This window comes from Triturus cristatus, chromosome 7, assembly GCF_964204655.1.
Source record: "Triturus cristatus chromosome 7, aTriCri1.1, whole genome shotgun sequence".
In the NCBI taxonomy this organism is placed as follows: domain Eukaryota; kingdom Metazoa; phylum Chordata; class Amphibia; order Caudata; family Salamandridae; genus Triturus; species Triturus cristatus.
The window spans coordinates 1,870,823,495-1,870,967,673 of record NC_140590.1 but is presented as its reverse complement, the minus strand read 5'-3'; the positions used below and the strand labels follow the sequence as shown (position 1 = coordinate 1,870,967,673).

Here is a 144,179-nt window from a genome sequence, read left to right as displayed (position 1 = left end):
ACTGACTGCAACCTCAAACCCCACTCGGTTGTGAATACTGTGCATGATTCCACAGGAGAAGCAGCTGGCTGTGTGCTAAGAGTCTGCTTCTGCAGAAAAAAATAGCCCCCCCTTTCCAACTAATGCAACTGTAAAATTACCAAAGTAATACGCAATAAATCTCTGTCTATAATTCCTCTTTGCACACAGAGTCATGTTTTCATATTAGTCAGATAACGAAATTTCTTTGCCAATTGGAAAGCACACTTACTACTCTTTTTTTTGCAAGTGATAAGTACTTTTACAGTCTGACACATTTTGAATCCACTTTTCAGATTCTTAAAAAAGCACATGTCCAAACTGCTTTTTGAGACCAGCAACATGTGTAACCTGGGTGACTGACTACACTCCAGCAAGGGCAACCAGCCTTAGTGATGCTGAATGTATTTGCATTACTGACTGCAACCTCAAACACCACTCGGTTGTGAATACTGTGCATGATTCCACAGGATAAGCAGCTGGGTGTGTGCTAAGAGTCTGCTTCTGCATAAAAAAATAGCTCCCCCTTTCCATCTAATTTAAATGTAAAATTACCAGAGTAATACGCAATAAATCTCTGTCTATAATTCCTCTTTGCACGCAGAGTCATGTTTTCATATTAGTCAGAAAACGAAATTTCTTTGCCAATTTGAAAGCACACTTACTACTCTTTTTTTTGTCAAGTGATAAGTACTTTTACAGTCTGACACATTTTGAATCCACTTTTCAGATTCTTAAAAAAGCACATGTCCAAACTGCTTTTTGAGACCAGCAACATGTGTAACCTGGGTGACTGACTACACTCCAGCAAGGGCAACCAGCCTTAGTGATGCTGAATGTATTTGCATTACTGACTGCAACCTCAAACACCACTCGGTTGTGAATACTGTGCATGATTCCACAGGATAAGCAGCTGGGTGTGTGATAAGAGTCTGCTTCTGCATAAAAAAATAGCTCCCCTTTTCCATCTAATTTAAATGTAAAATTACCAGAGTAATACGCAATAAATCTCTGTCTATAATTCCTCTTTGCACACAGAGTCATGGTTTCATATTAGTCAGAAAACGAAATTTCTTTGCCAATTGGAAAGCACACTTACTACTCTTTTTTTTGCAAGTGATAAGTACTTTTACAGTCTGACACATTTTGAATCCACTTTTCAGATTCTTAAAAAAGCACATGTCCAAACAGCTTTTTCAGACCATAAACATGTGTAACCTGGGTGACTGACTACACTCCAGCAAGGGCAACCAGCCTTAGTGATGCTGAATGTATTTGCATTACTGACTGCAACCTCAAACCCCACTCAGTTGTGAATACTGTGCATGATTCCACAGGATAAGCAGCTGGGTGTGTGCTAAGAGTCTGCTTCTGCAGAAAAATAGCTCCCCCTTTCCATCTAATGCAAATGTAAAATTACCACAGCAATACGCAATAAATCTCTGTCTATAATTCCTCTTTGCACACAGAGTCATGGTTTCATATTAGTCAGAAAACGAAATTTCTTTGCCAATTGGAAAGCACACTTACTACTCTTTTTTTTTGCAAGTGATAAGTACTTTTACAGTCTGACACATTTTGAATCCACTTTTCAGATTCTTAAAAAAGCACATCTCCAAACAGCTTTTTGAGACCAGCAACATGTGTACCCTGGGTGACTGACTACACTCCAGCAAGGGCAACCAGCCTTAGTGATGCTGAATGTATTTGCATTACTGACTGCAACCTCAAACCCCACTCGGTTGTGAATACTGTGCATGATTCCACAGGATAAGCAGCTGGGTGTGTGCTAGGAGTCTGCTTCTGCATAAAAAAATAGCTCCCCCTTTCCATCTAATGCAAATGTAAAATCACCAGAGCAATACGCAATAAATCTCTGTCTATAATTCCTCTTTGCACACAGAGTCATGGTTTCATATTAGTCAGAAAACGACATTTCTTTGCCAATTTGAAAGCACACTTACTACTCTTTTTTTTTGCAAGTGATAAGTACTTTTACAGTCTGACACATTTCGAATCCACTTTTCAGATTCTTAAAAAAGCACATGTCCAAATAGCTTTTTCAGACCAGAAACATGTGTAACCTGGGTGACTGACTACACTCCAGCAAGGGCAACCAGCCTTAGTGATGCTGAATGTATTTGCATTACTTACTGGAACCTCAAACCCTAAAAGTATTCCTCATTTATACCAGTACACCTTAATTTATGGTGAAAACATAGTCCATATTATTTTACATGTTCCTCACATTTAAATTTCTCCCAAAACACAAAATGGTAAACACAACTTCAACAAAAGGAATTCCAATTCTATTATTCATTTCTTAATTTACCATATACATCCCCTCTCAAACTCTTAACTCACCTTTAAAATTAGTTAGTTGTGAAAGAAATGTGGCACTCAAACAGAAGATCATCAGAGCCAGGATCTCTGCTCTGTACACCTCTCTCCTCTCAGCAGAACCAGATAATGGCAATGTTTCCCTCTCTTTTTCCACACATATACATGTTAGTTTCAAATCTCAGTGCTTCCCCCTTTTTTTCAAATGTAATCACACATTTCTATTGGTTGAAAACCAACCCTTTTCCAAAAGTACCCTTCCCCCAACTTGACTTCAGCCTAGTACCCTTCCCCCAACTTGACTTCTGCCTGCTACCATAGCAACTGCTCTTGAAACACTGCTGTGTAGAGTTAGGTCAGAAGTTCACCACACAATGTTTCATTTCCAAAGAGCAGGAGTGCTTGACTTTTCAAACCTAACAGCAAATCCATAGTACTGTTCTTTGGTAACACATTTTTCTGTACCGATACAAAACATGCTTCTATAAATTGACACATACAGCCTAGTTTTTAGTGTAGAATGGTATGAAACAGCCAATCAGTTCTTTTTATTTAAAAAAAATATGTATGCCTCCATTTCCAATCTGTCTTTGATTTCTTTTTACCATTCTACTGAATTACACCTCCTGAGTGCATCCAGATCTCCTTGGAAGATGTTCACAGTGTGGATTGTAGGGCAAAGCTATGTCTTCTGGAGTGAAAAGTATGCAGAGAAAACAGGTATGGTGAGAGACCTTGCTTTGCCAAATGTAGACATTAAATGGATTGGTCAGAGAGGGTTAAAGTGGCACCAATTGATGCCATTGGTGAAATCCTTCATGCAAATCCAACACCCTGACCTCATAATAGTGCACTGTGGTGGCAATGACCTAGGCACTTTGACTGGGGTAGGTCTGGAAATGCTTATGAAGGATACCTTTGCACAACTGTTTTCACTTTTCCCTAAAACTGCCTTTGTGTATTCTAACATATGCCAAAGGCAAAAATCGAACTGGTCAAATCAATTTTGTCCGCAGATTGACAAAGCAAGAAAGAACGTCAACAAATCTGTTTCTGCTTTCCTCCGAGACTATGGTATGGGTTCCATTTACCACAACAACTTGCGTTACGACATGCAAGACATTTATAGAGGAGATGGTGTACACTTCACTGATGAAGGGAACAGAGTCTTCCTCTTGAACCTTAGACTCTGCGTCGGTACTTACTTGTAGGTACCACTAAAAAATCAAATCACTTCATAAACACAACGGCTCTTTTTAGAGCCCCCTAATATCTAAACACTTAAATCTGAATTTTATTTCTTTTTTTATTTCTTTTTTCTACCGTACGCGTACGGTAAGCTTACCGTAAGCTTACCGTACGCGTACCCCGCGATTTTTTTTAAAATTAATAAATGTTTTTTTTGTACTTTTCTGTCCTTCTTTGACCCCCTTTCAAATGTTAGGGGGTCTGTAACTCTCTTCCTTGCCCCCTTTTCAAGTTATCACCCTTTTTTTTCTGAGTGAAACACACAAAATGGCGGCCGCCGCTTCCTGGTTTCGACCGATTCGAATGTTTACTAAGATCTAACAGCCAATCAGAATCGCGCTCGCGCACGTCACCGTACGCGTACGGTAAGCTTACCGTAAGCTCACGGTAAGCGCACCGTAAGCTGCCATATATATATATATATTGATTTAAATGCTATTTTCTCAGGAACTACTGAACAGATTTACACCAGACCTACAAAAGGCACTTCCTTGACCTAAGGACTACCTCTCTGCCAAATTTCAAGTAACTCTGTTCAGCCGTTCGGGCTGTAGCTGTGTCTAAAGGTCCTATGGAAAAATGCATGGGAAAAACGCCCCCTTTTTTCTCAGCCCCCGCTTGACGAATCCCCCCGATACTTTCAGTGTAGGAGCGGAGCGGAGCGCCCCACCTATTTTGAAAATTTCGCGAGGATTCGTCAACCGGCGCCAAAGTTATTCCAAATAGAATGTTGCGGATTTCTTATGGAAACAGGGTCCTAACTATAACTACCTACTGGCGACCGCCAGTAGGTAATATATATATATATATATATATATATATATATATATATATATATATATATATATATATATATATATATATATATATATGTATATATTACCTACTGGCGGTCGCCAGTAGGTAGTTATAGTTAGGACCCCTTTTCCATAGGAAAACCTCAACATTCTATTTTGAATAACTTTGGCGCCGGTCGATGAATCCTCGCGAATTTCTCAAAATAGGTGGGGCGCTACGCTCCGCTCCTACCCTGAATGTCTCGGGGGGATTCGTCAAGCGGGGGCTGAGATAAAAGGGGGGTCCCAAAACGCGTTTTTCCCATGCATTTTTCCATAGGACCTTTAGAACGAGCTACAGCCCGAACGGCTGAACAGAATTACTAGAAATTTGGCAGAGAGGTAGTCCCTAGGTCAAGGAAGTGCCTTTTGTAGGTTTGGTGTAAATCTGTTCAGTAGATTCTGAGAAAATAGCCTTTAAATCAATATATATATCTGAGCCCGCTTACGGTACGCTTACCGTAAGCTTACCGTAAGCGTACGGTGGCGTGCGCGAGCGCGATTCTGATTGGCTCTTAGATCTTAGTAAGCATTTGAATCGGCCGAAACCAGGAAGCGGCGTCCGCCATTTTGTCTCTCGCACTGAGTGTTGTTTATCAAACATGATGGCCAAAAACATGTTACGGGGCTGTTTTGACAACTCCCTCCCACATAGTCATGTTGAGGGAGTCCCATAACATCCCCCAAGAGCAAAAACGGTTCTATTTTTTTTTCGGCAATTTCGCCGAGTACGCTTACCGTACGCTTACCGTAAGCGTACGGTAAAAAAATAAAAATAAAAAAAACACTATCCACACTTACCCCACCCCCTGTGCTTTTGGTGGCCGTAGGCCACCAAATGTACAGGGCTTATTAATATAACAAAAAAACTAAATTTTGGCAACATGAAATTATAAAATCGAAATAAAAAAAACACTATCCACATTGACCCCACCCCCTGTGCTTTTGGTGGCCGAAGGCCACCAAATGTACAGGGCTTATTAAAGTTGATAAAAACCGTGCACGGAACGAACTGCGTTAAGTGGGCGCGCACGCCTCGAATGGCGTAAAGTAACTTAGCATTTAAAAAACCGTACAAATTCACTGAAAAAAACCATAGGTTTCACACACGTTATAGTTAGGAATTAGCATTTAAAAAACCTTGCAAATTCACTGAAAAAACCATAGGTTTCACACATGTTATAGTTAGCGGAAATTTTACTGATAAAAAACCTGTGAAATTGCCCCGTTATAGTTAGTGCTGGCAACTATAACTCACGCGACCGCAATCTTCTGCTGATGACATATGTGTCTTTATGAAAAAAAAATATTTGTAATATATGTATAGCTAAAAATGTATGGAAGAAGACATGGGCAAATAAGTGTCTAAATACAGTATTAGCATCAGCAGAGGATTGCGGTCGCGTGAGTTATAGTTGCCAGCACTAACTATAACGGGGCAATTTCACAGGTTTTTTATCAGTAAAATTTCCGCTAACTATAACATGTGTGAAACCTATGGTTTTTTCAGTGAATATATATATATATACACAAATACCAATCCCGATAGTTGCGTAGAGGATGTCAGTGTAGGGCTGTCCTCGCACAGGGTATCGGCACCCTGAAATATAAGTACCCAGTTCTCCAAATTTTTAAAAGACCGCCAGGACACCTTGAAATTGCAGTGAGATAATACTGACTGCACCAGCAACGCGTTTCAGCTTTCGCCTTGGTCACGCTGTGACCAAGGCGAAAGCTGAAACGCGTTTTGTTAAGGTAAAGGTTTTTTTTTACATATTTTTTTAAAAATTAATAAATATTACATGTTTTTAATGGTTTAAAAAAAAAAAATATTAGTAAAAAAATGTGAACTATTTTTTTAGTAAGTTTTTAAATATTTTTTAAACTATATTTTTAAAACTTTCTTTTTTTTTTTTCAATTATTGCTTGGAGTCGCGCACCCAACGCGTTAGCAATCGTGCACACTACACGAAAGAAATCGTGCACTCCTAATTTTACCATAAAAAAAAATAGCTTCTATCACTAATTTTTATTATCTCCGGGGACCCCATCCCCTGGGGCTTATAAGAAATGTTGGGGACCGTGGGGGGAGCCCCAACGCCCCCACGGTCCCAGCCGGCTCCCCGCATCCTTCGGGAGCCGGCATTGCTTTTCCACATGGGGAGCTGCTGACATGCAGCTCCCCGTGTGGAAAAGCAATATGGTTTGGATTTTGAAAGAGAGAGCAGGTTTCCCTGCTCTCTCTTTCAAAATCCTAACGAAGTTTGCTATGGGAGGGCGGGAGACTCCCGCCCTCTCATAGCAAACAACAGTGTCCTGGGGCTGGGCACCCCAGGACACTGTAGGAGCCGGCCCTGGGGGGTGGCGGTCCCCAGGGCCCTCGAGAGCTCCAGGAGGGGGGCCACGCAGCCCCTCCCTCAATAAATAAAGCCCCTGGGGTGGTGCTCTCCGGGGCTTGGGGGGGCCGTTCAGCCCTCCCACCCATTTATTTTGTAGCCCCGGGGGGTAGCGGTCCCCGGGGCTGGGGGGCCCCCCATTAAATTTTACGGTTTTTGCCCCCGGGATTTGGCCCCCCCGGGGGCTACCTATTAAAGAAGTGCGGAAGTCCGCGCTTCAGTTTTTTTTTTACGGACGGATCTGCGCACCCAGCGCGCATTTTACCGTTTTTTTTAAAAAAAAAACAAGAAAGGGGTCCTGGGAGTCCTTCTGGGACCCCCTAAGCAGGTCTAGAGGGTCAGAGTATTTCTACCCTGCCCCCTTTATATGTTTTACACACTTATTCCCCTTACTTCTTCAGCCCCGCTTCTACCGAGGCACAAAATGGCTGCCAACAGTTCCTGGTTTCGAATGTTGCCAACCACTTGACAGCCAATTAGCATTCTGCACGTGATCGGGAGGGTGCGCGCACGGTGCGCAGAGGGTGCACTCAGGGTGCGCATAGGGTGCGCAGATCCTGCGAGGCCATAGATATATATGTACTTTTACCTGTAATTTTCTCAGGAACTACTCAACAGATTAACACCATTTAAGCAAAAGGCACGAGTCTGAACTGAGGACTACCTCTTTGCCAAATTTGGTGTAATTCCGCAGTTCGGGCTGTAGCTGCGGGTAAAGGTCCTATGGGAAAATGCATGGGGAAAATGCGTTTTGGGACCCCCCCGTTTTTTGTGCAAACGCGCCCTGAGGTGCGTTTTAAGTTGAGGAATTAATTCCTCTTCAATCTTGAGGGTCCCTTAGGGCCAACTATCCCATCAGGTACCTCCAGTATGCGCCAGGGAGCTGCGTTGCAGAGAGGTGTTCAGAGACCACGCCCTTTTTACACCTGTATGCAACGCAGATCTGTGGCACTTACTGGAGGTACCTAGTGGGTTAGTTTGACCCTAGGGACCCTCAGGATTCAAGGGGACTTAATCTCCCAACCTAAAAAACGCCATGGGGTGCGTTTATACACTGGTGAAGGGAGGGGACGAGGCCTGAGGTGACATGTGCAAACACACCCTGTGGCGCGTTTTAAGTTGGGGAAAAAATTCCTCTTCAATCCTGAGGGACCCTGGGGGCCAAGTAGCCCACCAGGTGCTTCCAGAAAGTGCCACTGCGCTGCGTTGCAGAGAGGTGGTGCAGGCCGTGCGCCTTTTTACATCTCTCTGCTACGCAGCTCTGTGGCGCTTATTGGATGTACCTAATGGGCTAGTTGGACTCTACGGACCCTCAGGATTGAAGGGGAATTATTCCCCCAACTTAAAACGCGCCACAGGGCGTGTTTGCACAGTGGTGAAGGGAGGGGATGGAGTATGAAAGTGGCTCCATATATCCTGGACCGAAGTAAAATCAGCCAAACTACGAATTCCGATTTACTCACCTATTATCAGGAGAGATATCAGTGCTGCATCTTTGAGCTCAGTACTGATCCTGAAAAGTAATTCTAAACGTACTTACCAATAACTCGAATTTCCTTCCATAGGCTAACATTGACTGGTTTCACTTGGAAATTCTTCTAAGTGTGGAGTTTTGGAACTTTAAAATATTCATCTAAAATCAGCCAAACTACGAATTCCGATTTACTCACCTTTTATCACGAGAGACATCAGTGCTGCCTCTGTAAGCCCAGTACTGATCCTGAAAAGTAATTCTAACCGTACTTAACAGCAACTTGAATTTCCTTCCATAGGCTAACATTGACTGGTTTCACTCGGAAATTCTTCTAAGTGTGGTGTTTTGGAACTTACAAATATTCCTCTAAAATCAGACTAACTACGAATTTCGATTTACTCACATGTCATCAGCACAGACCTCAGTGCTGCATCTTTGAGCACAGTACTGATCCTGAAAAGTAATTCTAACCACACTTAACCGTAACTTGAATTTCCTCCATAGGATATCATAGCCTCACACCACTGTTCCTGTTTAATAGTTTAATAGTACTCCCGTTAGTCACTGAGCTGAGGAGCTGGCGGAAGAAGCACCCGCATGCCTGTGAGAGGTACCTGACCTGAGAAAGACGTTGGCAGCCTACTCACCAAACCCCACATTTTAAAGACTGTAATATCTACTGATGACGGTTAAAGAACCAGAAACACGTGTCTAGAGATCAGCACTATCTGCGCCAACTGTGGCGAAACACTCGAACACTTTTGAAGCAAGCAAGTAACTGAAACTGCATTTACCAAAATGCCAGGGGCGAACCTTGTTGGGAGGTGAAACAGTGTCCTCCCACCCCGGTTCCTGTTGAAAATTACTCCCGTGAGTCATTGAGCCGACGAGATCGTGAATGAAGTACCCGCATGCCTGTGAGAGGTACCTGACCTGAGAAAGATGTTGGCATCCTACTCAACAAACCCCACATTTGAAAGACTGTAATCTCTACTGATGACGGTTATAGAACCAGAAACGCGTGTCTAGAGATCAGCACTATCTGCGCCAACTGTGGCGAAACACTCGAACACTCTTGAAGCAAGCAAGTAACCGAAACTGCATTTACCACAATGCCAGGGGCGAACCTTTCTGGGAGGTGAAGCGGTGTGCTCCCACCCCTGTTCCTGTTTAAAAGAACTCTCGAAAGTCATTGAACTGACGAGCACGTGGATGAAGCACCCGCATGCCTGTGAGAGGTACCTGACCTGAGAAAGATGTTGGCAGCGTACTCAGCAAACCCCAAATTTCAAAGACTGTAATCTCTCCTGATGACGGTTAAGGAACCAGAATCACGTGTCTAGAGATCAGCACCATCTGCACCTACTGTGGCGAAACACTCGAACACTCTTTAGGCAAGCAAGTAACTGAAACTGCATTTACCACAATGCCAGGGGGGAACCTTGCTGGGAGGTGAAGCGGTGTGCTCCCACCCCTGTTCCTGCTTAATAGTACTCCTGTGAATCATTGAGCTGACGAGCTCGTGGATGAAGCACCCGCATGTCTATGAACGGTACCTGACCTGAGAAAGATGTTGGCTGCCTACTCAGCAAACCCCAAATTTCAAACACTGTAATCTCTACTGATGACGGTTAAAGAACCAGAAACACGTGTCTAGAGATCAGCACTATCTGCACCAACTGTGGCGAAACACTCAAACACTCTTGAAGCAAGCAAGTAACCGAAACTGTATTTACCACAATGCCAGGGGCGAACCTTGCTGGGAGTTGAAGCGGTGTGCTCCCAACCCTGTTCCTATTTAATAGTACTCCCGTGAATCATTGAGCTGACGAGCTTGTGGATGAAGCACCCGCATGCCTGTGAGAGGTACCTGACCTGAGAAAGATGTTGGCAGCCTACTCAGCAAACCCCAAATTTGAAAGACTGTAATCTCTACTGATGACGGTTAAAGAACCAAAAACACATGTCTAGAGATCAGCACTATCTACGTCAACTGTGGCGAAACACTTGAACACTCTTGAAGCAAGCAAGTAACTGAAACTGCATTTACCACAATGCCAGGGGCGAACCTTGCTGGGAGGTAAAGCGGTGTGCTCCCACCCCTGTTCCTGTTTAATAGTACTCCCGTGAGTCATTGAGCTGACGAGATCGTGAATGAAGCACCCGCATGCCTGTGAGAGGTACCTCACCTGACAAAGATGCTGGCAGCCTACTCAGCAAACCCCAAATTTGAAAGACTGTAATCTCTATAGATGACGGTTAAAGAACCAGAAACACGTGTCTAGAGATCAGCACTATCTGCCGCAACTGTGGCGAAACATTTGAACACTTTTGAAGCAAGCAAGTAGCCGAAACAGTATTTACCACAATGCGAGGGGTGAACCTTGCTGGGAGGTGAAGCGGTGTGCTCCCACACCTGTTCCTGTTTAATAGTACTCCCGTGAGTCATTGAGCTGACGAGCTCGTGGATGAAGCACCCGCATGCCTGTGAGAGGTACCTAACCTGAGAAAGATGTTGGCAGCCTACTCAGCAAACCCCAAATTTGAAAGACTGTAATCTCTACTGATGACGGTTAAAGAACCAAAAACACATGTCTAGAGATCAGCACTATCTACGTCAACTGTGGCGAAACACTTGAACACTCTTGAAGCAAGCAAGTAACTGAAACTGCATTTACCACAATGCCAGGGGCGAACCTTGCTGGGAGGTACAGCGGTGTGCTCCCACCCCTTTTCCTGTTTAATAGTACTCCCGTGAGTCATTGAGCTGACGAGATCGTGAATGAAACACCCGCATGCCTGTGAGAGGTACCTGACCTGACAAAGAAGTTGGCAGCCTACTCAGCAAACCCCAAATTTGAAAGACTGTAATCTCTACTGATGACAGTTAAAGAACCAAAAACACATGTCTAGAGATCAGCACTATCTACGTCAACTGTGGCGAAACACTTGAACACTCTTGAAGCAAGCAAGTAACTGAAACTGCATTTACCACAATGCCAGGGGCAAATCTTGCTGGGAGGTAAAGCGGTGTGCTCCCACCCCCGTTCCTGTTTAATAGTACTCCTGTGAGTCATTGAGCTGACGAGATCGTGAATGAAGCACCCGCATGCCTGTGAGAGGTACCTGACCTTGACAAAGATGTTGGCAGCCTACTCAGCAAACCCCAAATTTGAAAGACTGTAATCTCTATAGATGACGGTTAAAGAACCAGAAACACGTGTCTAGAGATCAGCACTATCTGCCCCAACTGTGGCGAAACATTTGAACAGTTTTGAAGCAAGCAAGTAGCCGAAACTGTATTTATCACAATGCCAGGGGTGAACCTTGCTGGGAGGTGAAGCGGTGTGCTCCCACACCTGTTCCTGTTTAATAGTACTCCCGTGAGTCATTGAGCTGACGAGCTCGTGGATGAAGCACCCGCATGCCTGTGAGAGGTACCTAACCTGAGAAAGATGTTGGCAGCCTACTCAGCAAACCTCACATTTGAAAGACTGTAATCTCTACTGATGATGGTTAAAGAACCAGAAACATGTGTCTAGAGATCAGCACCATCTGCGCCAACTGTGGCGAAACACTCGAACACACTTGAAGCAAGCAAATAACCGAAACTGCATTTACCACAATGCCAGGGGCGAACCTTGCTGGGAGGTGAAGCGGTGTGCTCCCACCCCTGTTCCTGCTTAATAGTACTCCCGCGAATCATTGAGATGACGAGCTCGTGGATGAAGCACTCGCACGCCTGTGAGAGGTACCTGACCTGAGAAAGATGTTGGCAGCCTACACAGCAAACCTCACATTTGAAAGACTTTAATCTCTACTGATGATGGTTAAAGAACCTGAAACACATGTCTAGAGATCAGCACTATCTGCGCCAACTGTGGCGAAACACTCAAACACTCTTGAAGCAAGCAACTGAAACTGCATTTACCAAAATGCCAGGGGCGAACCTTGCTGGGAGGTGAAGCGGTGTGTTCCCACCCCTGTTCCTGCTTAATAGTACTCCCGTGAATCATTGAGCTGACGAGCTTGTGGATGAAGCACCCGCATGCCTGTGAGAGGTACCTGACCTGAGAAAGATGTTGGCAGCCTACTCAGCAAACCTCACATTTGAAAGACTTTAATCTCTACTGATGACGGTTAAAGAACCAGAACCACGTGTCTAGAGATCAGCACTATCTGCGCCAACTGTGGCGAAACAGTCGAACACTCTTGAAGCAAGCAAGTAACTGAAACTCCATTTACCACAATGCCAAGGGCGAACCTAGCTGGGATGTGAAGCGGTGTGCTCCCACCCCTGTTCCTGTTTAATAGTACTCCTGTGAACATGGAGAGACCTCAGTGCTGCATCTTTGAGCCCAGTACTTATCCTGACAAGTAATTCTAACCGTACTTACCAGTGACTTGAATTTCCTTCCATAGGCTAACATTGACTGGTTTCACTTGGAAATTCTTCTAAGTGTGGAGTTTTGGAACTTTAAAATATTTCTCTAAAATCAGCCGTACTACAAATTCAGATTTACTCACCTGTTTTCAGGAGAGATCTCAGTGCTGCATCTTTGAGCCCAGTACTGATCCTGAAAAGTAATTCTAACACTTATAAATTCACCCAGGCACTCTCCTTGCAGTACTCTAATCATTCAGTCAGTATCCAAGTACTCATGCGGCAAGCCAGGCATTAGCACATGGACTGCCTCAAAACCATATCCACTATGCATGCAGTCCCCTAACTAACCAACACACTTATAGTTCTGCACTTATACATTCAACAAAAAAACAATATTTCAGTTTCAATATTTTAAAAAACATTTTCATTTCCATTTATATTAAAAATATATAATGTAATTTAAAAAATAAAATATGTTAAAAAACTGTAGAAAATCAGTATAAAAATACATATAACTATTATTACATTTAAAAATTATCATTTTAAAAACCTTCGAAATTCACTAAAAAAAAGTAGGTTTCAGACATGTTATAGTTAGGAATTACCATTTTAAAAACCTTAGAATTTCCCTGGAAAAGCCATAGGTTTTCAGGGTTGTCATAGTTAGTTGGACATTTCACTCGTACAAAACCATTGAAATTCCTCCGTTATAGTTAGTTGTACTCACTATAACTGGCACGCCCGCTATCCACTGCTGCAGATGTCACATATTACATCATTCATGACATGGTCAGTGACATCACTGATGACATCACTGATGACATCTCGAATGACATCACTGATGACATCACTGATGATGTCATCCACGTGACAATCAGATACACCTCATCATACACTAGTATAACCTTTCATCAATCACTGTAAAATACAGAGTGCCATATTTGAATCCATTGACACACCAATACCAGTTTCTAAAAACCCACTCAGTGATTCCTAGAACTACACACACATCTAATCTCTTACCTATAGATTCACTCATACATTCTGACAATGATCAATAGATCACTATCAAATATACTTATACACCTATATCGACATTACACACCAGCACACATCCTATTCACTTATGCAGTCATCCTACTCATTTATGCAAACAATGAATCATACTTACATTTACTCAGCTACACACTTATACAAACACCACTTCATTTATTCATATAGATAGTAACAGTTTTTTTCAGGGAATATATATATATATATATTGCGGCACTTGCTGTGTGAAAATGGAGCTGATTGTGGATGCAATAAACCTGCACTTGAAATCTTTAAATGCACGTTGTGGTCCGTACCTGTTGGATGCTGGAAATAAGCGTGTCAGGATCGTGAATTTATATATACATTACCTACTGGCGGTCGCCAGTAGGTAGTTATAGTTAGGACCGTGTTTCCATAGGAAATCTCAAAATTCTATTTTGAATAACTTTGGCACCGGTTGACGAATCCTCGCAAAATTTTCAAAACTAATGGGGCGCTACGCTCCGCTCCTACCCTGAAAGTCTCGGGGTGATTCGTCAAGCGGGGGCTGAGAAAATAGGGGGGTCCCAAAACGCGTTTTCCCCATGCATTTTTCCATAGGACCTTTAGACACAGCTACAGCCCGAACGGCTGAACAGAGTTACTTGAAATTTGGCAGAGCGGTAGTCTACAGGTCAAGGATGTGCCTTTTGTAGGTTTGGCGTAAATCTGTTCAATATTTCCTAAGAAAATAGCATTTAAATCAATATATATATCTGTAAGCGCGCTCCGAGCGCGCACCGTAAGCTTACCGTACGCGTATGGTGCCGTGCGCGAGCGGGATTCTGATTGGCTGTTAGATCTTAGTAAACATTCGAATTGGTCGAAACCAGGAAGTGTCTGCCGCCATTTTCTCTCTCGCACTCTGAGGGCGGGAGGAAAAACAAAGTTGGATAACATGAAAATGGGCAGGCTAGACAGCTCCTAACCACCTAGCCTTGGACAGGGTGTCCCAGAAGGACCCCCAAGGCCAAAAATTAAATTTTATATTTTTTTGAAAAAACGCCGAATACGCTTACCGTACGCGTACGACAAAAAATAAATTAAAAAAAAATAAACCCCACATGTGCACGGCATATGTACATCCGAAACATTTAATAGATAACCTTTCACAACGAAGCGCATAATATGTCCTCCGTGTGCGGACGGTGCGCGAAGCGCATCGTGCGTACATGGCCCATCCAGCGTAACGTGGGCACGCGGTGTGCGTAGCGCACCGCGTGCCCACCGTGTGTGCACGGCACTAACTGCGTAAAGTGGGCGCGCGGTGTGCGAAGCGCACCGCGTGCTCACCGTGCGCGCACGGAACGAACTGCGTGAAGTGGGCTCGAACGGCGTAAAGTAACTTAGCATTTAAAAAAACGTACAAATTCACTGAAAAAACCATAGGTTTCACACACGTTATAGTTAGGAATTAGCATTTAAAAAACCTTGCAAATTCACTGAAAAAACCATAGGTTTCACACAAGTTATAGTTAACTGTACATTTCACTCGTAAAAAACCAATGAAATTCCACGTCATAGTTAGTGCAGGCAACTATAACTCACGCGACCGCAATCCTCTGCTGATGCTAATACTGTATTTAGACACTTATTTGCCCATGTCTTCTTCCATTAAATTTTAGCTATACATATATTACAAATATTTTTTTTTCATAAAGACACATATGTCATCAGCAGAGGATTACGGTCGCGTGAGTTATAGTTGCCTGCACTAACTATAACGTGGAATTTCATTGGTTTTTTACGAGTGAAATGTACAGCTAACTATAACTTTTGTGAAACCTATGGTTTTTTCAGTGAATATATATATATATATATGTATGTGTATATATATATATATATTCACTGAAAAAACCATAGGTTTTACAGACGTTACAGTTAGGAATTAGCATTTTAAAAACCTTGAAATGCACTAAAAAAAACATAGGTTTCAGGGACGTTATATAAAACCAGAGAAATTTGCCTGTTATAGTTCGTTGAGCTAACTATGACTAGCGCGCCCTCAATGCACTGCTGATAATGTCACATATTACATCACCCATGAGATGGTCAGTGACATCACTGATGACATCACTGATGACATCACTGATGACATCTCAAATGACATCACTCATGACATCACTCATGACATCATCCACGTGACAATCTGATGCACATACTGATGCTTGTATATAAACTTTGATACACCCATTCTAAAATGCTGACTACTATTTTTGAAACCATACACAGAAGAATGCCATATACTACATAGCAGTCACTATTTCCTAGGTCTACACACACATCCAGTCACTTATACATGTAGTTACTCATCAATAGATGACTATAATATGCACTCATACATCTATACATGCAGTCATACGCTGCCACTCATCCTTAGAGTTACTCACACGCCTAGTCAGTAATGCAAAGAATGAATCACATACCCATTTAATCATGTATACAGTTATGCACACCAACTTCGTTATTTTTAGACATACCACATCACTTATTTATACAGATACTAACACATATTTACTGTCTTATACAATCACTGATAGACGCAGACACTTATTTATACAGTCACTCTTGAAATAACTTAGTCTCACGTATACTCATTTATATACTCCAACACTCACATATAGTGGCTTAAAACATATGTAGTTAGTCACAGATATACCACTGAGACATTTATTCACTCACCAACACACCCATAGACACACTAACTCACCCATACAGCCCTTTCCAGATATACTTTTTAATCCATACAACCACTGAATCACCCACTCAGACATCTATGCACAGACTCATACACCCACCCACCCACACAGACACTCAGGGTCCCATACAGATACTCAGACAACAAATCAATAACCTATATAGACACTCATTTAGGTATTCAGCAACCCATGCAGTTGCTTACACACCAATGGAAAGACTAATACAGACTTTTACACAGTTTAGTCAGTAACCCCTGCATTCAGTAAGACACGTTCAATCACTCACTTATACAGTCAGTCACATACATACAAAATAATTCCTTCAGGCACTTGTAAATGCATTCATTCTTCAATACACCTTGGCATATATATATAAAACATATTTACATTTTATAGAAACACACATTCACTGGGTGATGTCATGAGTGATGTCATGAATGATGTCATTTGTGATGTCATCAGTGATGTCATCAGTGATGTCACTGACCATGTCATGAGTGATGTAATATGTGACATCATCAGCAGTGCATTGCGGGCGCGCGAGTTATAGTTAGCTCTAGTTTTATATGAGTCAAATGTTCAACTAACTATAACGTCCCTGAAACCTATGTTTTTTTTAGTGAATATATATATATATATATAGGCAGGCGGACACTTGTCTGGATTATTTTGGTGATTAAATAAGCAACATGGCACTTTCAACCCGTCCTTGTGTAATCCCTGGGAAACAACTTTAATGTGGTCTGTACCTGCTCTGCATTCCCTCCGTGGCACTGGAGGGTCAGGACTTTGTTGTTATATATATATATATATATATATATATATATATATATACATATATATATATATATATTTATATATATATATATGTATATATATATATATATATATATATATATATACTTGAAGATGAAGGATCACAAGAAAACAACAGCCAGCCAGGGCAAAAATCTGGATCCCAAAGGATACAATGAGTCACAAAGAAATAAAATATCCAAGAAAGAAGTGACTCAAACAGATAGATTCACCAAAGAACAAAAATATATTTCCACTACAACGTTTCAGCTTCCGCCTTCCTCAGGTAGTACAAGATGGTTTGCTCTGTGGCTGCACAGATGACAGCTGAATTTTCAAAAAGCATCATGAGTGAAGATTCCATTTGGAATGTGGAATCAATGCAGTCCAGAGAGCTCTTGAGATATGCAGTAATCAGGTTGTGTTGTCAGTAATGTTCAGTCCATCTGGATGCAGTGATTTTAAACGGTACATCCAGAAGTTTTCCCTGGAGTCCAGTAGTTCTTCCTTTGAAACATGTTCCACGGGGAAAATCTTCAAATCTGATAGTGAATGATCCACAAGGTTAAAATGATTGGCTACAGGCTGGTCAATTTTCTTATTAATTATTGCAGATTTGTGGTTCCTGAATCGTGTACGGAGGTCATTCACTGTTTGGCCTACATATTGCTTTTTACAGCTTTGCCGTTGGCACTGAATCACATAAATAATGCATGTTGAGCGACATGTAAGATGCTGCCTTATTGCATAGGTCCTTCTCGTAACAGAACTAGTTGCAGATGATGTTTGTAAAAGATATTCACACGTGATGCACCTTTTAGAGTCACAGCAATGAACCCCTGCATTTGTTACAGCTTGCTTGAGTTCAGCTCTCACAATAAGAGATCGTAAATTTGGAGCTCTGCGGTAAGCAATGACTGGTGGTTTTGGAAAAACCTTTTGCAATTTTTCACAAGTGGACAGTAAGGGAAATGTTTTTTGCATTATATTTCTGTAGTTAGGAGCTGATGGATGATAGTCCACTACAAATGGAGTTCTGTCACTTTTGTTTCTGCCGTTGGTATTCGAAATAAGTGCTTCTCTGGGTATCTGCAAAGACTTGTCAATTTGTTGCTGTATGATATGCAGAGGATAGCCTCGCCTTTTAAATAATGTAGCAAGCTCCTGTAGATGGTCTTTACAGGTTTCCTCATTGCTGCAGATGCGTCTTATTCTGAGTGCTTGGCTGTAGATGATGCTCAGTTTAGTGTGGTGTGGGTGACATGAAGTCCAGTTTAGATACAAATGAGCATCTGTAGGCTTGTGGTACAGATCAGTTGTAATTTTGTGTTCATGAATGGTGAGTAGCACATCCAGAAAAGGGAGATGAGGATTCTGTTTAGTATTGCTGCTGGTAAATTTGATGGTAGGATGGATATTGTTGATATAAGCTGTAAATTGTTCCAATGTTCTACTTCCTGAATTCCATATTATAAATATGTCATCAATGTATCGTAGCCATACCAGTGGTTTGATGCTAGAAGTAGCAAGTATACAGTTCTCTAGTTTGCCCATGAAGATATTTGCATAGGATGGAGCCATCCGAGTACCCATGGAAGTCCCTTGTATCTGCAGATAGTGTTTTCCATTGAATGTAAAATTGTTGGATTTAAGGATAACTCTTGCAAAGTTGGTAAGCACATTTGTTGATGGCTTTTTCACAGTTCTTTTATTAAGAGCTTCAGATAATGCCATAAGCCCATCCTCATGTGGTATATTGGTGTATAATGATGTAACATCAAATGTAGCCAGAAGAGTATCATCATCAAATGTGTAGGTTTGGTTTAATTTTTCAATAATCTGAAGGAAGTGACTGGTATCTTTAACAAATGATGGAAGTTCCTGTACAATGGGTTGGAGGTGCAGGTCGACAAATAAAGATAGTCTCTCAGTGGCTGTGTCATTGCCAGAGATGATGGGACGGCCAGGATTGTTCATTTTGTGAATTTTGGGAAGCATATAAAATCTCCCAGGTCTTGGTTTGGGATGAACAAGTATATCTGCTGTTGTTTCATCAATGAGGTTTAAGCTCCTGTATCTTACAACCATGTTCTTAATTTCTTTGTTCAAGTCTTCTGTGGGATCAGTTTCTAAAGGTTTGTAAGTGTTGGTATCCATTAGTTGTCTCATTCCCTCCTCAATATAATCACTTACTTTCATGGCAACCACTGCACCACCTTTGTCTGCCGGTTTTATAATGACATCCATTCTCTGTTGAAGGAGGTGGAGAGCTTTTCTTTCTTCTCGGGTGATGTTATCAAAAATCCTTTTAGGTGTTGATTCCTTGATGAGTTTCTTGATGGATAAAATGTATGTATCAAGGACAGGATTTCTACCACATTGAGGAGTCCATGATTTGGGATGGCGGAACTTCTTAAATGGATCTGGATGGTAGCTTGGCAGATCAACATTAGAATTATTGTAAAAGTATTCTGCAAGTCTGCATCTTCTCTCAAAGGTTTTTAGGTCTCTCACCGCAATCCTCTGCTGATGATGTCAAATATTACATCACTGATGACATATGCGTCTTAATGAAAAATAAATATTTGTAATATATGTATAGCTAAAGATACAGTATTAGCATCAACAGAGGATTGCGGTCGCGTGAGTTATAGTTGCCTGCACTAACTATAACGGGGGAATTTCATTGGTTTTTTATGAGTGAAATGTCCAGCTAACTATAACATGTGTGAAACCTATGGTTTTTTCAGTGAATATATATATATATATATATATATATATATATATATATATATATATTTTTCTCCCACAAAAAGAATGGCGCGGCACTCCTCTTGATGATAAGATGTTATTTATTTAAATCGTGCCTTTCTCCTACGCGTTTCAAACCGTAGTTCCTGATCACATTAGTCCTTTCACAATTTTTACTTTATATACTTGTGCACATTACTTGTTTTACCAGTGCATTGTGGGTTTGGTAGTTTATTTTTTTTTACCATATTCAACAAACTTTATTCAGCAATTAGCTGGATCGTCTCTAGTGTGGCCGGTGGCTGAGATGTCATGTCGCAAAGGGTATGTTAGGTATTACACCCATGATGCACTTATTCTTGAGTAAGAACAAAAGCGCATTTGATTCATGGCTAAGCCTCGAATTCAATGACCAATACTGCGTGTTTAAGCAGTTGATCTTTCATGGAATGTAAAGTTGGACTGAGTGTCCTGTATCCAATTATGGGCCCCAAACTCAAATCCAGCAACCTCTGAAAGGGGTCTCTATCCCCGTAGACGCAACTCAGCACTGACCTTGGAGAAGTATATTACTAATGTATGTACGTATGTGCGTATGTATGTATGTATGTGCATATGTATGTGGTATTATATAGTGTAAAACTAGCCAGAAGGCGGCAGAGCACTGTACAGGGTCAAAAGCAGGAGTAAGTCAGTGATTGATAGGGGAGGACGCTGGGTTGTGGGTGGTTACTGCATTGTGTTCTTGTGTTCTTTAAAGAAGTGCGTCTTCAACTCTTCTGAATTGGAGCAGCGCTGGAGCGGTCCTGATGGAGAGAGGGATATTGTTCCAAATCCAGCGGCAGGGCTGTAAAAACGCTTAATGCTTTACTTTATTCTCTTTCTAACACGTCTCAGTCTGCAGTTAGACAGTGTCTTGGCTGTGGGTGGACTGTGAACCAGCAGATGTGGTGAGTTTGTCTGCTAGATAATCGAGGGTGCTGGTCGTAATGGCTCTGTAAAATATGCAGCTTGTTCTGTATATGGTGTGGGCAAGCAACGGGAGCCAATAGAGTTCCATTAGGATATGGGTGATATGAACATATTTGCTCAGGTCCTGGATGAGACGTGCTGCAACGTGTAGGTTGCCCTTAAGGGTGCCAGGATAGGGCCTGGGAGGACATGAAGCAGGGAGTTACCACCATCCTGATGTGACAGCACAGGACCTTGAACAGCAGTTCTGAAGTCATTTTTCTAGACTTACACAGGGCACATACACAACTCAACAATAACTTTGATGTGGGCACTAACAATGAACAACTGGTCAGAATGGAAGAGTACTACTGTGATGTTGAGTGATCACCCTGAGGAAGGTGTCATAAAATTGGCAATCTGCCTTTCAGAGAGCCTAATAACTGTATTCATTGCTCCTCCAGTTCAGTATTTATCTTCTCACCTAATCCTGATATCAAACAGAGCTGATAATAACTTGGCCAGGGCATGAAATTGCACTTTTGCTCGGGCAGTTTTGCCACTCCATGTAGCGCGCGGAGCTGCAAAAAGCTCAGCTTCATGTAGGGGAGCAGAGGTTTGTCCTCACTCGCACACGCCAACATTAAAATGCAAAAACAAAAAGTGGCAGGGTGAAAAATTACGCAAGAATGTGTGCCATAGTGTCCCAAATGATGTGTTCACGTTCTGTTGGCAAATGTGAGCAAGGAAAATCTTTCTCCAGACCACCTTCTAGTGAGATTTCTCAACATGGGCTGTGACGGATGGCTGCTACCGCTCAAGTTGAGAATTCTTCCGTTCGCGTTGAGGAAGCTGCTACTCGAGTAGAACATTTTCAAGAGCGGCAGATGCAGCACCCTCTTGCATTGCTCATGGTGTGGTTTGTGCTAATTATCTAGTGCGGGTCAAACACCCGGTGTTAAAAATCAGTGTGAACTGCGCAACCACCGCTTGAGAAACTCCGTGTACTACGGCAGAGCATTTTGGTCACTTCACAGAGTTCCGTGTAGCGGAACTCCACAAACTCCACCCAGTCCTAATTATATCTAAATAGGGGGATTACCAGAACTCAGCCAAACCTCCAACTTCTATTCCCCTTAACAGGCTGGAAGGTTGATTTACACCCACCTGCCCTCATGGAGTCACTATTGGAGTAGGGATAACAGTGGGAGTTATAAACGAGTAATCGCCCTAAACTTGATAATGAACACCCAGACTCCAACGGACTGCCCTAAGCCCTCCTCCAACCTAGACTCTGAATGACGTGTCCCTCGCACACTTCATGGGTTATATTAATCAGAAATTGTCAGAGACCAGTAACAACAATAACAGATTCTAACAGAACCCATACCACAGCACAGCATCAGGCTACATATAGGATGATCTGTATTCAAAAGGAGTCTAGCACACATGTCTTCATCTAATACAGTGAGCAGTTACTTTTCTAAAGGACAACCTCAAGGAGCCGTGACAGGGAGAGTGAAAGCAATCAGTTTTCATAAACCGAAGCAATTGCCCCTACCTCTAGTCTCATCCTTGATACTGTAATGGCAGAACTATCCAATATTTGCAAATGCGTAGAGAAAATGGACACTAAACTTGCAGAAGTCTCAGATGAGGCAACATAAATGTAGACAGAGCTGACCTCCTTTCACCACTGTCTTGACACCACAGAAAATGGAATAACAGATGTGGAAACAACTGACAGGTCTTTCTGAAAGGGGCCAAACATATAGGCAATGAGAAGCAAGATTGATGACCTGGAAGATAGGTCCTGCTGGTAAAGTGTCTGGTGTTAAGGTGTAGCGGAGAAGTCAGAGGGAGATAATCTTATTGACTCTGCAGAACATGATCCCCAAACACCTGCCAGCTGTTTTCAACGAACTACAGGAGTTCCGGAGAGCACCCAGACTCCAGCAGCAAAATGCATCCACTGCAAACTCACCCGACCAATAATTACCTGATTCGTGCAATACCAGCAAGCAAGAGCCATACAACAAGCAAAATGAGCCATTAGTGCTTTGCAAACCCTGATTTATGTTTTAGCAGATTCTTCATTTGAAACAAATGTCCATAGAAGGTGCTTTCTTTCTCAATACACACAACTTAAGCAAGGGTACAATCAATATGGTCTCCTGGAGCCCCAGTAATGGTGATCACAAGAGACAGCAAGAAGTAAGGGTACACGAACCAAGAAGACCTTGAGAAATTCTTGGACACTTTGGGCTGGACTCTCATAGGAACCCAACCATTCATTACACAACCAACCTCGAATATAGAACACAAGCGACCAAGAAGACACAGAAACCCAGCAAAAGACACACACAAACACACACATACGGTGATCTGTACCCCCATCATTAATCTCCCCCCAGAAAGCTGCCATCAGCACTTTCTAAGTGGAGTTTCCTGTCTCTGTATCTGAGATATAGATCCCTCCCTAGCGGCTCAAGAGACGCACTCATACCCGAGTCCCTCTCACTGCTTCCTGCTGCTCTGAGTATCCTGAGCATCAGTGAAGGCTCCGATGACATCGAGGAGGGCTCCGAGAAGGAATCAGAGAAGCAATCAGATCTCTTCTACAGGTATTTCTGATGCAATCTCAAAATACAGAGGGGATTAAACGTAATCCGAAGGAAATGGTTAGTGAAATGCAGTCTGGACAGGGGAGCTGAAGACACACCTCTTTTATCTAGTAGTGTGTCTTATGCAGTCTGTTCAGATTAAAAGAATTATAGTCTGTACACGGTCTGTGCAGGGCACTGATGTAATCACACCTAATCGCAGCACACACAACTCAGCAGTCAAATTTGCTGCTATGTTGCACAGGTGAGAAGGAAGAAAAGAGTTCAGAGCTGCATCTGTGACAACTGACCTGCTGCTGCTGTCGTATCCTGATCTGTTGCTCTAATTACGCTGCCTTGCACGATGCACAGATTTACACTATGGTGCAGAGGTGAGTGTGTGCTGTATCGGCTACGACTGAGCTGCTGCTGCTGTCGTATCCTGTTCTGTTGCTCTAATTACGCTGCTGTGCACGGTGCACAGATTTACACTATGGTGCAGAGGTGAGTGTGGTGTATCGGCTACGACTGAGTTGCTGCTTCTGTCGTATCCTGCTCTGGTGCTCTCATTACGCTGCTGTGCACGGTGCACAGATTTACACTATGGTGCAGAGGTGAGTGTGGTGTATCGGCTACGACTGAGCTGCTGCTGCTGTCGTATCCTGCTCTGGTGCTCTCATTACGCTGCCTTGCACGGTGCATAGATTTACACTATGGTGCAGAGGTGAGTGTGTGCTGTATCGGCTACGACTGAGCTGCTGCTCCTGTCGTATCCTGCTCTAGTGCTCTCATTACGCTGCCTTGCACGGTGCACAGATTTGCACTATGGTGCAGAGGTGAGAGTGCGCTGTATCGGCTACGACTGAGCTGCTGCTGCTGTCGTATCCTGCTCTGGTGCTCTCATTACGCTGCCTTGCACGGTGCACAGATTTGCACTATGGTGCAGAGGTGAGAGTGTGCTGTATCGGCTACGACTGAGCTGCTGCTGCTGTCGTATCCTGCTCTGTTGCTCTAATTACGCTGCCTTGCACGGTGCACAGATTTACACTATGGTGCAGAGGTGAGAGTGTGCTGTATCGGCTACGGCTGAGCTGCTGCTGCTGTCGTATCCTGCTCTGGTGCTCTCATTACCCTGCCTTGCACGATGCACAGATTTACACTATGGTGCAGAGGTGAGAGTGCGCTGTATCGGCTACGACTGAGCTGCTGCTGCTGTCGTATCCTGCTCTGGTGCTCTCATTACGCTGCCTTGCACGGTGCACAGATGTGCACTATGGTGCAGAGGTGAGTGTGTGCTGTATCGGCTACGACTGAGCTGCTGCTGCTGTCGTATCCTGCTCGGTGCTCTCATTATGCTGCCTTGCACGGTGCACAGATTTACACTATGGTGCAGAGGTGAGTGTGGTGTATCGGCTACGACTGAGCTGCTGCTGCTGTCGTATCCTGCTCTGGTGCTCTCATTACGCTGCCTTGCACGGTGCATAGATTTACACTATGGTGCAGAGGTGAGTGTGTGCTGTATCGGCTACGACTGAGCTGCTGCTCCTGTCGTATCCTGCTCTAGTGCTCTCATTACGCTGCCTTGCACGATGCACAGATTTGCACTATGGTGCAGAGGTGAGTGTGTGCTGTATCGGCTACGACTGAGCTGCTGTTGCTGTCGTATCCTGCTCTGGTGCTCTCATTATGCTGCCTTGCACGGTGCACAGATTTACACTATGGTGCAGAGGTGAGAGTGTGCTGGATAGCATAGGATTTGTAGTAGAAGCAGACCCTTCCAGTGAAGGATTCCAATCATTAGGGCGTGTGCTGTGCACTGCCACACACATGCAGTCAGTAGGTGTTTTGGTTTTTGGGGAAATATATACATTTCCTCTTCTTAACTACTGTTTCTAGGAGTTGTTAGCTTTAGACACAAAGCCGCATCTAATGAATTCAATAAATCGTGATTTTCATAAAAAATGATGAAGGTTTGGGCTGATCCATCAAACTAACACCCCAAGAACACCCCCTTGGCGCAAAGCGACACAGAACAGAGCAAAGAGGTGGGTTTCTTTGGGGAAAAGGGCATCTTTCAAGCACAAAATGCCTTTTACAATGGAAAGTGAATACCAATCTATCACTTTGCACCACCTTGTGTCACTTTATAATGGAGCAAAGTGTTAGTAAATCTAGGCCTAACAGTGGCATGGTACCAACTTTGGTGCACAGAGTGAGTCACGGTCACAGTCCAGAGTTGACACCGACTGACGGTTACTGAGTTACTGTGACACACACAGGGAGTGACTGGCCAGTCTTTGTAGACACTGAGAATCACTGACTTGTCATGGGGCTGACTGACATTGACATGGTACCAAAATATATAGCTTTTTAAAATATTAACCTGCATATCTATCGACCCCACAATAGAGTCTGGCAAAATCTTGTCATGGTAAATAGATGTGGGGTTAGAGTAGTAAATATATACTTCCCAGTGTATGTTCATCTTCTATGTTGGTAGTTGATATTTTGTGCAGGTCAATATTCCTATATTTGATATTTTAATACACATCCACTGACAATCAGTGACTAGTTGTGATGCACAATGAGACAGCAACTCATTCTTGGCACACACTGATAATCAGTGGTTCGCATTGGCACACACTGAGAGGCTATGGTGGACACTGTCATGAACTGAGAGGTGATGGTCAGCATTGGCACACAGTGAGAGCCTATGGTGGACATTGGCACTCAGAGAGGAAATGGTCAGCATTGGCGCACACTACGAGGGCATGGTGAACACTGGCACACACTGAGAGGCTATAGTCAGCACTGGCATAAATTGAGAGGCTAAGGTGGACACTGGAATATACTGTAAGGGATGGTCAGCATTAGCGCACACTGAGAGGGCATGGTGAACAGTGGCATAAACTGAGTGTCGATGGCCAGCATTAGCACACACTGAGAGGCTATACTCAGCATTTGTGCCCAGACATGTACACCAGCACAGATGGCCCAGCTGTGAAAAACACCAAATCTCTCTAGTCAGCCTTGAAATTAACTGAGTTTCCGTGGTAACAGTTTATACAGATTGACAAACAGTTCAGGTTTTGCACGTACAATGAGCCAGAGTCCACAAATGGTACGTAGAGTGAGTCACAGTCCAAAAATGGCACATAGAGTGAGTCACAGTCCAGCCTCATATATGGCAGCTGGATAAGACTCATGAACTGAGGCACAATGCAGACTTGGGGAGTGCACTAAGTTTCAGTCCAGATGTGTCACGCACTGAGGGTCACTAGCTAGTCTCTGCAGCCACACAGAGTCACTGACATGTCTTGCATCAAACTGAGACTTACTTCCAGCCTTGGCACATACACTAAGGGTCACTCTCCTTTCCTCACAGATTCCTGGCTGGAGCCAATACACTCTAATCAGTCTTGGTGCACACTCAGATTCATTTTTTAAGCTTGGCATATCCTGAGAGCCACGGGTCGATCTTGGCAAATAGGTAGAGCCACTTACCATCTTGGCACACACTGAGAGTCAGTGATCAGTCTTGGCACACACTGAAACTCAGCGACTAGTCTTGGCATAAACTGAAACTCAGTGACCAGTGTTTGGCAAACACAGAGGGTCAATGGCCAATCTTGGCACACATTGAGACTCTGTGACCCATCTTGGCACACACCGAGACTCAGTGACTAGTCTTGGTACAAACTGAGACTTCAGTGGCCAGTCTTGGCACACACTGAGACTCAGTGACGAGTCTTGGCACCCACAGAGACTCAGTGACCAGATTTGGCACACACCAAGATTCAGTGACCAGACTTGGCACACACCAAGACTCAGTGGCCAGTCTTGGCACAAATCACAACTTAGTGACCAGTCTTGGCACTCATTGAGACTTAGTGACTAGTCTTGGCACATAACGAGACTCAGTGACCAGTCTTGGCACACACGGAGCCTCAGTGATCCATCTTGGCACACACAGAGTCTTAGTGACCAGTCTTGACACACATGGAGACTTAGTGATCAGTCTTGGCATACACTGAGACTCAGTGACCAGTCTTGACACACACTGAGACTCAGTGACCAGTCTTGGCACACACCAGGACTCAGTGACCAGTCTTGGTACACACAGAGACTCAGTGACCAGTCTTGAAGTGACTTGGCACACATTAATTGAGAATATTATTACAAGGCGTCCTATGACATTGTACTCCAACTACAGGCAGGTGATCTACTACCTACCCCGATCCTAAAGAAACCCAATGCGGATCCCACGGACCTTCTTAACATTTGCCCAATCACTAACATCCCCACCTTGGCAAAACTCTTGGAGAAATGTGTGCTTGCCCAACTTTGCCATCACATTGACCATTTCCAACTCCTTGATCAATGCCAATCTCGTTTCCGCCCAGGTCATAGTACAGAGTCGGCGCTACCGCACGTCGTGGATGATGCGCTTAGAATGCTGGATCACAATGAGTCGTGGCTACTGATCCTTCTGGACCTTTCATCAGCATTTGATACTGTCAAACATGATTACCTAATGGACCTCCTAGAGCACAGGATGGGGCTGTCAGGGCCGGTATTAAGCTGGTTCTCGTCCTTCCTTCAGAACAGATACCAAAGCTTCAAGGTGAACCAATCCTTGCCCCACCCTGCACCATGTCACCTTGGGGATGCCACAAGGGTCAACATTGTCCCCCACGCTCTTTAACCTGTTTATGGGGCCTCTGACAGAAATCTTAAAATCATCCAGTATTCGCTATCATACGTATGTAGACGATACCCAACTATACCTGAAGATCGCCTCCCCGAAGACATCCAGTCCCTCAATTCAGTCCTGCTGGAAACACAAAGATGGCTGACATGCAATCACCTAAAGCTAAATGCTCTTAAAATGGAATTCCTACTGATCTCACCCCACAACCATTCCCTCATCATGGAGCAATGGTTGAATCAGCTGACTGCCCTTAACTGCAGACCGCACCTTGTAGATTCGGCATCATCTCTGGGCATCATTCTAGACAAAGGCCTGAACATGCAGAAGCACATCAGTTCCCTCACCAAAAGAGCGAACTTCCAACTCAGCTTACTTAGGAAGCTCAAACCCTTCCTCCCTGCTCATGACCTAAAGGTTGCTGTTCAAGCATTAGTGATCTGAAAGCTGGATTATGGTAGTGCAACACTTTGTGGCCTGCCCAGAGTTAGGACGGCTCCTCTTAGGGCTACCCTCAACTCTGCTGCGAGGCTCTTAAGTGGCACAAAAAATACCACCACATCTCTCCGGACTTGCGGGAACTGAATTGGCTGCCATATGAAGCTCGCATACAGCTCAAAATTGCATGCATGGCTCACAAAGCCATCCACATCAAGACGCCATTGTACCATGCGCAGAAACTGGAACTCTCCTGTGGTTCTAGAGCTTACAGAAGTGCCATCTCCATTTTGCTTAAACCTCAAAAATTCAACAAAAAAAAGACCTATTACCAAGCGTTCTCAGGGATGGCTCCGAGGATCTGGAACTCCCTTCCCCTGAAGTCAGGGTGAATCCGTCTACTGTCTTCTTCAAAAAAGAAGTCAAAGGGCTACTGATGAAGGCATTTCTGCCTTAGCCTGGCACCTTCCTCTGATTCTGGGTCCATACCCGTTGACTTTCCCCAGCCACCTTGTTCATGAGTCGGTCGGACAATTCTAGACTGTGATCTTTTTGCTCCCTCTGTTGTTTATGTTGTGTTTTGCTGTGCCTTCATGAGATTGCTGGACAATTTTGACTTTGAATTTGTCGTTTTGGTTATTCTGTTTTGTATCCGTATTACCTTGTGATGCATAGTCTGTAAAGCGCTCTGATACCCTCGGTTGTCATGTTCGCGCTATATAAAACTTTCAAAATAAATAAATAAATACTACCACATGTAAAGTTAAATGAAGGATTCTGTGATTTCTTCCCCAGGTGGCGAGGAGATGCCTCATTTAAGGACGCAGGCGATAACCCTGGGAGTGATGGTTGCAGTCAACGTATTCATAAACATCGTGCTCTACCGTCTGGGTAAGAAGTGTGGAGTTGACTTTCAGACACCCTAAGACCCCCCATGACATGTGAAAGGGCCTCTCGGCCTCAGACATGATTAGAAAAACTACAGATGAAAAGAAATAGAGGCTCCTGATTCAACATTGTAACCACAGAATTACAGTGAGGAGGTGGCCGTCGGCCTCAGCAGCAATGTCTTAAACAATGTTTAATATATACATTCTGTTCATAAGCTTAATAATGATGAAGGTGATGATTACGTTTCTGAGTGCTGAGAGCTGTGGAGGCTCCTGAAGGGGGCGCTGTGGTCAGTGACGATGATGATGATGATGATGAGTCAGAGAGGTTTGCTGTGAAGAGCTGTGGAAGGCTCCTGAAGGGGGCGCCGTGGTCAGTGATGATGATGATGATGATGTGTCAGAGAGGTTTGCTGTGAAGAGCGCCTCAGGAGTAGAACTCCACTCCTGAGGCGGAAGCCGGGAGTTAGCACGTTATTTTAAATTGTATGTTTCACTGCTTTTAAACTGCAAATCCCTTTGCTTCCAGCACACCGGACTAAGACCGTCCAGCCGATTCAGGGCTGACACGGCTTCCGGTTGCCAGGGCAACGCCGGCTCTCAGCAGCGGACACACCCACCCACTCACGTGATCAATCACGCGACCACGCCCACCAGCTCTATATGAGCGCGCGCTGTCTTGGATCGCGTGTTCATTAGAACTCCACTCCTGAGGCGGAAGCCGGGAGTTAGCACGTTATTTTAAATTGTATGTTTCACTGCTTTTAAACTGCAAATCCCTTTGCTTCCAGCACACCGGACTAAGACCGTCCAGCCGATTCAGGGCTGACACGGCTTCCGGTTGCCAGGGCAACGCCGGCTCTCAGCAGCGGACACACCCACCCACTCACGTGATCAATCACGCGACCACGCCCACCAGCTCTATATGAGCGCGCGCTGTCTTGGATCGCGTGTTCATTAGAACTCCACTCCTGAGGCGGAAGCCGGGAGTTAGCATGTTATTTTAAATTGTATGTTTCACTGCTTTTAAACTGCAAATCCCTTTGCTTCCAGCACACCGGACTAAGACCGTCCAGCCGATTCAGGGCTGACACGGCTTCCGGTTGCCAGGGCAACGCCGGCTCTCAGCAGCGGACACACCCACCCACTCACGTGATCAATCACGCGACCACGCCCACCAGCTCTATATGAGCGCGCGCTGTCTTGGATCGCGTGTTCATTAGAACTCCACTCCTGAGGCGGAAGCCGGGAGTTAGCACGTTATTTTAAATTGTATGTTTCACTGCTTTTAAACTGCAAATCCCTTTGCTTCCAGCACACCGGACTAAGACCGTCCAGCCGATTCAGGGCTGACACGGCTTCCGGTTGCCAGGGCAACGCCGGCTCTCAGCAGCGGACACACCCACCCACTCACGTGATCAATCACGCGACCACGCCCACCAGCTCTATATGAGCGCGCGCTGTCTTGGATCGCGTGTTCATTAGAACTCCACTCCTGAGGCGGAAGCCGGGAGTTAGCACGTTATTTTAAATTGTATGTTTCACTGCTTTTAAACTGCAAATCCCTTTGCTTCCAGCACACCGGACTAAGACCGTCCAGCCGATTCAGGGCTGACACGGCTTCCGGTTGCCAGGGCAACGCCGGCTCTCAGCAGCGGACACACCCACCCACTCACGTGATCAATCACGCGACCACGCCCACCAGCTCTATATGAGCGCGCGCTGTCTTGGATCGCGTGTTCATTAGAACTCCACTCCTGAGGCGGAAGCCGGGAGTTAGCACGTTATTTTAAATTGTATGTTTCACTGCTTTTAAACTGCAAATCCCTTTGCTTCCAGCACACCGGACTAAGACCGTCCAGCCGATTCAGGGCTGACACGGCTTCCGGTTGCCAGGGCAACGCCGGCTCTCAGCAGCGGACACACCCACCCACTCACGTGATCAATCACGCGACCACGCCCACCAGCTCTATATGAGCGCGCGCTGTCTTGGATCGCGTGTTCATTAGAACTCCACTCCTGAGGCGGAAGCCGGGAGTTAGCACGTTATTTTAAATTGTATGTTTCACTGCTTTTAAACTGCAAATCCCTTTGCTTCCAGCACACCGGACTAAGACCGTCCAGCCGATTCAGGGCTGACACGGCTTCCGGTTGCCAGGGCAACGCCGGCTCTCAGCAGCGGACACACCCACCCACTCACGTGATCAATCACGCGACCACGCCCACCCACTGGGCCAGCCTCACATCATAAATATGTGCTGCAACAGGAAGCGCAGCGGACGAGCGCAGCGGGCGCGACGAATGCGCGCCGAAGGCGCGCACAAGGCAAGCTCGTCTGCGCTCGTCCGCGCCGAGGACGGGCCAACGGCCACCCCCCCTGCAACTCAAGCACCTCGACCTCCTACATCTATGGTAAGATTAACATACTCCATCGACGAACTACTACAACTGAGATACCTAGCAGATCAACCGCACAAACTTCCTCAGGTAAGATACTCCAATCACATCGTAGGTCCTCTATCTTGTCCAACTTGCACTAAATGTCCAGGCAAACCTCCATTAATCAATTCACCTTTAATACAGGCAGCACTAATAAATGCCAGATCCCTTCCCAAACATAAATTAGAAATCGCCGACTTGATAGATGCGCAAAAACTCGACCTATTGTTTATCACCGAGACATGGGGTGATGAGGCCTCAGGTCCCGACTTTGCAGTAGCCACTCCCAGCAACTACAATGTTTGTAGACTTGACAGACCAATAAAAAGAGGTGGCGGCATTGCCATAATCTATAAAAGCCACCTCAAACTTACGACTAAATCGTACATATGCTCAGAATATGAGTCTCTCTCATTCACCCTAGGATTATCGGCAAAATCATCCTTTAAGGGAATGTTGATTTACCGCCCGCCAGGTTCAAGAGCTAAGTTCCTAGCTAACATAGGGAATCTAATCGAAACAGTCGCTGAAGCCCCTCATTTCACGCTATTAGGCGATTTCAACTTTCATCTCGAGACTTCAAATAATCATGATTCCATGCAACTTATTCCAGTCCTGGAAGCTGTAGGCCTAAGACAACTTATTAATTCTCCTACCCATCGCGCAGGGCACACATTAGATGGACTATTTACGAATAGCCCCTATATAAATATCACCCAGATAATTCCTTTGATCTGGACAGACCATTCTGCTATTTGTTTCACAGTACAAACAAACTACATTAAATCTAATTCCGTTGCACCAGCTCGTTCAACATTCAGAGACTGGAAAAATACTGATTTATCTCAATTAGCAGAGATGATACAGGATAAATTTGACCCCACTGAGCTTGATCCCATCAAAGCATCCTCTAATTACCTAACCAACATAAACATGGCCTGTAATAAATTGGCCCCACTTAAATCTTCACATCAAAATAGACCTACACCTTCAGCCCCATGGTTCACTGAAGCCTCACGTATGCACAAACAATTCTGCAGGAACCTTGAAAGAAAATGGCGTCGCAACTATAACCCGGTAGACAAACTCAACTACAAAAATGCCCTTACTATTTACAAAAGAGCGATAACAACTGAGAAAAGCCATTACTTCATCACCAAGATTAATCAGGCAAAAAATTCGTCAGGAGAACTGTTCAGGGTAGTCTCCACCTTATCCAACCCCCCGTCGCCGCCCTTAGAGGCATCTCAACCACTGACTGACGCCTTGGCCAGGTTCTTTGAGGAAAAAGTTAGTTCCATCTTCCAGACTTTTTCACGTACTACCCCCCTACCTTCTGTGATTTTTCCTACTACTAGCATTCCATCAACTCTATTGGCTTTTAATCCCGTAGACAAAGACTATATCCAACGTCTAGTAGCCATCACTAAATCCGGATCTCCCCTTGACCCATGTCCTCCTTCCATCCTTAACCGCATACCGGAAGCAATCTCCCCTTCATTATCCACCATATGCAACGCCATGTTTGCAACAGGAATATATCCTTCAGTTTGGAAAGAAGCAATCATAAGGCCACTACTGAAAAAACCAACGCTAGACCCTCTTCTCCCAGCAAGCTACAGACCTATCGCTTGTCTCCCATTTCCAGCTAAGATTTTTGAAAAATCCATGAACTTGCAGCTGTCAAAGTACATCAATGACAACAATTTGCTAGATGACACACAGTTTGGCTTTAGGCAGGGACATGGGACAGAGACGGCATTACTGAAAGCCGCGGACGAAATCAGAATAACCATGGACAAGGGAGGAGCAGCTGTCTTAATACTCCTAGATCTCTCTGCTGCTTTTGACACGGTCGATCATATCACCTTGATCGACCGTGTCGCAGCTCTGGGAATAGGAGGAACAGCTAAAGACCTGATTGCTTCGTTCCTCGCCAATCGGCCGCAGACTGTCAGAATGGGCAATTTCACCTCCCGAACCTTCTCTCTCCCCTGTGGCGTTCCACAGGGCTCCTCGCTAAGTCCGACGCTTTTTAACATCTATGTATCGGACTTGGCGAGGGTGATAAAATCCTATGGCATTGCCCTGACTACATACGCCGATGACACGCAACTGGTGCTGTCGGTGTACAATAACGGAGCTAGCGTGTCAGCCAACTTCCAGGAGGGCATGAAGGCAATAGGCTCCTGGATGTCATCAAACTGCCTCAAGCTTAACTCCGACAAAACGGAAGTGATGACATTCGGGAGCTTGAAACCAGCATGGTCCCCACAATGGTGGCCACCGGAGCTGGGACTCCCCCCCCAACCGGTGGCTAAGGTCCGCAACCTGGGAGTCTTATTCGACAACAAACTGACCTTCCACCATCACGCAAATGCCATTTTATCATCTGCATTTCATACACTCAAAAAGATCAAGAAACTTCTTCCATATCTACCATATCTACCACAGTCAGCCGGTAAAACACTTATCAGTACTTTAGTGTTTTCAAAAACGGACTACTGTAACTCCTTGCTTCTTAATGCACAAGAAGGAGTCCTCAATAAAATTCAAACTGTTCAAAATGCGGCCGCAAGAATTTTACTCTCTATCCCCAGATTCGCATCAATATCCCATCACATCAAAGAGCTCCACTGGCTACCCATCAGGAGCCGAATAAAATTCAAGGCTCTTTGTATAGCCTACAAGACTCTGAACTATCCAGGGCCTAAGTTCCTAAAAAAGGCTCTCCATCCATTGGAGCACAGCAGAACACTTCGATCCTCTGCAACCTTTCTGCTGTCTGTCCCTCGGACAAAAAAAGCCACTGCTAAATTATGGAACACCCTCCCTTTGCATATAAAAGCGGCCCCCACTCTCATTAAGTTCCGAAAGAGCCTCAAGACGTGGCTTTTCTCCTCTGTTTAAATTCCCTTAAAGAGTAAGGAGTTCTCTGAACGCCAGCGCCGAGACACCTGCGTAGGTATTTGCGCGCTTTAAAAATAGCAAAAATAAATAAATAAATAAATAAGGCTCCTGAAGGGGGCGCCGTGGTCAGTGATGATGATGATGATGATGAGTCAGAGAGGTTTGCTGTGAAGAGCTGTGGAGGCTCCTGAAGGGGGCGCTGTGGTCAGTGATGATGATGATGAGTCAGAGAGGTTTGCTGTGAAGAGCTGTGGAGGCTCCTGAAGGGGGCGCTGTGGTCAGTGATGATGATGATGATGAGTCAGAGAGGTTTGCTGTGAAGAGCTGTGGAAGGCTCCTGAAGGGGGCGCCGTGGTCAGTGATGATGATGATGATGTGTCAGAGAGGTTTGCAGTGAAGAGCTGTGGAGGCTCCTGAAGGGGGCGCTGTGGTCAGTGGTGATGATGATGATGATGTGTTAGAGAGGTTTGCTGTGAAGAGCTGTGGAAGGCTCCTGAAGGGGGCGCCGTGGTCAGTGATGATGATGATGAGTAAGAGAGGTTTCCTGTGAAGAGCTGTGGAGGCTCCTGAAGGGGGCGCCGTGGTCAGTGATGATGATGATGATGATGAGTCAGAGAGGTTTGCTGTGAAGAGCTGTGGAAGGCTCCTGAAGGGGGCGCCGTGGTCACTGATGATGATGATGATGTGTCAGAGAGGTTTGCTGTGAAGAGCTGTGGAGGCTCCTGAAGGGGGCGCCGTGGTCAGTGATGATGATGATGAGTCAGGGAGGTTTGCTGTGAAGAGCTGTGGAGGCTCCTGAAGGGGGCGCTGTTGTCAGTGATGATGATGATGATGAGTCAGAGATGTTTGCTGTGAAGAGCTGTGGCCGATGAAATGTGAAAGTGCTGTGAATACCTGCACTGACTCCGACTGACTGAAATAAGAGCGCCCGCATTCAGCAGGGCCTGGGGACAAATAATTTATCTTAGAACATACTTGATAAACTAAATTCACAAGCCAGCCAAAGGTTCTGGAGTGGCACTTATGAAATAGAATAATACATTTGTTGAGTGTCCAATAACCCCTCTCCAAAGGTGTCTGAGGTTCACCAACCCCAAGAAAACATTGAGAAAACTGTGACAATGCAGAGAATGTTCAGCACAATTACCCTAAAATGATGCTGAGCTGCCTCAACATGTCATGAAATAACAGCCTTAGCAGCAAGTGTTCTCTGGCACCAAGGAGCAATGGTCAGCCCACTGGGGCAGAGGGCGGAAGGGGCAGTGGTCCCCACTGGGGCAGAGGGCGGAAGGGGCAGTGGTCCCCACTGGGGCAGAGGGCGGAAGGGGCAGTGGTCCACACTGGGGCAGAGGGCAGAAGGGGCAGTTTTCCACACTGGCTTCAGTTCCAGAGTGGCCCTACTCCTGATCCTCAATGGGCGGATTTGCGTGAAGAACTGAGCAAGATGATGGTGTTTTGTGTAGCAAACCTCTGAGGGATCTGAGCACCTGTGGAGGTAGGTCGATCTGGGGTCAGGAGGGAACAGCCGGGCGCAGTTCTTAATTTGCAAAACAAATACGTGTCAGGGGCTTCGTCATGCAGATTGCTCCACTCATTGCCCCTGGAAACTCTGCCAATGACAGAACTAACCCAGCTATTAACGAGCACACTCATCCAAGTGTGACCATTCAGACTATTCCAGGCCCCCAAAGCTATCAGAGTGGCTTGGGCGGCAGGAATTAGTCATTTATAATGTATGTTGAATTAATAAATAACTGCTGTTCTCATCTGTGACTTAGACAAACAGCGCCACCATGTGGCAGCCTGTCATAAGTGCCCTTGTGGACAATTAAGTGCCAGTGCTCAGCACCAGAAACCCCCGTCTGAAATTAAGCTCTGGGCAGAAATAAGTACACATTCTTGGTAGTGTCTCTCTGAGGCGGATCAAGCGACACTGCTGGAGGCAGAGGCTTGAAAAGGACATTATGCAGCTGAGGAAAAGTGGGAGATAGATGCTGCCTCTGTGACATGAGGTGTGTGAGCTAAAGTGAGAAGAAGTGAAGGAGGCATATTTATAACTGATAATTGAGAGATAAGTCATGATGATACCTCCAGATTGACGCTGAGATGAACTGAGATCATAAGCCTGACATGATGCTCCTGTGAGGCTGACATGATGAGCACCTCAGACTGACATGAGCCGGACATGGTCTTTATAGTGGATAAGAGGCGGCACCAGTGGTCTAGGCAGGATGCCCAGCAGGGGTCTCCTCGAAAGGACCCTGTGAACCCGCTCCACTGAGAAAAAAAAATGATGAAGGTGCCTCAATGGGAACAAAGCTGAGAATTCAGGTTTCAAGATATTACTCTACTTTTTGGCCCTCCACATTTTCAGACAGGCCCATCAATCTTATGTTATTTTGCCACGACCTGCCCTCTGCATCCTCCGCACGCTCCTCAAGGGTGCAAAGCTTCTCATGCAGTGTATGCAGGTGGACCTGCATGTCTTGTGTCTGCGGTTGGATAGTTTTTAGGTTAGGTGAACTCTGATGGAGAGTTTCCGATGATCGTCTCTCAGTAGCTGAGATCTGTTGCTACTGCGTCTATTTTACACAGTTGGTGTGCCCACTAGAGTGACCCTTTAAAGGGGTAATAGGAATCCAGGGGTCCCAAGGCATCCCCAGCACCGTGAAAGGTGGACCAGCGGCTTCTAGACAGGCCTGTCTAGGAACAGCACATTTTCAGTGATAGGATGCACACAGGCAGAGTGCGCACTGTCTGTAATACGGGTCCAGAATGGTATTGGCTCCAGATGCTTTTCAGACACTTAAGATCTTCAAGAAAGAAAGTTCCACTGTGTCTTCACTCTTTCATTGCTGCGGATTTACATGTTTCACAAATTCTCAAAGTTTTCCAACAGTACTACTGGAAAGGTTTTGTCAATTTTGAATTACGACCATGGAAAGGCATTTCAGCGTGTGTAATTGTACTTAGCATACAGTCCTGCATAGAAATATGCCCTGGCATGAGACCAGTTGGTCTCTCTTTATTTTCCTTTAAAGGATTTTTTCCCTTGGAAAAGCCCCTTCACCCCACCAGTTTTGGATGTTTTCCCTTCCGTTACTGTGCAGGGAATGGATTTACTCCTGTCTGTACCATGGGGCAAATTTAATGTTTGACGAATTGTATTCTGCCCGTCAGGGTGGCGGAGGACAGTACGTCCGCCATCCTGATAGAGCACTGTCTGTCAAACTTAGAGATGACCACCGGCCCAGCAGTCCAGCATCACAGCCTTTCCATTCAAGGTCAAAAGGTCTAGTAGATGGCTGCTGTTAGATTGAACTGACATCCAGGAACGTTTTAACATTATTTCAAAAAGAAACTTCCACACTGGGAGATTGTTTGTGAAAACACAAAAACGATGGACCCCCACACCATGGAAGATTTCTCCCAGACTGTGGGGGACACTATTGGATTTTTCCATTCCCCACTGCCAGATTGTTCCTGGTGGCGACGGACTAGAACAAGCTTTTGCAATGCAATAGGTTTTGCATTCACACGAGTTTCAGCTAGTGGCATTGCAAATGACAATGCATTTTATTTATGTTTTGGGTTTTAAAAGATAAATAAAAGGCATTGTCATTTACAATACTAATCGCTTAAACTCTCACAAATGCGAGACGTATATCCTTCCATAGGATATCATGGCTAAGTCTGAAAATTAGCAGACGTAAAAAAGCAGCGTTAACCGCGGTTAGCGCTGCTTGTTTTGTCTCTAACAGGGTTACCGACATTCTTGATAATAGGAGAAATGTCGCTTAGCGACATTTTTCCTATTATTTTACTCTGGAACGCCCCCTTTGCATCTCATTAGAGATGCAAGGGGAAGCATAGAGTAAAAGGGTTCTAACATGCAAATTTGCATGTTAGCACCCTGTCGTTGATAGGGCGCTAGTTTTAACTCTACTTTTTGGGCTTTTAAAGCCAAAAAAGCAGAGATAAAGCCCTTGTTGATATGCCCCCAAGAGCTTCAGTCTCACTCAAGGAGAGAACTCCTATTAAAGAGCAGTCACGAGGGGGTGAGCGCCCGGGCAGAATCAGCAATCACACCTACTTGCATTTGGGGGGGGGGGCACCTTTTGAATGGTCAGGGCACACCAGGGGCAGCTACAGTGGGAACAAGTGACAGGACGTACCTCGCGTTACAGGATGCACCACCCAACGCGGTGGGTAAATGCAGGAGTTTAGAACTGGCGAGAGCAAGGAAAGGCGAGGAGAAGCCTCCGATGAAAGCAGCAACAACCCCTGCAGCCAATAAAAGCGAGAGAAGAGATCTTTCCATACAGCAGAGCTCCCCAGAGAGCTGTAAGGACACCTCCATCACCACCGAGCGCAACACTACACAGGATTGACCCCCTGATGCCAGTAAACACACCATACGTCACGTCTGGAAGATGCCCAACAGTCACAAGAACTTCACTTAGACCTGCTGAAGCAAAAGAAAATCTATTAACACAGTCACACAACTACTTTTGAAACTGTGGAAAACACCGATATCTGCCGCCAAGTCGATTACCAGCCTCAACCTGTCATCGGAACAGCAGTCTGCAGAGAACTGCCCCCGCCCAAGCGGCGCCTAGAGCCACGCTGCGTAGTGTAATCTGTAAGGAGCTAGACGTACATTGCTGTGATTAAAGACCTAGCAGGTGGGGTGCAAGCCCTCAAGACCCTATACATGGTCACAGGCTCTGCTTGCTGGCAACTTTTTGAAATATACAGATGGTGGCCACAATAAACTTCACTGGTGTCTGCTGGCCGGTGTTGGACAGGCCACACGAAGGGCTGGCTCCCTCCCCGCATGACAGGGCCCAAGCCCCGGCCCACCAGGCGTGACCCACGAGAATCACCCGCACCCCGTCTCCCGACGGAACTCCTGCCCTCGGACCTCCATGTATCACGGGCCCAAGCCACCACCGGCTCCCCAGGCCGGGTCAAGCCGCCATCTTGGGCCCTGCGCCACGAGGCCGCGTGGCCTCCATCCGACCCTAACCCTGGGCCTGGCCGGCCCCGACATCCCGGCACCACCATCCACCCAGGAGGTGAGCGGACCACTTGGCAGGTCAATGGGAGAACGAAGCGCCAAGGACTCTCCCCCGCCAGGTGCCAATCGCCTCCAGCTCCCCCAGGCCCTGGCTCCACCCCCCTGCTGGGTGTCTGGACACCTTCATCCCGGACCCTCCGACCTCCAAGTGCGAGGGTCCGGACATCAAAGGGCGCCTGCCCTATAACTGGAGCAGCTCCGGAGCAGGAAGGCAGTTGTATCCTGGAGTCGAGAGACACCGAGAGAACTCAGCCTTGACGGACTACTGGCGCTGCCGTAGCCCTATCTTGCGAACTATCGTCCTGCCTGCTGGCGCTGCCGCGGCCTTCTGCAACATCCATCCTCGTCGGGACCTGCTGGCGCTGCCGCGGCCCATTGTAACGACCATCTTCACCGTGACCTGCTGGCGCTGCCGCGGACCGTACATCGACCATCTTCACCGGGACCTGCTGGCGCTGCCGCGGACCGTGTATCGACCATCTCCACCGGGACCTGCTGGCGCTGCCGCGGCCCGTACCAGCTAGACCACCAAGCTCGAGGATTGTGAGCTAACCACCATACCATCCCAACTACCAGACTGGTAACCAGACTGTCCCGCTACCCCTTTTCCTATCTTGAGAGACTTGAATCGAGGGGACCCCTGAGTCCAGACCTCCTTGTACCATTCCATCGTACCTTAAGAAGTGCTTATAAAGAACGCTAAATCTTCTCCTTGTGTGGTATCTGTCTGTGGGGGGGAAGTTATTTGTCTGTACGATCGCTGGAGACGGCTCTCCCCGGAGACCTCTCCCCTTGTCCTCGGCCGACCCTCCCGGTCCGTCTAACATTGGTGGCCAGCGGCGCGATCCGAATCAACGCGTAATCGTACAGAGAGTAGCTCACCCCACGACAAAACCACGATGTCAGCCAAAGATAGCGGTTCCACTCAAAAGTTCCAAATGGATAAGTTGGAAGAATATAGCCACCGCGAACTTAAACAATTCTGCATGGAACTAGGCATTGCTACCACCGGCCTGAGTACCAAAGACGATTTGAAGCGCGCCCTTGAGTCGTGGGCAGAAACTGGGATCGCCGGATCCTCCGACCAAAACAGTGTCGCACCAGAGGGGAACGCCACGGCTCCCGAGGAGCGGGGAACGGGCCTCTCGCAGGAGGAGATCCAAGAAAGAGAAAGAACCAGATTACACGAGTTGGAAATGGCACGACTCAAGATGGACGGTGAACTAAAGTTAGCCGAGCAGAAAATAAATCTAGAGCATCTGCGGCTCCGAGAAGAACGAGAAGAAAAGCAGAGACAGAGAGAGCTTGAGGAAAAAAGAATAACACTCGAACACGAGCGCAAACTGGCGGAAATAGAACTTCGGAAACAGAATAAAGAACCGGGGGTGCCTGAGCGACCGCACAGCCCGGGGGCAACCGAGAAAAAAGTCCACATCCCCAAGGATGTTGTCCGAGAGTATGTTCGAGAAGACGACATACAACAGTGGTTCAAAGCCTACGAGATCGCCATGACCTCCCACCGGATCGACCGGAGTGATTGGGGAGCCGGACTATGGGGGAGGTTCGTCAACGAAGGCCGCGATGCCCTGTTGCAGCTCCCAGATCACCAAATGTCGTCCTACGACCACATGAAGGCTGCCCTCCTCACCCGCTACGGCCTCACACCCGAGATGTACCGCCAGAGGTTCAGAGATTGCACCCGGATCCCGGGTACAACTTGGGTGGAGTACGTCAACTATTTCAGCCGAGCCTTCGAGGGTTCAGTTCAGTTCAGTTTAACTTTATTCAGATTCAGTAAAGATCCATAAAAGTACAACATCATTATAAACATATAGCATACATTCTTCACTCGAGAAAAATAAAACATAAAGAATAAAAATAAATGTCATGGAGCAAAAACATAACTAAGAGGAAAAAAGGTGATTTTTAAAAGGGGGAAATGGGTTTAACCAGTAGTACGTACAATGGCCATCAATCAGGCTGTGCAAAGACGCAAAATGTAAACTTTTAGACTCTGTGCAAATAAGCAAATTGTAAACATCCAACGATAGAATCAGAATTTTGTCATTGTAGACCCTGTATACAATAGTCTTATTGAATAATAAATAGGCGATAATGTATCTAAAATGAGTTGTAAAGAAAGCCTCATCATTACTGTGCGAAATAGCAAGCATGTAGACATAGTTATAGTACAGATGGACAATTACAATAACCTGTTTAAACAGAATAAACATATCTTGGTTAGCCATAGTCAGCACCTTTTAATAATTAGTAACATTTATCATCAGGAAAGCATAGAAGCTCGAGATTTTATGGCTGCTGATAAAAAGGAGCTAACACGAAAAATCATATCATCACTGCCCAATTGTAGTATTTCTTCATATGCAGAGATATAATTAGTCGTCCCATGAGCTTTAAAGTGGGGGATAAGGTAATGCTTAGTGTACCTTACATAGAATCTGCAGAAAAACAAAAAATGTAGTAAGGTTTGTTTGCAGCCATTGCCACATGGGCAGACTGTATCCTCCAGATTTTTGTTAAAGCCGATAGGGAAACATAGGAGATATTTTACACTGTTGTCCCTAAGGCGAAAAAGCAGACGCCTATTCCATCTCCCAATATTTTTCCTTAAATATTCCTGTGGTTTTGAATGGTTAGTGTCGACTGTTCTCGGGATGGACATATATCTAATGATAGAAGGTTTACTAAGCTCTGCCTTTGCTCTGTCAGTGCGATATAGGGCATATAGTGCATCCCTTGCTGATTTTAAGATTATGTTTTCGGCAGCAAGGGGGAGGGAAAAGCTATGTTCTAGATGTATACTAGACAAGCTTTTGTGAACGGCATTAAGCCAGGGTATGTGTTTGCCCCTATCGCAACTCAAGCAATCCGTTATAATTCGTTGTGTTAAAATGGCTGCAGGGTTGCGCCATATCTTCAGCCAAAATAAGGCGGGGCGAGATTTGATAAAATCTTCTACATAATGTAGATTCAATTCTTTATGACACAAAAAGGTAGGTGATGAGATTTGTGCCCCAAGTAACCTTCTGCAAAATCTATTTTCCTCTAATTGTATCCCGCTGCAGTCCGCGAACCCCCATACTTCAGAGCCATAAGTCGCAGTAGGCAGGCATTGGGTTCTATAGATCTGCAGTAGAGGGGTCACTACATCGGCCTTTTTTGGTTGTCCCAGACTCATTATAGAGTTGATTGCCAAACCTAATTTATTTCTACCTCTGGCTACATGCGATTTCCATGAGCCTGTGTCAGAAAAGACTAAACCAAGGTAGGGAAAAGTGCTCGTGCTTTTTAAAAGATCTGTTCCGATCCTTATATTCTTTGTACAGTATTTTTTGGGTCCGCAAGACATTATAAATGATTTGTTAAAATTGGTGCATAGTCCCAAATCTCCCATAAAAGATACAAAGCCAGAGATTAAAATACGTAAAACTTTAGGTGTGCGGCCCATAAGGACCGCATCGTCTGCATATAAAAGTGCAGGGTACAATTCGCCGTTAATTTTAGGTACATCACTAGATAATTTGATCAGAGAGTTGTTCAATTCGTTAATATAAAGAATAAAAAGCAGAGGGGCCAAGACACACCCTTGTCTGACCCCTCTGCCGATTAAAATATCCCTAGAAACCTCGCCATCGTTATTAATCCTCACCCGTGCTTTCAAGTCTCTATGCAGATATGCCAGAAAGTGTACGAGTGCATTGTCCAATCCATAGTTTAAAAGGATCTCCCATAGGCGTGAACGATTAACAAAATCGAACGCTGAAGTTAGGTCCATGAAACCCAAATATAAGGGTACTTTTTTTGCTACTGTATATTTCCCCAGTATGAGATTTAGATTTAGACACTGTTCAACCGTGCCAACGTGGCTCCTAAAGCCCAGCTGGCAACAGTTTAAAATTTGTTCTTCTTCAGCCCAGTTCCGGATTTTATTAAAAACGACTCGCTCCAAGATCTTCAGGGTGTTGTCGATCAAGGATATAGGGCGATAACGGCAAGGGTTGGATCTATCCCCTTTCTTAAAAATGGGTACTATTATGCTTGTGGTCCATGTTTCTGGGATGGGAGAGTTTATCAGATTATTAAAAACATTACATAAAAGAGGGGACCAGAGATCAGGTTGAGATTTAATGAGGTCGATAGACAACCCGTCTGGGCCGGGTGCTTTATTCCCTGCGCTTTCGTGTATGGCATCTTCAACTTCAGACAGTAGTATAGATACGTGTGGAGGTAAGGGGAGATAATCAGAGCTTATTTGATTAGCCAAATAAATTTTTGAGAAGTGCTCTTCCCATACGTTGCTAGATATATTGCAGCCTATGGGGGTGATGTATGAACCTGAGGATCTGAATGCTTTCACCTCTCTCCAGAACCCCGTTACGTCTTTGAGAGCTGCAGCGCGGGCGAGGGAATCCCACCGTTCCTTTAACACCATCTCTGCGCGGATTTTAATTGCGTACTTATAACGCGCTCTCAGGAGCTTAACTAATGCCACGTCCCTGGGTTCGGTTTTTAGAGCGTCACGTAAGGACCTATTTGCACTAGAGCAAGTGTCGTCGAACCATCTAGGGCTCATGCTCTGGGTCGTCACTGGCTTCGAGATTTCTGATTTTATACCAGCACACAACGTAGTAAAAGCCTTAATGATGTCTGCACCGGGGCAAGTACTAGACAAACATGTCTCTATAGATGGGCGGTGGGATTTTATAATACGGGCCAGTAAGGCATTATTGTCTATCCCTCTCCACATGACTTTCAACTTGTCAGTGGATAGTGTCAGGTCTTTGGCCCCTATTTCTTTACGTTTTCTGGATTTATTAAAAAATCTAATAGTGGTAAAAATGGGATTATGATCGCTATAGCTAGTACCTAAAACTTCGGCCTTAACTAAAAATGTTTCGAGTGAAGCTGAAATAAAGATATAGTCAATGGTAGATGAGCAGCCACGTCCTCTGTAAGTCGGCAGTGGGGGGTTAACTGGGTCGAGGCCAACTTTTACCATTACATCGACTAAATCATAGGTAGATAAATAGTTGTACAGTTCATTGCCTCTGCTGCAAGGAGTTTTCCCAGCACTAATTGTAGCAAATGTGTGTGTACTGTTATACAGATGGGCATTGAAGTCACCCCCCAGACAAATGCCATCTAATTTACCATATTTTCCATCCTGCGTCAGGGTATCGATAAATTCAAATAGCCCGATGAAGTTTTTGTTGGGCACAGATGTAAAGTCGTTGTTATAAAAATTGATTAGACAAACCGTAATTCCATGCGTGTAAATCAAGGCCTGGACATTATCATTGTTAGTATCTATAGGTTTGATACTATTACCTTCAGTAATTTTTATCCATATCGATAAACCCCCGCTTGGCCTACCAGAGTTAGGGATAGATGCAAGTTTGTTATAGCATGAAAAGCCCTCAAGTAATAGGTTGCTAGTGCACCAGGTTTCTTGGAACATCAGAATATCGAATCGATTGACCATATTGACCCAATCATTTGTATTCAACTTCGCTTTCAAGCCTGCAATGTTCCAGCTGAGTATATTCAGATTTTGATCATAAAGTTTAGGAACAGTGGTCGCAGAGAAAGTGACTAATGCAGGTTCGACCGTCCGTGATCCCAGCGGATTATCAGTGGGACTATGTTCGACTATATCAGGGTTGTCACACCTGGGGCTCAATATTGATGTTTCTGTAGTAATAGGGTTATATATTGGTCAATCCTGGTTATCCAGGTCAGATAAAGTGCTAAACCTATTAAATAACTGAGGTGCCAGATTAATGTTATTATATGGTGTTACTCGGGGTCTGTAAAAGAAACCCAATGGTACGAGAATAATATTAGTGGGTCTGGTAAATGAATCACATGGGGCATTCAACAGCCATTTGGCCAATGAAGGAGACCTTAAGGATATAACTATACAGTCACCCATGATGTGTTTGGTAGAAGGTCCCACCCAGGCCACCCTACGAACCATTAGGATGTCATTAGCGATCTCCCACCCGACACCCTTGTATTTACGTATCCAGTCCAGGCATTTGTTTTTAAGCTCATCCCGTGACTCGGTCTGGTTAGGTCTAAGCGGGGGTACGCCAGCTAATATTGTTACATAGGGACAGGCTTCTGGAGGCAGCTGAAGGGTAACTTCCGTACATTTATGTGCCTGTTGGGTGGCTAAAGGTCTGTTGGTTGTGTTAGGGGCTAGATTTACAGGTCCGGATGTAGCTATGACGGTTGGTACAATAGAGGGGGGTGCCAGGATACCAGGTGGGTTGTTCAGAGTGTGTGCCTTGTGTGGTGCCAACAGACTAGTCGCGGGACTTTGTGTAGGATTGATTGATGGTAGATTTAGGTTAACCCTCCCAGTACATTCATTACACACGCTAGTTGGTCCAGGCGGAGCACTATTGCTCAAGCCCTCTAGAAATCTGTTATGGAGAGCGTTGAGATCTTTTAGATGCTTTTCGCCTCTGGTTAGATCAATGATCATGGACCCTTTTCTCTTGATTTCCTCATTTTTTATAATGCTTTCCAGTCTGTCAAGTCTTTTAAAAATAACATTAAACTGGTTTACCATTAGGTCCTTCAATCGGTTAAAGGTGGAGTCCACTATAGTGTCAATTAGATTCCCGTTCGGGTTTACATGTGGGGAATTCCTTGGCACAGGCTCGGTTTGTGTAAGAGTAGAAGTACGGGCCGCTGTCAAAGTTGTAAGATCAGGGGTGCTTATTGCTGGATGCACGATGGAATCAGTAGGAGCCCTACCAGGGTCATCCGAGCTTCGTGACCACATACTCATAGGCGTCGGTTGAAGTTTGTTGCAAGGGGGCTGTTTCCTCTTGCTTTTAGTAGTTTTACCAGGGCCCCTCTTCCTTTTCTCCCCCACGGTTTTTACTGATATTGCGGTGGAATTATTATCACTTGTGATTCTAGGACTTTGCTGGGAATCAGAAATGGTAATTACAGCATCAGTGATTATGTGGCCCTCGCTGGTAGTTCCAGAGTGTGCTGGCTTATTAATAATTACAGTAGGGATCAATGGTACAGGCATCACAGTCGCAGTCTCAGTTTCGTTTTCGCTAGAGCCCTCTTGCTGTTGTTGATATGGGGCTATATAGCCCATAGAGAGCCTCCTCTCAGTGATCTCGATTTCCTTATTAACTCTGTTTACAGCATCCTCCAACATATACTCAAATGAGGTGGTAAGCGTGACGAGATTTCCACGTGTAGGGACGATGGTATCGGAGCTGGGCGGGGGGGTCGTGTGTTCAATCATTCTGCAGTAAGTAACCACTTACCCGCACTCACAGCTTAGAGGGGGGCCCCAGCCCAGCCTCGGCCAGCCCCGGACGGCCACAGACGGCCCGCCCTCTGCCCGGGCTCAGCCCTGCGCCGCCCGCGCGCGTCCGCGAGGCGGAGGGAGCTGCCCTCTTTTCAGCTCCTCCGGCGCGGGAATCAGGCAATGGGCGGAGTCGCAGGGCGAGCTGGGAAATGTGGTCCGCACCGCTCCGCGACCGCGCGATGTAAAGGCACGGCGGCGGGTGCGACCACGACTGCAGGGCTCCGCTTGCTGGTAACAGGTAGGCAGGCAAGTGATGGATGGCAGCGTTTCCTCCTCCGAGTTGACTGTGGCTCAGTAATGCTTCCCCGCTCCCCAGTGGGAGCTGCCCTCTTTTCAGCTCCTCCGGCGCGGGAATCAGGCAATGGGCGGAGTCGCAGGGCGAGCTGGGAAATGTGGTCCGCACCGCTCCGCGACCGCGCGATGTAAAGGCACGGCGGCGGGTGCGACCACGACTGCAGGGCTCCGCTTGCTGGTAACAGGTAGGCAGGCAAGTGATGGATGGCAGCGTTTCCTCCTCCGAGTTGACTGTGGCTCAGTAATGCTTCCCCTTTCGAGGGTTGGATCAAGGGGAGCCATGTAACGACCTACGAACAACTCTTTAACCTTATGGTATGGGAACACCTGTCGAACAACTGTTTCGTCGAACTCAGGCAGCACCTCCTCGACAGTAAACTGACTGACCCCCGGCAGCTCGCCGCTGAAGCTGACCGATGGGAAAGCACCCGAGTGGGCCGGAGAGGACCACACGAGCAAAACCGAAGCAACCAAGGCCAGCACCGTCCTCGGGGAGGAGGAGGAGGCCAGGGGCGAGGGAGAGACACCCTCCCGGCAACACCCGTGGCCAGCACCCCGCCCCCGGCCGGCCGGGGCAACCCCCCGATGCGTCCTGGGTTCCGAGCCAACGTCACGTGCCACCGATGCCAGCGAGTCGGCCACTACGCCAATGACCCGAGCTGCCCGCAGAACCAAACGCCCAAACCCCGCCAGGTAGCTGCCGCCGCCCTGGGGGAAGAACGACTATCAGAGGAACAGGAAGAGTATGAGCCGGCCCAGCAAGAGTGGGAACCGGCCGCCATGGTTCTAGCGTGCCTAGGGGGAAAAGACATGGTCCCGCGGGCCCCCCTACCCACCAACACCAGGAAATACGGTCAGTGGGTGACCATTAATGGGCATCGGGCCGAGGCATTACGTGACACAGGCGCCAGTGTGACGGCCGTCCGCTGTCACCTGGTGAAGCCGGAGCAGATCCTGCCGAACATTCTCTGCCCCGTCCGCTCAGCCGACAATTCCGAAAGTCTGTGTCAAATGGCCTGCGTCCCCTTCGAATGGGGAGGGGTCTCCGGCCTGTTGAAAGTGACGGTCCGGGATGATGCCCCCGTGGACTGCCTCCTGGGGAATGACCTTGAGAGTTCCCCGTGGGCCACCGTCGAGAGAAGAGAGCACCTGGGGATGCTGGGCCTCCCGGACTGGGCCTGCGTAACCACCCGGTCCATGGCTGCCCGTGCCGTCCCCCGATCAGAAGAACCGGAATGGCCGGCACCTCCGCCCCCGGTCGCCCCAGTAGAAGACAACGACGAGGCCAACCCCCCGGAACCAACGACCGAAGGGGACACGCAACCCCAGGACTTACCCGGCCTGGTCAGTGGCGTCAAGAAGGGGGGCCCACCCAAGAACAGTTCCGCCAGGAGCAAAAGACCTGCCCCTCCCTCGAGGGACTCCGCCAACAAGCCAGCGCCCAGAGCGCAGGGGACTCCACCGGAACTCACTGGGTCTACTGGGATAATGACCTGCTCTACAGCGAACAAAGAATCGCGGAGCTAGGGGCCGGTCGAGTACTGGTGGTACCTCTCCGCTTCAGAGACTTCCTGCTCAACCTGGCCCACGATGTCCCCCTGGCTGGACACCTGGGCCAGGACAAAACTTACAGTCGCCTAGTAACCCACTTTTTTTGGCCGAAGGTGAGGAACGACGTCCTGAACCACTGCCGGTCCTGCCCCACGTGCCAAGCCAGCGGGAAGAGTGGCCGTAAGCTGAAAGCCCCTCTGCAACCCTTCCCAGTGGTCACTACCCCGTTTGAGAGGGTAGGAATAGACATTGTGGGGCCCCTGGACCCCCGCACGGCACAAGGACACAGGTTCATCCTGGTACTGGTGGACCACGCCACCCGCTACCCCGAGGCGGTGCCCCTACGAACTGTGACAGCTCCGGTGGTTGGCCGGGCCCTAATGGGGATCTTCTCCCGGGTGGGCTTCCCCCGAGAAGTCGTCAGCGACCGAGGCACGAACTTCATCTCCAAATACATGAAGTCCCTCTGGCAACAGTGCGGGGTCACCTACAGGTTCACGACCCCCTATCACCCCCAAGGGAACGGACTAGTGGAGCGATTCAACCGCACTCTCAAGGGGATGATTGGGGGATTGGAAGAGCCCCTCCGTCGCCAGTGGGATGTACTACTCCCGTGCCTCCTTTTCGCCTACCGGGAAGTTCCCCAGAAATCCCTCGGTTTTAGCCCTTTCGAACTCCTGTACGGGCACCCTGTGCGAGGGCCCCTCAGCCTAGTCAAAGAAGGTTGGGAGATGGCCCCCCTAAAGACCCCTCCAGACGTCTTCAAGTACCTCCTGGCCCTACGCAATCAGACCCGGCGCTTCAGGGAGATGGCCAAGGCGAACCTCGAGGCCAGCCAGGAGGACATGAAGAGATGGTATGATCACAATGCCTTCTCCGTCGAGTTCGAACCTGGTCAACAAGTGTGGGTGATGTCCCCCACCGAACCATGTGCTTTGCAAGATAAGTGGACGGGGCCCTTCAAAGTGGTCGAGCGCAAAAGCCCCGTCACTTACCTCATCGACATGGGGACCCCCCGGAACCCCCTTCGGGTCCTCCACACCAACAGACTCAAACCACACTTTGTGCGCTCAGAACTCAGCCTCCTGATGGCTACGGACAGTGGGGCAGAAGAGGACTCCGAACCCCTCCCGGATCTCCTGAAGACTCAGGAGAACGACGGTTCCGTGGACGGGATCCGGCTCTCTGATGCCCTCACCCCAGAGCAACGCCAGGGCTGCCGGGACCTCCTGCTGCGGTTCGCTACACTGTTCTCCCTCACCCCCGGGGTCACCCCTTGGTGCTTGCACGACGTGGACACCGGGGACAGTCCCCCTATCCGACACCGGGCCTATCGCGTACCAGATCGGGTACGGGCCTGCATACAAGAAGAAGTAGCCAAAATGCTCACGATCGGGGTCATCGAGCCCTCGGACAGTCCCTGGGCCAGCCCGGTTGTATTGGTACCCAAAGCCGCTGCCCCCGGCACCACACCTGAACTGAGATTCTGCGTCGACTACCGGGGCTTGAACGCTGTCACCCGGACCGACGCTCATCCTATCCCCCGAGCGGACGAATTGATCGACCGGCTGGGGGCCGCCCGCTACCTCAGTATCTTCGACCTAACAGCGGGCTACTGGCAGATCGGTCTCACACCCCGGGCTCAGGAACGATCCGCCTTCTCTACCCCCGATGGCCACTACCACTTCAAGGTCATGCCCTTCGGCATGAAGAACGCCCCCGCCACGTTTCAACGTCTTGTGAACCAGGTCTTGGCGGGGCTCGAAGAGTTCAGCGCTGCCTACCTGGACGATATAGCTGTATACAGCCGCCATTGGTCCGACCACCTCCTCCACCTCCAAGAGGTCCTACAGGCCCTCCAGCGGGCCGGCCTCACGATTAAGGCCGGCAAATGCCAAATTGGTCAAGGGTCCGTGACCTACCTTGGGCACCAGGTGGGAAGCGGGCTGGTGGCCCCGCTGCAACTTAAAATTGCTGCCATCCAGTCCTGGCAGCCCCCCGTCACCCAGACCGAGGTCCGAGCCTTCTTGGGGCTCACCGGCTACTACCGGCGGTTCGTGAGGGACTACGGCAGCATTGTGGGGCCCCTCACGGGTCTCACGTCCAAAAACCAACCGAAGCGGATTAACTGGACCCCCGATTGTCAAGCGGCCTTCGAAAAGCTGAAGGCCGCCCTGTGCACCGCCCCTGTGCTCCAGGCCCCCGATTACAGTCGGGAATTCGTGGTACAGACAGACGCCTCCGACCACGGCATCGGGGCGGTTCTTTCCCAATTGAACCCCGAAGGTCATGACCAGCCGGTGGCCTTCATCAGCCGACGTCTCCTGGCCCGAGAACAGCGCTGGAGCACAATCGAGAGGGAGGCCTTCGCAGTGGTGTGGGCCCTCAAAAAGCTCCGGCCCTATCTCTTCGGTACCCACTTCCGGGTACAAACCGACCATCGACCCCTGCAGTGGCTGATGCAGATGCGGGGGGAGAACCCAAAACTATTGCGCTGGTCCATCTCCCTGCAGGGAATGGACTTCACCGTGGAGCACCGACCGGGCCAAGACCACGCCAACGCAGATGGCCTGTCACGCTTTTTCCGCCTCGACGAGGAGAGTCCCCAAGAAGATGGGTGACTCTCCCCGCCTTCAGCTGGGGGGGACGCATGTTGGACAGGCCACACGAAGGGCTGGCTCCCTCCCCGCATGACAGGGCCCAAGCCCCGGCCCACCAGGCGTGACCCACGAGAATCACCCGCACCCCGTCTCCCGACGGAACTCCTGCCCTCGGACCTCCATGTATCACGGGCCCAAGCCACCACCGGCTCCCCCGGCCGGGTCAAGCCGCCATCTTGGGCCCTGCGCCACGAGGCCGCGTGGCCTCCATCCGACCCTAACCCTGGGCCTGGCCGGCCCCGACATCCCGGCACCACCATCCACCCAGGAGGTGAGCGGACCACTTGGCAGGTCAATGGGAGAACGAAGCGCCAAGGACTCTCCCCCGCCAGGTGCCAATCGCCTCCAGCTCCCCCAGGCCCCGGCTCCACCCCCCTGCTGGGTGTCTGGACACCTTCATCCCGGACCCTCCGACCTCCAAGTGCGAGGGTCCGGACATCAAAGGGCGCCTGCCCTATAACTGGAGCAGCTCCGGAGCAGGAAGGCAGTTGTATCCTGGAGTCGAGAGACACCGAGAGAACTCAGCCTTGACGGACTACTGGCGCTGCCGTAGCCCTATCTTGCGAACTATCGTCCTGCCTGCTGGCGCTGCCGCGGCCTTCTGCAACATCCATCCTCGTCGGGACCTGCTGGCGCTGCCGCGGCCCGTTGTAACGACCATCTTCACCGGGACCTGCTGGCGCTGCCGCGGACCGTACATCGACCATCTTCACCGGGACCTGCTGGCGCTGCCGCGGACCGTGTATCGACCATCTCCACCGGGACCTGCTGGCGCTGCCGCGGCCCGTACCAGCTAGACCACCAAGCTCGAGGATTGTGAGCTAACCACCATACCATCCCAACTACCAGACTGGTAACCAGACTGTCCCGCTACCCCTTTTCCTATCTTGAGAGACTTGAATCGAGGGGACCCCTGAGTCCAGACCTCCTTGTACCATTCCATCGTACCTTAAGAAGTGCTTATAAAGAACGCTAAATCTTCTCCTTGTGTGGTATCTGTCTGTGGGGGGGAAGTTATTTGTCTGTACGATCGCTGGAGACGGCTCTCCCCGGAGACCTCTCCCCTTGTCCTCGGCCGACCCTCCCGGTCCGTCTAACAGCCGGCTACAAAGAGCGCCCCCTACAGCAGCATTGGCCATTAACAAATTACTTTTCAGCACTTTCATCTCAGGGATGGATTAAGGTGAATGAATACCCGTGGAGCACGTCTACTTTTGAAAAACGAACAGAATGTAATTTTAACACTGAATTGCACTTTGCACCTGTACTGAAAATCTCAAATAAAGGGTGAATAGACTTATTTAACTGTCTTTGAATAAATGCGATATTAGCTGCAAAATTTACATTATTTTCCCCACTGCACTTGTAATGTGGGCTTCACTTCTTACAGGTCACATACTGCAATGTGGAGAAAGAAGCCGTCCTGCGCTCATTTGCATACCCATAATGCCACGGTGTTCAATTGCTACTTTGGGCTGATTTATTCTGTTAAATTGTGCTCCTGCTGGTGTAGTGATATGTTTGTAAGTTGGGGGTGGAAAGTACAGAGTCCATGGACAGTGGGCATTTGTCGACAAAGGCACCCTCTGTGTGAAATCTTTCCATATGAGACCTTTCTATAGCGTGCTAGACTGAAAGGTTTGATTCACCAGCAGCACATTATAGCGTCTGGAGTTCACTCTCGCTGCCTTCCAGGGACAACATTGTGATGACGCATGGCTATGGCAGCGTCTGTGGCCTCCATCACAACAACAGCGAAGGGCGCCAGCCGATCTAGGGAGCTCATTGTGCCAATATCGGCAACTCACCCAACCCGCAAACACAGCAATACCATAATAAAAAACCCACAAGACACATTGGTTGTTGGAGAAAACATTGCTGCAGGTTTAGATTGCATAAGAAATATGCCAACATGGTGGGTCAACTTATGGGAGATCCAAGGGCAGGCAGCCCTTATGCTGCCTGCTCACCTGATGAGCCAAATTGCACCGTGGCATAACCAATTGGTGCAAACGATTTTGGGGGATTACCCCTTACATCCTGTGGACCAGCAGTCCACCCATTACTCACGTCCCTTGAGGGGGTGGAGCGTATCCAGACAAGCCCACGGTTGCTCAGGTTTACAACCGCCCGAAGGACTATGGGCGCCGTCGTTCCTCCAGTGTCCTGCGTAAGGACTTCCTGGGGCTATTTGGCATTTGCACCCTTCTTCTGGTCCTGAAGAGGGTACCCCAATGTACCATTTAGCTTCTGGATCACCCAATAACTCCCCCTGAAACACAAAATGACAAGTTAATGGCCTTCCTACCCTAGCCGCCCCTCCAGCTGACACATCGGGTAAGCAGTAGGGAGGGAGACGGCGTGGAACCTTGGTGCAAAAGGATCCCCGGATGGGTGCGGAAGGTAAATATACCTGTCCCCCACCCACTAAGTGCGCCAAAAATGATGACCTAAAGCGCCGGACCCCGGAGATCCTTACACTAGACCTGTAGGGTTTGTGCCTAATGTGGCCCTACGGTGGCCACCCTCCTATGGGTGCCCCCTGCGTGGGCCACGGGCAGCCTCATAGTGCCAATATCGGCAACACACCCAACCCACAAATACAGCAATACCATAATAAAGAACACACAAGACACATTGGTTGTTGGTGAAAACATTGCTGCAGGTTTATTTTCCATAAGAAATATGCCAACATGGTGGGTCAACTTACAGGCGATCCAAGGGAAGGCAGCCCCTATCCTGTCTGCCCACCTGATGAGCCAAATTGCACCATGCCATAACCAATCAGTGCTAATCATTTTGGGGGATTACCCTTTACATCCTGTGGACAACCAGTCCACCCATTTACTCACACCCCTTGAGGGGGCGGAGCGTATCCAGGCAAGCCCTGGGTTGCTCAAGTTTACAACCGCCCGCGGGACTACGGGGCACAGTTGTTCCTCCAGGCCCCGCACCAAGGTAGGCATTCTTACATGCACCCTGCTGATTCTAGGGCATCACCCAGGTCTGACAATACAGGTCCATGCCCATACTAGATACATGGACCCCCATCCACGTCAAAACATCCTGTGGTCTTGGCATGCAAGAGCTGAGTCTGATAAAGCCAGGAACCCCTCTGTTCCATTAATTTTGCGCATGGCGCTGTTTATCCTCCTGCAATAAATTTGAACGGCCTCTCCAGACCCAGACAATTCCCATTTACCTCTGACATGGTTACCAGTCTTTCTGGCTGGACAATACCCATCTCCCTCTGCAAGTGTTTACCAGCCCTATCGGGGGAACCTTGCGATGTAGCACTAAAGAGACCATGCCTAATTCGCCAAGCCCATCTGATTTCATTTGATTTTGAATTAGAGTCGGACCAAGTCCTCCTGCTTGGTGGGCTTGCATGTGGCTTATTTACCCTTACATAGGCGAGTTCGAAGGCCTTCAGTTAAATTGTGAACTACTGTTCTCTGTTTAATCACAGCTTTATTTACCCCCCAAGGCGTGTTCAATTGCCGCCCCGGGGTTGCGATAACTGATCTCTAATATAACCACTTTTAGGGAGAAATCCCTGTGGTGCCCTTTGTGCCAATAGGGGCCTTCTTGTTAGGTGTTGCCGAGTCCTGTGTTTACCCATTGCTGCCCCGTCCCTGGTATGAGATTCGCGGTTAACATAAAGGAGTTTGCCTCCAATGCCATCAGTATAATTGTTAAACGTCATGAATTGTGGCCAACACAATACCCCTCTCTCTACCCGCTGACCTCCGTTGTATGGGAGTACAGCGTCAGCCGGAGATATTACCCTAGAAATAAAACTACTGCTCTCCTCTTGACCAGGCTTCTGGGTTGTATACTCCATTGTGCACTGTGAACCCTTATGTGTTGTACCATGTGGGGGTTGAATAGGCCCTTAGTTACCCCCTTGCTTGGCAAGTCCACATTTGGGGTTCAAACTGATGACCATGTGCAGCACCAAGAGAAATATGGACCCCCTAGAGAGGGTCATGGGGCGGGGACAGGGGGAGCCTTGTGAACGATGCCGTGTTGCCATGCTCGTGTCCCCACTCCGGTAGTAGTCCCCAACCCTGCACACAAATTTGTAGGTTCTACGCAAGGTTGCACCTAGTTTGTTCAGAAATCACACTGCCCCATGTTAGCACATGGTGCTATGCAAGGTTGTACTTAGTTTGCCCAGAAGTCATACTGCACACATATTAACACATGGTGCTGCAACGCACCTCAGCCCTGAAGACTAAGCCCTTGTTTTACCTCCGTACTTGCTTATTCCCAAACATTGGGGGGTTCACACTGATAACCGTGTACTGCACCAGCAGTGGAAGTTTGCGACTGGACATTAGCAACGCCCTTTTTGATTGCTGAACCCAAGGCAAACACATTCATGGTATCAAATCTGGTTGAGGGAATGTAGGTATTGTCCCACTATTGCTGTCACCGCACCCTTTCTTGGAGTGACAACTTACGCAGCCCACCAGGTTTGCTTAACTACAGTCCGATCACAGATGCACGCTGCCAGCCAACCATCTGTGACCTCTGTTGCTTGAATCAGCAACAGACCTAGCTCACTTAGTTTTCCCAGAATTTGATTGCCCTCAACTGAATCAAAGCTTGGTTCGGCTTCCTTCTAGTCACCTTTTATTTCATGTTGGAACATATTTTACCCTGCATAGCCAGAGAGACTTGCATATTATTAATCCAATGATAATGTCGGAATCAAGATTTCCAGTATAATGTTTTGCTGCAGCCCACCTTATGTGGGTCCGCTGGGTCCCATCTGCCTCCCTGCAAGTAACCTTGTTACTCAATACAGCTCCCTTAATGTGCTTGTCTGACTGAAAGACAACTGGCAACAACAAGCCGCCCTGCAGCTCGGTGAAGAGGATGTTTGAGCCAAACGTACCCCGGTCCGTGTTTTCAGCATCTTATCCTTATGCAGGCTCCCATTCGTGTGAAGTGTTTCAGTGTCCTGGCAAGGCATACCCAATAGCGTGTTCAACCTTGGAGACTATCCCACTATGATGTGTACAGGTTCAACTATCCGATGAGCTTAGAAATCTGTGACCTTACGCAAGAAAGTTCTCGTGTATTTGCCGTGACCCTCCTTTCTTAGAGGAATTTTGCCTGTTCAGTTTATCTGTGGTGTTTTCCCCCAGGCTTCCAAGGCTGCTTACTGCTAACCATGTGAGCAGCTGCTGACGTTAATGATGGAAATCTCTCAGTTGCCACTTGAACGTATACCCTACCGACTTAATGTGCTACGTTGTACGTGATGAAGTACCTAACTTATGTCACTTCACCTTGGGAAGATACATTAAACCGCGTTGGTGATGAGAAGGGTCATAAGCACAAAATCTTTATATGGACATACCTCTAATTGGGAATGGCTCTACCCAGCCATAAGCCCAGCGATACACATGCATTAAACCCAGAGATACACCTTGGAGGTGTGTTAACCTGCCTCAACATCTGCTTCTCCCTGCTCCTGAAGGTGGAACCTGTTGCCTGGAGGTACAACCCTACACCCCTGAAACTCTCAATGGTGTCAGCTGGCTGAAGCTGCAACTCAATGCATTATATTTGTTTGCCCAGGCCTGTTGAAAGTAAATTGTATTCTATTATTCCGAGTTTGGGTGAACTTGTGGTGGGGGGGACTAATATCTGCCTTTGCAGTACCAGCCTTATTGTTTTAACCATTTTATGGTACCCATGCTGCTGAAACTGGTACTTCAGATCTCTGACTCTATCCCCTTGAAGCATGAACCTGTGGCTTTTGCCTAAGAAACCTGTATGTATGTGCCGAACATGACGCCTATTGGAGCGCGCCATCACCCTGAAAGGTCTGCTGGCTCTGAATAACAGAACTCTCCAAATATTCTTACAAATTCTTACAGCGAAGTCATAAGTTGTGGCTTATGTACCATGCAACTAACAGCCATCGACAAAGTCAACAGTCCTGAATTGCTGTAATTGCTCTATGATCCCCTCGATTCTTTCCTGGCATTCCTCTATGCCCAGATATGCAAAGCGATATTGGCTCTACTTGGTCATAATGACCCGAAAGACACATCAAACCCACAGAGACAAGATGAGGCCTGCTAACCTGCCCCAAACTCTGCGGAAACAACATGTGTGAGTTTGCAACAAACATCTGGAAAAGCATGCCAACCAACAAACCATCTCCAGCATGCGGGGGTCATGCAGCCCCTCCTCGGCCTGAATCTAACCAGGTTAAAATGGCGTCGAAGGCGCATGCAGTACGGAGTAACCACTTTTGATTGTCTCTTGTACAAGTCATCCCCGTTTGACTGGCACACGTTAGACCTAAGGAATCTTTTACAAGCACCCTATACAAATGTCCCAACCGCATGTTCAAAAGTACTTTGTCGTGTCACCAGGAGGCCTGGTGATTCTGGCCCGAACACTTAAGTCTCTCTTCGGCATCGGAATAAAACATTTTAGCCTAATAAGTGTTTGCTTGGCCTAGAGTACCACATGGTTCTGCCTCTTCTGCCCTTGAATCCATATATTTACTCCTCACGTAAACTGGCTCTCTACATGAAATATATAAGCCACTATTGTGGCTTCGGTGCATAGCATATTGAAAATAGCTTCCATTTTGAAATGGTGAGACTGTCGCTTTACTGCTTTAAAACTTTGAGTACAATGTTTCGCTTCAAATGAAAAGCAAGTTGTGCATCAAATGAGGCCATTGCCAATAAGCCACTTACATTTTGGGGGGGGGGGACGTCAGTGGCACAAACCAAGAGCCACCGTGGGCCCCCCACACCCCACGGAAGGGCCCCAGCGCTGACTCCGCTCACCAGCCCGGAGCAGTTCAGCTCATAGGGTGGAATCGAACCGCTGACACGACCGACTCTACCTGGCCATCTGCAAGCCTCTGCCTCCCTCGCCGATCTATACTCTCGGCTGAAGCAAAGGGCCCAGTATTGACCCTAGGCCTCGCAATGTCCATCTTGTTTGAGTCTCCCCATCTCAGGCACGAAGAAGGGTCTACCCCATGCGTAAACTATAGGTGGGGGGCAGCACAAGCTCTCATGGTGCACTTTCCTCCCCCTGGAAGGACCCAATATTTACACTAGGTCTCGCATAGTCTATCTAGTTTGATTCTCCCCATCTCAGGCACGAAGCAGGCTCTACCCCATGCGTAAACTATAGGTGGGGGGCAGCACGAGCTCTCGTGATGCACTTTCCTCCCCCTGGAAGGACCCAATATTTACACTAGGCCTCGCAATGTCCATCTGGTTTGAGTCTCCCCATCTCAGGCATGAAGCAGGCTCTACCCCATACGTAAACTATAGGTGGGGGGCAGCACGAGCTCTCATGAATGCACTTTCCTCCCCCTGGCAACCTCGAATCCAGAGAAAAGAAGCAAAGCATGAGAGAGTGGGATGTGAATGAGCTTGCATCCTTCTTTTAGCAAGCCTCAAACCTCTTTCACTGTGCAGCACGGCCGTGCCTCCTCTGGGACAGAGAATACCTGCCGTATGTTTCCCACCTCAACGCATGCGCACCGTCTGCTGTGTTTTGTTGTAGGAGGGGCAGGTTAAAGGTAAGTGACCCTGCATGTTTGCCAGCAGGCAGCAGCAAGCAAATGATTTGTTAGTTCACTGGGACAAGGACCCCGGCACGTGATAGCTGTGATTGGCAGTAAAAACCGGGCAGGAGCCAGTGACTCGCCCCAACCCGCTGCCTCCACCGCCCCTCCTCCCTCTTGGCAACAAGTAACAGCATCAAGAGCTCGCATCAGGTGCAGCTGCTACCTGTGGGAGACCAAGGCGCCTGGTGAGGCACACCCCAGGGGGGTCCGGGGGCAGCAGCCACAGGCCCCACCGGTGCCGCCCTGGTCCTATGGGAGGCAACAAACACAACCCACTGCCCTCCAGGGGGAGGTATACCACAGATCTGTGCAGGCCCCCTGCCCCAAACGGCCAAAACCACATCATGTGGGCCAAGGGACCAGCGTGCCCTCAAGCTGGCACCAAACCCACAGGGCACCGTCTGACCCAGGCCGCCCGGACATTTCAACAAACCCCTCGGGCCCGTGCACGACCAAGCCGTGGACCGTAGAATCATGCAGCTCTGTCCTTCGTCCACAGCTGCCACCACGAACCCTGAGTGCAGACACAGCCCAGGGATCTGAGAGAGGGGGCCCCCTATAACCCACAATGAAACCGGGCTCTTTCAAGAGAGCCCGCCTGCATCATGGACTCGCACACTCTGGTCCTGAGCACGAGACCGGCACAAGAGAAACCGCTTGTTTCCCCGATCAGCCCCCAACCGTGACCAACCCTCCATTCCACAGTCCAGTACAACAGGGCCACCAAAACTATGCGTCAAGACTGCACCGACCCATGCAGCAGCCTTGGCGAAACTATGCGGCAAGACAGCACCGACCCATGTAGCAGCCTTGCCGAAACTATGCGGCAAGACAGCATCGACCCATGTAGCAGCCTTGGCGAAACTAAGAGGCAAGAAAAGCCAAAATATGCAGCGTAGCGCAGCACATTTCCTCAACCGTACCACTTCAACACTCTGTCACTCGTCTACCCGGCAACACCGTGTGGGAAAATACCTCACCCCAGTTCAAGTCCAACAACCAAATGCACAAATGAGCAACTGAAAATTGACCAGCCAACCCTCACAAAGACTCCTACCACACAAATCGGGTCTGGCTACACTTATCCATTCCACTCAGTAGGAGCACACAGCATGGCTACACGCACGTGCTCACCTGAGGACACAACCTGCACAGCACATATCCACGCATGTGCCGAAGAGCTGCTCTGCCTGCACGCCAACCCGCTCTTCTGGAATAACAGGCCACCCGTGAAGCTGCCTGTCCGCTCAGCTGCTCCTCAGTGCCACTGTGCTGGACGGGGCAAAGCCCCCGCTCAGGGGTGAAAAGCCAGTCGCAAAACCGCCTGCGGCACCCACGACTTTGGCCTCCTGGGGAGAGGGTCTGTCCACGATGCAAAGCAGGGCAAGCGCTCCCTCGCCTCACTATGGGGAACTGTCCCAACCCAAAAGGTCTTGCTCGCTTAACACCCCAAGGCGCGCGGCCTCCAGGTGGGTGGGCCCACACCATGAGCTCAACTATGCCCCCTGTGCCCCACACCTGACGACCGTGACACATGCCCTCACGGGGGTACCATACACCGGGAGCCTTGCCCCCTCACCTCCTTGCCAGCCCCCAACCCAGGCAATGGCCGGTTGGTGGCTGCACTTAATTAGAAGGAGGGGGGTGGCTTGAACAGCACTCACCGCAGCGAAGAGCTCACGGACCCAGCCGTAGGCACGACCAGACGGCTTGGAGCCTCAGCACAAAAGGATCGCCAATGGGCAGGGAAGGTAAATATACCTGTCCCCCGCCCACTCGGCATGCCGGAAATAACGACCGGAAGCGCCGGACCCTAAAGGTTCAAATATTAGACCCGTCGGGTTTGTGCCTAATGTGGCACTAAGGTGGCTGCCCTCCTATGGGGGTCCCCTGCGTGGACCGCGGGCAGCCTCAATCTCTGGGCACAATAAACTCACACTCTGCCGGAGGCAGCTCAGTCTCAGATATGATAAAACACAGCAGCCGCTGAGGCAGCTCAGTCTCCAGGTCGAAAACTTGCAATGCAAAAGGACTATGTGAGACCTATTGCATTGCAAACAGGGCGGGCGAGACAGCACGAATAACGGGGGTCGATGAGAAAGCACGGACTGCGGGAGGGGAGGCACAGGAAGAAAGTAGTGCTCACAATACTAGTCTGCAACATTCGAAGTAAAGGGGCCAGTAGCCATGGAAGGATACAAATACCAATGTGGCAGTCATAAGGAGGGACTAACAAGCCTAAAACTAATCGGAAGGCAGAATTTAAGACACAAGCCAATGAAAATGATGGGCAGAGAGTGGGCGGAGCTTCTACTGAGCATCCACTCCATACTGAATACAGCATGCCTCGCAAAGTGAGCAGCGCATGCGCGCTGCCACTATAGGCTCGACCTAAAAAGGACATTACCTTCTCCACCCTCAACAGTGCAGATAGCCAAATGCCCTCCCTCTGATGCTCCCTACATCGTGGGGCCATCAGAGGAAATTTTCTGTCAACTGAGCAAAAGGAGGCTTCATCGACAGATAAAGTATGGTCCGCACATCTCTAAATTAAGCGTGCGGAAGGAGAATTTGGCCTACGATAGAGGCCATGTGTATATATTTGAACAAGTGTACTGTTGCTGCCTGACTTAGTTCACATTTTATTTAAAAGTAGAAAACGGCAGCTAAATTCAGAAATACTAATTTAGCATCTTGTGATGGACAGCAAAGATACATAAGGGAATATTTACAATATTTTGGCGTAAAAGGCAGCGCGGCGAGCCATCTAGCTGTGATGCCCTACGTCAGAAGAAAAGGGCAGGAATGCGCCATATCTACAAGATACGGTGCGCCGGGGTACAACCTGCAGCCGAGCACCAACGGAGGCACCCTTGCATCATTACAACATGCTGCCCGACGTCAGAAGAAAAGGGCAGGAATGCGCCATATCTACAAGATTCGGTGCGCCAGGGTACAACCTGCAGCCGAGCACCAACGGAGGCACCCTTGCATCATTACAACATGCTGCCCGACGTCAGAAGAAAAGGGCAGGAATGCGCCATATCTACAATGTACGGTGCGCCAGGGTACAACCTGCAGCCGAGCACCAACGCAGGCACCCTTGCATCATGGTGCAAGGGTGTCTCTGTTGTTGGCAGAATTGTTTTTGAGCAGGAAGGAACGACGCTTTAAAAACACTGGACCATAACAAAGCCTGTCTACTAATCCTGCTGGAGCTATCCTCCGCCTTCGACACTGTCAAACACGACAATTTAATAGACCTCCTGAAATTTAGAATGGGGCTATCGGGAACGGTTCTCAACTGGATCACTTCCTTCCTTCAAAATAGAACACAAAGATTCAAGACCAATCAGTCTTTATCTTTACCCACTCTGGTCAATCTAGGAGTACCCCAAGGATCTTCCCTCTCCCCGACACTCTTCAACTTCTTTATGGAACCACTTACCGAGCTTCTCAACTCATCAAAAGTCCAATACCATATGTATGCAGATGACACACAACTCTACATTAAGGTACACTCACTTGAGGACATCAAAGCCCTCAACTCAACACTCCAAACAATGCAGACCTGGCTGGCAAAGAACCATTTGAAACTAAACACCTTAAAGACAGAATTCCTTCTAATAGCGCCCCCCAGCCAAACAACCACCATAATGGAATGGATGAAGCACTTAACAGCACTGGATGGCCAACCGCTCTTGATCGATTCTGCCAAATCGCTAGGCATAACTCGGGACAACAAGCTAAATATGCAGAAGCACATCAGTGCAGCAACTAAAGGAGCAAACTTTCAGATGAACACTTTAAGAAGACTGAAGCCCTTCATACCAGCAAAAGACTTTAAACAAGCAGTCCAAACTCTAGTAATCCCCAGAGTGGAATATGGGAGTGTCGCTCTCTGCGGCCCTCCCAAAGCAAGTACAGCCCCAGTAAGAGCATCCATCAACACAGCCGCCAGACCAATCACCGGCTCCAAAAGAAACTGTCACATCTCCCCGGACCTACATGCCCTTAACTGGCCACCCTTTGAAGCCAGAATCCATTTGAAAATCGCCTGTATGACACACAAGGCTTTGCGTCAAAAAACACCACGATACCTCGCAGAGAAATGAATACCATCTGGTGGGAGCAGAACCAACAGGAGCAATGATAACCTTTTACTGAAACCACAACGATTCACCAAGAAGAAAACATATAACCGCTCCTTCTCAGGCATGGCCCCGAGGATATGGAATGCCTTACCCCCGAAAACAAGACAAAACCCTCACGCGGCATCCTTTAAAAATGAGGTGAAATCTATTCTCCTGACTAAATTCACCTGATCTATAGATGCAGGCATGTCAATATTTGCTTTTTTGTTGGAACAGCTACCATTGTTTGACTATCATGACCAAGAATGTTTTGTATGTATATTTCGATTTCACCTATGTCCTTATTTGTTGTACAGCGCTCTGATACCCGCAAGGGTCATGTCCGCGCTATATAAAACCTTCAAAATAAAATAAAATAAAATAAATAACACCTTCCTGGCCAAACCAATCAACGGAGGTGTTTTCCTCGTTCTATGTGTGCTGCAAAGAGGATGACACGAGGAGAAGTGTAAACATTTCTCCTCGTTACGCCTGCTTTGGGAAGGCGTTAGCTTTGGCGCTGCGCCAGATTTACACTGTGTAAATCAGAGGCTGTGTCAAAAAGCATCGGTGTTGTATGGGAACACCCCCAGCAACACTCACGGAACGCCCCTTCCGCGCAGAGTAAGGCATTGCCTTACTCCATATTTACAAAGTGATGAAAAGCCATGCAGGGCGGCTGTGCGTGGCCTTGCAAATATGGGCCGGCTTACGGAGTGTCACAAAAGTGACGCCCTGGTGGTGTAAAAGTGCTGCAGGTGCATTGTAAATATGCCCCATAGTTTTAATAGAGCATTGAAGCCACACATGTTTAACACTCTGTGACTGCTCTACTCCAGGGTGGAAAGTGCTGAACAAGCGCTTGGTAATTGTGACTGGAAGAAAATGAGGGCCCTGCAGTTTGGAGAGTAAAAGAAATTCACCCTTCCTTCCTCACTTAATCTCTCCTCTTTGTTTTCTCTCCTTCTCTCTACTCTCTCCCTCTCTCCCTATCCCCCCTCTCTCTCTCTCTCTCTCTCTCCCGCTCCCGCTCCCTCTCCCTGTCCCTCTCCCTGTCCCTCCCACTCTCTCTCTCCCTCGGCCTCTCTCTCTCTCCCTCTCTCTCTCCCTCTACCTCTCTCCCTCTCCCTCTCTCCCTCTCCCTCTCTCCCTCTCCCTCTCTCTCTCTCTCTCCCTCTCCCACTCTCTCTCTCCCTCTCCTCTCTCTCTTTCTCCCTCTCCCTCCTCTCTCCCTCCAATCCCTCCTCTTCTCCCTCTCTCTCCACCTCCCCTCTCTCCTGGTCCCTCTCCCTCACTCTCCTCTCCACCTCCCCTTTCTCTCTCTCTCTCTCAATCTCCCTCCCTCTCCCTCTTCCCCTCTCTCTCTCCCCCCTCTCTCCCTCTCTCTCCCTCTCGCTATCCCCCTCTCTCTCTCTCCCTCTCTCTCCCTCTCCCTCACCCTCTCTCCCTCTCCCCTCCACCTCCCCTCTCTCCTGCCCCCCCCCCCCCCCTGCAGTGGAGAGAGCAGTATTCTACAGCCCCAGGGTGCAGAGCTCTGCTGGTCTCCAGGACGAGGCTGGAGATTGTCCAGGGTCTTCCCAGAACCCTCCGCGCTCTCTTCTGAAAACCTCTCTGTGCCTCCGTCCAGGTAAACACACTTTCATCTCTTGTTTCTGCATGTTGTGGCACATGACATGTTCATGTGTGTTAGGGTTCAGCCATGTTAGTGAGCGTCACTCTGGGACAGTACATGCTGTAAGTTAGGGCGGGGGTTGTAGACGCAGGGATTGTTCAGTCTTGAGTAGTCGTGGTAAATGTAGGTTACGTCCACCGAGTGCAGCTCGAGGGACATATCTGCCTCATACCAGTGGTGTAGCAAGGGTGCCAAGAGCTCTGTAGCAGCTACAATTGTAGTGCAGAGGGCCCTTAACAGCCACGGGCTCGGTGTCACTGCACCTGCTGCGCACCCGTTTGGTACGTCCTTGCCCCTCCCACCTCACACTCTGACATGTAAATATGTTCCTAACATGTCATGTTGGATTGTACTAGACTGTTCATGCTCACATCACTCACAGCCCTGGGCCCCGGTGCCACTGCACCTGCTGAACGCTTGGTAGGTACCCCCTGCCTCCCACCCCTCCCACCTCACACTCTGACATGTAAATATGTTCCTAACATGTCATGTTGTGTTGTACTAGATGGTTCAAGCTCACACCCCTCACAGTCCTTCATCCCCTGGTCTGTGGTACCTCCACCACCTCTGATGCTCTTGTGTTACTGTGGACAGCACTTCTATCTCCAGCTGTGCAAAGACACACAAACACAACGAGGGTTGTGCGTCAGTGTCATTGACAAAAATAATGTCTGACTTTCATATAGTGTCTAAAGTATCATTTACAAAAAGTTAATCTCTCTGAGTGTAGATTTTCTGACTCTAATGTGTGATTCTTTTAGCACAATATCTTTGTCAGACAATATTTATTCCACAATATTCTGCCGCCAGACCCACAAAGAGGAGTCACTCTCAGATCCCTTCAAAGATTTCAACACTTTGTTGCATGAACCACTTTATCAGGTTGATCTTCACTCCTCTCGCTTTCTCTTTGTCTTCTTCTCTGACACTCATTCTCTCTCGCTTCCACTGTCTCTGCCAACTCTCTCCCTCTTCTTTTTTCCTTTCTGTATCTTCCTCTCTTTCTCTCTACTCTCTCTTTCCCTATTACTGTTTCTCTCTCTCTCTCCCTCTTTCTTTTTTTCCTTTCTCTGTCTCCCCTTCCTTCCTCCCTCTGACATCTCTCTGTACCTGTCGTTCTCTGTACCTATTTCTCGCTCTCTCTGTGTCTCTCTCCTCCCTCCTTCTATCTCTCTGTACCCGTCTCTCTCTCTGTCTCTCTCCTCCCTCCTTCTATCTCTCTGTACCTGTCTCTTCATCCTGTCGTCATCTCTCTCTCTGTACTTGTCTCTCACTCTATCTCTCTCTGTACCTGTCTCTCTCCTCCCTTCCACTATCTCTCTGTACCTGTCTCTCCCTCCTTCCTCCCTCTATCTGTCTGACCTGTCTCCCCTTCCTCCCTCCATCTCTCTGTACCTGTCTCTCCCTCCTCCCTCTTTCTGTTTCTCTGTACCTGTCTCTCCCTCCTCCCTTGCTCCATCTCTCTGTACCTGTCTCTCTCTCCCTCCCTCCCTCCCTCTCTGTCTCTCTCCCTCTCCCTCCCCCTCTCTCTGTCTATCTGTGCCTGTCTCTCCCTCCCTCCCTTCCTCTATCTCTCTGTACCTGTCTCTCCCTCCTCCCTCCCTCTATCACTCTGCACCTGTCCCTCTCTCTCTCTCCCTCACTCCCTCCCTCCATCTCTCTGTACCTTTCACTCCCTCTCTCTCTCTGTACCTGACCCTCTCTCCCTCCTCCCTTGCTCCATCTCTCTGTACCTGTCTCCCTCTCCCTCCCTCTCTCTGTCTCTCTCTCTCCCTCTCCCCTCTCTCTGTCTCCCTGTACCTGTCTCTCCCTCCTCTGTACCAGTTTCCCAGTGCAACCTTCATGACAGCCAAGGACACCTCCCTGGACAGAGCTGCCCCAGGGTGAGGGATGAGCCTGGAACAGAAGATTCCTCTCCATGGAGAGATTTACAGCCTCATCTGAGAGAGACTCTGTGTCTCCACAAAGGTGAGAGAAATTTAACTTTTAACTTTCTACACACACATTTGACTTTTGAATTAAAATATAGATTGTTCTGGACCTTTCCATGTTAATTACAAGACTTGCACATAGTCTGTTTGCTTTGAATGAGTGTTTAGCAGGACACTACTTTGCATATATTAAAAAGCACCTATGCTCTTTGACAACCCACAATAAAATCTCTGAAAATAATAAAATGTTACTAGTGCCTGCACCAGTGAAGAGATCTCAATCCTTCCCTGGCCAAGGTGTGTTTGGGAGTTCGATCCCAGGACCAGGCGTGCTGCCGCATTCTGAATGATTTGAAGCTTGTTTACCGAGAGCCGGTTAACGTTGAGATACCGGGCATCACAGTGGTCTAAGCGGGAGGTGATGAGTGAGGTGACCACTGACACCCTGAGCTCTTTCGGAAGAAGAGGCAGTGTTTCCTTCAAGATCTGGGTGTCGAAAGTCCAGGTGTTATCAAAAATCACAGCCAGGTTGTCATTATACTGACAATGCAAGAGTTAAAATGACATATATCCTAACATCTGGGCATGAAATGCAGTAGGTGAGGTCCGTCATGGGTATCTGTTAAAAAACCCATAAAAACAGCTCCATTCATTTTTGCAGCGTTTACACCTTTACATCTGTACACAAATAGAATGCCTCTCAATCACTAGATACATTGTGTTTGTCTGTCAACAATGCTATATGCACCTTAAACCGCAACTTTTACTTTTGGAATGGATAAAATAAATTGATAAAACATGAAAAAAGAAGCAAAGGAATCGTGTTACAGAGTACATGAATTGAAGTATATACATTGATAAACTTGATTTATTGGAACCATTGGAGCGACGGGCAAGGCTGTGCTGCTGGAAAAGGGACCTAACTGGGTCCCCGTGTTTTCGTTTCTAATTCGTACGCGCAATTGGACGGAGCGCGTATCCTGCCTTGCACGCCATAACAGGTCTGAAGCAGTTAAACAGAGTTAAAAAGTTTGATAAAGCAACAGTACAAAGGAGTGCGTCTCTTCACTGTATTTATACTTTTGTATCGGCCTACAGGCCCAAGAGCAGCTTTTACCCTATTCTATTGGAATCTTGCCTAGATTGGAAATCACTCATTATTCTAGGTGACTTCAACTACCAACTAGAACTCAACAATAATTCCAACACCAGTAGGTTATTGGATAATCTAGCTGGCTATGGCCTGTCCCAGCTAGTGCTCGGACCCACTCATTCAGCTGGCCATCCACGTGATGGTATCTTCACGAACACCTCTGATGTCACGCTGGTTAAAACCTCTGCTCTCCCTTGGACCGATCACAGGGCGATTTATTTTGACATCAACACCATCAAAATAAATGGTCCCACTTTAAATAAGGAGGTCTTAAAACCAGATCCTGGAACAAAGTCCAAGGGGTTCAACTTGACCAGGCCCTATGCATCTATCCGCCCGTGCTTGTCCAGGACAACAATGATGCGGCTGTCCAACTTAACAGCTGGATCACCACAGCGGGGACCAGGTGGCACCCGAAAGACTCACTAAAGTAAAAAGGTCCCAAGCTACGTCATCTTGGTATGAGCCAGAGATAAGATTCAGAACTGAAACCACTGCACTTCTACCGTCTGGGCACTCTGGACTTCGCTGGACTACGTTTGGGCTGGACTTTGTCTCCTTTTCAGTCTGCTGCATCGTCTGTGCCTGTGCATCGTGCAGGAACCTTCCAAGGCATGTGAAGCATAAAGGACTACTGAAGTAATCTTGGAGTGAAGGAGTCACTTCCCTGCATTCTCAGGCACCGCAACACTGCTGAGCAGTCTGCTAATCCCGAGCTCCTATGGACTCCGAAGGGTTCAACAACAGAGGAGCTGGGTTTCTCTGTCCCTCGAGGCCTGTACTCTCCTCTCACCGATTTTGAGGCCAGTATCCCTTGTGGGGGCTGCAAAACCCAAGCCCCTGTGTACCATGTACTTTTGCAAGTTCAAGTGCTTGTTTTCAATTCTGCAACAAGTGAATTGGGATCCAAGTAGCCCCAACCTCTGGCAACTTTTGCAGAGATCTTCAACCACCTCGCACTGTGTGCTCCGTGGCCTGTTGTTTTGCAAAGCTGCACGAGGTCCTCCTGCGACTCCAGTGTTTTTGACCTGTGGGCCCTGTGGAGGGTAATCGCCAACTTTCCTGGGCTCATATGATTCCTTTTAGGGAGACAGGAGGGCCATCTTTGCTCCTCCGGATTCTAAAAGAACCACGCAGGTATTTAGTAACACAGTGGTGGTCTTGTTCTGACAGTGGGTGCACAGCCCACATTTGCTGTGGCCTTTGCGGTGTAGAGCTTGGCGTTCTATCGCGGGGGTGCCTGCAGAGCTTGCTCAGGGCTGCTGCTGGCTTGCTTCTTCGTGAGTGGCCCCGCAGACTGGTGGCTGGTCTGGGCGGTACTGTCCCGGGCCACTAGGGGAGCAATTGTGCGGCCATCGTTGGGGCCTCCGGGCCGGAGACCAAACCGCGCTGTGGGTGGGTAAATGGATCACTTCCCTTTTAAGAGAGGCGCATTGCGACCCTGCCTTACAGTCTACATTCAGGGGCGGTGTGGGATGGGAGTGTCTGCCTTGGGCCTGGTGTGTCCTTGTTGCTGCGTGGAGCCTGATGTCCCCACCATGATCCTGGTAATTTGGGCCATGGCTCTTTAATTCTTAGCTACTCTGTGCCCCCTGGGGTCCTGCTGCTTCCCACACCGGCTCCCTGCTGCCCAGAGCCTTGTGGGAGGACAATCACTGTTGTTCTGGCCATTGCCCCTTGCAGGGAGCTACAGGGCTAATGTTGCATGTTGTCTTGTGGGAGCTGTATGCAGTTGGTCCTCCACATCACCTATGTGGCCTGGCTTGGTGTGACACTCCCACTGCCGGAACTTGCCGCCCTCAATAACTGTCGCGCTGCTCCTTCTTCAATCACGCGGAATGGCCGCTTGCCAGCCCATCGAGATTTGCTGGGCCTACCCTTGTGCCTCGATGGATTGCCGACCTCTGCTGATCTCTCAGCGCTCCTGAACACCTGCCTTGGCTGGTTCCAGTTTGGCCCGTCCCTGGGTGCGGCTGGGCTCCCCTGGCCTCTATACCAGGCAACTCTTTGTCTGCCTGGACACTCATCTTCTGCAAACAGAATCACCTCGCTCTGGATGCCCTTCCTCGCTGCAGCCCCTGCCATGGGAGGACACGAGGTCCAGGCAGTCTAAACTCTCCTTTTGGGGCAGGCGTCTCACCACTGAGTCCTGTGAGAAAGTGGACAAACTGGAATATTGCTCCTGAGGGGTCTCTTCGCTGGGGTCTTGCGTGACTTCTGTGTTGGACATAAAGCGTTTCACCCACAGCTGCTGCCTGCTGTGCCTGCCTTGACTGGCATCATTATCTGTGGCTGGGAATGCTCGTGCCCCCTGGCACATTCATCCCCCCATGGAGTGGCAGGGCTCCACTGACCTTGTTGAACTGCTGCACCATACACTCAAGAACTTGCTTTTCCGGCGGACAGGTCCCCTCGCTTTGGACACCCTCACCTGTGGCTGGTTCTAACACCTTTTCATTTCACGAATTGGACCCTGCCTCTTTCTCTCCTTTACCTCTGGTGCCTGCGGTCCTCACTGTGGGGAAACATGAGGCCAAACAATCCTAACTTTCCTTCAAAGGCAGACGCCTTACCCGCCAAGCGGAGCAGGGCCATGACTCTGATCCTGCTGCTGATCGACCTGGGGAAGACGACTCTCAAGAGCTGGACCTCAGGGGGATCCTCATGGACGTGAAATCTAGACAGGAAACACTGGACACTGAACTAGATTTTCTCACAAGTCGTTTGGATCACGTTAAACAACATGCTGACAAGCATGAAACCAGGCTTAATCAATTGAAAAACGCGTCTCTGACCTCATCAAAGCCACAAATGATGATTTGGAGGCGAGATCACAACGCAACAACCTCCAGATCACCAGGATTCCAGATTCCACCGCAATCTCCAAGATGGAAGACTTTGTTGAGACCTTGTTGCTCGACCTTTTTGGCGAGGGTCTGTCTGCAGTTTTATAGCTAAGCGTTCCCATCACTGGCTTGGCCCTCAGATAACCCCACAATTGCCCGGTTGTTGAAATACTGAGACTGCGATTCAGTCCTACAACTAGCACAGGAGTGCGTCGAGATGCGACACCAGGGCAATCACCTCTCCTTCGATCCTGACCTTACATTGTCTGTTCAATCGGCCAGACGCAACTTTCTACCTGCCACGAAATATCTGCGAAAGGCGGACAAACCCTATGCTCTTCTGTATCCGGCCAATCTGAGGGTCTCTGTTGAGAGCAAGTCTCATTTCTTTACAGATGCAAAATCGGCTCTAAAATGTGCCAAACATGCAACTAAGGACTGCAGGACCCCCAGGGATCGCCTGGCGCTGCGGCAGAGACCCACCTCGCGACAATGGCTGATCAGTTGCTGACTTGAACCACCGCCACCTTCCATCCCTCTCGCAAGTATTGTGAGGACCTGTTGCTGTTGAAGCTGTCACTTGTTTCTAACATGCAGGGGGACTCATGATTGCTCATGTTGCTGTATGTGTTCTCGTGTACTCTGTGTTGGCATGCATGCTCCTACTCATTTATCGATTTGCCCTTATAACTCCTAGTTTGGCCACCCTGCCGCCAAGGGTGGGGTTTTACGTCTGGCGTTTTCTCGCCCGCAGAGATGAATCCCACTTTGCTTTGTTTTTGGGGAGATATTGTTGGTTGTGGGGAGGGGTTGGGTATCTCAACCTAGTTGTGGGGTTGGTGTGGGTGAGGGTGTTGGGGTTGGGTATATAATGGTGTGGTTTGTTGTTTAAGGTGTCTCTTTTTCCTCTGGTATTGTCATGGACCTATTTTGTCTTTGCCTACACTTGCTCATTTCCCACTGTACTGCACACACCTTATACGGTTATTCCCTTCCCTCTGCAGACATCATGGCCACCTTAAATTGCAATACTTGGAACATTCGTGGTCTAAATGATCGTAGGAAAGCACAACACAATATTGGTATCTGCTTCCTTCAGGCGACCCACGAACACAACGCCTCATCCCCTGTCCTATATCCGTGACGAAATGTAAGAGTTTGAGGGAGAAGTCCTTCACGAGACTTGCTTCCTGCATCGTGACGCCCAGGCTTGATGTTATAGAGAAGGGGACAGGCCAGGCAGAACACTAGCAGGTCCATTGAGGAAACGGCGCACGTCCAACTATATAACCAAACTCCTTAACTCCAAGTCTAACCCTGGGTCCTCCACACTGGAGCTATTGAATGTGATGTCTGCCTTTTATGCCCAGATCTATACTGCCACCCTGATTCTTGGCTCTACCGAGTTACATGAATACCTCGAGGATATACAACTGCTGTGGCTTGACCGGGCCCATCGTGCATATTTAGACTCCTTTATCACTTATAAAGAGATAGAGCAGGTTATAAGTGCACTTCCTGGTGAGAAAGCGCCCGGTCTTGACGGGCTTACCACAGCTTTCTACAAGGAGTTCGCCTCTCTACTAGTCCCACACCTACTAAATATGTTTCCAAGACACCCTAACTGCGGGCTCGCTGGCACCCTCGACAATTAATACGCCTCCTATATATGCTTCCCACTGCCCCTGTGCACCTAAATGGGATCACATCTGACCCCTTCTTGGTCACGCAGTGTACCAGGCAGGGGTGCCCACTATCACCACTACTTTTTGCCATTGCGATTAAGCCCCTAACGGCGAGACTCCAGCAATGCCACTCAAACAGGGGTATTGGCTTCTCTACTAGAGGCCTGGTGGTCTTGATGTATGTGGACGATATTACCCTATATGCACGTAATCCAGGCGATAATATGGCCCCACTGACACTCAAAGTGATACGGTTTAGAGGTTATTCCATCATCCAGATGAACTGGGCCAAGTCCATACTCTTTGCCCTCACAGATAATACACGCCCCTTCCTGACTGAATACCCCCTGAAATAGACGGATGAACAAGTGCATTACCGGGGTATATGGCTGAGTTGTGTCACAGAGGAAATATGGTGCATAAACTATGGACCCGCTATGGCCTGGACAGAATACCCACGTTGTCTAAATTACCACTTTCTCTGGCTGGCCGCATTGCAATTGCAAAAAAAAGGTCATCTTTCCCAAATACTTCTATCTTTTCCTAAATATCCCCCTCCCTCTCACATCCCAATTCTTTACGTGCTTATGATCCAACGTGCAGACTCTGGCATGGGCGGGTGGGCAGCTGAGGGTCTCCTGGGAGCTCCTAACTCTACCACTCGCGCTGGGTGGACTGGGTGCGCTGGACATCACACTGTATGCCCTATGCGCCCAAGCCCAATTTCTCTACTATTGGTTCTACCCTAACCCATTTCTGGCAGTGATCTGGTTCTTAAATATCTTCCGTAGTTTGATATTAGTTAAACTTAGAACCTGTACATTTCTTTGGAAACAAGCTCACCATCAAGTTCTATCGAAATGGTAACATGTCCTGAAGATCATCAACACAGATGGTACAATAAATTCATTGCAGCAGAGTAAGTCCAAAAATCATCACTTCTCTATTCACTCCTAACCATCCTTCTCTATGTCTGTGGGGGAGGGAGGGGGTTTCCTTGAAATATTCCCAGGAGGGGTAATCCTCACTTCCATGTCCTTAATCGAAATTAAACTTCTCTCCACAATACCTAGGAATTTTTCTATTCTATGCGAGGACTGGAGTTGAGGATTCTGCATGCTCAAAGCTTACTCACCATATGAGTAGCTGCTTCTGAAATGGGTTAAAGTAGAATTTCTTGAAGGTTGAGTCAGACGACCAATCAGCAGCATTTATAACGCCCTCTAATCTCCTACCCATTGCAATCGTCTTGGAAACCATTGCCAGTCTGGCTGAATGAGCCCCACTTCCCCATGATCCATCTTACCAACATGGCAATAGATGGGACGTCCCTGATTGAGACTGTTTCTTCGATGCGATGGGCAATTGTCTTGCCCCGGGAGATTGTATTTCTGCTGTCATGTTCTTTTGTGCTTTAAGACATCTGACCACGCATAGTTCAGGTTTGTCTTGAAAAGCTGTGTAGGATCATGACCTGATATTGCTTTTTGTCCTCCTGGCAATTGTAAAGATTACTCCGTCCTGAGTGAACATTCTACCTAAATGTACAGAACCCTGACATCGGAGACCCCCTTACATGCAGCATAGTTAGTTTAGACAACGATTTCTTCCTGGAGAGGAACACATTATCCAACCAATGCCAGTTTATTCATAAGGGCACTTCCAGGTCACCAAAGATCCCAATCACAAGTGGAGCCCCCATGGGTTCCATACCGTCTCCTTTCATTTTCATCCTTTACACGGAGCCGGCTGGGACTCTACAGATAACAGCATCAAGAATCACCAATATGCTGATGATACACATTCTTATCTGCATCAGACATCCAACGCCTCAAACATTGCTTGCACATCACTCAGGCATGGGCGTCTGGGACCTACCTGAAGCTCAACCTATTACAGAATTAATTTATTTTGCCAAGAACAACAAACAAGATACAGAACAAACCTGGGTCAGTGACATGAGACTTGGTGGTTTCGAACCTCAACTCTCACCGAATGCCAAATCATTTGTATTCACCCTGGACGCCAACCCCTCTAACACAGGAAACACATCGCCAAAAAACAAAGATGGCCTGGTACTAGCCCCCCCTTTTAAAGAATGTCACACCGATTCTTACAGAAAACAACTTCAGGACATGCTGTTCAAGACCTTGGACACTTGCATCCGGATAGCAGAAATGCCATACTCTATGGCCTCCCAGACTCTACTCTGGCACCTCTTAGGGGCGTTCTACTTACCACAGCACGTCTCATTCAGGGCCTGAAGAAATATGATCACATCATCCCCACCCTGATGTAATTCCATTGGTTCCCCTTCTTATCCCGCACCATCTTCAAGTCCAGCTGCATCATTTACAAAGCCATCACAGCCAGCACCCCGCTCATCTTACAGGCAGGCTCACCATCCCAGGCGGATCTTGGCACACTCGCACCCACCATCAGACTGCAGACTAAGAAGCGCAAAAAAGAAAAACAAGACAACAGGCCTTTATCTCTATGCCCCCAGGATCTAGAACCGCATCTCTGTGTCCATCAGGACTGTCCTAACGCCGCTCTAATGTAGGAGAGAGTTGAAGACTCCCCTCTTTAAAGAACACTGGATCACGACGCACTGACCCTCAGCAACTCATCCTCCTCTCCCGTTACTCGCCGACTCAGAGCTTACCTTTGACTGTGTACAGCGCTCCTCTGACTTATGGCTACGTTTGTGCTATAGAAATACCATACACATACGTACATACATATTTGAGAGGAACTGTAAAGGTTTTCCCTTTAACTCACTTGTGTCAGGTGTGAGCTCTGTGGGCTCATCTGTGGCCCCGGAAGACACCAACCACTGTACACCCGCCTTGTTGTGTCTAGGACGCAGCGGTGTCCTCAGCAGGGGCCACAAACGCTGTACACCCGCCTTTGTTGAGTATAGGACGCAGCGGTGTCCTCAGCAGGGGCCACAAACGCTGTACACCCGCCTTTGTTGAGTATAGGACGCAGCGGTGTCCTCAGCAGGGGCCATCAAGTCGTTCTCGCATTTCTGGCTCCAAAGAACCAGACTGGGGGTTATGGGAGCAAATTCATCAGCATGACGTTTCTTAACTTAGCCAATTGTATGTGGGGGTTGTTCTCAGTTCCAAATCAAAATCCACTACAAGATAATTTTGGGTTTGTATGCTTCAGTTTCTGAAATGTTTTTAGTATTTTCTGCTGGTTATTTCTTTATTGTCATCCATTATTATCCCCAATCCAAGATGGCTGAACTGCTTCCTATTTTCAGAACATCGTTTGTTCCTATTTAAAGGGAAGCCATTTGTAGGGTCCAGTTGCTTCACAATTGTTTCTTCTTTGATTTCTCGCTCACTGGACTCCATGGATCTAGCTCCTTCTCCAGCTGCTGCTAGTATTCACTTCCAGCTTTTCCCAGTTCCTGCTGGGACATGCTCATCCCCTTGCTGCTTGACCTGGTCAGCCTAAAGGCTTTTCTGGTGTCCATTTTCTTCCATCCAGCTGGATATTATTTCTGGATCCGCACTAGACTTCTGATTGCCATCTGGCTTTGCCTCTGGAGCTCGCTGTGGCAACACAACAGACCTTGGAGGGATGGGGTAGGGGCTCCGACTTGGACAACAGAGGGCCGTGAGGAGGTGGGCAGGGCAGTAAGCTAGGCACAGAGGGCAACCGGGAAGGGCATTAGCTGCACAAAGGATCACACAGGGCAGGAGGAATGAGGCAGGGCACAGACTCTTACAATGAAGGGCAGGGAGGAGGGGGTAGGAGCAGCAAGATGATTTCAAAGGAAAGGCCTACATGGGCAGCACAGTTCACCAAGGAGGGCAAGAGGGAGGTAGCAGGGGCATGCATACAGGGAATTAAGGGCAGAGAGGAGATGAAGGCGTGATCAGGGGCAGCAAGTTGGCCACATAGGGCAGGCTGGCATGGACTGTAGCAGCAATATGTCCACAGAGGGCTGGCATGATGGGGCAGGAGCATGCAGATGGCAAACAGGGAATAGGCACGAGGTGTCAACAACCTGACCACAGTGGGCAAGCTGGCATGGGCAGGGCCAGCACAGGGCCAGGGTGGGCAGGAGGGATGGTCAGGGGCATGCACATGAAGAATTGAGAGCAGGGAGGTGGGAGGCAGGGGTTGTAAGCTGACCACAGAGAACAGGCTGACATAGAAAGGGGAGGCACAATGGACCATGGAGGGCAGGCAAGAGAGGGCAGTGGCACTTACACAGAGAATGGAGGGCAGGGGTAATGGGGCAGGTGCAGAAAGCTAACCACAGAGTGCAGGCAGGATTGGCAAGGGCCACGCAGACAGAGGGGAGGCAGGATGGGACAGTAGCAGCAGGCTGATCATGGAGGGCAGGAGATGAGGACAGGGGCCATGCAGATGGAGAACGCATGGCAAGCAGGAGGGGAGATGGGCAGCAAGTTGACCACAGATGGCAGGCTGTGGTGAGCTGGCCACTAGCACTGGGTGGACTTGTGCCAACCCCCCGCAGCGAATAGCCAATTTTTGTCTACCATGGAAGTGTCGGCTGAATTTTTTAAACAAGAAAACCGAGAAATTCACTTAAAAAAACAAAGGTTAAGTAGACTTTATAGTTAGGTATAGTTAAATAATCTTCCCTAATATTAAAGAACCCCAGAAATTCACCTTAAAAAAAACAAAAAAGTTAAAGTGGCTTTACAGTTAGATATGGAGATTAAATCTTCACTTATGTTAAAAACCCCTGAAAAAAGCAAAGGTTAACGTAATGCGATAGTAAGTTATTGAATTAGTTAAACACCAATAAATAAAAAAACAAAAAACTAAGGTTGGGCGCAGCAGGCGTAATGCTTCTATGCGTATTTCCACGGAGCTTGAAAAAAACTCAGTGGAAATACGCTCCCGCCCCCCTCCCAAATTAATACAAAAATAAAAAAGAAGCCACTTACCTGCATGGGCGCCTCCTCCTCTGCCTGGCTGCTCTCTTTCCTGCTCCTCGACGTCCTTCTCCTATGAAAAACCACTACATTGTGCGTCATGTGCACGCGCAAGACACATAGCGTACTGTTTTGAGGTCTCGCCTATGCAGCGCGCATGCGTTGCTTAGGAGAAAGACCTTTAGCCATTGATGCGCCTTTTCAGCCAAAAACCTGCACGCATTGCATTGCTTTTAATGGCAACGTGTGCACGTCTGGCGATTTCCTTGCGGGAGCGAGCTTTGACATCATATGTTTGTAATTAACTTGCAAACATATGGTGCCCCTGCTCGTTCCCGGAAGGGAAACAGGCGCAGGCCCCCTCATGTCTTCCCTCCCCCTGCTGCCTCCTTTGGCGCGAGTTGCACACGCGTGTTTGGTTTTCTTTAATGGCGCGCCTGTGCTTGTTGTCTAAGCAGTCGGATGATGTATTCTAATACTGGCCTATCGAACAAGAACTATTTAATACAAAAACAAATCAACCTTTCACAATAATATCAGAAGGTGAATAAGATTACAGGGTAATCTAAAATGCTTTTAAACAAGATTAAGATAAGGGCCATCCGAGTCCGTGTCGCCGACCTGTTTGCATCTCGCTTGGCGCCTGCAGCTTGCCTGATTCATTCAATATGTGTCATCTCCAAGCGTCTTGTTTGTGGCTGCGTTATGATTTATGGTGGCAAACTGAATATATTGAAGCTATTGGTTGAACGGACTTCGGAACCCCCCGTGGGAAATATAAAAGAGATGTTATAAATGTCCAAGCATTGACAGTTCCTGTATGCGTAGTTATGCAAAAAAAGCATTATTCTATTTAATTTCACAGTGATACTTCTGAAACAAGGGAAAAGTCAGAAAATGAAAACACTCCCCACTTGAAATATTCCTCTAATCGCCAAGAGCCCGCAAAGCAAACAAAGCCGACCACCCTCACAAGAATTCCTTTCACCCTTTCATCCTCCTTCCATCATCTATCTGTGCATCCATACAGATATGCATTTATCTGTCCATCCTCTCACCTTTCCATCCACTCATCAACATCTATACATTCATCCTTTCATCCACCCATCAATATAATCATGTGTCCATTCATTCTTTAACCCATTCATCTATTCACTCGTCTCCATCTGACCATTCCCCCTCTCATCTGTTGAACCTTCCATCCAACCAATCATCCATCTATCCATCCATTCATTCTTCCCCTCCATCCTGGCTTTCATCTTAGTATTTAAGCTTCTTCAAAATGGAGAAAGGTTTTTGAATTATCAGAGCTTGCCAACTGGTGATCAGACCCTCTTTTAACATTTCACAAATGTTGCTTCTCTAGTGGTTAGTTTGAGCTTTTCAGCTCCCCCTCGGTCTCCCTCTATTAAGATCAACCGTCAAGGGAGGCTAACCCTCAACATGTTGTCTCTGTATTTGAAGTATCACAATTCACAATGGATGGTGGGAAGGCCCAAGCGATGCGTGTGAACCGTAACATGTATTGCTGATTTATTGTTGTAAAATATAAAATGATTACTTTGCTTCGCGTTTACAAAGTACATATTTTTTTTAAAACTGAATTGAATTGCCGCAGTGAAATACAGTTGGTGCTTTTCTCAGCAAAAGTATGTGAAAACTGCTAAATACGTGATTTAAGCAACTTTAGTAATTTTTTTCTGGGAGGTGGCGGGAAATAATGATGCTGCCTCTCACTCTGTGGTGCCGATTACGATCCTGTAAAAACCGGGTACGAACCGTCGGACGGAACATATTCTCCGTCCGACGCGTACCCGGTCGCAACAAAATACAAACATGGAAGTACGATTCGCACGGACACAACAGTTCCGTACGAATCGTACAAAACCCCGACCGAGGAAAAAACCCATACAAATGTGATCCGGGAAAGCGCCGACGTTTCGTCGGGACGCACGAAGCCTGCCATTCACGAACCAGGAAGTACAATTCGCACCGACGTCATCCCGCACGGACAATATTTTCCGGCAGCCAAAAACTGCCGGGAAATCAGGACGACGCGAACAAGGAGTACCTGCACGCGACGGACAGACATGGACCCGAACCTACGTGTCATCCCGGCCCTCATAGCAGTCGACCTCCTCTACAGGTTACGACGCAGACGCCGCAGAAGGTCAGAACAACAAAGGGAGGGGGGAAAGGGGGGAGGTGCAGGAGCTGGGGCAGGACACAAAACCCCCACCCAAGTCACACAGCACACATGCCCTGGACATACCTGACCCCCAGGCCCTGGTCACTACGAGGGGGTGGGAGCGTGTCCAGCAAAGCCAGCGGCCGCCACAACGGAAGTGGTTGACGACGCAAACCGGTAACACAACAATACAGGTACGTCCCGTACCCACGCCTCAAGAGCGTGGGTACGAGTCGTACCACGCCCACACCTACGTCACCCCAACAATGGCGGGACGGCTTGTACCCACATGGCAAAGGCCTGGGTACGGCCCGCACAAGCATTCCACAGCGTGGGTACGGATATGTACGGACCGTACCCCCACCCCGTATGCATGGAGCGTACCCCCACCCCAACAGTGTCAGTACGACTCGTACCCTCACCCGCGCATGGATGGAGCGTACCCCCCATGCCAACAGTGTACGTACGGACCGTACCCCCACCCCGTATGCATGGAGCGTACCCCCACCCCAACCGTGTATGTACGACCCGTACCCTCACCCGCGTATGCATGGAGCGTACCCCCACCCCAACTGTGTATGTACGACCCATACCCTCACCCACGTATGCATGGAGCGAACACACCCGTGTATGTCCTAGGCGTACATATCCTGAAATAGGAGGGGTGGGTGCCAAACACTCCCAGCAGTGCCCAGACACAGGAGGGGTGGGTGCAGAGTCCTCCCAGCAGTGCCCAGACATGAGAGGAGTGGGTGCAGAGTCCTCCCAGCAGTGCCCAGACATGAGAGGGGTGGGTGCAGAGTCCTCCCAGCAGTGCCCAGACACAGGAGGGGTGGGTGCAGAGTCCTCCCAGCAGTGCCCAGACGCAGGAGGGGTGTGTGCAGAGTCCTCCCAGCAGTGCCCAGACATGAGAGGGGTGGGTGCAGAGTCCTCCCAGCAGTGCCCAGACATGAGAGGGGTGGGTGCAGAGTCCTCCCAGCAGTGCCCAGACACAGGAGGGGTGGGTGCAGAGTCCTCCCAGCAGTGCCCAGACGCAAGAGGGGTGTGTGCAGAGTCCTCCCAGCAGTGCCCAGACATGAGAGGGGTGGGTGCAGAGTCCTCCCAGCAGTGCCCAGACATGAGAGGGGTGGGTGCAGAGTCCTCCCAGCAGTGCCCAGACATGAGAGGGGTGGGTGCAGAGTCCTCCCGGCAGTGCCCAGACGCAGGAGGGGTGGGTGCAGAGTCCTCCCAGCAGTGCCCAGACACAGGAGGGGTGGGTGCAGAGTCCTCCCAGCAGTGCCCAGACATGAGAGGGGTGGGTGCAGAGTCCTCCCAGCAGTGCTCAGACATGAGAGGGGTGGGTGCAGAGTCCTCCCAGCAGTGCCCAGACATGAGAGGGGTGGGTGCAGAGTCCTCCCAGCAGTGCCCAGACGCAGGAGGGGTGGGTGCAGAGCCCTCCCAGCAGTGCCCAGACACAGGAGGGGTGGGTGCAGAGTCCTCCCAGCAGTGCCCAGACATGAGAGGGGTGGGTGCAGAGTCCTCCCAGCAGTGCCCAGACACAGGAGGGGTGGGTGCAGAGTCCTCCCAGCAGTGCCCAGACATATGAGGGGTGTGCAGAGTCCTCCCAGCAGTGCCCAGACACAGGAGGGGTGGGTGCAGAGTCCTCCCAGCAGTGCCCAGACATATGAGGGGTGTGTGCAGAGTCCTCCCAGCAGTGCCCAGACACAGGAGGGGTGGGTGCAGAGTCCTCCCAGCAGTGCCCAGACATATGAGGGGTGTGTGCAGAGTCCTCTCAGCAGTGCCCAGACATGAGAGGGGTGGGTGCAGAGTCCTCCCAGCAGTGCCCCGACACAGGAGGGGTGGGTGCAGAGTCCTCCCAGCAGTGCCCAGACATGAGAGGGGTGGGTGCAGAGTCCTCCCAGCAGTGCCCAGACACAGGAGGGGTGGTTGCCTAACACTCACAGCAGTGGCCCTGGAAATAAAAGGGTGGAGTACCCACAGATCCAATGCCCACAAATGTCAGTCAGGTGCACAAAGACCCTGCAGGGAAGATGTCAGGTTACACAGAGGAATGAACACACCTTGGTACGATGTCACCATGCAGTAACTGCTCACATGAACGAACTGATGTAGCCAACAGCCTGTGATGGCACACAGATACCAGGATCCACCCTATGACCAGCACAAGACTACAATTCCCACACACCCAACACATAATCACCACCCAAAATAATGGTGCCGGTCCACCAACAGCAATACCAGACAGACAGTAGTGTACGAAGGAAAAAAAAATTGCTTTAATCAGCATCCATAAATGTTTTGGTCCCTTGAAAGTTCAAAATGTACAATGCCCATAGGGAAATCCACAGTTCACATCCAGGTGCTGGACACAGTGGGACGCGTGTCCCCTAGCTTGCCTGCACAGTCAGACTCCATCGTCTTCCAGAGGGGTGAGGGCATCATGTGGGGGGGAAGGACCAGGCACCGCAGGGACATGAGGGCGAAGGGTAGGCGTCGTGGGTGCAGGGATGGAGGACACCACCACAGGGGGTGGGGCAGGGCCAAAGGCGGAGGCCAGGATGGCGCTGCACACCTTAGCAAGGTCCTCCAGCGACTCCCCTGCACCCGAAGGAACCACAGGCCCCAAGGAGGGGGGGGGGGTCAGAGGGATGTGTCGCAGCGCTACTGGGGGAGGGTGTGGACAGGGGGGGGACTCAACTCCCCTGCCGGTGTCCTGCCTCCACCGCTTGCGGGGTGGTGCCACACTGGGGCTGATGGACAGACTGGGCAGGACTGACCCTGTATCCGACTCTTGGCCAGGAGAGCTGAGGGGAGGGGATTTGGAGAGAGTGGATTTGGTGGAATGCGGACTCCCACTCTGGCTGCGTGTCTGACATTTGCCCCCCGACCCAGTGGGTGTGCCTACTTCACCCTGTGTGTGCGTGCCAGGAGGTGTGCGTTTGACCTTCCCTGCTGGTGTGGTGCCTGTGTCTGTTGTGGTGGGTTCATGCTGACGTCTGGGTGTACGTGGGACAGGCATGGGAGTGGGAAGTGTGGATGGGGCAGGGGTAGGGGGTTGGACGAAGCGCTGCAGGAGACCCACTGCTGCAGTCAGTGTCGAGTCTATCGACCTCAGCAAGTTGCGTTGGTCAGCCTGCGATGAGTAAATGCCCTCCAAGTATGCCTCCATGTTGTTCAGCACTTGGCTGTGGCCATGGAGGACATTAAGGATCGCAGCCTGACCAACCTGCAACTGCCGCTGGATGTCCACAGACTCGGCATTGGCGGCAGCAGTGGAGACAGGGGCAGGGGGTGCGGTGCCTGGCAGGAAGGAGACATGCGGCGACCGGGCACGCTGGGAAGGGACACGAGCAAGTGGGAGGCGGCTGATGGCAATGGAGGGGGCGGGGTGAGATGTTGTGCCGCTGTCAGCTGCTGGTGCAGCCTCCGCCCACTCGGTGAGATCATCCTCGGACCCGTCAGCTTCATATTCTGTCGTGCCAGTCGACAGGTCCTCGGCCTCACTCTCCTCCGCCTCTGTTCCACTCAATGTGCCAGCCACGATGTCACCGCTGGCACTGGTGCTCGGTCCCTCCGCTCCGTCTGTGCTCATGTCTCCCTCCGTGTCCCCCGACGAGGCTGTGGGCAAGGTGAAGAGACAGCAATTAATCATACACCTGTATACATATGTCACATGAGTCCAATCTACATAGGTTACAGTGCATAGCCTGAAAAGAAAGATCAGTAACATCTACAAAACAAGGTACAGATGTAGGGCATGCAACACACAGTTGGTTGACCCACCATGCCACTGAAAAACTATGGAGAGCATGACACAATAGCAAATGACATGAAATGTACTTTGACAGAGGAGCCAGGCCCTGGGGACAATCCAGCACTGCATCTGCACCACACAGCGTTCCCGAAAAGTAGGGATGAGCAGGGACCATATCCATGAACTTGAGGCACATGCTGCGTAGGTAATACTGAAAACATGCCCACCATGACTGGCTCACTGCACCTTGAGTGTATGTGCAGACAAGCATCACACACTGGCCAGACCTAGGAAGGAGCTATCAGGTTGTGACATGTAGGCTTTGACCGCACCAAACGCCCCCTACATGAGACAATTTGTTGAGACACAGGAAGCACTTACATCTCTTAGTCTGGGTGAAATACACATGGGCTGGATAAATGCAAGATTGGACACAAAATACCCAAGGTGCGCCTGGCAAAATAATCATGTACAAATGGGCATCATCAGATGATTGTGACAAGACACACAGGCACTGGCCACCGTGAGTATGAACAAGGAAAATCAGGTCAGGCTGTACAGTGGACACTTGTACTACATTTTACGTCAATATACATTGGGCCAGGGGACAATGGCACAGAGCACAACCTATGCTGTAGACACAGAGATTTTCGACATTTTTGGATTACACACATGATACCTAGGAAAATATGCCCCAGGGGACAGTAGTGGCCACACAACTCCATGCTCCTGAATGGGAATGACTGCAACATACGCTACCAACCCTGCACTATGCGTATCGCACACTCATGCACATCATGTCACAGGCCACCACATAGGACATGCGTGCTGTAAGGCATTACACTTGAGAGACTAACTCCCATGTCTGGACTCAGCATCAGTGCCAACTGACATGGAACCCACAAGTACTGAACTGGACAGGGCACAGGCAAGGTCCCAAAACCTGTTACACACCACCCCCACACATGATGCTACAGGCATAGTACACGTGGAGAAAGTGCCAGCCTACATAACCTTGTGAAGGAGTGACTACACACACACCAGGGAACACATTGCAAGGAGGGGAAGGGAGGCAGGAGAGCACCGCTATACTGTGGGTAACAGGATCTGCACAGCACCTTTAAACCCTGGCAGTGTATCCATGCAACTGTGCACTTACAAATGCTGGTGACACACAACAAACACACATGTACCTACCCCCTTCCTGCTGCTGCTTCTCCTGTAAGCGCCTGTCCAAGTCTGGAAATACCACCGCCAGCACACGCTTGTGGATGTGGGTCAGACGGCAGCGCCCGCGGTTTTTATGGGTCTCAGGTGAGTCCCCCAGCAGGACCCGTGCGATCCTCCGCGTCCAGCACCGGATATCCTGCCAGCGTTTCCTCACCTGGGCCAGGCGCCGCTTGCGACCCTCCGTCCTCCGCACGGCACTGACGGCGGTTAGCCAGATCTGCTTCTTGGCAGAGGCGCCTACCTGTGAGGATGAACAAGTGACACTACATCAATACACCTGCCACATGTCACAGAGACACATATAAGAACAAATTAGCTGGTTACAACAAGGCATGTTATGCAGCCAACGCATTGCACCTTTGTCATAGGGACATTCTCCTCTGGGGAAGGGCAAAAGCAGTACGTGCCATTGAAAGTACACAGGTGGAATGAGGGCAACGACACAATCAATGATCCAGGCTCACACTGTGCATCACACCCACCCCTCCTGCGTCTGGGCACTGCTGGGAGGACTCTGCACCCACCCCTCTCATGTCTGGGCACTGCTGGGAGGAATCTGCACCCACCCCTCTCATGTCTGGGCACTGCTGGGAGGACTCTGCACCCACCCCTCTCATTTCTGGGCACTGCTGGGAGGACTCTGCACCCACCCCTCTCATGTCTGGGCACTGCTGGGAGGACTCTGCACCCACCCCTCTCATGTCTGGGCACTGCTGGGAGGACTCTGCACCCACCCCTCTCATGTCTGGGCACTGCTGGGAGGACTCTGCACACACCCCTCCTGCGTCTGGGTGGCACCTCAAAGCAGTCACATGCCACAGGCCACTGACGCTACCTCAGCAGAGTACACAGACACACACAGGCACAGGACATTCACCTGCCATTGCCAAATGCAGCAACATACCTCACTCTGCACATGTGCCACTAGACGGGGGGGGCTCACAGGTGTGGGGCTGGCTCTGCACGTCAGACACACAGCACTGCTCCCTGCTCACATCAGATGGGCAGGGTATATCCATCCCTTATGCAGCCCGGGTGCTACACTCCACATATGCACTCACCCACATGACAGGGGACTTACACACACACACCAATGTCCAGGGGACAAACACATCATTTGGACACTCTCAGCACATGTACACTAAACAAACACACATCTGTGGGTACTGCCACCTGTCACACTGGGGGGACCACAGATTCAAATGAGGACTGTAGTAACAACATTCCCAGGAGGATTAGACAGGCAGAATGTGTAATGCCACATGCAGTGATTGTCACAGTACACACAATGCAAGTGAGGAGAGCAGACATGCACCACAGCATGCTCTGGCTGGGAGACATCAGGCATTCCCCCCCCCTGGGATCCCCCTGTTAGAAAAGGTAGATGGACCGGGAGGGTCGGCCGGGGTCAGGAGGAGAGGTCTCCGGGGAGAGCCGTCTCCAGCGATCGTACAGACAAGTAACTTCCCCCCCACAGACAGATATCACACACTGATAAGGTTCAGTGATCTTTATAGGCACTTATTTAAGGTACGGTAAAATGGTACAAGGAGGTCTGGACTCAGGGGTCCCCTCGATTAGAGTCTCGTAAGGTAGGGAAGGGGGTAGCGGGACAGTCTATTTACCAATCAGGTAATTCGGATGAGATGGTGATGAGCTCACAATCCTCGAGCTTGGTGGTTAGGTGGTATGGGCCGCGGCAGCGCCAGCAGGTCCCGGTGCGGATGGTTGATACAACGGGCCGCGGCAGCGCCAGCAGGTCCCTGGAAGATGAACGGTCCGCGGCAGCGCCAGCAGGTCCCGGTGAGGATGGTCGTTACAACGGGCCGCGGCAACGCCAGCAGGTCCCAGGAAGATGAAGGTTGCAGAGGGCCGCGGCAGCGCCAGCAGGTCCCGGTGAGGATGGTCGGTACAACGGGCCGCGGCAGCGCCAGCAGGTCCCAGGAAGATGAAGGTTGCAGAAGGCCGCGGCAGCGCCAGCAGGCAGGACGATGGTTCACAAGAGCGGGCTACGGCAGCGCCAGTAGACCGTCAGGGTTGAGTTCACTCGGTGTCTCTCGACTCCAGGATACAACTGCCTTCCTGCTCCGGAGCTGCCTCAGTTATAGGGCTGGTGCCCTTTGATGTCCGGACCCTCGCACTTGGAGGTCGGAGGGTCCGGGATGACGGTGTCCAGACACCCAGCAGGGGGTGGAGCCAGTGCCCGGGGGAGCTGGGAGCGATCGGCACCTGGCGGGGGAGAGCCCTTGACACTTCGGTCTCCCATTGACCTGCCAAGTGGTCCGCTCACCTCCTGGGTGGATAGTGGTGCCGGGATGTCGGGGCCGGCCAGGCCCGGGGTTAGGGTCGAGGGGAGGCCAGGCGGCCGCGTGGTACAGGGTCCAAGATGGCGGCTTGACCCGGCCGGGAAAGCCGGTGGGGCTGGACCCCGTGATGAGTAGGGGTCCGAGGGCAGAGGGTCCGTCGGGGGACAGGGTACAGGTGCTGGTCGCGGGGTTATGCCAGGTGGCCCGGAGTCCTGGCCTTGTCGAGCGGGGAGGGCGCGAGCCGTCTGTGAGGCCTGTCCAACATGCGTCCCCCCCAGCTGAAGGCGGGGAGAGTCACCCATCCCCTTGGGGACTCTCTTCGTCGAGGCGGAAAAAGCGGGACAGGCCATCCGCGTTGGCGTGGTCTCGGCCCGGTCGGTGCTCCACAGTGAAGTCCATTCCCTGCAGGGAAATGGACCAGCGCAAGAGTTTTGGGTTCTCCCCCCGCATCTGCATCAGCCATTGCAGGGGTCGATGGTCGGTCTGTACCCGGAAGTGGGTACCGAAGAGATAGGGCCGGAGCTTTTTGAGGGCCCACACCACTGCGAAGGCTTCCCTCTCGATGGTGCTCCAACGCTGTTCTCGGGCCAGGAGACGTCGACTGATGAAGGCCACCGGCTGGTCCTGACCTTCGAGGTTCAACTGAGAGAGGACGGCTCCGATGCCGTGGTCGGAGGCGTCGGTCTGCACCACAAACTCCCGACTGTAATCGGGGGCCTGGAGCACCGGGGCGGTGCACAGGGCGGCCTTCAGCTCCTCGAAGGCCGCTTGACAGTCAGGAGTCCAATTGACCCGCTTTGGCTGGTTCTTGGATGTGAGACCCGTGAGGGGCCCCACGATGCTGCCGTATTCCTTCACGAACCGCCGGTAGTAGCCGGTGAGCCCCAAGAAGGCTCGGACCTCGGTCTGGGTGACGGGGGGCTGCCAGGACTGGATGGCAGCAATCTTAAGTTGTAGGGGGGCCACCAGCCCGCTCCCCACTTGGTGCCCAAGGTAGGTCACAGACCCTTGGCCAATCTGGCACTTGCCGGCCTTAATGGTGAGGCCGGCCCGCTGGAGGGCTTGTAGGACCTCTTGGAGGTGACGGAGGTGGTCGGACCAGTGGCGGCTGTACACAGCGATATCGTCCAGGTAGGCAGCGCTGAATTCTTCAAGCCCCGCCAAGACCTGGTTCACAAGGCGTTGGAACGTGGCGGGGGCATTCTTCATGCCAAAGGGCATGACCTTAAATTGATAGTGGCCATCGGGGGTGGAGAAGGCCGACCGTTCCTGAGCCCTGGGTGTGAGGCCGATTTGCCAGTAGCCCGCCGTTAGGTCGAAGATACTAAGGTAGCGGGCGGCCCCCAGCCGGTCGATCAGCTCGTCTGCTCGGGGGATGGGATGGGCGTCGGTCCGGGTGACAGCGTTCAAGCCCCGGTAGTCGACGCAGAATCTCGGTTCAGGTGCGGTGCCGGGGGCAGCGGCTTTGGGGACTAGTACGACCGGGCTGGCCCAGGGACTGTCCGAGGGCTCGATGACCCCGATCGTGAGCATCTTGGCCACTTCCTCCTGTATGCAGGCCCGTACCCGATCTGGTACGCGGTAGGCCCGGTGCCGGACAGGGGGACTGTCCCCGGTGTCTACGTCGTGCAAACACCAGGGGGTGACCCCGGGGGTGAGGGAGAACAGGGCAGCGTACTGCAGCAGGAGGTCCCGGCAGTCCTGTCGTTGCTCCGTAGTGAGGGCGTCAGAGAGCCGGACCCCATCCACGGACCCGTCCTTCTCTTGAGTCTTCAGGAGATCCGGGAGGGGCTCGGAGTCTTCTTCTGTGCCACTGTCCGTAGCCATCAAGAGGCTTAGTTCGGAGCGCACAAAGTGCGGTTTGAGCCGGTTGGTGTGGAGGACCCGAAGGGGGTTCCGGGAGGTCCCCAGGTCGATGAGATAAGTGACGGGGCTTTTGCGCTCGACCACTTTGAAGGGCCCCGTCCACTTATCTTGCAGGGCACACGGTTCGGTGGGGGACATTACCCATACTTGCTGCCCCGGCTCGAATTCCACGGAGGAGGCATTGTGGTCATACCACCTCTTCATGTCTTCCTGGCTGGCCTCGAGGTTCGCCTTGGCAATCTCCCTGAAGCGCCGGGTCTGGTTTCGTAAGGCCAGGAGGTATTTGAAGACGTCTGGAGGGGTCGTTAGGGGGGCCAACTCCCAGCCCTCCTTCACGAGGCTGAGGGGCCCTCGCACAGGGTGTCCGTATAGGAGTTCAAAGGGGCTAAAGCCGAGGGACTTCTGGGGTACTTCTCGGTAGGCGAAGAGGAGGCACGGGAGCAGTACATCCCACTGGCGACGGAGAGGCTCTTCCAATCCCCCAATCATCCCTTTGAGAGTGCGGTTGAACCGCTCCACTAGTCCGTTTCCTTGGGGGTGATAGGGGGTCGTGAATCTGTATGTGACCCCGCATTGTTGCCAGAGGGACTTCATGTACTTCGATATGAAGTTCGTACCTCGGTCGCTGACGACTTCTCGGGGGAAGCCTACCCGGGAGAAGATCCCCATCAGGGCCCGGCCAACCACTGGAGCGGTCACGGTCCGTAGGGGCACCGCCTCGGGATAGCGGGTGGCATGGTCCACTAGTACCAAGATGAACCTGTGTCCTTGTGCCGTGCGAGGGTCCAGCGGCCCCACAATGTCTATCCCCACCCTCTCGAACGGGGTGGTGACCACCGGGAAGGGTTGTAGAGGAGCCTTAAGCTTCCGGCCACTCTTCCCGCTTGCTTGGCATGTGGGGCACGATCGGCAGTGGTTCAGGACGTCATTCCTCATTTTTGGCCAGAAAAAGTGGGTCACCAGTCGACTGTACGTTTTATCTTGGCCCAGGTGCCCAGCCAGGGGGACATCGTGGGCTAGGTTGAGTAGAAAGTCTCGGAAGCGGAGCGGTACCACCAGAACTCGACTGGCCCCCAGCTCGGCGATTCTTTGCTCGCTGTAGAGCAGGTCGTTATCCCAGTAGACCCAGTGGGTTCCGGTGGTGTCCCCGGCGGCTTGGGTGCTGGCTTGTTGGCGAAGTCCCTCGAGGGAGGGACAGGTCTTTTGCTCCTGGCGGAACTGTTCTTGGGTGGGCCCCCCTTCTTGCCGCCACTGAGCCAGATCCGGAAGGTCCTGGGGTTGCGCGTTTTCTTCGGGGGCCGGGTCTGGGAGGTCGGCCTCGCCGTTGTCCTCTACGGGGGCAACCGGGGGCGGAGGTGCCGGCCATTCGGTTTCTTCTGATCGGGGGGCGGCCCGGCCGGCCATGGATCGGGTGGTTATGCAGGCCCAGTCCGGGAGGCCCAGCATCCCCAAGTGCTCTCTTCTCTCGACGGTGGCCCACGGGGAACTCTCGAGGTCATTCCCCAGGAGGCAGTCCACGGGGGCATCGTCCCGGACCGTCACTTTCAGTAGGCCGGAGACCCCTCCCCATTCAAACGGGACGCAGGCCATCTTGCACATGCTTTCAGAGTTATCTGCCGAGCGGACGGGGCAGAGAATGTTCGGCAAGATCTGTTCGGGCTTCACCAGGTGACAGCGGACGGCCGTCACGCTGGCGCCGGTGTCGCGCAAGGCCTCAGCTCTCTGTCCATTAATGGTCACCCACTGACCGTATTTCCTGGTGTTGGCGGGTAGGGGAGCCCGCGGAACCATGTCTCTTCCCCCTAAGCATGCCAGGACCATGGCGGCCGGTTCCCACCCTTGCTGGTCCGGCTCACACTCCTCGGGACCCTCCAACGACTGCTCCTCCCCCAGGGCAGCGGCAGCTACCTGGCGGGGTTTGGGCGTTTGGTTCAGCGGGCAGTTCGGATCGTTGGCGTAGTGGCCTAGTCGCTGGCATCTGTGGCACGTGACGTTGGCTCGGTACCCAGGCCGCAACGGGGGGTTGCCCCGGCCGGCCGGCGGCGGGGTGCTGGCCACGGTTGTTGCTGGCAAGGCGTCTCTCCCCCGCCCCTGGCCTCCTCCTCCTCCCCGAGGACGGTGCTGGCCTTGGTTGCTTCTGTTCTGGTCGTGTGGCCCTTTCCGGCCCACTCGGGTGCTCTCCCACCGGTCAGCTTCGGCGGCGAGCTGCCGGGGGTCAGTCAGCTTACTGTCGAGTAGATGCTGCCGGAGCTCGACGAAGCAGTTGTTTGACAGGTGTTCCCATACCATGAGGTTGAAGAGCTGTTCGTAGGTGGTGACCTGACTTCCCTTGATCCAACCCTCGAAGGCCCGGCTGAAATAGTTCACGTATTCCACCCAAGTGGTACCTGGGATCCGGGTGCAATCCCTGAACCTCTGGCGGTACATCTCGGGCGTGAGGCCGTAGCGGGTGAGGAGGGCAGCCTTCATGTGGTCGTAGGACGACATTTGGTGATCGGGGAGCTGCAGCAGGGCATCGCGACCCTCGTTGATAAATCTCCCCCAAAGTCCGGCTCCCCAATCACTCCGGTCGATCCGGTGGGAGGTCATTGCGATCTCATAGGCCTTAAACCATTGTTGTATGTCGTCTTCTCGGACATACTCGCGGACCACATCCTTGGGGATGTGAACTTTTTTCTCAGTTGGTCCCGGGGTGTGTGGTCTTTCAGGCACCCCCAAGTCCTTATGCTGTTTGCGCAGTTCTATCTCTGCCAATTGGCGCTCGTGCTCGAGCGTTATCTTTTTCTCTTCCAGCTCTCTCTGTCTCTGTTTTTCTTCTCGCTCCTCTCGAATCCGCATATGCTCGAGGTTGAGTTTCTGTTCAGCTAACTTGAGCTCCCCATCCATCTTGAGTCGTGCCATCTCTAATTCGTGCAGTCTGACTCTGTCTCTTTCTCGTATCTCCTCCGGTGAGAGGCCCGTTCCCCGTTCCTCGGGAGTCGTGGCGTTCCCCTCTGGTGTAACGCTGTTTTGGTCTGGTGTGACGCTGCTTTGGTCGGAGGGTCTTGCGACCCCCGTTTCTGTCCACGACTCAAGGGCGTGCTTTAGGTCATCCTTGGTACTCAGGCCAGTGGTAGCAATGCCAAGTTCTATGCAAAATTGTCTCAGTTCGCGGTGGTTGTACTCCTCTAGTTTCTCCATTTGGAACTTCTCGGTGGAGCTGCTATCTTTGGTCGACATCGTGCTTTGTCGTGGGGTGAGCTACTCTCTGTACGATTACGCGTTGATTCGGATCGCGCCGCTGGCCACCAATGTTAGAAAAGGTAGATGGACCGGGAGGGTCGGCCGGGGTCAGGAGGAGAGGTCTCCGGGGAGAGCCGTCTCCAGCGATCGTACAGACAAGTAACTTCCCCCCCACAGACAGATATCACACACGGATAAGGTTCAGTGATCTTTATAGGCACTTATTTAAGGTACGGTAAAATGGTACAAGGAGGTCTGGACTCAGGGGTCCCCTCGATTAGAGTCTCGTAAGGTAGGGAAGGGGGTAGCGGGACAGTCTATTTACCAATCAGGTAATTCGGATGAGATGGTGATGAGCTCACAATCCTCGAGCTTGGTGGTTAGGTGGTATGGGCCGCGGCAGCGCCAGCAGGTCCCGGTGCGGATGGTTGATACAACGGGCCGCGGCAGCGCCAGCAGGTCCCTGGAAGATGAACGGTCCGCGGCAGCGCCAGCAGGTCCCGGTGAGGATGGTCGTTACAACGGGCCGCGGCAACGCCAGCAGGTCCCAGGAAGATGAAGGTTGCAGAGGGCCGCGGCAGCGCCAGCAGGTCCCGGTGAGGATGGTCGGTACAACGGGCCGCGGCAGCGCCAGCAGGTCCCAGGAAGATGAAGGTTGCAGAAGGCCGCGGCAGCGCCAGCAGGCAGGACGATGGTTCACAAGAGCGGGCTACGGCAGCGCCAGTAGACCGTCAGGGTTGAGTTCACTCGGTGTCTCTCGACTCCAGGATACAACTGCCTTCCTGCTCCGGAGCTGCCTCAGTTATAGGGCTGGTGCCCTTTGATGTCCGGACCCTCGCACTTGGAGGTCGGAGGGTCCGGGATGACGGTGTCCAGACACCCAGCAGGGGGTGGAGCCAGTGCCCGGGGGAGCTGGGAGCGATCGGCACCTGGCGGGGGAGAGCCCTTGACACTTCGGTCTCCCATTGACCTGCCAAGTGGTCCGCTCACCTCCTGGGTGGATAGTGGTGCCGGGATGTCGGGGCCGGCCAGGCCCGGGGTTAGGGTCGAGGGGAGGCCAGGCGGCCGCGTGGTACAGGGTCCAAGATGGCGGCTTGACCCGGCCGGGAAAGCCGGTGGGGCTGGACCCCGTGATGAGTAGGGGTCCGAGGGCAGAGGGTCCGTCGGGGGACAGGGTACAGGTGCTGGTCGCGGGGTTATGCCAGGTGGCCCGGAGTCCTGGCCTTGTCGAGCGGGGAGGGCGCGAGCCGTCTGTGAGGCCTGTCCAACACCCCCCTACAGTACATAGCATGTGTGTCACACCTGGACACAATGCCAGAAGTCACAGTCACAAAAAAGGGACACAGTCTGTGCTAGTAGTCTCTGCACTCACCTGATACCCTGGTCGCCCATACAGCAGGGGGTACTGTGGGAGGATCACATCCGCAATGCCAGGTTCTCCTAAAGGGTGAAAGGCTGTGCCCTCTCCACAGACCTTGACATGGTTCCAGGGAATCAGGAGCAGCAGCTGGGTCCTAGAATCTAAATATGTGCAGGCAAGTGCTCCCTCATGGGACATGGCAGCCTTATATCTGCCTTGCTGGCCTATTTCATGCACAGGAGTACAGAGTGATTGGTCACTCACATTTGCATCCTATGTTTCCTCCAATCCCTTCAAACCTAGCACAGTCATTGGTTTTTCATATTTTTTTTTCTTCAGCATGATGTCAACTCCAGAACCACATTGCAACAAAGTAGATTCATTCAAACTGACTTCTGCTGTGCACCTTCCGGAAAAATATCAAACTTTTAAATTGGTCTCCATGACAACCAGCATGCATGTAGGCCTTTATACTTGTCCCTCATGTGTCCCCTATGTAATTTGGAGTTTCACACACAGGTACGGTGCGTACCGGGGCCCTAGGGCACCCCAAATGCATAGCAACGGGCCGTACAGGCGTGTGTACGGTCCGTATCACTATGGGTACGCATACGCGAGCACACCCATGGTGATACGGACCGTACATACGCGCGTACGCTCACTATCACTATGGGTGTGCTCGCGTATGCGTACCCATAGTGATACGGACCGTACATACGCGCGTACGCTCACTATCACTATGGGTGTGCTTGCGTATGCGTACCCATAGTGATACGGACCGTACACACGCGTGTACGCTCACTATCACTATGGGTGTGCTTGCGTATGCGTACCCATAGTGATACGGACCGTACACACGCGCGTACGCTCACTATCACTATGGGTGTGCTCGCGTATGCGTACCCATAGTGATATGGACCGTACACACGCGCGTACGCTCACTATCACTATGGGTAGGCCTACGGCAGCACTCCCATGGTGATTGTGCACGTACACACGCCCTCAGTGCGAATGTACGGTGCCTTACACACATAACAGTGGTGACAGGCAGCACACAGAAGGTAATGGAGCTGACATACTTGTCCATGGATGTACATCAAGGCATTGTCTGGCCAGTGCTACATGTGTGGGGCACAGGTGTGAAAGGCTGTGAGGTGCCACATTACTCCTGAGTCTTGCAGCCAGTAGATGTATGATGAGAAGTGTACAGATGTCATGTGTGACGGTGCTATATGTGCCAGACATGCCCTTCACTCCTTTGACATATGTGCATGTCGTACAGCACACTTGAGATGGCCGTCCCTGGCGTGGCACAGCCAGCAACACACGCAAGTGTCCCCTGATGCCCGCTACAGGGGTTACCACACCAGACATGTGACTACACACGGTGCACGATGTGACTATGTCATGTATGTGTGGTGTGTTCACCTTAGCTTGATGTTGGTGTTCCCACAAAAGCATCTCCTGTTGGTGCAACCAACATGTGTCTGGGTGTAGATGGACATGGCACACTGTTACGCACACCAGGCCACATGTGTTATCGGATGTTATGTGTGTATGTATGCATGGGACACGGAGTAGCGTAACAATGACCTGTCTGCATCCTCTCAATATATGTGTGGTCAGTGATGACATGTACACCTTCATGGCAAGGTGTGTGGGCTGTCCTAGTGTAATGTCATGTGACCTGTGGCTCTGGTGTTCCGCTACCTGTCTCTGCAATCAACATCCTACTCCTGCTGATATGTTGATGTATGTCACTCCTGTATTGCGTCTGGCTGTTCACTTCCACTGGGACACAGCTAGTCACATGCCATGGGATGTGGAGGTTCACAATCTCCGTGTGTAGCTGGTTCTTGGTAGGAGTGTCACCTGGCATACATACATGTCCAGGGCATGTAGCACATACCTGACTCCCTATGTAGCATATGTGTATTGACAGATTGACATGTGCTCAGTACATACAAATTGTTGTTGTAGTGCACTCACTCTTCCTTGTCACTTCCAAATTACTGCAGGGCGCCGCCTCTTCCCCGACCTATTCCGGACTTGGCTGACATGCGGGAGAATGACTGTATACGCTGCTACCGCTTCTCCCAACCGTTGATTGAGGAGTTGACGGCAAGGCTGGCACCACACCTGCAACCGCTGCACAGGTATCCTACGGCACTGACACCCAAGCTGAAGGTAATGGCAGCCCTACATTTCTTTGCCACGGGTACCTTTCAAAATACCATTGCCCATGTTGGTGGCATGTCCCAGAGCATGTTCAGCCGTGTGCTGCATGATTTTTTAGAGGCCATGTTGCTTCACCTGGATGAGTTCATCCATTTCCCAACTCCTGAAATGTTGACTGGTGTCAAGCGTGGATTCTATGCCCTGGGAGGGATGCCCCATGTCATTGGGTCCATAGATGGGCCACATGTGGCTTTGGTACCACCACAGGCACAGGAGGTAGCGTACAGGAATCGCAAGCACTACCACTCCATCAATGCCCTTGTGGTGTGTCTGTCCAACATGGTGATTTCACATGTCTGTGCTCGTTTTCCAGGATCAGCACACGATGCCTACATCATGAGGCGTGGCAGGGTGCCTGAAATGATGACGCAGCTGCGCAACGAACGAGCATGTGTTGTTGGTGGGTACACTCTTGCTGTCCTGTATTTTGCGTAGACTTCCAGCCCGACCACTTCCACTGTCCTACTTATGTCCATGTTGTTTCCATGTAGGGGACGCTGGCTATCCCAACATGCCATGGCTGATCACACCTCTCCGTAACCCCATCACGCCGGCCCAGCTCCGCTACAACACCGCCCATGGCCGGACAAGGCGAGTGATAGAGAGGAAATTTGGCCTCCTGAAGAGCCGATTCAGGTGCCTCCACAAGACCGGCTGCGCCCTCCCATATGCCCCTGTGAAGGTCTACAAAATCTTCATGGTGTGCTGCATGCTGCACAACATGGCAGTTGAGAAAGCTGTGCCACTCATCCTGGATCAAGATGATCAGGACCATCCACCCGTGGAGGACGAAGAGCTTGGCAATGGGGCTAGTGATGTGGAGGATGTGGTTCCGCAAGAGGACATCCAGAGTCGGCTCATACATGACTTCTTTGCTTAGTGGTGAGCACCAGTGTCTGAGTGTGCACGCATTGGTCCCCGTGTGGCATGTGTTGCGATGTGTGTGTCCATCTGCATGTATGGCACGTGGGTCAGAGGTGTGTGTGGATGTGTCACTCGAGTGATGGTGCCAGTGATGTGTGTATTTCCCCAGTCATAATTGTGACCTGGCATGTTGTCATCCTTACATGTGTCGAGTACATGCACATGCAGGTGGCTGTGCTTCTTGTGGCTGACTTCTTGTGTGTCTCTCTACCCCAGGTACTTGCGCATGCCATCTGCTGGTTGCATTGTTGTGGCACTGCTATTCCTCATGGACACGTCATCGTGTGCTGACTCAGCGTTACACGCACGGACAAGTTTGGAAGTCTCCTTAGGGTAAGGGATGCATCAGGGGTGTATTGGGTGTGGCAGTTGCTCACGATGTGTGCACAATGCCCCTGTCGATGTTTGGTTCCTCTGCAGACATGTTGCATCACCATGGGACACATTATATGTAGCTGGATACACATGAACAGATGGTCAGACTTGTTGACAGTCAACTGTAATGGGATAGTGGATTGTGATGATGGCATCAATGTGTGTAACACTGCCCTCGGACACATACGGTTTGCATTGGCTTGACATGCTGTGGGAGTTCCACATCAGAGGATCAATGGTGTATGGCAGCCTCTCTGTGAGCAGCAGGGGGTGTGGAGCTGTTACCCAGCACTTGTGTGCACGTTCCATGGATATCACGCATTTGTGGGGCAGAAGGGGGGTGCCAGTGTTGGACCCACATGTTCATCCACATGACCTGTGTATGTGTACTCCGAGTTGCCTCTGCATTCTGGAATACAGGACTAATAAAGGTGTCCCAATGCCTCCAAGGTGCCTCTTCTCAGTCAATGCTGGTGTGTTTGACACGGTGCATATGACATGTCTGGCATGGTTTTCAGTCATAGTGGCTATGTGTGTATGTGTAGAGTAGCAAGATGCAAGCTGTTTGTGTGGGATTGGACTCTGTATTGTGCATGATGTCCATGAGTGTGTGGGTATTGTGACATGTGCCATCCCCATGCATCCAACGTTGGCCAGGCCACCATTCTCTGCATCCACCTGACTCTAGCTTGCAGGACATGGTCCTGCCACCTGTCTACACTTACCTGGGTGCCCCCCAGGACACTCCACATGATCCCTGACCTCTGTGCATGACTGTTGCTGTACTCAATTAGTCTGTTGGCACGGTAGTGCGGCCACCCCCTCAGCTGGTTGGGCCCATCACGGGTGTGTATGGTGCTCAATGTCTGTCTTGCCTTATACATTGTGACCCATGTGTGTCCTGTGCCAGACTCAGGCCCCAGGGTGTGCATGGTTGAAGTCATTTGAGAACTCAGGCATGCTTAGACTTTACAAGACACATGTAAGGTAATAATGCAAGATGTAGGCAGCATCTCTTAATCGTGTTAGTTTTTATTTGTGTTGGGGTAGGTGGGGGGGGGGTATGACAAGAGGGGCTTTCCGGGTGTGTGGAATCCAAAGTTCACGGGGGGAGTTGGTGTCCTTGCCATTGAAAATCCTCAGGGTACATGCCACAGTCTTTGGCCACATTGGTCAGACAGTGACCAGCAAGTCCATGTGGCAGAGAATGTCATTTGCTGCTGTGCTGCTGTTGCTCCAGTTGGCCAGGTGCCAGGCCAGGTGTCCTGGGAGATGGTGCTGTTGCTCCGACCCTCACTCACCTTGGGAAGCTCCGTCGGATGTATCCTCCTCCTCCTGATCCCTCCCTGTGGGTGGTGATGTTCTTCGCCTGGTGGCACAGGGAGGGTTGCCCATGTTGTCGGCTATCCGACGGAGTGAACGGCCAATTCCCGTGAACAGCGTCACGAGCTCAGCCTGTCTGTCCTCCATCCGCCCTTGGTGTCGCAGTAGACAGGCATGTTGCTCCGCATGTTGCTGGGCCTGCTGGGTCTTGATCTCCTCGAGGATGGACACAACCTGGGCCATGCCCGTGGTGTCCTGCCGGTATGTGTCCAGGATGTTGCTGACATGGGCATATACCGGTTCCGCAGCCAACTGGTCAGGCTCGCGCCTCCACCGTCCTCCACTCCCACCACCCCTGCCCACTTGCGCCTGGACTGCCCTTGTGGGCACATCGGGTCTCCGGGACCCCTGAGGGGTGGCATTTGCGTTGTCGCCTGCCTCCTCCTGGGTGCCCGGTACACCGTGTACCTCCTGGTCAGCCTGGCTGCGTTGTGGTGGTGGGGCAGGGATCCTGGGTGTCTCCTGGGATGTGGCAGGAGTGGGGGTGGTGGTTGGCCCAGTTGTACCTGACGCAGGTGCTGCAGGTGGTTGGACACCAGAGGGGCCAGGGTGGTCGGGGTCGTCCACAGAGTGGTGAGAGTCGTCACTGCCGGTGGGGTCGTCATCCCACAGAGCCGGGTCCTGTGAGTCTTCCCCCCCAGTGTTGGGGGGTGATCCACCACGTTGACCTGTGTGTGTGAGAGACAATGTTATTATTGTTCCATGCAACATCCATGTTTCATTCGTTTCAAAGTTTGCACATTTCCTCTGGGTATTTGGATATGTCTTGCATTCCACTCACAGTGCACTTGTGCATGAGTATGTCACAGCTTTTGAGACTTTACCTATGTGTGACACAGTCTTACTGGCTGCGTCAATTGTGACTGCAGTCAGCAGTGGAGTGGGCAGGTGTGGCAAGCCATGCATTGGCGCCTTCCGTGTTGCACTGTACGTGGGCACATGGAGTTGTTCCACACACTTATGTAATGCAGGTAGCTGTCGTTGTGGTCGTGCACAGGTTGAGACATGGCCCAGTGTTTTGCCATGGAGAAGAGAGGGGGATTCATGCACTGGCCACCCTTGTCTACATGCACGCAGTCCACCTGCTGACGAGCAGACATTCCCACACCACCCAAGGCTGGATTGTTCTCCCTGTGTATCCCTTTCTCACTCCCTCTCTGTCCCCCTCTCCCTCCCTAACTGTGTCAGCCTCCTCCCTCTGTCCGTCTCCCTGTGTCTTCCTCCCTCTCTCTCCCCCTCTCCCTCCCTCTGTGTGTCACCCCCTGTCACCTCAGCCCAGCTTCCTAGGCACACACTTTTTGCAGATCTTTGAATGGCCCTTGGCTTGTTCATGTGAGTGTGTTTGTGATCTCCAGGCAACCATTGGGTGTATTGTCAGTGTCTGCGCTGCTGCTGTGGTGGTGTGTGCTGCCACTCTTTCACAGTGTTGGATGTTCATTGGCTGGTGTCATGTGCAAAAAGGTGCCTTCAAGCCCATGTCTTAATGCTAGGCGTGCGCCATTTGCAGGCAAGTCTTTCCTGTGTGGGGACACACTGTTTGTCTGGGTGTGACCTAGGCCATATGGGCAGAGGGCATTGTTGTCTGTTTCTGAGTTGCACTATGTGATTTTTGAGGCCCACACTCCCACCATCCGGGTTCCCGTGTCTTGTGTTGGTGTTTTCTGTGGCCTGTGACTTGGGATTGTCCAACTGGGTGCATGTGGCATGGTGGCGCTAGTGGCATGTGCGTATTTCAGGGGTGTGGTTGAGTCATGCGATAGCTTTGGGGTGGTTGCGTGCATGATTGTGAGTTGGGTTGTGGATGACATTCCCCCCATGTGAGGTGAGTTGTTTGTGTACTCACCAGGCTCTCGGAGTCCTTCTACTCCGTCGACTGCCACCACCGGCAGTATGGCCATCACCCTCTCCTCCCAGGGCTGGTATTGTACGCGTCTGCGGGGCGGCCCTCCTCCAGTGATGTTAGCCTGGTTGTAGTCGTCGGTCATTTTGGCTTGGACCCTCCTCCGCAGATTGTACCACCTGGCTTGGCATTCCTGCCTGGTCCTTCTGGTGGCCGCAACAGCATTCACAGCATCGACGATCCTCTGCCACATGGCTGTTTTGTCGGAGAAGCTGGTCTGTCTGACCAATGTTCCAAAGAGGTGTGGCTCGACTCTGAGGATTTAATCGACAAGGACCTCCAACTCTCGGCTAGTGAACTTTGTTAGTGGGCATGGTGAGGGGTGTGGGTGTGGATGGTTGTGGGGGGTGTGGGTGTGGATGGTTGTGGGTGTGTGGGTGTGGTTGTTTGTGTGAATGTGATGAGGGGGTGTTTGTGAAGGTGTGTGTGTGAAGGTGTGCACGCGTAAGGTGTATTAAAGGTTCAAGTCTGGTGCTGTAGGTTGTCTGTGGGGTCTGGCAGCAGTGAGTCTGTTGCAAAAGCTCATGGTTTGTGTCTGTGGGCCCTTTTTATTGGTCCATTGGTGGGTGTGGCTGTGTTTGAACTTTGGGTGGGTGTGTTATAAGGAGTGGTTGTGTTTAGGGCCTCTGTTTGTGATTTTGGCAGTTGCAGGTCAGTGAATGTGTTGTATTTGTGCTTGTTGGACATGTTTTGTGGCTTTGTGCCATTCGAATGGTGTATTCTTGTGTTGTTGTGCTTTGTCCTGGTTGTGTACGTGCGTTTTTTGTGTGTGTAGGGTGTGTACGCTGGCAATTTTGTTGTACAGTGCTGTCCTTGTGTTTGGCTTGGTACGACTCGTACATGCGCGATGTTGTGTGAAGGTGCTGGTGTTGGGGCCTGGGGTGCGCTCAGTACTTAGAATGTTGGGGTGGGGGTACGCTCCATACATACGCGGGTGAGTGTACGAGTCGTACATACACGGTTGGGGTGGGGGTACGGGTCGTACATACACGGTTGTGGTGGGGGTACGCTCCATTTGTACGCGGGTGAGGGTACGGGTCGTACATATACGGTTTGGGTGGGGGTACGCTCCATTCGTACGCGGGTGAGGGTACGAGTCGTACATACACGGTTGGGGTGGGGGTACGGGTCGTACATACACGGTTGTGGTGGGGGTACGCTCCATTCGTACGCGGGTGAGGGTACGGGTCGTACATATACGGTTGGGGTGGGGGTACGCTCCATTCGTACGCGGGTGAGGGTACGAGTCGTACATACACAGTTGGGGTGGGGGTACGGGTCGTACATACACGGTTGGGGTGGGGGTACGCTCCATTCGTATGCGGGTGAGGGTACAAGTCGTACATACACGGTTGGGGTGGGGGTACGGGTCGTACATACACGGTTGGGGTGGGGGTACGCTCCATACATACGCGGGTACGGGCCGTACGTACGGGGGTGTACATACACGGTGGGGGTTCGACTCGTACATACACGGGTGTTCATACACGGGTGGGGTTCGACTCGTACGTACACGGGTGTTCATACACGGGTGGGGGTTCGACTCGTACGTACACAGGTGTACATACACGGGTGGGGGTTTGACTCGTACATACGGGAACTGGGGGTGGTGTTGGCCGCGTATGCGGGCACATGTCTCCATGGTTGCTATGGGAGTTCGGTGCGGACGGTGTTTTTTCCATACGGTTGTAACATCGGACGGTGTTTTTTCCATACGGTTGTAACCTCGGACGCACAGGATGGATCGTACTTGCGCGGTCGGACTTCACTTTTCACATTCGTACGGTAAATCGTCCGAGGACGTGTCGGACACATTTTCCGACCCGAGGACGTGTGGGGAAATATTCCCAGTGCGATTCGTATGGACTTTTTCCCATGCGATTCGTACGGTAAAAAGACCGGATACGAGTCGTACGGGAATTTTTTTTGACGGATCATAATCGGCACCTGTGAGTGTCATTCGAAAGGTGAACCGACGAAGCGTTCCCTTTAGAGACCGTGGCAGTGGCCTCTGAAGGAGCAGTGTTCCTAGGACCACTCCATGCTCTCTGCCAGATCCCCTCGTGTCTTTCCTGGACGTCCCTTTCAAAGAAGCAGGAAATGCAAACACAACAATGGAAGTCAACTGTCCCTCGCAGGCCACCGTCACAGTAGCTGCAGCCATTTATATGATTGGGACAGGAGGTTTTTTAAATGCGGGGCAAACAGTCCGTTTGCATAAGAAGTGACTCTTCTGTGAGCTGCCCCCTCCCTTCTCTATGAGCAGTATTTCCAGTTAAGGAAATAGGAAGTAAAAGAAAGGCAAAGACACACTGTGGGATGTGTGTTAGGCTTCAGGGTTGCACTGTTTAATTAGAGGGCAACGGTAGACCTATTCCTATCGATTTTGTCTCAAATGTTCTTTCCCCAAGGAGGAAAGTAGAATTCCCCACTGCCAGTGACCTACAATCATGGCTAGTAATGGCCTTTGTAGGTTCATTTCTACTGAGATTCGGCACTCTGTCACCATTTCAAAGGCATATGCATATTCCAACTTGTGTGTTGCAGAATCTGGCATCTTGTAAGTACCTTTCATAAAACACATGATAACAAGTGATAACATCCTTCTCGAATAGAGCAATACGCTGGTCAAATACCCTATGTTGATCTATAATGTTCTAAGGGCTAAAGCACATATCAACAACAACAACACACATGCACACACACACACACAAACATTTTATTTTATTTTTCCCAAAAGCTCACTTCCTTGAGAATTAGAATACATTTTTAGGTCAAGCCCAGGCAGCGCATGCCCTGCTCTGCGAAGCATGCTGTGTTTAGGTATGGGTGTGAAGCTCCGCCCACTCTGAAAGCATATTTTTCATTCACTTGTGTCATTGTCCATTTTAAACTGTGGCTTTTCATTGGTTAAAAGGCTTAGTAGTCCTCCCTAAGTACCGCCTTTTCTCAGATTGTAACCTCCCATATGGACATCCCCTTTTACGTGTGTTGTTGCTCGGTAGGCTTTAATTACAGCCTCCGAGCACTATTTCCTCAAATAGCCTTGTCCTGCCTGCTGCAGGCAGGAAAAGGCAGGACACGCTCGCTCCTAAACCCACATGGTTTTGCAATGCAATAGGTCTCGCATTTGCTAGAGTTTAAGCTATTGGCGTTGTAAATGACAATGACGTTTATTAACCTGTTTTAAAAACAACACATAAATAAAAGGTCTTGTCATTTACAATGCCAATAGCTCAAACTCTCGTAAATGCGAGACCTATTGCAGTGCAAATGCTTGTTTCATAGGAGAAGGGGGAGCCCATGGGCTACTAATGCTCATCTGTGCAGAAAGGGGCTGGAGCCCAAATCTCGAGTATCTACATTTCCAAAAATGATTCGCATCTCCCTAAGAGCGGGCGGGGGTCGGTTTTGGCTTCTATGTTTACTTTATAAGTATCCCAAATTCCGCCTCCCATTACTACCACTCCCCTATCTTGGAGGGAGTGTAATACACCTGCTTCTGCGCGCACCCACTGTAGTAGTGTGTTCTGACTGGAATGTTACATTGAGTGATAATGAGCATAAACATACTACCAACTTGTTCAGAGGGGTTAACTCTGCGTCGTTCTATTCCTATGTCTAATCGCCCCAATTAAGAAGCTTGCTACCCCAGGCGCGCAACACCCATTGGACTCTAAGGGCTTCAGCCTCCCCCCGTAGTGTGTGGCAGCCCGGGATTAGACAGCTTCCCGGGCCACACACAGCCGCACCCGAGCACTTCACAGGTCTTTACATGTTAATGAGGCCTGCTGTTGTTTCACCCCTTCTACGAGCCCCTGCAACTCCATTCTGCCTATGGCTTAAAGTTTCAGCCCCCCCCGAAATTTTTTCTTAGCCCCCCCCGAAATTTGGCTCTAGTTGCGCCTCTGTGCTACCCCGACACAGATTATAGGAGAGCCCAGCATGTGTAGATAAACCGGGGCTGGCCTTGCTTGCACAAAATCTTGACGTCTTAATAGGGGAAAAATGTCCTTTCTGCGCAGGGGATCATAATGAGTGCAGAAGAACATAATATGTGGCGTGTCTTGCTCTGAGAAGTTGTCACATGCACACGGATTTGCTGAGTCCGGTTTAAAATAGCCTTTAGGAAAGGCCAATAACCAGGGAACCAGGTTCAAACAAAATCTTGTTAGAACAGAAAGATGGTGAGCTTTATTTATGTATGTTAAATAGGGTTGCATCTGCTGGCCCAGGCTCAGTGTGACATACTTTCTCACCGACGGCTTAATTAGTTCTTTTTCCTCCCTTAGGCATTGGCATCTATCTAAGAACTTCAGTTTAACCGCTCTAATGGCAGGCTTGGTCAAGAGAGTAGGAGACATGAACAAGTCGGGGCAGCCAAGGTTCTCAGTCTGGTCTTTGATGTATTTGAGCCATAGAATATGTAATGCCTTCTCCCAGGTTAAACAATCCTGAATTATCAGTTGGTTTAACTTTGGGGTCGGTTGAGCCCAAATTCTCAGCCAGCGGAGAAGTGGAGCAACCGCGATCATGTCTGAGATGTAGCCCGCTCCCAACTCCTCACGTAGGTTAAAGATTGGGGTGGATGCCGGGACAGAGAGAAGTTTACACATGAAATTATTTTCTGCCCCTTGTATTTCTTTCACATCCTTATAGCCCCATATATCGCGGCCATAAGTGGTCATGGGGATGCGTTTAGCATTATAAACCTTTAAAATCGCAGGGAACGGCTTGGAGCCTATTCTTTTTGCGAAATCTAGGGTTCTAGACGTTCTTTTTAAGTGTGCGTTGTGCGCACCACGAACGCTGGTCGTCAAAGAGCACCCCTAGGTATGGGAAGGTAGACACTTTAGTTAGCTTGGTCCCCTTGCAGTACAGTTTTGCCTTTGCTGCCCTCCTAGAACCTATTGTCATGGCATGTGATTTTTTAAAATTTGTAATTAAATCCAAGGAGTCCATAAAATCTATAAAACAATTTAAATCCAAGGAGCCCCCTAATTTATTAATATAGAGGGTGAGCAGCAGCGGGGCCAGTATGCATCCCTGCAGCGCACCTCGTTTTACCGCCCAAGAGTCGGTCAAACTGCCGTCTTCGTTGCAGCGTACTGCGGCCGTAGTATTGTCGTGGGCAGTAGCCGGGAAGGAGATCAGATCAGCGTCTAGCCCCATTTCCTGAAGAGTCAGCCACAGCTTGGACCTGTTGACTAGATCAAAAGCCGAGGAGAGGTCCATGAAGGCCAAATGCAGATCTCCCCGCCTGGCGACAGTATATTCCCTATCACCAGGTGGAGGTTACGGCACTGGTCCAAAGTCCCCCTCCCCGGCCTAAACCCATATTGCAGGTCAGAGACAATGTTGGCGCTGTCAGGCCAGGCTGTTATGCGCTCCAGGACTAGTGTCCCCATGATTTTGGCCAAGGAATCAAGACGCGAAATGGGCCTATAGCATGCTGGGCCATCCCTGGCACCTTTTTTTATAAATGGGGATAATCACCGCCTTTCAGGGGCGTAAAAAACACCCCCGCAGCCCCCACGGTGCGGGTGGCCCCCACTCTTCAGTAAATGAAGGGGGCCCCCTCAGCTCTTCGGTGACAGCTGTGAGTGAGAGGCTTGCTCTCTCTCTAAAGCAGCCCGCTCCCCGCTCCCCGCTCCCCGCTCCTCGCGCCTCGCTCCTCGCTCCTCGCTCCTAGCTCCTCGCTCCTCGCTCCTAGCTCCTAGCTCCTCGCTCCTCGCTCCTCGCTCCCCGCTCCTCGCTCCCCGCTCCTCGCTCCTCGGCGCTGACCCAGAACCGAAGAGAAACAATGTAACAAGTTCAGTCAGAGCCACGAGCCAGTCAGACTAAAGAACTCTGGCAGCAATCCGACAAGATCCAGGCCTCCTGATATGGTCAGTGCGATGGAAGCAGGTTAGGGTGACGTGGTAATGATTTGGGTACACGTGGAAGACAGTAATATCTTTCAAGGGTACATGCTGAACAGGACTATAAACGTGTCAGTGATTACATGCAGACATATTAGCCATGAAAACATCTCCTTCCCAAAGTTCGAAATTCTGACGCGTGTCGAAGTGTGTGCTGTATTCTAGATGTATATAAGTGGCCATACTAACTTCATGGACAAGCATTGTGCTGCACATTATCTGATGGACAGGCATTCTGTGCAAAGTAACTGAAGGATAAAAATTCTGTAGCATATTAACTGATGGACAGGTATTCTATGCAGTGTAATTATGTGGATAGTAATTGTGTGTTATTGAGTGTACTGGAATTACGTGGAGTGGGATTGTGTGTCATGGAGTGGGAATGTGTGTCTTGGAGTGAGATTATCTGGAATGATATTTTGTGTTGTGGGGTGCTATGTAGTGGAGTTAACTTACGTGGTGTGCTGTTAAATATTGTAGTTGATGTGGAATTTTGTGGTGTAGATTGGATGTATGTGGTGGGTTGTGTAATTGTATTGTTGGTTTGAATTATGTATGTGGTGTGGAATGGAAATGTGTAGAGTTGAATTTGTGTGACGTGGAAGTGTGCGCTGTTGAGTGAAAATTGTGTTGAGTGGTATTATGAGGCATGGTGTGGTGTAGTTATGTGGAATGTTGCTATGTGGCATAGACTGGATTTATATGGAGTGTATTTATGCAATATGGAGTAGAGTATAATTATGTGAAGGTAAATTATGTGGTGCTGTGTGGTATTATGTGGAGTGTAATTATGTTGTGTGATGAATTGTGCGGGGATGAATTGTGGAATTGTATGATGTGTGGAATTATGTGCATGGTGTGGAGTGGAATTATGCAGCATGTTGCAGAGTTGTATTTTGTGGAGGGTAATTATGTTTTTTGGAGTTGAGTGTAAATATGGTGTGTGAAGTTTTATTATATAGGTTGAAGTGTAATTATGTGTAGTTGAATTGTATTGTGTGGAGTGGAATTATATGGTTTGGAGTGGTATTAACCTGTGTGGAATGTTATTATGTGATGTGGAATTATGTGGTACGGAGTGAAGTGGAAATATGCGTTTTTTAATTTTTATGATTGTAATTATGTGGTATGGAGGTGAGCAGCCAAAATATCGAAAATAAAATATCGAGATACACTAATATCGAGTTTTAAATATCGAAGGGACACAATATCGATGTCAAGAATATCGATGGACAGAATATCGATCCTAAGGTAAGTAATATCGATTATTTTTATATCGATGTTAGTAATATCGAAGTTAGTAATATCGATATCAAATATATCGATGTTACTAATATCGATGTCACTAATATCGATATTTATAATATTGCTATGTATTTTATTATGTATTTAATATGTATGTGTTAATTATTTTTTGTTAAGTGTTCTATTGGTTTTAAAATATATGTATACAATTTTTATATGTTAATAATGGTTTTTTTAAGTTAATTTTGTGTTTTAGTACCGTAGCGGGTTGTGGGTTTATAGGGGAATAGGGTGGGAAGTAATTTAAATATATGAATTTAATTATACATTTTTGGGAATTATAAATTAATTTTAAATAATTTTTGCGTTTAAATTCTGTAGCGGGTTGTGGGTTTAAAGGGGAACAGGGTGGGAAGTAATTTAATTATATAAAATTAATTATAACATTTTAGGAATTATAAATTTATTTTAAATGCATTTTGCGTTTAAATTCTGTAGCGGGTTGTGGGTTTATAGGGGAATAGGGTGGGAAGTAATTTAATTGTAATTAAGTAATATTTTTATTTATTTATTGGTAATTATATGATTGGTAATTAAGTATTAATTGGTAATTATTTTTTTGTAATTGGTAATTAGTTTTTATTAATTGATTAATTGATAATTATGTTAACTGTATTATTTTATAATTTGAGTGTTTTGTGCGTTTATAGGGGAATAGTGTTGGAAGTAATTGAAATCTAATTAAGTAATTATTAAATTTGTTGTTGGGTATTGATACTTAATTAATTGGAGATTAATTATTAATTGGTAAATATTGTAAATTATAATATTTTGGTTATGAAAAAGAATTTATTGTTGATTAATAATCAATTGGTAATTAAATATGTTTAAATATTATTTTTTGATATTTCTAATCAATATAGTAATAAGTATTTATTAATTGGTAATTAATGTATAATAATTATGATTTTGGTTATAAAAAATATGTAATTGTTTATTTTTTTTAAATTGGTAATTAATGTTTGATAAATAATTTTTTGTATAAAATATGTTATTGTTCAATAATTTTTAATTGGTAATTAATAATCATTAATTATTATTTATTGGTATTTATTAATAATTTATTGCTAATTAATTATTGGTAGTTATGTTTTTAATAAATATTGGTATTTGTAAGTAATTTTGAGTTATTTAATAATTAAATTAATAATTATTTTAAAGAATTATTTTATTTATAAGTATGTTATTTTTAACTTCTAAGCTATCCAACACTTTCTCTACTGTTGCACTCTCTGGAGTTAGAATAGTAATTTTTACCCCTACGCAATCCAACACGTTCCCTACTGTTGCACTCTCTGGAGTTGGAGTAGTAATTTTTACCCCTACGCTATCCAACACTTTCCCTACTGTTGCACTCTCTGGAGTTGGAGTAGTAATTTTTACCCCTACGCTATCCAACACTTTCCCTACTGTTGCACTCTCTGGAGTTGGAATAGTAATTTTTACCCCTACGCTATCCAACACTTTCCCTACTGTTGCACTCTCTGGAGTCGGAATAGTAATTTTTACCCCTACGCTATCCAACACTTTCCCTACTGTTGCACTCTCTGGAGTTGGAATAGTATCTTTTACCCCTACGCTATCCAACAATTTCCCTACTGTTGCACTCCCTGGAGTTGGAATAGTAATTTTTACCCTTACGTTATCCAACACTTTCCCTACTGTTGCACTGTATGGAGTGGGAATTGTAATTTTTACCCCTACGCCATCCAACATTTTCCCTACGGTTGCACTGTCTGAAGTGGGAATACTAATTTTTACCTCTACGCTATCCAACACTTTCCCTACTGTTGCACTCTCTGGAGTTGGAATAGTAATTTTTAACTCTACGCTATGCAACATTTTCCCTACTGTTGCACTCTCTGGAGTGGGAATAGTAATTTTTACCCCTACGCTATCCAACGTTTTCCCTACTGTTGCACTCACTGGAGTGGGAATAAACATTTTTACCGCTCGCGATGAGAAACTACCAGTCCGCCTTGAGAAAGCTGCCGCTCGAGTACAAATCTACTCGAGCGGCAGAAAACGACCACTTGCACTGTGCAAGATGCCGTTTGCAATGATTGCACAGTGCGGACAAGCATCCGGCACTGTGCAATCAGTGCGAACAGCATTTTTCCTACCGCACTACGCAGTTTGCATAGCTACGCGTAGCTTGCGTAGTGCAAAGTGCACTTTGCGTAGCTTTGCGTAGCTACGCATAGCGCTACTACGCAAACTACGCCCAGGGTTAGACGACATACCAGTACAAGAGTTTCAGGGCACGTCGTCACATCTGTTGAAGGACAGAGAAGGTCCTGGGGAGATGGGCTCATTAGCACCTTGGGGGAGGGCTCATCAGCATCGCATGTAGAGGGGACAACCCTTCTTGGGGTGGAGGACCTATCAGCGCCTACAATAGGGGACATATCACTACCCATGACGGAATGTGTGCTGGCACAGAGAAAAAGGGTACAAGAACACCTGGGTTGGGGAAACATCAGCACCTGGGGTGCAGTACACCTCTGCATTTGTGTTGGAGGGTCACACAGCACCGCGAGAGGATGGTTCATCAAGATACGGAGGGAAGGGGGCCTGTGAACCTGGGATTGGGGCAAATCGGCACCTGGGGAGATAGGGTAATTAACACCTCGGTGGAAGGGCTCATCAGCGCCTATGGAGGAGAGCACACCTGGGGCTGAGCGTACATCAGCACCCGGGGAGTAAAGTACAACTGGGACTGAGGGTTTATCAGCAGCTGGGGAGGAGAGCACACCTGGGACTGAGGGTACATCAGCACCCGGGGAGGAGAGTACACCTGGGGCTGAGCGTACTTCAGCACCCGGGGAGGAGAGTACACCTGGGACTGAGCATACAGCAGCATCTGGGGAGGAAAGCACGCCTGGGACTTAGGGTACATCAGCACCCGGGGAGTAAAGTACACCTGGGACTGAGGGTTTATCAGCAGCTGGGGAGGAGAGCACACCTGGGACTGAGGGTTTATCAGCACCTGAGGAGGAGAGCACACCTGGGACTGAGGGTACATCAGCACCCGGGGAGGAGAGTACACCTGGGGCTGAGCGTACTTCAGCACCCGGGGAGGAGAGTACACCTGGGACTGAGGGTTTATCAGCAGCTGGGGAGGAGAGCACACCTGGGACTGAGGGTACATCAGCACCCAGGGAGGAGAGCATACCAGCACTGATTAAGGAGCAAACATGTGTACCTTAAGAAAAAGATACTTCAGCACTACAGGTGGAGAGAGCATCAGCACTTGGGCTGGAGGGAGCATCAGCACTTGGGGTGGATGGAGCATCAGCACTTGGGCTGGAGGGAGCATCAGCACTTGGGCTGGAGGGAGCATCAGCACTTGGGGTGGAGGGCACATCAGTTGATGGAGTAGGGAGTGATTACGCACCAGGGTCAGAGGGAATCCCAGGGCTTCAGGTGGATCACATTAAAAACCCTTGGGATGAGGGAACATCAGCACCTGTGATGGGGGGAGCATCAGTGCATATTTGTGACTGTAGGTGGGACCTCTCTGCAGTGCTGGGTCTCTGGGTGGGGCAGTGACTTGTCTGAGGTCACACAGTGTGTCATTAACTCACCCTCCCCACTCTGCAGTGCTGGGGTCTCTGGGTGGGACAGTGGCTTGTCTGAGGTCACACAGTGTGTCATTACCTCTCTCTCATCTCTCTGCAGCGCTGGGGTCTCTGGGTGGGGCAGTGACTTGTCTGAGGTCACACAGTGTGTCATTACCTCTCTCTCCTCTGTCTGCAATGCTGGGGTCTCTGGGTGGGACAGTGACTTGTCTGAGGTCACACAGTGTGTCATTAACCCTCTTTCATCTCTCTGCAGTGCTGGGGTCTCTGGGTGGGATAGTGACTTGTCTGAGGTCACACAGTGTGTCATTAACTCTCTCTCCTCTCTCTGCAGTGCTGGGGTCTCTGGGTGGGGCAGTGACTTGTCTGAGGTCACACAGTGTGTCATTAACCCTCTCTCATCTCTCTACAGTGCTGGGGTCTCTGGGCTGGATCTTGACTTGCCTGAGGTCACACAGTGTGTCATTAACTCTCTCTCCTCTCTGCAGTGCTGGAGTCTCTGGGTGGGACAGTGACGTGTCTGAGGTCACACAGTGTGTCATTAACCCTCTCTCCTCTCTCTGCAGCGCTGGTGACTCTGGATCCAGACATGGCTCATAAAAACCTGATCCTGTCAGAGGACGGGAGACGCATGAGATGGACAGACAGACCGCAGCCCCAGCCGGACAGTCCAAAGAGATTCATTGTGTGTTTATGTGTGCTGGGGAGGGAGGGGTTCACCTCGGGGAGGCATTACTGGGAGTTGCAGGAGCTGGAGAAGGAGGATTATAGGGGGGAAGTGGGGGTCGCACGAGAGGCCCTGGGATGGGAGGGACATTTCAGTCCACGCGGGGCCTGGGATATGCGGCAGACTTCTAATGCTAAGTACTGGACTCTCGACTTCCCTCTCGCCCGCCTGACCCTCCCTCCGCCCCCCCTGAAGCTGGGGCTGTACCTGGACTATGAGGGGGGGCGGCTGTCCTTGTACAACGCAGACACCTTGGAGCATCTCTGCACCTTCAATGACACCTTCACCGGGGTGCTGCACCCCTTCTTCCTAATCGGTGAGGGGGCAGGCCTGCGTCAGGTGTAATAATAGTCCCCCCCCCCCCCTCCAGAGGCAAGCAGGAGCCCCCCAGCCCCTTGCATACCCGCTCTGATTTCCAGCATCTATTAACCCTCCCCCAGGGGCCTCCACACAGGGCCGGCTTTAGGACAGTGAGACTGGTGCGGCCACACTAGCCGCTGACCTGTGAAGGGGGCGCTGTAACCCCAGGGGGGCGCTGTGTTTAGCAATATCTTATGATAGGAGAGATGAGGGGCACTTTTGCAGGTGGCAGGAAGGGAATACGAGTAGGCGGTCTTGGAACGAGGGGGCGCCAAAGATGATTGTCGCACCGGGCTCCACACCTCCTTTCATCCACTGATTGCCCTCCACCTTGGGGGGTGCAGTGTTGACCTGTTATTCAGCAGTGCCCTGTGAACTCCCCAGGGAGGGGGAGCAGGAGATGTCCCAGAGAAGGGGGAGCAGGAGATGTTCCCGATGAAGGGGGGTAGCGGGAGATATCCCCAAGTGAGGAGGGAGCTTGAGACGTCCCAGAGGGAGGGGTTGCAGATGTCCCCCAGGGATGGGGTAGTGTGAGATCTCCTGCAGGAGGGTATGCAGGAGATGTCCCAGAGGGAGGGGATGCAGGAGATGTCTCGAAGGAGGGGGCAGGGGGAGGTGTCCCTGATGGAGGGAGGGAGGGAGAGTGGGAGATTTCCCAAAGGGAGGAGGGAGTAGTAGATGTCCCCCAGTAAAGAGGGAGTGGGAGATGTCCCCCAGGGAGAATGGAAAAGCAGATGTTCCCTGAGGGAGGTGGGGCGGGAGATATCCCCCGGGAGGTTGGAGGTGGAGATGTCCCGAGGGAGACAGGAAATGACCACAAAGGAGGGGGGAGCGGGAGATGTCCCTGAGGAGAGAGGAAGGGAGATGTCCCCGAGGGAGGGGGGAGTATGAGATGTCCCGGGGGGGGGGACCGGGAGATGTCCCCATAGATGTTCCAGTGAGAAGGGGAATCAGTAGATATGCCTGAGGGAGGGGGGGGTGGGAGATGTCCCATAGGGAGGGAGAATAGTGAGATGTCCTCCACAAAGGGGGGTACAGGAGATGTCCCAGAGGGAGGGGGAGAGGGAGAGGTCCCAAGGTAGGGGGGCAGGAGATGTTCACAATGGATGTCACTGAGGGAGGGGGAGAGGGAGATGTCCCGTGGGAGGGGGCGCGGGAGATGTTCCCGAGGGAGGGGGGCTGTTAGATGTCCCCGAGAGAGGGGAGGGTGGTACATGTCTCAGGGGAGGGGGAGCTGGAGATGTCCCTCAGGAAGGGGGGGAGGGAGATGTCCCAGTGGGAGGGAGGAACAAAATGTGTCCCTGAGGGAGGGTGCAGTGGGAGATGTCCCCCAGGGAGGGGGGAGCTGTAGATGTCCTTGAGGGAGGAGGGAGTGGGAGATATCCCGAGGGAGGGGGCACGGGAGATGTTCCCGAGGGAGGGGGGCCGTTAGATGTCTCCGAGAGAGGGGAGGGTGGTACATGTCTCAGGGGAGGGGGAGCTGGAGATGTCCCCCAGGAAGGGGGGGAGGGAGATGTCCCAGTGGGAGGGAGGAACAAAATGTGTCCCTGAGGGAGGGTGCAGTGGGAGATGTCCCCCAGGGAGGGGGGAGCTGTAGATGTCCTTGAGGGAGGAGGGAGTGTGAGATATCCTGAGGGAGGGGGAGAGTACGATGTCCTGAGGAAGGGGGAGATGTTCTCGAGGTAGGGGGTGAGAGATGTCCCTGAGGGAGGGGGCGGGATATGTCCCCGAGGGAAGGGGGTAACAGGAGATATTTAATAAAAAAGGCTGTAGAAAACACACATACTCTTAAAGTCTAAAATGCACCAGTCTGCCACACCCGTTCATCGAGGCTTCTAGGTGCTTAGTCAGGTTTCCACAGCTGGAGCTGGCACCTTAGCAAATGATGAATTTTGCAACAAGCATTGGCATAGCGAATTGGTCTCGCCTTTGGGACCTTATTAGTGTTTCGCCAGAGCTATTGGCTTTGCCAATGCTGTTAAGCTGTGTTGTAGAGCAGTGTGGCTGATCTGCAGCATGTGGAAAAGTTATAATAAAAAGTGTTAAAAGCAATTTTGTTGCCTTATATATACAACTAAGAAGACATTATGTACAAGTGAACGACCCTATTAAAAAAAGAATTAACATAAATAATATTATCTAGGTTTTTTTGTCCTTGCAATGCGGGCAACTTTTTCCTGCCTGTTCTAATGCTGGTTTGTTTTATAACTTTTTTTGCTATGGGTGGGGGGAGACAAACGTGAGGGTGGAGTTTGGGAAATAGTGGCCGAGGTGGTGCTGGTGAGGTCGTGCTCAGGTGGCACCAAGTGATGCAGAGGTGGTGCAGAGTGATGCAGAGGTGGTGCAGAGTGATGCAGAGGTGGTGCAGAGTGATGCAGAGGTGGTACCAAGTGATACAGAGGTGGTGCAGAATGATGCAGAGGTGGTGCAGAGTGATGCAGAGGTGGTGCAGAATGAAGCAGAGGTGGTACCAAGTGATGCAGAGGTGGTGCAGAGTGATGCAGAGGTGGTGCAGAGTGATGCAGAGGTGGTACAGAGTGATGCAGAGGTGGTGCAGAGTGATGCAGAGGTGGTGCAGAGTGATGCAGAGGTGGTACCAAGTGATACAGAGGTGGTGCAGAATGATGCAGAGGTGGTGCAGAGTGATGCAGAGGTGGTGCAGAGTGATGCAGAGGTGGTACAGAGTGATGCAGAGGTGGTGCAGAGTGATCCTGAGGTGGTGGTGGTGAGGTGGTGCAGAGGTGGTACCAAGCGATGCAGAGGTGGTGCAGAGTGATCCTGAGGTGGTGCTGGTGAGGTGGTACTCAGGTGGTACAGAGCGATGCAGAGGTGGTGCAGAGGGATCCTGAGGTGGTGCTGGTGAGGTGGTGCTCAGGTGGAACTGAGTGATGCAGAGGTGGTGCAGAGTGAACCTGAGGTGGCGCTCAGGTGGTACCAGTGATGCAGGTGGTACCGAGTGATGCAGGGGTGGTGCGGAGTGATCCTGAGGTGGCGCTCAGGTGGTACCAGTGATGCAGAGGTGGTGCAGAGTGATCCTGAGGTGGTGCTGCTGAGGTGATACCAAGCGATGCAGAGGTGGTGCAGAGGGATCCTGAGGTGGTGCTGCTGAGGTGGTGCTGAGGTGGTACCGAGCGATTCAGAGGTGGTGCAGTGTGATCTCGAGGTGGTGCTGGTGAGGTGGTGCTCAGGTGGTACTGAGTGATGCAGACGTGGTACAGAGTGATCTAGAGCTGGTACTGGTAAGGTGGTGCTCCGGTGGTACCGAGTGATGCAGAGGTGGTGCAGAGGGATCATGAGGTGGTGCTGGTGAGGTGGTGCTCAGGTGGTACCGAGTGATGCAGAGGTGGTGCAGAGTGATCCTGAGGTGGTGCTGGTGAGGTGGTGCTCAGGTGGAACTGAGTGATGCAGAGGTGGTGCAGAGGGATCCTGAGGTGGTGCAGGTGAGGTGGTACCGAGTGATGCAGAGGTGGTGCTGGTGAGGTGGTGCTCAGGTGGTACCAAGCGATGCAGAGGTGGTGCAGAGTGATCCTGAGGTGGTGCTGGTGAGGTGGTGCTCAGGTGGTACCGAGTGACGCAGAGGAGGGGCAGAGGGATCCTGAGGTGGTGCTGGTGAGGTGGTACTCAGGTGGTACCGAGTGATGCAGAGGTGGTGCAGAGGAAGCCTGAGGTGGTGCTGGTGAGGTGGTGCTAAGGTGGTACCGAGTGATGCAGAGGTGGTGCAGAGTGATCCTGAGGTGGTGCTGGTGAGGTGGTGGTCAGGTGGTACAGAGTGATGCAGAGGTGGTGAAGAGTTATCCTGAGGTGGTGCTGGTGAGGTGGTACTCAGGTGGTACCGAGTGATGCAGAGGTGGTGCAGAGTGATCCTGAGGTGGTGCAGAGTGATCCTGAGGTGGTGCTGGTGAGGTGGTACTCAGGTGGTTCCGAGTGATGCAGAGGTGGTGCGGAGTGATCCTGAGGTGGCGCTCAGGTGGTACCAGTGATGCAGAGGTGGTGCAGAGTGATCCTGATGTGGTGCTGCTGAGGTGATACCGAGCGATGCAGAGGTGGTGCAGAGGGATCCTAAGGTGGTGCTGATGAGATGGTGCTGAGGTGGTACCAAGCGATGCAGCGGTGGTGCAGTGTGATCTCGAGGTGGTGCTGGTGAGGTGGTACTCAGGTGGTACAGAGCGATGCAGAGGTGGTGCAGAGGGATCCTGAGGTGGTGCTGGTGAGGTGGTGCTCAGGTGGAACTGAGTGATGCAGAGGTGGTGCAGAGTGATCTTGAGGTGGCGCTCAGGTGGTACCAGTGATGCAGGTGGTACCGAGTGATGCAGGGGTGGTGCGGAGTGATCCTGAGGTGGCGCTCAGGTGGTACCAGTGATGCAGAGGTGGTGCAGAGTGATCCTGAGGTGGTGCTGCTGAGGTGATACCAAGCGATGCAGAGGTGGTGCAGAGGGATCCTGAGGTGGTGCTGCTGAGGTGGTGCTGAGGTGGTACCGAGCGATTCAGAGGTGGTGCAGTGTGATCTCGAGGTGGTGCTGGTGAGGTGGTGCTCAGGTGGTACTGAGTGATGCAGACGTGGTACAGAGTGATCTCGAGGTGGTACTGGTAAGGTGGTGCTCCGGTGGTACCGAGTGATGCAGAGGTGGTGCAGAGGGATCATGAGGTGGTGCTGGTGAGGTGGTGCTCAGGTGGTACCGAGTGATGCAGAGGTGGTGCAGAGGGATCCTGAGGTGGTGCAGGTGAGGTGGTACCGAGTGATCCTGAGGTGGTGCTGGTGAGGTGGTGCTCAGGTGGTACCGAGTGATGCAGAGGTGGGGCAGAGGGATCCTGAGGTGGTGCTGGTGAGGTGGTGCTCAGGTGGTACCGAGTGATGCAGAGGTGGTGCAGAGGAATCCTGAGGTGGTGCTGGTGAGGTGGTGCTAAGGTGGTACCGAGTGATGCAGAGGTGGTGCAGAGGGATCCTGAGGTGGTGCTGGTGAGGTGGTGCTAAGGTGGTACAGAGTTATGCAGAGGTGGTGCAGAGTGATCCTGAGGTGGTGCTGGTGAGGTGGTGCTCAGGTGGTACAGAGTGATGCAGAGGTGGTGAAGAGTTATCCTGAGGTGGTGCTGGTGAGGCGGTACTCAGGTGGTACCGAGTGATGCAGAGGTGGTGCAGAGTGATCCTGAGGTGGTGCAGAGTGATCCTGAGGTGGTGCTGGTGAGGTGGTACTCAGGTGGTTCCGAGTGATGCAGAGGTGGTGCGGAGTGATCCTGAGGTGGCGCTCAGGTGGTACCAGTGATGCAGAGGTGGTGCAGAGTGATCCTGAGGTGGTGCTGCTGAGGTGATACCGAGCGATGCAGAGGTGGTGCAGAGGGATCCTGAGTGGGTGCTGATGAGGTGGTGCTGAGGTGGTACCAAGCGATGCAGCGGTGGTGCTGTGTGATCTCGAGGTGGTGCTGGTGAGGTGGTGCTCAGGTGGTACTGAGTGATGCAGACGGGGTACAGAGTGATCTCGAGGTGGTACTGGTAAGGTGGTGCTCCGGTGGTACCGAGTGATGCAGAGGTGGTGCAGAGGGATCCTGAGGTGGTGCTGGTGAGGTGGTGCTCAGGTGGTACTGAGTGATGCAGAGGTGGTGCAGAGTGATCCTGAGGTGGTGCTGGTGAGGCGGTGCTCAGGTGGAACTGAGTAATGCAGAGGTGGTGCAGAGGGATCCTGAGGTGGTGCAGGTGAGGTGGTACCGAGTGATGCAGAGGTGGTGCTGGTGAGGTGGTGCTCAGGTGGTACCGAGCGATGCAGAGGTGGTGCAGAGTGATTCTGAGGTGGTGCTGGTGAGGTGGTGCTCAGGTGGTACCGAGTGATGCAGAGGTGGTGCAGAGTGATTCTGAGGTGGTGCTGGTGAGGTGGTGCTCAGGTGGTACCGAGTGATGCAGAGGTGGTGCAGAGTGGTCCTGAGGTGGTGCAGGTGAGGTGGTACCGAGTGATGCAGAGGTGGTGCTGGTGAGGTGGTGCTCAGGTGGTACCGAGAGATGCAGAGGTGGTGCAGAGTGATTCTGAGGTGGTGCTGGTGAGGTGGTGCTCAGGTGGTACCGAGTGATGCAGAGGTGGTGCAGAGTGGTCCTGAGGTGGTGCTGGTGAGGTGGTGCTCAGGTGGTACCAAGTGATGCAGGGGTGGTGCGGAGTGATCCTGAGGTGGCGCTGGTGAGGTGGTGCTCAGGTGGTACCGAGTGATGCAGAGGTGGTGCAGAGTGATCCCGAGGTGGTGCAGAGTGATCCCGAGGTGGTGCTCAGGTGGTACCAGTGATGCAGAGGTAGTGCAGAGTGATCCTGAGTTGGTGCTGGTGAGGTGGTGCTCAGCTGGTACCAAGTGATGCAGAGGTGGTGCAGAGTGATCCTGAGGTGGTGCTGCTGAGGTGGTGCTGAGGTGGTACCGAGTGATGCAGAGGTGGTGCAGAGGGATCCTGAGGTGGTGCTGGTGAGGTGGTGCTCAGGTGGTACCGAGTGATGCAGAGGGGGTGCAGAGTGATCCTGAGGTGGTGCTCAGGTGGTACCGAGTGATGCAGAGGAGGAGCAGAGTGATCCTGAGGTGGTGCTGGTGAGGTGGTGCTGAGGTGGTTCCGAGTGATGCAGATGTGTTGTAGAGTGATCCTGAGGTGGTGCTGGTGAGGTGGTGCTCAGGTGGTACCAGTGATGCAGAGGTGGTGCAGAGTGGTCCTGAGCTGGTGCTGGTGAGGTGGTGCTCAGGTGGTACCCGTGATGCAGAGGTGGTGCAGAGTGATCCTGAGGTGGTGCTCAGGTGGTACCGAGTGATGCAGAGGTGGTGCAGAGTGGTCCTGAGGTGGTACTGGTGAGGTGGTGCTCAGGTGGTACCGAGTGATGCAGAGGTGGTGCAGAGTGATCCTGAGGGTGTGCTCAGGTGGTACCAAGTGATGCAGAGGTGGTGCAGAGTGATCTTGAGGTGGTGCTGGTGAGGTGGTGCTCAGGTGGTACCGAGTGATGCAGAGGTGGTGCTGAGTGATCCTGAGGTGGTGCTGGTGAGGTGGTGCTCAGGTGGTACCGAGGGATGCAGAGGTGGTGCAGAGTGATCCTGAGGTGGTGCTCAGGTGGTACCGAGCGATGCAGAGGTGGTGCTGGTGAGGTGGTACCGAGTGATGCAGAGGTGGTGCAGAGTGATCCTGAGGTGGTGCTGGTGAGGTGGTGCTCAGGTGGTACCGAGTGATGCAGAGGTGGTGCAGAGTGGTCCCGAGGTGGTGCTGGTGAGGTAGTGCTCTGGTGGTGCCGAGCGATGCAGAGGTGGTGCAGTGATCCTGAGGTGGTGCTGGTGAGGTGGTGCGCAGGTGGTGCTGCACTGATGCTGAAATTGTGCTACATTGTACTGAGTTGCTAAAGAGGTGGCGTTGCCCTAGTGTCGAAGTGGGCTGCGCTAATGGTGGTGCACAGATGCGGAGGAGGTGCTGTGCTGATGCCGAGCTGGTGTTCATGTGGTGCTAAGCTGGTGCTCAGGAGGTGCTTTGTTGAGGTGATGCTGTGCTGATGCTGAAGTGGTGCTGCGTTGTCCTGAGCTGCTGATGAGGTGGAGCGGCCCTGGTGGTTCGTGGGGCTGTGGTGGTGATGGTGCACTGACAAGGGGATGGTGCTGTGCTGATGCTGTGGTGGTGCAGAGTCATGCTGTGGTGCTGAGCTGGTGCTCGGGTGGTGCTGAGCTGGTGCTCGGGTGGTGCTGAGCTGGTGCTCGGGTGGTGCTGAGCTGGTGCTCAGGTGGTGCTGAGTGATACTGAGTTGGGGCTGTGCTGATGCGGAGGAAGTGGTACACTGTTGCTGAGGTGGTGGTGCGCTGATGCCAAAGTGGTGCTGCATTGGTGCTGAGTTGCTGCTCAGGTGGGGCTGTGCTGGTGGCAGTGTACTGATGCGGAGGTGATGCTTTACTGATGTTGAGGTGGTGCTGCAGTGGTGCCGAGTTGGTGCTGCACTGGTGGTGGTGCACTGATGAGATGGTGCTGTGCTGATGATGAAATCGTGCTGTGTTGAGGTGGTGCTCTGGCGATGCTGAGATGGTGCTGTGCTGATGTTGAGATGGTGCTATGCTGAGGTGGTGGTGCACTGATGAGGTGGTGCTGTGCTGATAATGAGATGGTGCTGTGCTGTGGTGGTGCTTTGCTGATGCTGAGTGCACTCAAAGTGATCTAAAGTGCTCTGAGAGTGGATTCATGTTTGCAGGTATTTACAAACATGGAACAGTAAGTGGGGAACAGATACATGTGTCTAAATAGCTATAAAATGTGTATTTGCACTTGCAAACTCTTTTTTCACTTTTTCCCAGGGAAAAAAGAAATCCATTCTCCGACACCCCTAGTAATTTTGACAGTGCTGCCACGCCCATTCCCACATTAAAAACAATGGTTATTGATGAGTTTGTTAGGAACCGGAGTATTCACTGGTTTCTGTTCAACCCAGATAACTGGGACTGTTTTATATCAAAATATACATTTTGAGCGTAGAAACCAAAAAACCGAATAAGGGGGACCATAAAGGACATTAATCAGCGGATAAAGCCTTCCTATGTCAGTCGACCATCCAGGAAGGGAAGCTACAGGATCAGGTTCACCTTCCAAAAATCAAAAGACCTTTGAAATGGAGCGGGCCGTCGAGCGTAGCGACGTGCTCTGCAACGTTTAGAGGGAGGCCGGTGTTTTCTAAATAACAAATGCATTTCACCTCTCCTGGCCACTTCACAAAAATCAGCTTTGGTAAAAAAAAGAAAAAGAAATAATGCAGAGATTATAATGGGTCATTAAAGTGAAGAGAATTAAAAGGTTATGATGCCGCCGCTATTGTGGAGCTCAAATGAACTAACACTGGGATACATTAAAGCCCTTCTAAAAGACCGGTATTGACAGTCTAGACCCCACAGAGCAGGGTTGGATTTAGATCAAAAATAGGCCCGGGCACAAACAAAATGAACATAAACATAAACGGGTTGCTACCATCAGAAGAAGGAGCGAGGGGGTGGGTTGTGCGGACTGAAAATGCCCGGGGGGGGGGGGGCATTAGCATTTGCAGTATTGCTAAATGCAAGCAGCTGCCTGCAGAGGTGGGACACACAGCATGCGGGGGGAGATGAAAAGGGGGGGTGGTTTAGAGGCCTTGGAGCACCATTGTACAGGCTAAAAGAGAGGGTGAGTACAGGAAGACGGGAGGAGCTTGACGTCGACTTGTGCTGCCTGTTCATGGGAGAAAACACATAACACATTTCTGAAACTAACACTGTCCTACGGCGACTATGAATAATGTTAAAAAACTGTCACCAAATACAAAAAAACAACTTTCCAAGCGCCGGAACCACAGAAGAGCTCATAGTTCTGCTGGTAGGTGTTTTCTTTCCTGAAGGCTCTCTCTTTGTCCATTACATCCACGGCGCAATGGCCAAAAGTTTAAAAAGTGCGCCGCAAGTACGAAACGCCCTGAAGCAAAATGACCCATGTAACAGGGCCAAACACACCCAAAGGAGAGACAAATGGTACCAATTCACCACACAAAACAAATGCAGTTGGAAAAGCACCGGAAGGAACCAATTAAAAGTAGTGGGTGTGACCATACCCCACAGACGGAATACAGCATGCCTCGCAGAGCAGCGCATGCGTGCTGACTCTAGGCTCGACCTAAAAATAAAAGGAATCAAACTGCTGGAAACCAGCAAAATCCAAAGAACATAAATGTTAGACCTGGCACCTTGGCGTGAGTCTCCCTTCCACTTTTTGTCGCTGTGCCTCATGTGTTTTTATGGTGTTGGCCGCTCAGCGCACTGTGCCACTGCCAACCAGTGCCACAGTGCAAGTGCTCCCTATGTAAAATGTATATGTTGGTTGGATTCCAAGATTGGCTTATTTGGTCTAGTAAGTGCACCAGGAGTGCCAGGGCGTGTAAATGCAAATGCCGCTGGTGGGCTCGCAGCACTGGTTGTGCCACCCACAGAAGCGGCCTGGTAAAATGTGTCTAGGTCTGCCATTGCAGAAACTGCGTGCAGTCTGGTACTGACATGCTGACTGGAAAAGTGCCCACACTTGCCAGTCCCTAAACCTTCCCTTAACTTCATGTTAGTCACCCCTATGGTAGGCCCAAGGGCATTGTAGCATAAGGTAGGACAAGCCCTGATGTGTGTGGCATGTCCGAATAGTGAATTACAGCCATTTTCGTTTTTCACTATTGCAAGGCTACATATTCTCATAGGCCAGAATGGGCTGTTAGGATTGTTACATCCTATGATCCTAACCGACCCAGGGAACATGGTAGAGTTTAGTATGTCTGAACTCAGAATAATAAAGTACATCTATTAGCAAGGTTTATTTTAATGTTCTGTGTTCGCAAACGCCACTTTTAGAAAGATGGCCTTTGCTCGCCTAACCATTTCAGCCCGCCTCTGCGTGATGTGTATCTGCTGTCTGGCTCGCGTGAGTGTTGGACCCGGCCTCGTGGCGTGGCCCATTCCGACCCGTAGCAACACCACACCTGATCCCCCACAGAACCCGGCGCTACCCCCGTCCTTCCCTCCATCTTCCCGACACCGGGCCCCCTCCCTACTCCATCGGCCTTGCGTCCTCCAGCGACCAGGCCCTGCACCCCAGATGGCCGACCCCGACCCCAGCGCAACCCCGGCCTAGGCGCGCCATGCCGGCTGGGGGGAGAAAGGGCTCCCAGTGAGCAGAAGAGGGAGGAGCAGTTTCACTCACACCTCTGGCCTCCTCTCAAGCGATGGTTTCGATCGCCCTCCGGCCACCCTGAGGGCTGGCTCCACGCCTGCTGCGTGTCTGGGATCCCTCCCGACACCGCCTTGAAAGGATCAAAGTACTGCATGGCAGGAACCTCCAACAAACGACACCCAGGGCCAAGACCCCTGCCCGTGAGGACTCCGGACATCAAAGGGGAGTCGACCTATAACAAGGGGCGCTCTGGGACTATCGGCAGATTGAACCTGGAACGAAGAGAGCCCTGCTGACGTGGTCGCGGCTAAAGGAACATCATCACAAGATCTGACAAAACTCTTGGAACCTCGGTGAGCCCTGCAGACAGCGTCGCGGCTCCACCTGGCAGAGACGGACTTCTGCCTAAGTCATCTGAGCCCTGCAGACAGTGTCGCGGCTCCCCCTGGCAGAGACGGACTTCTGCCTGAACCAACTGAGTCCTGCAGACAGCGTCGCGGCTCCTCCTGGCAGAGACGGACTTCTGCCTGATACATCAGAGCCCTGCTGACGCCGTTGCAACCTTGAGAATTCGAGCCCGGCAGACTTGGTCGCACTCAAGTACTATCCTGGTCCGGCTGGACCCCAAAGACCGTCCCGTATCCCCCGGCTCGAGGGTTGAGAGCCGTGCGCCGGATACGCACCTGCATTGACCCTGATCCTAAGACTGTCCCGCTACCCCTACCCCTACCGAGACTCTATGAGCCCTTGCTCTACTTGTACAGATGAATCTACGGATCATAAAGGTCCCAATATTTCTAGATAAAGAATACGTGCTTCAGAATCTACGGTGTGGTGTCTCTGTGTTGCATGATATTAAATCAGCGTGTACGATCCTAGATACGAGACCCAGCCCTGAGGGGATCTCCCGCCAGTGCTCGGCTACATCTCCCGGGGAGGGTGAGTTGCAGGGCGGTCAGGTACACATTCTGTCCTTCCCGAGGCTAGCCCTTCTAACAGTGAGTGACAGGGCTGGGGAAACCCAGATGGGGAGGGCTAGGTAGCCTGGTGGTGAATAGGACGATTGACAGGTAGATGGGTGGGAGGAGTGCACCTGAACTCTGAATGGGACTGTGCTCGACCACCACAATGCCGGCTCCGCCCCTGTGAAGCGTCTGATGACTCTGCCCTGCACCCTGAATGAAGAGCCTGCATCGCGTCAACAAAGTGCTCCAGAACTGGACTGAGCTAGGGAAGGGCCCCCCCTGGCCTGGGAGAACAAAAGAAATGTGGTATAAATGTAGGAGCCCTACTCCTAAGAGATCAGATCCTTCTACAAGACGAACCTCTGCCTGAGGGGAAGGAACCGGGAAAGCTGTAGGAGGAGTACTGTCCCTGACCTGGGGGATTGGCCTGCAGTGGTTGTCTTGCTACTGAAGGAGAGGAGAAAGACTGCTGAGAAACTTTGCTTCAACTTGTGCTGTTTAAGATCTCCAAGGGCTTGTGCTGAGCTTGCCCCCTGAACGAAGTCCCAGGACCAGTGGACTTCACCTCCTTTGAGAACCGCCGTTCTCCCCGTGAAGCTGACGCCGAGAGAAGTGTGCGCCTCCCAACTCGGCGCGTACTTTGGCAAGCCTGTGCCCCCCTGCCCGGCCCAAGCACCGTGACTAAGGCCCTCGAGCCGTAGCTCGCAACGCAAAGGAAGGACTTTGTGACACTGGTTATTTGCCTCTCTGCATCGTGCCACTTTGCGTGCCCCCTACCCTTGCTGAGGGCAGGCTGTGGCTCCTAGAGTGGCTGGTACGTGGCTCCCCACCGGAGCGTACTGCCTGCTCCGCATCACGCTGAGAACAAAGGCGCCGTTCTCAAAGGTCCGGCTCGAATGCCGCAACGAAGAGTCAGCATACCGTACGTCTGCACCGTCCCCCTGAGCACCGCGACTGAGGCCTCCTTCGAGCCGTAGCTTGCACCGCGATTGAAAGGACATCGCACCGTTCACGCGCGCTGAGGATTCACCGCGCCGTCCCTGACGAACTTCTACAAAGACTAAGGTACTGTGCCCCCCTCACACCGCAAGGTGCACGTGTCACCTGGAGCGTCTGCCAACGCTTGTGAGCCCCGCTCGCAAGCCTCTTACCGCCACACGAACCGGCCAACGCCCACGAAGCGCACAGACCTCCTGAACTGAGCTTTAACCAAGAATGCTGTGACTGAATAGTATTGTGGGCCCGTTTTACACGTTATTGGGTCTTGTGATAAGTCTGCTTACATAAAGAAGTCTATTTTTGATACCTGTTAGACTTGGGGGTCTCTGGTTGGCGCAAGGTTGCCCTTGTGTCAGGCAGGAACCCTCTCCTCTATGTCAGGGCGCAGGATAACCCCTTTTGAATGACCCTTGCTCACCCTCTAGGTGCATGGCATGAGCAGCCAAGGCTATTCTCCAGGCGATAGTCAGTTAAGCATTTGTAACCACACACACAGTAAATACATCAATCCCCCCAGAAATGGACACCAGGCTTGGATATGTAAAAATACGCTCTTTATGTAAAAATAGGGATATATATCAGCAGACTTATCACAAGACCAATAACGTTTTCGCTATGCCACCAGATTGTAAAGCAGGCAAATGTTATTTGTTGGTAGTTTAAAATGTTATACTCTTCAGTCTTTTTAGCAAGGCTTACTCAGGATTCCAGTCACTTACAGGGGGGTTCGGGCAGTCTCAGCCCTTCGGTGCGCTTCTTCGCGTATCTCTCTCCCTTTTGTCAACGATCAGCCCGGACCCTGCCGCGGCTCTTGAAGACGGGGAAAGAAGGCGTTGCGGGCCCCGAGCCCGGTACTGGAATACTGAGGAACGTTGCAGTCCCTTGGGGGAGCCGGCACGGGTCAGTGCGACTCCGGTGATGGGAGGGGGAGCACCTTTGGATCCTCTTGAGCGGGTGCGTGTATTCAGGTAGGCGCGGCCCACGACCCTCAGCACGGCAGTGCGGGGGTCTCCTCAGCGGGGGCGGCGCGGCCTGATCTCAGACCGAGATCGCGAAGCGGGGTCACAGGGCATGGTCCGTGCAGCTGGGGACCCGGCGGGGATCACGATCGTCGGATAGGAATTCCGGCGGGAGGGGTGATAGCGCTTCAGCGCGCTCCAGTAGCAGGCGGTGACAGAGGTGCAGGCAGTCTAGCCCGGGGGCAGAGAGCGACTCCGTTCGGAGCGAGGCTCTCACGGGGCAAAGGCAGGCAAACTCCCGAGTGTCACGGCCCTAGGTGGGGCGATGAGGGGCACAGTCTTCCTCAAGCGGGATGCACACACGGCTCGAGTTTCAGGACGAGCAAAGGCACAGAGAACCCACTGGTCCTGGGGTTCAGTTCAGGGGGCAAGCTCAGATCAAGCCCTTGGAGAATGTTTAAAGCACAAAGCAGCAAAGTCTTTTCAGCAAGTCTCTTCCTCTCCTTTCTCAGCAAGGCAAGCAGCAGGCCAGTCCTTCCAGCGTCTTCTTCTCCTTCTAGTCGGGCAGAGGTTCTTTGTGGTAATACAGGATTCTGATTTCTTAGGAGCCATGCTCCTACTTTTATACAGTGATTCTTTTGTTCTTTAGCGCCAGGGGGCCTGGGCCTGGCTCAGTCCAGTTCTGGAGCACTTTGTTATGGTGACTCTGCTCTTTCCTTTCAGCAGCAGGGCAGAGACATCAGCCGCTCCACAGGGGGCGGAGCCGGCTTTGTGGTGGCAGAGCACAGGTCTATTCAAGAGTCAAGGTGTACTCCTCCCACCCATCCTGGTGTAATCTCTCTACCCACCACCTGGCAGCCAGCCTGTCTCTGGGGATTCCCCAACCCTGCTCCTTACTGTTGCTAGGCAGAACACACACACACAGCAGAGGCGGACTGAAATGGCCAGGTCAGTAAATACTAACTTTCTAAAAGTAGTATTTACAAACCCAGGATACCAAAATAAACTTGACTACAAGAAGTATTTTATTATTCTGAGTTCAGGCATACTAAACTTGACATTCTACCATGCTCTATGAGTCCACTGGGGTCACAGCGTGTAGTGACTCCAGCAGCCCATACTGGCCTATGGAGAGCAGGTAGCCTTCAATAGTGAAAAACGAAAAGGGCTGTAATTCACTACTAGGATATGCCACACACATCAGGGCATGTCCTACCTTATGCCTACAATGCACCCTGCCCTTGGGCCTACCAGAGGGGTGGCTAATATGTAGTTAAGTGAAGGTTTAGGGACTGGCAAGTGGGGGCACTTGGGCAGTCAGCGCGACAGTACCAGACTGCACGCAGGGTCTGCAGTGGCAGACCCTAGACCCATTTTACAAGGCCGCTTCTGTGGGTGGCGCAACCAGCGCTGCAGGTCCACTAGCAGCATTGGCATTCACAAGCCCTGGCACTCCTGGTGCACTTTACTGGGGACTGACAGTAAATCCAATAAACCAATCATGAACATCAATTACAGGTACACTTTACCTAGGGAGCACTTGCACTGCGGCACGGATTAGCCGTGGCGCAGTGCCCTGAGCGGGCAACACCAGCAAAACATTTGAGGCACACCATCAAAAAGTGGAAGGGAAACTCACGCCAAGGTGCCAGGTCTAACACGTGTCCCCTCCAGCTGAAATGTGGGGAGAACTACCCTTGCCCAGGGGGTTCCTCGTCACTAAGGCGGAAATACCTGGACAGACCGTCAGCGTTGGCGTGATCTGTACCAGGACGGTGTTCCACCGTAAAGTCCATACCCTGTAGGGAGATGGACCACCTCAACAGCTTTGGGTTCTCACCCCTCATTTGCATCAACCATCTGAGGGGGCTGTGGTCTGTCTGAACCCGGAAGTGAGACCCAAACAAGTATGGTCTTAGCTTCTTCAGTGCCCAGACCACAGCAAATGCTTCTCGCTCAATTGCACTCCTCCTACTTTCCCGTGGAAGTAACCTCCTACTGATGAAGGCTACGGGTTGGTCCCAGCCCTCCTCAGTCATCTGTGAGAGAACAGCCCCTACACCATGCTCTGAAGCGTCTGTCTGCACTAGGAATTCCTTGGAGAAGTCAGGGGCCAAGAGCACGGGCGCCGTGCACATGGCAGTCTTCAGGGTGTCAAAAGCTTTCTGACAGATGTCAGTCCAGATCACTTTCCTGGGCTGCTTCTTGGAAGTCAGCTCTGTCAAGGGGGCAACAATCGTTCCATAGCCCTTGACAAACCTCCTGTAGTACCCAGTGAGCCCCAGGAAGGCCCTCACTGCGGTCTGTGTCTTGGGGGGTTCCCAAGCCAGGATGGTCTCAATATTGGTTGCAAGGGTGCCACCTTGCCACTCCCCACTTGGTGTCCAAGTACACCACGGAACCCTGCCCGATCTGGCACTTGCTTGCCTTGATCGTGAGGCCTGCTCGGCGCAGAGCCATCAACACTTCCCAGAGGTGGCGCAGGTGTTCGGGCCAGGTGGCACTGAACACTGCGATGTCATCCAGGTAGGCGGCACTGAACTCATCCAGCCCAACCAATACCTGGTTGACCAACCTCTGAAAGGTGGCAGGGGCATTCTTCATTCCAAATGGCATGACCCGGAACTGGAAGTGCCCATCTGGTGTAGAGAATGCTGACCTCTCTTTGGCCCCATCGGTCAAGGCGATCTGCCAGTACCCAGACGTTAAATCAAACGTGCTGAGGAACCGCGCAGCCCCTAGCCGATCAATGAGCTCATCAGCTCTGGGAATGGGGTGCGCGTCAGTCTTAGTTACTGAATTGAGTCCTCTGTAGTCCACACAGAACCGGAGTTCAGGTGTGGCTCCCGGCGCAGCAGCTTTGGGGACCAAGACCACGGGGCTGGACCAAGGACTGCTGGAGGACTCAACCACCCCTAAAGCAAGCATTTTGGAGACCTCCTCCTTGATGCAAGCTCTGACCCTGTCAGTTACCCTGTAAGCCTTGTGCTTCACAGGTAAGCTGTCTCCTGTGTCCACATCATGGACGCACCAATCTGTGACACCAGGAACCAGGGAGAACCTATCTGGAAACTGCCCCAGCAAGTGGCGGCAATCTTCCTGTTGTTCAGGCGTCAGGGTGGGTGAGAGGTTAACTCCATCCACTGACCCATCTTTCCCAGAGGCCACTAAGAGGTCAGGAAGAGGCTCAGTCTCCTCTTCCATTCCATCATCAGTGGCCAGCAACATGCCCACTTCGGTCCTCTCTAAGTGGGGCTTAAGGCGGTTAACATGTAGGACCTTTAAAGGGTTCCTGGGAGACTGCATGTCCACCAAGTAGGTGATTGGACTTTTGCGCTCCACAACCTCAAATGGACCTGTCCACTTATCCTGAAGTGCACACGGCTCCACTGGGGCCAAGACCCACACCTTTTGTCCAGGTTGAAGCTCTACCAGAGTGGCATTCCGGTCGTACCACCGCTTCATCTCCTCCTGGCTGGCTTCCAGATTTGCCTCGGCAAGTTGCCTGAAACGCCTAGTCTAGTTTCTGAAGGCCAGCATGTAACTGTATACATTCTGGGGAGGTTTCCTGGGAAAATGCAGTTGGAAAAGCACTGGAAGGAACCAATTAAAAGTAGTGGGTGTGACCATACCCCACAGAAGCAATACAGCATGCCTTGCAGCGCAGCGCGTGCGTGCTGACTCTAGGCTTGACCTAAAAATAAAAGAAATCAAACTGCTGGAAACCAGCAAAAACCAAAGAACATAAATTTAACACAGGGTATGAAAAATGCAACATATTTTACCTGTTAAAAACATGTCATCAGCTTTCAAAAAACCATCTGTCCACAACTGCATTTCCAACTTATAGTGTTTTGAAAGTCTTGGTTTGCAGTTTGCACAGAAATGTCTGACAGCATTTGCAAGTTAGTGATGTTTGCAGAAGAAACACCACTTATTATAGCGCCGTGAGCTTGAGCATCATATGGCGCTATGAACTTGTAGCATTTTGACACGACACTGTCCAGTTTGACAAATATTATGGTTCTGCGTTATTTTTGGACTGCATACTTTCAATAAAAGAGCTCTACTGGGCATACTGGTCTCTTGGTCATTCTGGTCTCCTGGGCATTCTTTTTTCTCGGTACTTTGTGCGTTCAGTGTGGTTTAGAATAATGCGCGCTTTAAGATAGAGCGTGAATGCCATAAAAATCTTCTGATCCTGGTTCTTTGAGATGTTTAAGTCATTTTTCCACATTGCAAAGACATTTTGAGTATCTGTTCTCAGTGCAGTTTTTAAATTGTGCCTCAATTATCTGCTCATTGTACAGCATTCAGCATCCACTCTCTGTAATGGTGCTTCATATTTGCCAAGTATGACGTTTCTTCCTGCCTTTAAATTCAGATGTGATGTAAGCACTGTGATGTCATCATTATCACCCAGTTATTATGGACCCAGTTTATATTGTGAGTGGGTGGGCTTGTCAGATGGACACAGTTTATATTGTAAGTGGGTGGGCTTGTCAGATGGACACAGTTTATATTGTGAGTGGGTGGGCTTGTCTGATGGACCCAGTTTATATTGTGAGTGGGTGGGCTTGTCAGATGGACCCAGTTCATATTGTGAGTGGGTGGGCTTGTCAGATGGACCCAGTTTATATTGTGAGTGGGTGGGCTTGTCAGATGGACCCAGTTTATATTGTGAGTGGGTGGGCTTGTCAGATGGACCCAGTTTATATTGTGAGTTGGTGGGCTTCTCAGATGGACCCAGTTTATATTGTGAGTGGGTGGGCTTGTCAGATGAACCCAGTTTATATTGTGAGTGGGTGGGCTTCTCAGATGGACCCAGTTTATATTGTGAGCGGGTGGGCTCGTCAGATGGACCCAGTTTATATTGTGAGTGGGTGGGCTTGTCAGATGGACCCAGTTTATATTGTGAGTGGGTGGGCTTGTCAGATGGACCCAGTTTATATTGTGAGTGGGTGGGCTTGTCAGATGGACCCAGTTTATATTGTGAGTGGGTGGGCTTGTCAGATGGACCCAGTTTATATTGTGAGCGGGTGGGCACATCAGATGGACCCAATTTAGCAGAAGAGTGCACAAGTCATCCCTTTCATGGCCTGGCACATTGTGAATGCTGTGCCTACAGCAGCTTGGTTAAACTGTTAAACGGTAAATAAAACAATAACAGGCAAGGCCAGAACATAGGAGAGTAAACAACATAAATAGTAAACACAAAAATAAGTGGCATGCCCTGGCACTGAAGCCTGCTCATTTGTAGGCAGCTATGTTTGTGATCAGGCAAAACTGCCCTCACTCACAGTTCAAGAGAGAACCATTGGTTGAAGTGGACTGATTCCTTGGTCCATTGATCCCTTGATCCATTGATCCCTTGATCCATTGATCCAGTGGTCCATTGATCCATTGATCCCTTCATCCATTGATCCCTTGATCCATTGATTTCTTGATCCACTGATCCCTCGATCCATTGATCCATTGATCCATTGATCCCTTGATCCATTGATCCTTTGATCCCTTGATTCTTTGATCCCCTGATCCCTCAATCCATTGATCCCTGGATCCCTTGATCCATTGATCCCTTGATCCCTTGATCCATTAATCCCCTGATCCATTGATCCATTCCGTATGCAGTGGGGGACAGCAACAAAAGTTGGATTACATTGTAACATGCCAATATGTAAAGAGAGCTGACCCAAGGCCCCTGTATGGATATGTGTATGTATTAATTTTTATATATGAATTTATTTTGAATATCTGAGGCCGGTGAGACAGGTAAAGATGTCTTTTGGTGAGACCTAGATATAGGGAATCCTAGTTGAAGGAGCTTCCATGGTTAAATATGAGTGAACAATGGAATTAATGTGAATTGAGAGACCAAGTCTTTAGAAACTTAGCCGATCAAAAACACATATTTCACCACAAATTCCCGATCATAATTCATTGAACAAGAGCGTCTGGAATGTTCAGATGCAGATGGGGCTCCACTCTGCTCATCTGTAGGTGTGGGTTGTAGCTAGAAACGGAGTGTTGGCGTGGGAGGTATCTGAGGCCATGCGGTGAACATGCACAAATCATGAGTTTATGAGGTCTTAGAAACATTTGCTGTGCCTTTCCCCCTCCCACTGCACTTCTAAACCTACACTAGCTAGGTGTAAGACTTGCACTGATATGTGAAAATACCTCACACATCATCATTTCCAAACACGGGATTGTAGACAAAGAGATTTTGCCAACATGGAAAAATAAGCAAGTGCACATTTCGCCTTATCACGTGCCAGTGGTGGCCAGCTTTGGAGACAGTCCACAAATGTGATGTGGGCTTCACAAATGTAGGCAAGATAATTCTTTTTCATTCAACTACGACTTGGGGATTTGTAATTTAGGGTGCATGGGTATATATATAGGAAACCTACATCTGTTGAAAGTGACGCATTTTGTGCGGATTGGCCTCTATGTATGTACTGAATTATTCTAAACAAAAACCTTGAAAAACTGTCCTGACGAGCTAAATGATGCTGAATTTGCTTTCTGCCTGCACTGCTTATATAGTGAATTGGAAAAGGAAACCACTCAGTACATAAGTTACGGCACAAAGTGTAACGCATTTGAAAGTTTCTTTTTCCCATCTCAGATGGAAATAGTATTTAAATTATGAATATATTGTAGACTATTAGTGGTGGATTTTGCAGCCAACGAAACATGGCGTTTGTCTGCAACTTTGTTGGTCTTGGTGCAAGATATGATTTGCCACTCCAGAAGAAAATTGGGCAATTGTAGCCACATGGTGAAATAAACAGAAGTGTTCTAGCAGACTCTTCCACTGTAAACCGTATTTTAACAGCAAGATTTTTTTTTGTTTTTTTTTATTATAAAAAAATACCTGGTACATTCAATAATACATGCAGTTTCCATTACAATATTAATAAAAATCCCATATACTTAAATCTGAAACATATACAATCATACAATACATTATACAATAAGTAGGCTAGGGCGTGGCTTTCTTAAACAATTTACAAATTGGAGAATATTTCATTATTACAAAATAGACCTGGGCTGGTATCTCCTTATCGGAAATAGAAATACATATCCGACACCCTTCATAAGCTATCCCAATAGCTTCTTACAGACGGGATTCCCTCCATCCCAGGAGCCCAGATATTTAATCCAAATTCCCTCATTTTCCTGCCCCTATGCATATATAAGGCGGATTCAATATTATGTATTCCGAGGAGTCTAGCCAACCACATCTGAAAGGATGGTACTACAGTATCCTTCCATCCTGCTGAGAGTAATTTCCTGAGGACCGCGACAGATATAAATACAAAGGCTTCCTCCACCTTGCTGAGCCATAGATTACTATCGGTTCCTATTATCATTAGGGTAGGGGATAGGTTGATCTTAACACCTAGCAGCCCCTCCCAAAATTTCTCCATGAATTTCATTTAATTTATCACAGTGATAGAACATAAGCAGTAAATCAGCGGGCCCTAACATACACCGCGGGCATCTGTCATCCTCCTTTTTGCCCCACACAAATAATTTAGCTGGTGTAAAGTATAATTTAAAAAGAGTCTTATAATGTTGAGCTCTTAGATTCGTGGAGCGAAAGAGTTTCCCTGCTAGTTGCAGTGCTTTATCTATATCCACATCCGGGTCCCCAAGTTTCGCTGCCCATGATTTTTCAAATCGTCCTGAGTCCCCGATAGCAGGGCCCCATATATCAATTTGATCCTAGTTCCGCCACCTAATAAATAATCCAATATATTAATCTGCCCCCAGGGATGATCCGTGGTCTGATACCGACCAGAGTCTCCCGAATCTGAAAAAACGTAAAGCTTTGACTATCCGGGATGCCAAATCTCTGCTGAATAGCTTCAAATCTCATCAGGCTGCCCCCCTCAAAGATATCACCTATTCTTTTAATTCCATGCTGCTCCCAGAGCCTCCCCATTCTGTCGAAACTAAATTGAGGGAACATACTGGAATTCCATAGCGGTGTATAATAGCTAATTTTGGGGATTGTTATTGATTTTTGCACTAGTTTCCAAATCTCCCAAACACCATCTAGAACCTTATACCGCATATTCTTATAATAACGCCTATCAGTTTTCCGGAGAAGAAGCCCCAGAGCTTCTCGGCCCAGCAATAATTCAAAAATGGAGGGTGGATTATTATTGCCAAATGGAGTGTCCGCTAAATTTGAGGCCGGGTCACATAAAATCGCCATCTGGCTTAGCAGACAGGCCCAATGATAAAATCTAATATTGGGGATTGCCAGCCCTCCCTTTTCTTGTGGAAGAGACAAATATCTCATAGAGCGCCTGATTTTACCATATTGCCAGATAAAATTCATAAAAATTGCCTCTATTGATTTTATTAGGCCTTCCTCTATCATAAACGGGATAGAACGAAAGAGATATAATACCTTGGGGAGCATGGTCATTTTAAGTACATTAGCTCTCCCTATTACAGACAGATGCAGGGCATCTATTCTTTTAAGGTCTGTTGTCATTGATTTAAGGAGCGGGATAAAATTATCTTTTGTCGTTGTATCTGTTACAGAGCCTATCCTAACTCCCAAGTAGACCTCTGAATCAGAATACCTTTCGTCACGCCTTCTGATATTATTAGTGCAAATTATCTGAGACTTACTTTCGTTCAGCAGATACCCCGTACAATGTCCAAATTCCCTAGTGATCCCTGTAATAGCTGTCAATGCCATATCTGGTTCCGGAGTAATTATGGCCAGATCGTCGGCATATGCCAGCAGTTTAGTCTCAAACCGATTAAAGACTACCGGCTTGATACTATTACAGCCTAATAATCTCCGTACCAGTGGATCTATGTACAGGGCAAAAAGAATTGGTGAACAGGGACATCCCTGACGTGTCCCTCTAGAAATATAATTTTTTTCCAAGCTGGCTCCCATTATCTGAATTCTAGCCCTAGGATTGGAATACATAGCTTTAATAGCCCCCATTATTCTTGGTCCGAAGCCCCTGTGTTCCAATATCCCCCATAAATACTTCCACGTTACGCGATCAAAGGCCTTTTCTGCGTGCAGGAGGATCATGGCCATCCGCCACCCCGTGACAGCTTGCACATCAAACAGTGTAATGGCCCGACTGATGTGGTCGGTTGTTCCTCGCCCTGGGATAAACCCATGCCACGGGGAGACCACACTGCCCACGACCCTTCCCAGCCGTCTAGATAGAACCTTGGCGTAGATCTTAGTATCCGTATTGATAAGGGATATTGGACGATCTCCTTTGGCTTCCCTTTCTTATGGAACACAATAATATTTGTTTCTTTCCAGGATTCTGGAATTAAACCGGAGCATATTATGCCATTAAATAAATCCAATACCATAGGGGCGATCTCATTCTGGATGCTTTTATATATTTCGAGCCTTTCCTGCTGCTAACTCCTGTAGTGATTCCACCACTTCACCTATTGCCAGATCATTCTCCAACATGTCTTTATCCATATTACCCAGCTGGGTGCCTATGTCTTCAAACCTAAGGCTAGCAACCTCGGAACCACCCTCTTCTTTATACAATGTTTGATAGAAGTTTTTTAAAACTTTCAATATGTCGGCTGGCACCATATAGTCCCGATCCCCTCTTGTATATTTAAAATTATATTTCTGCTACTTTCTTGCCTGATCCGGAGTGCTAATAGCCTGCCCGCCTGCTCACCTGTCTCGTACATCTTGCCCCTATATGTCTGATACTCATCTGCAGCTTTCTGGGCTAGCCACTTATGTAGCTCTGCTTTAATAGTAAGTATCTTCTGCTGACTCCCAACAGACTCGTACCCTTGCCCGATATCCTTTATATGCTGTTCTTCTGCCGCTGCTAGCAGGCAGACCAATCTCTCATTCTCTAACCGAGCCTCTTGTTTTAATCTAGCCGAGAAGCTGATCGTCTTGCCTCTCAAGGCTGCCTTAAATGCGTACCAAACATTATTTCTGGATGAGCTATAGCGATTCAAATCAAAATAATCCTGTGCCCATTTCCTCAGATGCTCTACAAATCTGGGATCAGCTAATAGCTTCCTCTCGAAAGTCCACTTTGAGTAATTTTTATTTAAAGTATCTAAATCATACTGCAAAATAAGTGGACTATGATTGGACAGCACTTTAGGCAATTTTTTAATACTAACTTTTTCCATTTCTGATGATGAAATCAGAAAATAATCCAGCTTAGTATATTTCCTGAAAGGGCACGAATAATATGTGAAACCCGGATCGGTAGGTTTCTTATATCCCCAGATGTCTACTAAACGTACGATTCCAGTAATGAAGTCAATGCTCGAAAGACCCTGGGCTTGCGGCCTACATAAACAACATTATCTGTAAAATCAGCAGCGATATTCAGGTCTCCACATACTATAATGGGTCTCGGCCAGTTCAATAATTCAACTTCAAGATATTCAAATATCTCAGGGTCATCCTGATTAGAACCATATATCGTACATATTGTAAATCCTAGATCATGTTCCACCAGTGCCCACCTCCCACGGGAATCTGCCAAATGGCGCTTAGCCCCTCCCAAAGTAGATCTGGCCAGTATTGCCACCCCTCTAACTGTAGATGTCTGTGAGGAGCAGACCAATAACTCAAAACCCCTTACTCTTAACAGGTGTTTTTTTGCCCATGGTAGATGGGTCTCCAGTACACATAGCACATCAACATGATTCGACCTTGCAAAATACCCCATCATTTGCCTCTTCCTCCAGTTATTTAGGCCCCCAATATTAACTGTACATATCTTAAGTTTCCTAATTTAACCCTATTGAGATACCAAATTTCTTTTGGACCAGCCCATACATCTGAATAGAAAAAGGAAGTCCTAACCTATCAAAAAAATAGAACCGGGTATTTTTTCTTTTTCCGACTTTCCCCCCACTGCTTCCCACCCCCACCACCCCCTCCAACCCCTCCAGCCCCCATCCTACCCTCCCCCCTCCCCCCACCACTCCCTCCACCCTCAAGAAGGGCTCAGACCTAGGTCTGTGCATGTGATGTCTGCAGCATTAGCATCCTGGGTCTTCCTAGGCTAGTCACCATAGCTTCCTCTTACCCCCTTAATCCTACCAAGAGATAAATCTTACACACAAAATTATATCAAAAACCGCAAACAACCCCCCCCCCTCCTAACAGCAAGTTTTTTTTAACAAACTTTATTTGAAAACAAAAAATCAAACGCAAGCTAATTCCATATAAAAACAACTCATGGTGGAAATAAGACAGAACTCGCCCTGAGCTCTGACGCAGAAAGCATCATTCTCTTTCCAGTCTTGGTCGTTGGGGGGGGTGACGTCAGCAGGGCAGCTCCAGGCACAGACAGGCCCTTGCCTTGCTGTTTATTTATCACTGTCTCTCATTTATTCGTGCCCTTTATCTCTACGTAATTCTGTCCCTGCCAACCTTCTACTAAAGCTGTAATTGACTGTCAAGCGCAAGCATTTGTGTCGTGTTTTTGATTTTACTGCAATCACAGTGTGAACTGAAAACACGTACACGTCCTCTCCACAAAAATAACCCCGGTCCGTTGTGATGAATATATAAATTATAGACAGAAGTGGGAAGGCAGCAATAGCTACATTTACTTATGTGAATTATCGAGTATTTCCAGGGCTCCTTCTATGGGAAGCCGTTCATGTCAAAATTACAGATCCCCATATAAGACACCACCTGAATTGCATGGAGTACTGAAAAGATTTTTTTAGACACACCAGAATAAATGTAACACGTTGTTAAACAAATATGAAACACGGCAGAGTGAATCTGACCCAAACCAAAACAAATATGAACCCTGACAGAGTGAATATGCTACTTAGTAATAACTATGAATAACACACATTCCAAAACGAATAAGAGATATGCTGAAATATATATCAATCGCACTGAAATGAATATGGCCTTTACAGTAAACAATAGAGCAGTCACTGAAACGAATGCAAAAAGCATCAAGAATGGGACATTTTTTAAAACAACCTGCATATGCCAAGATGAGAATGACATACATTGAAATGAATATGACAGATTGAAATGAATATAAGGTACTGAACTGAATATGTTATATTCTGAAAAGAATATGATGCACATTGAAAATAATATAACATACACTGAAATGAACATTATACATGTTGCAATGAATATGAATTGCGCTGAAATTAATATTACCCAGCTTTCAATGAATATGAGATATGCAGAAATAATTAGGCGATCAATTAAAATGAATATTACTTGCGTAAGTATTAATATAAGCCCTATTGAATTGAAGTTGACATGTTTTAAAATGAGTATGACCAAAGCTGAAATTCTCATGACATTCATCAAACTGTATATGACATACATTGAAATTAATATGATACATATTCAAATGAATATGATATATATTGAAATGGATAGATTGCATCTTAAAATGAATATGAAAAGTGTTAATATGAATATTACATCCATTGACATTAATATAACATTGATTAAAAGGAATATGATACGTTAAAATAAATATGGCATGTGTTAATATGAATATGCTTTATTAAAATGAATTTGACATGATTTAAAATGAATATGAGTAAAGTTGCAATGAAAATGACATTTATCAGAATGAAAATGGCTTGCATTAAAAAGGTATGATACACATTAAAATCAATATGATATATGTTGGAATGGATATAACTCATGGTGACATTAAAATAAGAAGAGTTAATATGAATGTGACCTCCAATGAAAGGAATATGTTACAGGCTAAGATGAATGTGACATGTGCTGAAATGAATATGAGTCTCATTGAAATTAATGCAATATGCCATAAAAAGAATGACAATGTTGAAATTACAATGGCCCCCGGCCACATGAATATGACATGCTTTGAAATAAATATGAAATTATCGTAATGAATATCACATATGATGGAATGGATATGACTAATGTTAAAAGTATTATGGCAAGTAGCAATATTATCATTGCATCCACTGAAATTAATATGGCATGAGTTGAAAGGAATACGAGCATTATCAAAATTAATTTGACATTTTTTAAATTGAATATAAGTAATGTTAAAATGAACATGACATTTATCAAAATGAATACGACTTGCATTGAAAGTAATATGATATACATTGAAATGATTACGATATGTGTTGAAATGGATATGATTTATGGTAAAAATAAATATAAGATGTGCTAATATAAATTAAACATTCATTAAAAAGAATATGACACATGCTAAGATGAATATGACATGCATTCAAATAAATATGAGCTCCTTTGAAAATTATTCAACATGCCTTAAAATGAATATGAAACGTGTCCAAATTAATATGGTATGCTTTAAAATGAATATGATAAACATCAAAATGAATATTGTATCTATTGAAATTAATATGAGCTATGTTAAAATGGACTCATGTTAAAATTATTATGGCAGATGTTACAGTGAATATGACCACAACTGAAAGAATATGACATTCATTAAAAGGGATATAACACCTGTTAAGATGAATATGAACCACTTCTGAATGAATATGACACCTGTTGAAATTAATATGACCCACATCAAGAGGAATATGACATTCATTCCAATGAATATGACACTTTTTAAAATCAATATGAAACTATGTGAGATGAATGTGGCATACTTTGAAATGAATAAAGCACATATTGAAATGAACACAAACCATGTTTAAAGAATCTGACCCCTGGTTAAATGAATGTGGCTTGCATTGCACCTATGTTGATTAGCTGTAAAATTAATGTTACATATTGAAATTCATATTACGTATTATGACATATCTGATATGATATGGACTAAAATGATTTCACTAAAATTATTATAACACACATTTAACAGAATATAAAACAAGAACAAGTCTTTACCACACATCGATTACATGCATGCATTTTCAATGCTGGTAAGTATTTTGTACATTAGTCACACAGTATTTTATCACGCAGGTAACTATTTTTTTAAAGAACATTGGGCCAGATGTACGACCCTTTTTAGTAGTCGCAAACGGAAAATCGGCCTGTTTGCGACCACTAAAAAGCGTTGTGGTATGTACAAACCCTATTTTGCGAGTAGAAGAGTGTCAGATAAATGATTAGGGGTGAGTAATTAGGATTGTTCAATAATAATTGAGGGGTGATAGGCGGAGAATGAGGGTTAAGGAGGGAAAATGGAAATAGGGATGAGTGATTAGGAATGAGGAATAAGAACAGAGGCATGAGGGATTCGATTATACTAAATGTGGTGTACATGTTAGGACATCATCGTTAGTCAATTTTACCCATCACACAAAGTGAGGAGAAAGGGTGAATCACAAGATAGATAGAATGTGCGATTGGGGGCAAGAGGTATGGAAGAGTGAAGGGAGTGTGAGGGAAGAAGGATGGGGTGCAAGCAAAAAGGAGTGACTACCGAGGGATGAGGGATTAGACATGAAAGATGGGTTAGGAGAAATGGGAGTTGGCAGATAAGGCCTGAGGAGTAATGAGTGATGTATGACAGATAAGGTTTATGGGACGAGGGCTGAAGAATGAGGAGTGATGACTGAAAGGTTGAGAAGTAAGCAATGAGGGATTAGGTACAGCACGTTTGAAGGATGACAAGAGAGCAATGATGGATGAGGAGTGAGAGATGAGAAGAAAAGAAAGAGAAAGAGAAATCAAGTGTGAGGGCTGAGTACTGAAGGTTGATTGGCGAGGCTTCAGTGAGGGATGAAGATTAAAAGAACAGTGAGGCAAGATGAGTGAGAAACATGGGGTGAATATTGAGATCTGTGTCATGAGGAGGGATGGATAAGGATATCCTAAACTTGTCTGGGTAGTGGGCAGTTTAAGAAAAACATAATTTGTTCAGTTCCCGTGTCACTGTTGAAGAGAAGAGGAGTGAACATTGATGGATGAGGGCTGTAGAGTTAGAAATCAAGGGTCGAGTGTATAATGAGGAATGACGAGTGAGGGAAGTTGGGGAGTTAGTGAGAAATTAGGAGAGAAGAGCAAGGGATGAGGCTTGAGTCACGAAGATGAGTGGATAGGGAGAAGGAAAAGATGAGTGAGAGGTGAGATAAAAGATGAGAAGTGAGGGTTGAGGAGTGAGACTGGAGGAAGGAGCAACTAAAAGTGAGGGATGAGAGTTAGCAAATGAGAAATGAAGGATGAGGAGTTAGATATCAGGGCTGAGCATTGAGGAAAGAGATAATAATGAGGAATGATGGTTGATCAAAAAAGTATGAGAAGCGAAGAAAGAGGAGTGAGGGCAAGAGGGTATGAAATAAGGAAAGAGAAGTGAGGCATGCAAATGTAAGGGATGAGCATGTCCTAAAACGGCTAGTGTGGTATATATTTTAAGGTATCACCTTTTGGCCATTTCACAGCGAGGGAGGTATGTGCAGGGAGGGAGGAGGGAAGAAAATACAGAAAGGTGAGGAATAAAGGGTGACACGTGATAAAGAGTGATTTGAAGCATGGGAAATAAAGAGAAAGCGTGAGGGATGTGGAGGGACAACTGCAGGGTGAGGGGTGAGGGATAAGGGATGAAACATTAAAAAATAGGTGGTATGATGTAGAGTGAAGAATGTGAAAGGATGAGAGGTGAGAGATGACTTATGAATCGAGATGTAGGATGACTGATTGATGATGAGGAGTGAGCAGTAAGGGTAGAGGTCTGTATCTTTCCATCATGTTCTTGAGATTTATATACATCAGTTTGGCAATTAATTAATTTATTTTATAGTGAGAATATGTGTGTGAGAGAATGTGTGATGTGAGTGTATGTGGGTTATGTGTGCAAGTGTGCTGCTGGTCTGGCATTCTGGAGGTTATTCTTGCCTTATTGACAAGAGCACTAATAGCATATGGGTGGGAGGTGTTACCTATGGCAAACTGTCGGCCCTGACATGCTTCCATTATTAAGACACCTTCATTGGCTGATGGGACCTGGACTGTCTAACTGAGAAATCACCTATCCTGGTCACACCCAGCAGCAGGGACACAGAACACATGCCTCCTCACCAGGTCGAAGGCCTTCACATGATGCACATGATTCTTAGTCTATAGGGTGCATCCATAGCAAAGTATTGGAACTAAGGTAACTTTTGCAGTGGCGGCTCCTCTGCTAAGGCGGAGGGGCGTTGCCCCACTGCAGTGAAAGAGGGATACAATTAAAATGATAACTGAACGTTATTGTCATTTTAATTTTGGTTGTTGGTGGGTGGGGTTAGGGCGGGGCGAGGCGGGGCTGGTGGCTCAGAGAAGAGGAGTGGATTATGCACACTAAGTGTGCATGACTGCTTGGCCAGCTTTGCATATTCCCCACTACGCTTTAATGGGCAGCATGGTCAGGAATATGCACAGGCTCCATGTCCTGATCTGAGCACTGCTCCACGGTGCTCAGACCAATCACAACATTGCATTGCAGCATTGTGATTGGCTGAGGGGAGCCTGTTTGCCCGGGTGATACCTGCAGCTTCTTCTGGAATGGAGTCAGGCGAGCAGATAAGAGGAGGAGCGATGCAGCCACTAGGAAAGGTGAGTGCGTTTAAAAAATATATATTTTCAACCTCCCATGTCGTCGTCCCTGCCACCCCATTGCCTACCAGCTGCAGCTGAACTCTTGTCATTTTATAGGGAGTGTCAATGGAAAAATGCTGACTCGTGTATACTGCAGCAAATTTTTAGGGGTACACATGACATGAAATTTCTGGCACTGTCATTTTGAATGTACTCCTTGGCATAAGGGGCTCACCCGTGAAAAAATGTTGATCTTGGTATAGTTGAAGTAATTTCTGACTTCAGACATTTGAAAAAAATTCAATCTACTCCTAGGAAAGTCCAGGTTTCCCTGGTGTCTGTGGCTTGTTAGCAAATTTGATCCCAAAAGTTTCATAAAATTCTCAGAGGAGCAATCCACTCTCCCTTAAATCATCTACAAGAAATCTGTTAATTTGTTTTGTATGCTGAAATTTGGGGCAAGTATCACACCACACCACTTAGATGGATCTTTTTCCTCATATAATAGCTATGAGGTTAGCTCTGACCCCATTTCTGGAAATGCTTGTCCTGCCCCATTGCTGAAGAGGACTGGCTTTATGCGGTGCGACCTGTGCAGCCAAACCTTGCACTGACTTTGGTCGGGAGCACTGTGATTTTTGTCTAGTAGCAGTTTTGACTCATTGTAAAGTAGCACAAAGGGTTACTGTGCCTGCTGCAAAGAACGTGCACCATACAGATCACACACCTGAGAATGAGTGAACTATGAGTAGCGCTATAAAAATATGAAATGTATATCGGAAAAGGCTATGAATAGATGAGGTACACTGTTGGACAGTGGTAGTGAGGGAATTTATGGAGAAGGAAGTTATGGGGAGGAGAAAGTCAACAAAGACTGTTTGTAACGGGCGCCACCAGTGCTCGAGCTGGTCCTGCCTGGGAGTCTTAGCCCCCCCCCTGAAGTTTTGGTCTAGTTGCACCCCTGTCTTAAATGCACCGTCGGCTAGACAACTGTAACCAAGCACTACTCCTCCATACAGTCTGATGCCTCGACACTAAGGCCTAGTACCAAGGTGCTGTGGGATTCGTACCTGTGAGATGTAATTACAAATAAAGAGTGCTCTTACTGTTGTAGCTAAATTTAGGAGCTTTCGCCATTGGTATCTTTAAACCAGACATACCATACTCTCCTTGAACTGCTTACTCCCACATTAGGGGCAACTCCTGTTGTGTAAGATGTAATGCGCTATAGGTGGGCTTTCTGCACCGGAGCATGCCCACTGATCGCTAGGTACTAGGGCAAAGTATTTCATGTTCTACGGGTTATACTAAGGGCACGCCATGCACTGTGTGACGGTTCACATTAATGGCACTACCGTTGGCAAGGAGGAGTGTGTCAGGTGTCACTGGTAGGAATTGCATACCTACTATGAGGACCTGGTTACATGATATGATATACCACAATGGCCAACCCTACTATTCTACTGCTGCCCATTGCAACCATTTTTGTTATCGCATGATTTCAACGGCATTGAAACCGGCAAAAAATTTGGCCAAACATACAAAATGGGGGATTGGTGGAGG

At 49.3% G+C, this 144,179-nt stretch overlaps 1 protein-coding gene across 2 annotated transcripts; it reads left to right on the top strand.

Moving 5' to 3' along the window:
• The first annotated feature begins 23,503 nt into the window (after positions 1 to 23,503).
• LOC146813552 (E3 ubiquitin-protein ligase TRIM39-like) lies at positions 23,504 to 113,330 on the top strand. 2 transcript variants are annotated; one of them, XM_085614770.1, is made up of 5 exons: positions 23,504 to 23,593; positions 29,514 to 29,609; positions 65,155 to 65,286; positions 67,156 to 67,299; positions 111,991 to 113,330. In XM_085614770.1, exons 1-5 carry the CDS (start codon positions 23,536 to 23,538, stop codon positions 112,494 to 112,496), a joined length of 936 nt encoding a protein of 311 aa, XP_085470896.1. In that variant the 5' UTR covers positions 23,504 to 23,535; the 3' UTR covers positions 112,497 to 113,330. The 2 variants fall into 2 exon arrangements, with proteins under 2 accessions (XP_085470896.1, XP_085470897.1); XM_085614771.1 differs by lacking the exon at positions 65,155 to 65,286.
• Positions 113,331 to 144,179: the final 30,849 nt, after the last annotated feature.

Coding starts and splice junctions, on each gene's coding strand:
- LOC146813552 (XM_085614770.1), top strand. CDS start 23,536: ATGACATCGAGGAGGGCTCCGAGAAGGAATCAGAGAAGCAATCAGATC. Junction 65,287..67,155: donor CTCTCTGTGCCTCCGTCCAG/GTAAACACACTT, acceptor CCTCTGTACCAG/TTTCCCAGTGCAACCTTCAT. Junction 67,300..111,990: donor GACTCTGTGTCTCCACAAAG/GTGAGAGAAATT, acceptor CTCTCTCTGCAG/CGCTGGTGACTCTGGATCCA.